This window comes from Podarcis vaucheri, assembly GCF_965113315.1.
Source record: "Podarcis vaucheri genome assembly, chromosome: Z".
NCBI classification, from domain to species: Eukaryota; Metazoa; Chordata; class Lepidosauria; order Squamata; family Lacertidae; genus Podarcis; species Podarcis vaucheri.
Genome location: NC_138758.1, coordinates 31,974,185 through 32,117,398, shown reverse-complemented (window position 1 = coordinate 32,117,398; position 143,214 = coordinate 31,974,185). Strand labels below are relative to the sequence as shown.

The 143,214-nt window shown below is 45.7% G+C and overlaps 5 protein-coding genes across 10 annotated transcripts; 4 read left to right on the top strand and 1 right to left on the bottom strand.

Annotated features, from left to right (window-relative positions):
- Positions 1 to 62,819: 62,819 nt before the first annotated feature.
- Positions 62,820 to 66,770, top strand: P2RY4 (pyrimidinergic receptor P2Y4). Its single transcript, XM_082207377.1, has 2 exons — positions 62,820 to 62,874; positions 64,817 to 66,770. Exon 2 carries the CDS (start codon positions 64,820 to 64,822, stop codon positions 65,873 to 65,875), a length of 1,056 nt encoding a protein of 351 aa, XP_082063503.1. The 5' UTR covers positions 62,820 to 62,874; positions 64,817 to 64,819; the 3' UTR covers positions 65,876 to 66,770.
- Positions 66,771 to 68,596: 1,826 nt separating this feature from the next.
- LOC309524142 (diacylglycerol O-acyltransferase 2-like) lies at positions 68,597 to 90,578 on the bottom strand. Its single transcript, XM_082208557.1, has 8 exons — positions 90,460 to 90,578; positions 81,111 to 81,239; positions 79,630 to 79,737; positions 77,681 to 77,751; positions 76,729 to 76,933; positions 74,843 to 75,017; positions 72,719 to 72,921; positions 68,597 to 71,341 (listed from the first exon to the last, which is right to left on the bottom strand). The coding sequence occupies exons 1-8, from the start codon at positions 90,497 to 90,499 to the stop codon at positions 71,187 to 71,189; spliced, it is 1,086 nt and encodes a 361-aa protein (XP_082064683.1). The 5' UTR covers positions 90,500 to 90,578; the 3' UTR covers positions 68,597 to 71,186.
- A 4,769-nt stretch (positions 90,579 to 95,347) lies between these two features.
- YIPF6 (Yip1 domain family member 6) lies at positions 95,348 to 103,819 on the top strand. The gene is made up of 7 exons (XM_082208570.1): positions 95,348 to 95,459; positions 96,767 to 96,895; positions 97,783 to 97,861; positions 98,409 to 98,451; positions 99,304 to 99,429; positions 101,066 to 101,223; positions 102,198 to 103,819. The coding sequence occupies exons 1-7, from the start codon at positions 95,403 to 95,405 to the stop codon at positions 102,311 to 102,313; spliced, it is 708 nt and encodes a 235-aa protein (XP_082064696.1). The 5' UTR covers positions 95,348 to 95,402; the 3' UTR covers positions 102,314 to 103,819.
- A 2,589-nt stretch (positions 103,820 to 106,408) lies between these two features.
- Positions 106,409 to 114,614, top strand: LOC309524136 (uncharacterized protein). Its single transcript, XM_082208549.1, has 2 exons — positions 106,409 to 106,533; positions 111,135 to 114,614. Exons 1-2 carry the CDS (start codon positions 106,527 to 106,529, stop codon positions 112,904 to 112,906), a joined length of 1,779 nt encoding a protein of 592 aa, XP_082064675.1. The 5' UTR covers positions 106,409 to 106,526; the 3' UTR covers positions 112,907 to 114,614.
- Positions 114,615 to 116,697: 2,083 nt separating this feature from the next.
- Positions 116,698 to 133,303, top strand: EDA2R (ectodysplasin A2 receptor). 6 transcript variants are annotated; one of them, XM_082207645.1, is made up of 9 exons: positions 116,698 to 116,801; positions 118,430 to 118,553; positions 120,723 to 120,833; positions 122,304 to 122,482; positions 123,218 to 123,303; positions 124,312 to 124,482; positions 126,080 to 126,226; positions 128,025 to 128,536; positions 132,746 to 133,303. In XM_082207645.1, the coding sequence occupies exons 2-9, from the start codon at positions 118,506 to 118,508 to the stop codon at positions 132,824 to 132,826; spliced, it is 1,335 nt and encodes a 444-aa protein (XP_082063771.1). In that variant the 5' UTR covers positions 116,698 to 116,801; positions 118,430 to 118,505; the 3' UTR covers positions 132,827 to 133,303. The 6 variants fall into 6 exon arrangements, with proteins under 6 accessions (XP_082063771.1, XP_082063773.1, XP_082063775.1 ...); XM_082207647.1 differs by having other exon boundaries at positions 116,726 to 116,801; positions 118,435 to 118,553; XM_082207649.1 differs by having other exon boundaries at positions 116,787 to 116,922; positions 128,025 to 128,107.
- Positions 133,304 to 143,214: the final 9,911 nt, after the last annotated feature.

Sequence of the window (143,214 nt, the reverse complement as noted above, 5' to 3'; positions counted from 1 at the left end):
CCCTTAGAGATAAATTTACCCCTTGGAAATAGGTTTCTAAAATAAATAGTTCCAGGAGGATTTTCCGTTCGGTGTTAGAGAAATTTTAAAGGTAATCTTCTTCTATTTCACAGTCTTAGATTGTTTCCACACAGGTTTTCTACTTTAAGTAGTAATACTTAGTTCAGACCCCTAGAGGGAGTCTGACTCTACCCAGTCTTGAAGAAAGTTCTGAGGAAAAGGAAAATCCTAAAATGGTTCCTTTGCTCCGGCAATTTCTTTTTAAAGTCCAATTTTCACCAATTTAGTGTCCCGAACAAAGACAGAAAATGGATACCAAAATTATTAGGCTAATCACCAAAGACCAGCCTTCTTTATCAAAAACAAAAAGCAAAGCAAATATCTTAGAAAGTTATTTAGTATAGCATCTAGATACCTCCTGAACTTAATATGGCGTCAGAGGTTTTCTTAGCATGAAGTTCACTCACAGTTTTCCAGTTATTGGCTATAATTAGTCACTCGCAGAACTCACAGGGATGTATTTATACAGCTCTCTTTATCTTTCCGATGCTTCACCCACACTGGGAACCCTCTTCATTCACGAAAGTTTCTGCCCCCCTTTCTTCTTTTGGAGAGAGTTACTTCTCCTACCGTAGTCCACAAAGATAAATTGTTGCAGGGGAGACGAAGACGGTAACCGCTAGCGGCAACTTACTTTCATTTTTAGGCTCCGCATACAGCCTGTGTCTTTTAACGAAGGCAGACGACCGCTGAACTCGAGCTCCTCTCTTATTAATTCGAAGACTTCCTTGTTTTAACTGCTCATTCGTTCCAGCCAATTTAGATGTTTTGTGTCCGAATTTCTTTGTTTCGAGAGCGGAGCGCTATCCCCCCCAGGCTCGGGGCTTCGCTTATTAGCCGTTGCAATGGTCGCCCGATCGCCTACTGCTCGTTCCGCCGCGCTCTTCACCTCTTTTTACGGAGGCTACCTGACGGCCGAAACTGGCAGCTTCCAGGCACCGCCGGGAACCTGAACCTCTAGACACCCTCCAGAGGTAAAACCAGAGGTTTTTGCGCCCTAAAAACCTCTTTTTTCGGCTAAAAAAGCTAGGGCTCTCCCACCGGAAAAAACCCTCGCCTGTAGCGGGTTCCGCGCTCCACCGGAAGTGGCCTCATGTCTAGTCTCAGTTTGGTCTTCTGCAGGCTAAACATCAGGAGACACTACACAGCCTAGAGGGATGTGGCCCCCGACGCTGTGCAGCCTGGTGGGATCTCACCCTAGAACAGTGTTTCCCAACCTTTTTTGGGCAAAGGCACACTTGTTTGATGAAAAAAATCTCGAGGCACACCACCATTACAGCCCCGTGACGTCAGCGCGCAGCGTCACGCCGGGAGGGACGCACGAAAGTGTAAGTTTCAATTTTTTTCCCTCCCCCTTGCCAGGGAACCTCCAAGCTTTGGGGGTGGAGGAGGCAGCAAAGCGAGGGACTGAGGGACTCCTCCAACGACAAGGGTTGGGGAAGAAGAGAAAGGGCTATTCCACTCCAGTCACGGGAGGGGAATATGTACTGGCCCAACTGGTATGCGGTCTTCGGAAAGCGGGGTGCGGGAAGGAAGCCTAGGCTCGGGGTCCACCGACCTTGGCGGAGAAAGGCAACAACCTTGAGCCGATGACGAGCCGGCGTGTGCGTGCAGCGGCTGGCCTCGAGCTCGGGAAGCTGCGCGCGGCGATGTTGACGCGGGGCGCGCGAGAGCTTGGGGGCGGGGGGGCGGGGGGGGCGGGAGAGAGAGAGAAAGAGTTGGCAGCACCAGGCGCTGTTACTTATTGCGCTGCGGACGCTGCCAGCAACTGCGGTGGTTGTGCGGCGGCCGCCGCTGCAGAACGTCCTCGTCAGTCAGCTGAGCTGCCTGGCGGCGTAGGGAGCCGAGGGGCGGGGCTTCCTTTCTGAAGGAGCTGAGGGTGGGGGTCCTCCGGCGCCTTCGGCGCCTTCGGCGAAACGGCGCCGGCCCAGAGCGCTTCTAGGAGGCTGCCTTTGTGCGCGACGCAAAGCCCTCTTTCCCTCCCTCCAGCCCCGTGTCACCTGTGGAAAAGGGGGCTGGATCCAGTGACGCAACTCGGAAAACTGTTAGGGAAGCCAGAGCAGGAAAGTGAGTGGGAGGCGGCGGCGCCGCTTTAACCCACGTTTCCTTTTTGAAAGAAAAACTTCAGTGTTTCCCAACCTTTTTTGGACTCGCCCGCCTCCCTCCAGGCAACATCTCGCGGCACACCAGGCAACATCTCGCGGCACACTAGTGTCCCGCGGAACACCGGTTGGGAAACACTGCCCTAGAACATGTGGCATCTTGCAGCAAGGCATGGCCTGGAGGGAAGTTGCCCTGGGCCCCACAATATTGAGAGAGGCCACACAGAGCAGAGCAGCCTGGTGGATGAATGTCTCATTGGGAGGAGGCCTGGTCCCTGGTGTCAGCCCCCACAATGTCAGGTGCCTTAGGATGTTTCTTCTCACTTTTACACATTCTGGTCCTAGGGATCTTGGTAACTGGCAGCGAAGAGTTTCATGCAGACTTCCCTGGAACAAAGCAGGGAGGCAAGGCAGGGTTTAATTGGCATGCACTTAATGTGCCATAGATGCTTCTCAAAGCAGATGCTCGCACTCTTTATTCTTCCTGGAAACATGTGTTCGCTATTCCAGGGGATGAGAATGTGCTTTGCGAAGGGGGAGATGCATCCCTGGTGTGAAAATGTGGAGTGATATCTTACAATGAGTTATGGGCAATTCCGCCATGGGGGTGTCTTCATGGGGGTGAAGGGAAGGAAGCACATATCCCCGTTGCAATGCTTGTTTTCCTTGCAAAAGGCTTCAGACTGAATCTTCAGCATCCCAGGTAGAACATGGATTAGTGCACTTAAAGCAGGCATGTCCAACCATAAGTAGCCTGAGATCTACCATCCAATATCAAAAACTGGCAGTGATCTACCACACTCTCCCATTGTCATTCTTCAACTTAAATATATTATATTTGGCTTAGCTTATGATAAAAATAATAACAAATGATAGTTGCTTCCATAAAACCTGCAAATTTCATTATAAATCAATATATTTTTTTAAAAATACATACTTTGTATACTTGTAATAACATAAGAAAATAACATTGAGGATAGGGTACTACATAATCAGAACATGATGCACGGATTGTTGCTCACAAAAGCTCATGTCATAATAAATGTGTTAAGTCTCTAAAGTACCCCAGGACTCTTGCTGTTTTTCAAATGAGTCAGGGTTTCCCCCATAGTTCTAAACAGAAACTGGGTAAACTGAACTGCAGGGTTGACAGCCTTCAAGCACTACCTTAAGAACTGAATGTAGAAGCCCTTTCCCCTAGATCCAACCCACCCCTTCCTTTGGAGTAAACCTAAACCAGCCCTTTCTCTCTTTGAGGAGCTAGCGCACATGGCTCTACGCACACACCCCGCTCCCCTCGTGGAAGGGCAGCAGCCAGGAAGGGTCCCCCACTCCCTCGCGCATGTTTACTCGGGAGTAAGTCTCGTTGCGCTCAGTGAGAGAGCTCATCGCTTTAGAGAGAGAGAGAGAGAGAGAGAGAGAGAGAGAGAGAGAGAGACGCCCTGCAGGCTGGCTCCTCAGAGAAAGGGCTGTTTGGGGGGAGAGAGATCGACAAAGATAGACGAGAAACAATCACATGATCTACAAGTCGATCCAGATCGACCTGTTGGACAAAGCTGACTTAAAAGGGTATTTCAGGTAGCGGGAAAGGGCAAGACCCAAACAGACAAAGATTTATTTATTTATTTATTTATTTATTTATTTATTTATTTATTGTGGTTCAAAGAAAACCTTTTAGTATTTGGAACTCATATAATTGTAGAGTTGCAATGTAGGAAAGAATCACAACTAAAGAAGCCCTGACAGGTGGCCATCCAAGATGGCTCTCATGTTACCTCTTAGTCCTCTCTTATGCAGGATAAACATAAACATACTCAGCTACTTCAACCATTCCTCATAAGGCTTGGTTTCCAGATGCATTCAACTAGATCATGGGTAGGCAAACTAAGGCCCGGGGGCCGGATCCGGCCCAATCGCCTTCTAAAGTCCGGGAATCAGCATGTTTTTACATGAGTAGAATGTGTCCTTTTATTTAAAATGCACCTCTGGGTTATTTGTGGGGCCTGCCTGGTGTTTTTACATGAGTAGAATGTGTGCTTTTATTTAAAATGCATTTCTGGGTTATTTGTGGGGCATAGGAATTCGTTCTTTCTTTTTTTTTCAAAATCTAGTCTGGCCCCCCACAAGGTCTGAGGGACAGTGTACCAGCCCCCTGCTGAAAAAGTTTGCTGACGCCTGAACTAGATGCCCCAAAGGAAAAACCCAAAGCAGAACCTGAACCCCAGAGCAACATCCCCTGCTGTGGTTCCTATAGCAGTGTAAGAAGAGCCTGCTGGTTAAGGCCATTGGCCCATCCAGTCCAGCGTAAAGTTACCAGGTTTTCCCCCCAATGAATCCGGCGACACTTTTCAACTTCCTACTAAATAGATTGATTTTGTCAGGGGACTGATTGGTAAATCTGGGGACTGTCCATGGTAAACGAGTACGTCTGGTAACTTTAGTCCAGCATCCTGTTCTCACAGTGGCTGAACTGTTGCCTCTGGAAAACTCACAAGCAGGATTCAAGTACAAGAACTCTCTCTCTCTCCTTCTTTGATTTTCAACAACTGTTACTCAGAAGCATTGCTGCTTCCAGCTGTGGAGGCAGAGCTGAGCCACCATGACTAAAAGCCATGGGTAGCCTCCTCCTCCTCCTCCATGAATTTGTCCAATCCTCTTTTAAAGCTATGCAAATTGGTGGCCACCATTGCCTCTTGAGGGAGCAGTGTCCACATTTGAACTCTGTGCTGCATGAACTGCTTCCGTTCCCCTGTCCTGAACCCTCTAACATGCTGTGTCCTTGGATGTTCAGGAGCGCTACTGTTGATGCGAGGGAGAAAAGCATTTCCCTACCAGCTTCCTTCATGCCATGCATAATTTCACATACCTCTTACTCACCTTTTCTCTACACCATGAAGCCCCCAATGCTACAACCTTTAGATCTAGATTCCTGCATTGCAGGGGTTGTGCTAGATGACCCTTGGGGGTACCCTCCAACACTGCGATTCCGTTAGTTCCCTTAAGGCTGCGCTCCCTTGAACTGGAGCATTCAATGATTTGTAAAGACTCTTCAGGGACCTGGAGAAGGCTGTCCTAGCATAATTGCTTTGGCTGCCCACCACCGACCTTCCGCTCTGTGCCAGGAGACCTCAAGGCTTCACACCAATTAAGCAACAAGAACCAGAATACATGTACGGAATACATTGTTCCTTGCAAAACAGCCGATGTGGTTTCCTGCCTGGTGAAATGAAGGCTTAGGAGGTACACCTTGATGGCTGCCCCACCAAACCCATCACACCAAACCCCTAGAACAGTGGTTCCCAAAGTGGGCATTGCTGCCCCCTGGGGGTGGGAGGGATTACCGGTGGGGGTGCTAGAAGTGGAGATTTAAGACCCCTGCTAGGCGGCTTTAAACCAGACTTTGGGAAACAGGTGGTAACACTTCATCAAGCCCATCCATCGCATGAAGAATGTACCAAACATTGAATTAGTTCCTAAATGTAGAATCTCAAGACTCTTGCTAAATGACAGTCAGATTTTGCAAGGCAGGTATCGCTGGATCGAGTGCATCAATTTTGTTGAATTAATTAAACTACATAGTTTTAATTGGATTCTGAATAAAGGTGCAATTAATCTTTCCTGTTTTGAATTTTATTGTGTTATTATCTTCCTCAGTGGGTCGTGGAACTCGCTATTTTGAATAATGCTTTTTATCGCGTAGGGGACTCAAGGGATGAATTTATGAATTATGGGGTGGGTCTACATTTGGGAACTACTACTCTAGAAGCTGGATATGGTGATTACTTCACCTCCCCAAGCCATCAAGCCTTGAATCAAAAACTTAAAAGCCCCCCTCCCCTGCACTTGACCCCTATAAAGAAGGTGCTGACAGAATTATCTGACAGTTTTGACTCAGTAGCCCATTATGTGCCCAGCCACTTCTTGGAAAGCAAAGATACTTTTGCTGAATAGGCCACAGGTTGAGTCTTGGACTAGTGACCTTTGGGATCTTTTCCAACTCTACAATTCTACGATCACCAGGCACTGTGGTTGCCCCCCTCTAAATGCGGTGTCTCTGCTTTCAGTGCTTTCTTTCAACATGCAGGTTAGAAAGCAAGTAAGATCCTAGCCCTCTCTGCTCCTGTGGTTACCAGCAACTGGGATCCTGAAGCATTGCTGCCTCCAACTGCAGAAGCCATCATGGCTAGCAGCCATCATTCTCAATGAATTTGTCCCATCCTCTTTTAAAGCAATTCAGGTTGGCGGCCATCGCTGCCTTCTTTAAGAGTTAGCTCCACAGTTTAACCCTGCACTGTGTGGAGTCTCCCTTTCTTTTAAGAGCCCAGGTCTCCATTTGAACAGGTGGCAGGAATGGTGAACCATTTATGGAAGCTTATCAGATGTGTGGCAAAGCTGTCACTCAGGAAAATCATCAGAGCTCCCAGTCAATCATAAATGTTTGGCATGAAAAGGAACAGCAGGGTGAAGGGGGGATAAATTTAAATGAGAAAGAAAAACAGCTCTGGAGGTTGTTGGGTGGTGTGTGTTTTTTGAAATATATTGTTTTATTTCTTCAACCACCACAGATATTCAAAAAGGAAAAGGAAATCCAGGCTCATTATATAGAAACATCAAACCAGCTCTGATAATTATCCCTAATTAGTTCTAATTTAGAAGTGAGGTCTCCTTCATCGCTCCATTAAAATATGCAGCAGATAAGAGAATTCATTCACTCAGAGTATAGAATTGTAAAGTTGGATTGGGACCTTAGGGTCATCTAGTCCAACCCCCTGCAAATGCAGGAATCTCAGCTAAAGCTTCCCTGACAGATGGCCATCCAACCTCTGCTTAAAAAACAGCAGACAGTGAGGGAGTCCATTTCACTGTCCAGCTGATCTTATTTTCAGAAAGTTCTTCACTAATAGCTGTTCTAGGTTGCATCAACAGAAATCTAATGTCCAGATCGAGGGAAGTAATAGAATCATAGAATTGTAGAGTTGGAAGAGACCCTGAGGATCATCTAGCCCAACCCCTTGCAATTCAGGAATATGCAGCTGCCCCATGCAGTGATCAAACCTGCAACCTTGGTGTTATCAGCACCATGCTGTAACCAACAGAGCTATTCAGACTTTCATAGTACCACTCTATTCTGCCTTGATCAGACCACACCTGGAATACTGTGTCCAGTTCTGGGCACCACATTTAAGAACGATATTGAAAAGCTGGAAAGTGTGCAGAGAGGGGCAACCAAGATGATCAAGGGTCTGGGGCAGGGGGCAGCAAAATTTTTCAGTAGGGGGCCGGTCCACTGTCCCTCAGACCTTGGGGGGGGGAATGAACGAATTCCTATGCCCCACAACTAACCCAGAGATGCATTTTAAATAAAAGCACATATTCTACTCATGTTAAAACATGCTGATTCCTGGACCATCTGCAGGCCAGATTTAGAAGGCGATTGGGCTGGATCCAGTCCCCGGGCCTTAGTTTGCCTACCCATGGTCTGGGGGTAGGACTAGACCAGGGTCCATTCCATGATTCTATGATTTTAAGACTCCTAGATCCTTTTCACATGTCCTACTGGTAAGCTAAGTGTCCCCTTTCTTGTATTTGTGCAGCTGGTTCTTCTTGCCTAAGTATAGAACCTGACATTTGTCCCTATTGAAATTCATTTTGTTAGTAAGGAAATCAGCTCTGAGTGCTCACTGGAAGGACAGATCATGAAGCTGAGGCTCCAATACTTTGGCCACCTCATGAGAAGAGAAGACTCCCTGGAAAAGACCCTGATGTTGGGAAAGATGGAGGGCGCAAGGAGAAGGGGACGACAGAGGACGAGATGGTTGGACAGCGTTCTCGAAGCTACAAACATGAGCCTGACCAAACTGCGGGAGGCAGTGGAAGACAGGAGTGCCTGGCGTGCTCTGGTCCATGGGGTCACGAAGAGTTGGACACGACTAAACAACAACAACAAGTTGGGACCCAGTTCTCTAATCTGCTAGAGTCATAATGAATCCTGAATCTTTCTCCTGTGGCATTAGCTAACCCTCCTAGATGATATTTTTGTATCAATGTCTGCAAATATCTGTAGCGTTGGAGCATAAGAAGAGCCTGCTGGATTATGGCTAAAGGGTGCCCATCTGGTTCAGCACCCTGTTCTCACAGTGGTCAACCATGTGCCCACACACTCTAACTCAAGAGCACTCTCCCTGCCTGTGGCTTCCAGCAAGTGATAGTTAGAAGCATTTACTGGGCCATTTTATGCCATGTCCCTGTCAGCATTGCAAGCTGTCAGAATGCACCACGTTTCAGATTTCATTGCCACACTGGAGATAAATACATTTCTTTATTTACAGTAATTATTCCTCTTGGTACAATGTTTTCCTCTTGCATTGTAGGGAGTTGGACTCGATGACCCTTAGGGGTCCTTTCCAAGTGTACATTTCTATGATTTTTCCCCCACGATTCTGTGCAAAAAAATTCACTGACTAGAAACACGAAAGAATGTTAGATGTCAGAAGATCACTCCGAGAGAAGCTGAGACTCCCAACACTTTGAAGAAGCAAACTACAGGCTTTAGCCTACTTTTGTGCAACGAATGAAGGATGTAAATTAAATGTTTCTTTTTTGAAAATTTGAGACGTGAAATTATAGCCATCAGGCTGGTGATGCAGAAGAAAAGTGGGGATTTAGGGGAGGAGATTCTTTCATGATGCTGACGCTACTAGGAAGTAAACCTTCGCAAAGGGCCTCAGAGGTATAAAAGGTGGACAGGTCTGTTGAATGGGTTGAAAAGGGGGCATTCAGTACTGCATCCCACATCCAACAATGAGGCAGAAAATGAATGCCTGGCTTTGATGAAGTGAGGAGTTCTCAGGCCTGTCCCCCAGATTACTAGTATTGTGCGGGTGCTGAATGAGAGACTGAGGAATGCTTGGGTGGAAAAGTAAAGGCAACTGGATGGCACTGTGTCTTAGAATCATGCATGTGTAGAGTTGGAAGGCACCCTAAAGGTCATCTAGTCCAACTCCCTGCAAAGCAGGAATCACGGATAAAGAATCCCTGGTAGGTGGCCATCCACCCTCAGCTTAAAAACTTCCTAATGACATCTGCATCCATGGAAGCTGCGCTGTGGGTTAAACCACAGAGCCTAGGACTTGCCAGTCAGAAGGACGGTGGTTCGAATCCCCGCGGTGGGGTGAGCTCCCGTTGCTCGGTCCCTACTCAAAGTGCAAGTAGATAAATAGGTACCACTCTGGCGGGAAGGTAAACGATGTTTCCGTGCGCTGCTCTGGTTCGCCAGAAGCGGCTTAGTCATGCTTGCCACATGACCCGGAAGCTGTACGCCGGCTCCCTCGGCCAATAAAGCGAGATGAGCGCTGCAACTCCAGAGTCGGTCACGACTGGACCTAATGGGCAGGGGTCCCTTTACCTTTTTAAGCAGATCCGCACAACTTAGGCTTACTGGTAGCTCTTAGTCAAGATGGTTATATGGGACCACTCCATCCAGTGAAAGAGGAAGTCTCTCCAGCACCCGGTGCGGGGCGAACCGACCAGTGGTGCCCATACAGATGCCGTGCGAGTGGTGCCCATACTGACAGCACACACATCCTCGGCTGCTCTACAGCTGGGGGGGGAGGCAGTGGGTCATCTTGTCACCCTCCCCAGGGTAGCACCTGGGGCGGACCGCCGCCCCCCCCCTTTGTATGCCCCTGACTCCATTTTTATAGACATTTTCCTGGGCAAGAGGAGAATGAGATAGGGCTGGTGCTCTGAGGGCCTGCTTTTAGGCTTCCCAGAGGCATCTGGTAGACCACTGTGAGGAAACTGGACGTTGAACTAGATGGACCACCTAGTAGGGCCCTTCTCCCTTTCAGCAAATAAAACTCTGGAACTCATTCTCACAGGAGGCAGCAATGGTCACACGCTTGGACAGCTTTAAAATAAGATTGGACAAATTCATGGAGCAGAATAAGATCATAAAAGGCTACTAGCCACATTGCTCTGCTCTGTCTCCACTGCCAGAGGTAGCAATGCTTCTGAATTCCAGGATAATGCTTGAGGGGAAAGGGTTCTGGTGCTCGGATCCTGCTTCTGGGTTTCCCAGAAGGGGCATCTGGTTAACCATTGTGAGAACAGGATGCTGAACTAGATGTGCCTTTGACTTGATCCAGCAGGCTTTTCGGTTTACAAACTCCGCAAAACCAGAAGTAGCGTCCTGGTTTACAAACTTTACCTTGGTCTAAGAACAGAATCTGAATGGTGGAAGGGCACCAGCGGCGGGAGGCATCATTAGGGAAAGTGCACCTCAGTTTAAGAATGGTTTTGGTTTAAGAATTTCAGAACGGATTAAGTTCGTAAACCGAGGTACCACTGTATTCTGCTCTTGTTTCAATAAGCCCCTTTTCCCACTTGTCTCCCAGAACTAGAAGAGGCATGAAAAGAATAAAGGAGAGGTTGTCTGCACAGAGGCACAGTTTCTGATTGTTTGGGGAAAGCCTTGGAGAGGAGGGGATTTAGAAGGCTGTGAGGAGGCAGGGATTTTCAGTCTTGGCAACTGATGTTCATGGAGTAAGACCACGAGGAATGAGCTACTCTGCTCATTAGGCCTGACACTCAGCTAAGTATGTGAAGATCGTGTTTTTTGCTAAAAAAAGAGTTAACGCCAACTTTGAACTGTGTTATTACTGACCAGCACACACCTGTGACAAGGGGGTTACAGTAGATAACCTTTATGGGTACTGTTATGTACTTAGCTGAATAGGATCCAAAATGCAACAGCCTGATTGGTCCTAGAACAACAGGATCCAAAATGCAGCAGTCTGATTGGTCCTAGAACAATGCAGCAGTATGATTGGTCCGCAGGAGCCACCCAATCCAGCTCCAGGTGGAAGTGAATCCACAACCTGATTGGCCTACAGGAGAATCCCGGAATTAGCTAATCACGTGCAGCCCATTGTGTAAATAATGTATATAAAGCAGATATTGTGAGGGAACTTCCATTCCTCCTCACCACTATGAGCTGAATATAGAGCATGAAATCCACTCTCGACTCCGAGTATATTTCAGGTACCTTCCATGCCCACTATCCTACAGTTCTATGAATAACAGCAACAACTCTCCTTCAGTGGAGGTTTTTAAAGCAGAGGTTAGATGGCCATCTTTCAGGGATTATTCAGCTGTGATTCCTGCAGGAAGTTGAACTAGTGTCCTTTCCAGTTCTACTACTCCACGATTCTATGATCCAGTGAACACTGCCTAGTTGGTGAGAGTAGTTAAGAGTTTTGTCACCGCAAGACTCTCTGAGGAAGTCATACAATTTGCTCACCTGCACTCCAAACTCCCTCTCACTTTGTGGCCTTGAACATGATGCTTTCCTGAAAGGAAGGTGGGCAACCGAGATGCAAAATAAACCATCCCATAATGAGATTAGCCCAACAGGAGTCAGGATCCCCATTCCCAAAGGGGAGCGGGGTAGTGGTGATAGGGCAGAGGCATGGTGGATTTCCACTCCCCGCAAAAAGAAGAAGAAAGTAGCATATTTGTTATTGTGAGCAGAGCCCTGACCTTATAAGAAAAGGATTATGTGGGGTTTCCAAGCGGAAATGAGCACTAGGATGTCGGGTGAGTGTGTGTCTGTGTGTGCTCAGCTTAATGAAACCTCAAGTTCAAGGGGTGACTCTGATGAACGTTTTGGGGGAGGGAAGTGTCTCTTTGTCCTCCATGCATCTGTCCATGAAGCACCACTGTCCCCTGGTGGGCCTCTTCAGGAACTGCACCCACTAAAAGAGAAAATAGTGGCTGAGTTCACTTTAATCCTGACAGTTAATAGCAGTCGGCTTATGCACACTTCCTCTCCTCTGTGATTTCCAGGCATGGTCCAGGATTTAAAGCTCCATGTCCAAGCATTCTTTCCCTTGCTCTGGAAATTTCTATGGAAAACCTGAACTGATGTTAGCTCCAATTGAGCACTAAACAGTGGGTTTTTGTGGGGAGAGCTGGGGGGGGGGAGATCCACGCTCAGACATGGAGCGTTAAAGCATGGATCTCTGCCTGGAAAGACCAGGGCAAAAGGTAAGCATGGATCAGTCCTGTGAATCCACTATTGAGTGGAAATATTTTGTTGCATGGCAAAGGTTTGGATTAGATTATGCTTGGCGTGCTCCTGCCTCCCAGTTCTATGATTCTGTGATTCTCTGGGGGTTTTTAAAGAGAGGTTGGATGGTCATCTGTCAGGAATTCTTTGGCTGGGATTCTTGCATTACAGACTCCACTAATCCAGAAATATTACCTCGGGTTAAGGACTTTGCTTCAGGATGAGAACAGAAATCGTGCGGCAGTGCAGTGGCAGCGGGAGCCCCATTAGCTAATGTGGTACCTCAGGTTAAGAACAGTTTCAGGTTAAGAACGGACCTCCGGAACAAATTAAGTACTTAACCCGAGGTACCACTGTACAATGCCTTAAGCAAAGTGACCATGGTCTGGTTAGGCAGAAAGCAGGAGTAAGAAGAAATGTTCACTGGAGGCTTTTAAAATAGAGGTTAGATGGCCATCTTTCAGGGATTCTTTATCCATGATTCCTGCATTGCAGAGGGGTTGGACTAGATGACCCTCAGGATCCCTTCTAACTACAATTCTAGCATTTTCAGATTCTTTAGAAACTTCCTCCTTCTTCCGTTTCCCACCTTTCTTCCTCTCCACCCCACCATCGCGATGATGAGATTAGTCCAAGACTCGTTAGCATGAAGGCAGTAAACCATTAATTTAGCATAAGTCTTTAAACCAAATATATATTTCAAGCACTGCACGGAGAGCGGGTCTGCACATTTTCATTTGTTCTGCTCCTTCTCCAGAAGACTCTGCCCAGGTGCCTGCGAGCCCTGGCAGTGGGGCATCTGCTGTGAATGTCTCTCTGTGTTGGAAATAACAGAACCCCAGCCTCGCCTCACATGCATATTTGCACTCATGCCTTCCCCCTGGAAATGGTTCTTTAGCTGTGTGATTGACAGATGGCAACCCTGGAAAATAGATCCACCCCTTCTGCTGCACACATTTTGTCAGAGCAATTGGCATTTGTGGCACTAAATTGCTCCCTAATTTCCCTAGCAGTCTCGCAAAATGCTGATGTCCTCAACACACATGCACACACACACACACTTAAAGGAATAAAGGCAATGTAGCTTTCAGGGAAGGAGGGAGTTGAACTTAGCTTTTAGGGGGTGTCCTATGTCAAAATCTCTATCCATCAGTGTACATCAGGATGGATGAAAGAAATTCCTTCTTCACACAGCACAGAGTTAAACTATACAGAAGGGTAGGGGGGAAGGGAATAAAAATCTTCCACATGTCATGCATTCTTTTTCTCCTGAGAAAACTGCCTTCCTCTCTAAGCGCGGAGTGAATGATTCTATTTCACAGATGCTGACCGTGACACCTTTTCAGCACCAGGTGTCAGTCAAGTGAGTGTGGTAATAATTGAAGGAAGAGTGAGAATCCCAAGAGGCTAATGTCAATGGGGGGGGACACACCTCCTGGAGAGGGCAGAAAGCAAACATGTTATCCCTGTATAATAAAGCCATCATGCGAACTGTGCTTGAGAAAGGAAGCTATACCTTCACAGAACTGTAGAACTGTAGAGCTGGATGGGACACCCAAGGGTCATCGAGTCCAACCCCCTGCAATGCAGGAATCACAGCTCAGGAATCCCTGACAGATGACAAACCAACCTCTGCTTTGAAAATTCCTAGGAAGGCGAGTCCACCACCTTCCAAGGGAGTCTGTTCCACAGTTGAACAGCTCTTACCCTCAGAAAACTTTGCCTAATGTTTAGTTGGAATCACTCTTCTTGTAATATAAATCCATTGGTTTTGGGTCCTCCCTTCTGGAGCAGCAGAAAACAAACTGACTCCAAGAAAGGAGATTCAGACTAAGCTTTTGGAAGAATTTTCTGAGGTTAAGAGCTATTCAGACCCTTTCCAAAGGTGGTGGATGATTTTATGGTTCTGTGTCAAGGATGCTTCAGTTCTGATTCCTACATTGCAGGGGGTTGGACTACATGACCCTTGGGGCCCCTTCCAACTCTACAACTCCATAATTTTAATGAATTTATCTTGGTGGGATGCATGGAGACTGGCTACAGATGGCATTTGCCTATGTGGCAGTCCATGGTCCTTGGGGGCCCATTCCATGTTCTTTCCCAAGAAACCATGAGTGTCTCTGGGCTCGTGCTTTCAACATGATGTCACTTGACTGCCATTGCTAGAGAAGGCTTTCAGTTGTGGCTTAATACTGGGGGTGGAGTTGTACTTGAAAGAAAAGAGTTATTAGCCTGACAAAAAATCAATTACAAGCTCTGATTAATTAGGGGTGGGGAGGAGGGGGCTCAGGGTAAGAAGTTGCTGTTCCAGATGTGAGGGGTGCTTTTTTGTTGTTGTTCTGATTCCCTCCCCCTCATCTCTTCCAAGGATTTAAGCCCTCTGGCTTTCTGATTCTGCTTTCAAAGCAAAGGAAATATGGATTGTCAAGCTCTGCCTGGGTCATCTTCTCTGCTGTGGGCAACACATGATTAGAATCATAGAATTGTAGAGTTGGAAGGGATGCCAAGGGTCATCTAGTCCAACTCTCTGCAGTGCAGAAATCACAGCTAAAGCATGATGGCAAATGGCCAGCCAACCTCTGCTTAAAAACCTCCAGGGAAGAAGAGTCCACCATCTTCTGAGGGAGTCTGTTCCACTGTCGAAGAGCTGTTACTCTCAGAGAGTCAGAATATGTATTTTCATTTGAATCCATCAGTTCAGATCTCCACCCCCCACCCTTTGCAGCAGCGGAAAAGAAGCTTGCTCCATTTTCCAAGTCCTTAAGATATTTGATGATAGCCAACATACGTATCTCCTTTAAGTCTTATTTTTTCCAGACTAAACATTCCCAACACCTTGAACCGTTCATCATAAAGCTTAGTTTCCAGATCCTTCATCATCTTGGTTGCCCTCCTCTGCCCACCTTTCACCTTGTCAATATCCTTCTTAAATTGTGGTACCCAAAACTGGACCCAGGACTCCTGGTGGAGTCTGACCAAGGCAGAATAGAGTGGTATTGTGACGTCCCTTGACCTCAACACTATATTGTTGATGCAGCCTAGAATAGCGTTAGCACTTTTTCTCTCTCTTCTATTTCGTCACATTGCTGACTCATTTTAAGCTTGCAGCCTACTAAGGCTCAAGATCCTTTTCACATACACTTCTAGCAACAGTAGAAAGGTGTCAATACGAACCAGTCTGATGTGGAGGGGACATTGCAATTTTTGGGCTATGTGGAAATTATTTGGGCTTTTGCATATACAGTATTGTATTAGTTCACATCTGAATGCTTTCCTGCATAATACTGTGCCAGTTTGAGGCTGAACTCAACAGCCAGGCTGCTGCACTTTCATAGAATCATAGAAGTTGGACGGGACCCCAGGGATCATCTAGTCCTACTGCCTGCAATGCAGAAATCACAACGAAAGCATCATGGAGCCATATGATTCTATGATCTTGTGAAAATGGTTTGAAAAATACCATGCACAGCTCTGGGCTTCCAACTGCAAGGGAAAGCAGTCTGAAAACCAAATCATGAATACTCTCCTTCTTCCCATGTTTCCAAAATGATCAAGGGGATAGAGTGACTCCCCTATGAGGAAAGTTTGTTTCGTCAGGGACTTTTTAGTTTAAAGTAAAGGTGAGTAATGGCTCATCCATACTGCCTCTCGTCCCACTGCTTTCCCCCAAGGAAAACCATTCTTTAGCTCTAAATCAGAGCAAACAGCAATTCAGGTTTTCTCCAAATTGACATTTGCTCTGATTTAGCACTAAAGAGCAGGTTTTCCCTGGGAAGGAAGCTGGGTGAAGGGGAAACTACTTGGACCCATGATTTCTAGGCTTGGTAGAAGCAGAAGTATGGATGAGCCCTACGTGACAACACAATGGGAGATGGGAGGGGTATAAATAATAAAATGATGATGATGATGGAATAGGACATCCATATTTCCATTGGAGAAAAGTTGGAGGGTATATTTCCAGAGCCTGCTGCCCTGAGGCAACTCCCTCATCTAGCCTCAAGGGTGATCTGGCCCTGGGGTGGAGCAGCATTTTCATGCACACAAATACACATAGAAAAAAAGAGGACACAAAACCAATGGATTTATATTACAAGAAGAGTATTTGTGTGCATGAAATTCACATAGACAAAAATCAGCCAGTTTATGGCAGGGAGGCCTTACCTTCACACTTCTTGGCAGCCTGGTGCTCTTTGCACACATGTACCTGACTCTTCATCATTTTTCTCCTCTCCTTGGTGGCTCAGTGTTAAGGGCAGCTAGCACTTTTGCCAAGCTAAGCAGGGTTAAGCAGGGTCCCAAAATGGATGGGAGACCTTGGATTCTTCATTTGACCCTCTTTAACTCTGGGCTGTTACCAGCCATGTGGAACTATACATACCTATTATTATTATTATTATTATTATTATTATTATTATTATTCTATTAGGAGACATATGCAACTTTTCACTTACAAGTGACAAATCTCAAAGCAGTTCATATATACATTTTAGAAAAAAAGAAAGAAAGAAAAAGATAAATCAACGAATAGCAATGATTAGAACATCCATATAGACAAAACACAGAACATATAATTTCAGCATTTATAGGTGCCCGAACCAAAAGAAGAGAGAAGAGGAGAAAGGGAACGATCAACAGCTAGGAAACAATGGGGTAAATAAAGAGATATTTGAGCGCCTGCAAAAGCATCTGATTGTCACTATAGTAAACATGGTATCTCTACAGGCAATATTGAGCTAGAAGGACCAATGTTCTGAGCCTCGGCATGGCAGCTTCCAGGTCTCAGCCATGCAGTTCCCATTATGGCACTGGACTACAAACCAATGGGGTAACCCTGGAGACCCCAATAATTAATGTCTACAATATTTATTGAGGGACTTAAGGATCTGAATATATTTACATTATGGAACTTGCTCTCACAAGAGTTATTAGTTTTGTTTGTTCATTATGGGATGTATTCCTGTGTTTTTGTACTGTAAACCACCCTGTGATCCTCCGATGAAGGGTGGAATATACTTTTTAAAAAAAGCAAGTAACAAAAATAGTCATGATCACCAACTTGGATGGCTTTAAAAGAGAATTAGACAAACTGGGGTCTGCCTCCACAGTTGGAGACAGTGGTGCTTCTGAGTGCCAGTAGCTGGGGCCATGGGGAGGTGCTCTTGTGACTGAGACCTGCTTGCTGGTAGATTTGCATAAAGACACAAACCAATAAATAATTTTTAGAAAGGGGCAAGATTAAACACAGACACACAAGGCATTAAAAAATAATAATAATCAAGATTCCTTGTGCTCCACTCCCTCTTTCTTCCTGCCCAGCTGCCCAAAGGAGGAGGCCAGCAGCAGCAGCAGCCATGGATAGGCCATGGAGAGGCAATGGGATGCTCCTTCACACTGGCAGCACCATAGTGACCTCTCTGGGATGCAAATCTGGGCAGTGTGTATGAAGGTCCGGGGCTGTCCAGATGACAAGACTGGCCTTGCTGATGTGGTTCAAAAGGAAAACAGAGCAATACATTTGGCACCAGCTTGGCTGAAAGAGATGCCATTCAACCATCTTAGGGACTCTACTCTGGATTTGTGTAGGATTTACACCATAGCCTTTTCTTCTTCTGAAGTTATTCTGCAAGGCAGCAAAGGTTTAGAATCAGAATTTTCCTTCTCCTAGGTGGGCTCCCTTCTCTTCCCAGGTTGACGAGCCCCATCTGCCTCTCACTTCCTTCTATGGCACATGCAGAAACTGCCTTCTTGACCACTGGACTCGCTATTTGTCTTTTCTGCTTAATCTGCTGGAGTCTGTCTTCACACACAGGGGAAATCCCTAACTAACTGAGAGTTTGAGACCCATCAGCTACCCTCACCTGGTTTAGCTAGCCAGTTGAAGCCATTTCCCAGAGTGTGATTACTGTTGCATGCTGACGGCTTGTAGGAGCCACAGGTGAACAATGAATGCAGAGTGGGGACCAAAGGTAATAAACAGAAGAAGCACATGTCTCTCACCAGAAGTACTACCTGTGATGACCTGGGAATCCGATTCAGAGACCGAACCGGAGGAACCCCTGCCTGCACAGGAGTCCCCGCCTCCAGGGCCGGCTGAGCTGGGGCAGGGCCTTGGATCTGAAGCACCTGCACCTGTGCCGGATCCTCAGGAGCAGGCACCAGGTGAATCCTCTCTGGCTCCAGAGGTGATTGAAGACACAGTGCCTACAGGTGTGCCTCTCCCAGCCCTGTCAGGGGAAGGTGAGTCTTCCCCTGGGTCCAGTAACCCTTCATCCTCTCCTGAACTGCAGAGGCTCAGGGCAGAGTGGCGGAGGGAACTGGTTTCTCCCAGGAGCACGCCTTAAGGCCAGGAGAGGCGGGTCTCCTGGGGGCCGGGGCCGCCCCTGGCCTCAGAGAAGATAAAGGTGAGTCAGCCCTGTCCCAGGTTGCGGGTGCAACGTGTCGTTGAAGAGCTGTTTCAGCCAGCACCCTGTCCTGTTCCTCCAGAGTTCCTGTCTTTGCCCTGCTCCTCGCCTTGAACCCCACTTCGCCCGTGGAGGACTGTCTGCCGACCCTCGACTCAGGTCCTGGACCTCGCCCCACGGTAACCTCCCCCTGGGACCAGCACACTACCCCTCCCCTAATACACCATTCACCACCCACCTGGACAACTGTGTCCCTTTCTGAGCACCATCATTTAAGAAGGATATTGACAAGCTGGAACATGTGTAGAAGAGGGTAACCAAGAAGATCAAGGGTCTGGAAACAAAGCCTGATGAGGAATGGTTGAGGGAGTTAGGGATGTTTAGCCTGGAGAAGAGGACTCTGGGAGGAGATAGGACAGCCATCTTCAAATATCTCAAGAGCTGTCACATGGAAGACGGAGCAAGCTTGTTTTCTCCTGCTCCAGAGGAAAGGACCCAAAGCAACAGATTCAAATGACAAGAAAGGAGATTCTGACTAAACTTTAGGAAGGACTTTCAGATGGTAAGAGCTGTTCAATACTGAGGCAGACTTCCTTGGATGCTGGCAGATTCTCCTTCATTTGAGGTTTCAAAACACTGGTTGGGTGGCCATCTGTCATTTAGGTTTTATTTCTGCACTGAAAGGTGTTGGACTAGATGATCCTTGAGGTACTATCCAACCATGCAATTATTTGATGGTATGATTTTTTAGCTGTGATTTCTGCATTGCAGAGAGTTGGACTAGATGATCCTAGGGTTCTATCCAACTCTACAGTTCTGTGATTCTATGCTAGGATTGCCGTATTTCAAAAAGTGAAAATCAGAACACAACATTGTTGTCTATAAAGAAGAAGAAGTAGTTGTTTTTGAGCTATTTTAAGGGTTGCCATAGGCCCAGATTTTCCTGGATATTTAAGCTCTTTCCACCCGGGCATTGTTTCCAGCAGCCAAATCCCGGCAATAATAATAATAATAATAATAATAATAATAATAATAATAATATTTTTTTATTTATAGCCTGCCCATCTGGCTGGGTTTCCCCAGCTACTCTGGGTGACTCCCAACAAAATAAACAGAATAAAACTTCAAACATTAAAAACTTCCCAAAACAGGGCTATGTTCAGATATATGGCATACCTTTCTGGGGTAGAAGTTCCATGTCATCCAGTTGCTAAGGTTACGAGAGTTGGGTAGTATCTCCTGAAGCTGCAAACTTTGGGGCACAGATGCATCCACTCTAAAGTGAAACCCCCAAACCACCCACTCAAAGATTATTGAAAAACAGTGATACCAACTTTGATTCTGAGTCAACCTTAATTGGAGAATTGTTTGTAATTTTTTCTCACTTGGCAACGGCTCATTTTCGCTGTTGGACTGGGAGGCTGCCAAGCAGATTTTCAAATCAAGTGGCAGCAATGAAAGGAGTCTTTCCTCCTCCCCTTTTGCTCCCTGCAAACAGCTGCAACTGGCTTTGGTGTTTTTTGCTTTTTATCTTCACTGAGCACTGGGCCAAATATCCCCCTTACGAATCGAAATTCAAAGCAATTATTGCTCATCGTTGCAGTCCCCGAGCAGCTGTGAGCCCTTTTTTCCTCCGATTTCCCCTTTATGTGGAAGGCTTCCCATAAAACAATCCACATGAAGCTCAGTCTGTAAAATCACGCCATTCCCCCAGTTATTGGACAAAGGGTGTGACAGGCTAACACCACGGAATCATGCAGACTTGGAGTTGGAAAGGACCCCAGGAGTCATCTAGTCCAACCCCTTGCTATTCAGGAATAGTATCTAAAGAATCCCTGATAGATGGCCATCAAACCTCTGTTTAAAAACCTGCAGTGAAGGAGAATCCACCACCTTAGAAAGTGGTCCATTCCACTGCCAAACAGCTCTTGCCCTCTGAAAAGTCCTCCATAAGTTTTAATTGGAATCTCCTTTCCTGCTACTTAAATCCATTGGTTTAAGTCCTTGTGGCATTTGCCCATTCGTTTGAAAATGTCTGTACGGGGGAGAGAAAGAGTTAATAGGTAGACCAATAGAAAAGCAGGAGGTGGAGCCTACCTGTTTATAAAAGGGCTTAGCCCAAGGTTTAGACAGTTGGTTGGTTGGTTGGTTGGTTGGTTGGTTGGTTGGTTGGGAAAAGGCAGCTGGGAAAGCAGTTGGCAGACAGATGGAAATAGAGAGACAGTTAGTGCAGTTGGTTCTTGTGTGAGGGGAGGTAGAAGAGTTAAAGACAGAATAAAATAAGACTAAGAGGGTAAAGGGTAACAGTGTTTCAAATGCATTTAAAGTTTATTTGTGTTTGCAATAAACTACAATCTTCATTGTTAACTTAAGAACCTGACTGAGATTAAGTGATTTACCGGAGAGGACCTGGTTGGTGGCAGCGGATTAGTGGTGTATGGGTCAATAGTGCGTGAGACGACCGGGGCTCCATATGAACACCAAGGTCCTCACCTCTGGAGTGGCAGTAAACAAGCTTGCTCTGTTTACTTGGGACAGACCACCAGATATTTGAAGGTGAGATGTGTTTCCATCTGGGGTACTGAGACACCAACCTGCTAATATCTGCCCCCAATCCCTCCTTTAAACTTTCCCAAAGCCACAGCCTAGAGACATTATCCAGTCCCACACATTGATGATGTTAAATTTCCACTTACTAAGAGTTGTTAACAGCCCTGCTCATAGGATGATCAATCACCTCCCTGCACTGCACAGGGACTCACAAAGCATCACTATAGCAGCAGTCCCCACCACTCCACCCCCATCTTCAAAGCTTCCTACTTCGCTAAACTAATTGATACACAAATCTGCAGATGACAATAAACAGGGAAGGGTAGCTAACACCTCAGAGTATGGAATGAGGTTTCAAGAGGACCTTAAGAGAAGCTAACTGAATGAATTTCAATAGGGACAACAGTAAGGTTCTGCACTTAGGCAGGAATAATCAGCTGCTCAGCTATAAGATGAAGGACATCTGGCTTTCCAGTAGGATATATGACAAGGATCTAGGGGTCTTAGAACCATAGAATTCTAGAGTTGGAAGGACCCTGGGGATCATCTAGCCCAACCCCCTGCAATGCAGGAATCTCAACTAGATCATCCCTGACAGATGGCCATCCGACCTCTGCTTATAAACCTCCAAGGGAGGAGAGTCCACTACCTCTCGTGGGAGTCTGTTCCACTAACTTGCATTGCAAAGGGTTGGAATAGATGACCCCTGAGATATCTTCCAACTCTATAATTCAATAATTCATTGGATGTTTTTAAACAGGGCCATCTCTTGGGGATTCTTTAGGTGTGTTTCCTGCATTGTTGGGGTTGGACTAGATGACCACTGAAGGTACCTTCTATTTCCATAATCTACCTAGGAGATGGTGGACTCTCCTCCGCTGGAGGTTTTTAAGCACAGGTTGGATGGTTATCTGTTATTCTTTAGTTGTAATTCATGCATTGCAGGGGGTTGGACTAGATGACCCTTGGGTGCACCTTCAGCCCCAGAATTCCATGGTGCTGTCTATTATTCTGCCATGTGAAGTAATCCATTGGTACAAGTCCTCTGTACTCAGAATTTTCCCCCCACCCAGGCCCCTACTCTTCCCTTCACCCCTCCTGGTCTCTGCGGTGGAGATGTTGACTTTAAAGCCTTGAAAAACTTTTATCTGGAGATCTGGTCCTTTCTCTTTCACTGTGCTCCACTTTCCCTCCCCCCCCACCCCACCCCTAGCCCCCACCATCCATCACTTTGAAAAATGACACTTCCTTGCTTTCCCCCTCAGGCTGCGCTTTCTCACTAAACCACCCTCCTTGCAGTTTTGATCCTGGACAGGAAACACTGCCATGTTGTTAATTAATGGTGATTATTTAGGGAAATCACAGCTAAATACCCCGGCTGGTCTTTGGGATGACAGATGGACCTTCGCCCAGGATGCCCAGCACAATTCATTCCACGAGTGCAAAAATCCCCAAAGTTCATGAACTTTTCAACTAGACCATTCGTAGAGAGGTACACCGGTTAACTCCATTGCTGCTGCTACCAGCTACATTCAGTGGCAGATATTCTGTTTTATTATCTATATTTTAATAGAGTTCTTTTTGATATTGCTTTTATTCAATTAGAGTTTTAATTTAAACAAAAAACGATTACCTTTAATACATTTTTAGCTTTTGCATTTTATCCATGTTGCTTTAATTCATTGGAAGTTTTTCCACAGAGGTCGGGTGGCCCCCTGTCAGGCATCCTTTGGCTGTGATTCCTGCATTGCAGGGGATTGGACTAAGTGTCCCTTGGAAGTACCTTCCAACTCTCTGATTCTATTGTTCTATGACGGGCTCCTCATCCTGTTTGCTTAATTAAGACTGATTTGGCTTTGTTGGGAATCAAACAGGATGCACTTACCTATCGCTTTTATATCCCACCTTTTTTTCCTTCAAGGAGCTCAAGGTGGCATCCATGGTTCTTGCCCCCCTCTGCAGTTAAGCCCCCCCCCAAAAAAAATCTATAAGGTGGGATCAGTCAAGAAGCAGTCACTGGCCCCCAGTGTTGTCACACCCAGTGAGAGCTTCATGGTCAAGTGGGGTGGGGTGTCTCTCCCAGGTCACAATCCAACACTCTAACCCAGGGGTCAGCAACCTATTTCATCAGGGGGCCAGTCCACCATGCCTCAGACCATGTGGGGGGCCAGACTGTATTTTGAAAAAAAAATATGAACGAATTCCTCTGCCCCACAAATAACCCAGAGATGCATTTTAAATAAAAGGACACATTCTACTCATGCAAAAACAAACTGATTCCCGGACTGTCTGCTGGCCGGATTGAGAAGGCAATTGGGCCACATCTGGCCCACGGGCCTTAGGTTGCCTACCCCTGTTCTAACCACTATACCATGCTGATTTTCTTGGATATAGTTGAAATTAAGGTTTTGCACAACCTTGAAATTAAGGTTTTGCACAACCACTTGCAATGCTGGTATAATTCTATAATTGGAAAGGGAGTGTGGTTAATTGGCCTGGGTTTCTGCTCTCTACTTGAAATGCCAACCCTTTACAGGATTGGACCATTAATTTTTATTTCATTCATACACACACACACACACACACCACTTCATTAGCAGAAACCTCAAAGCAGTTTAGAAAAAGGATAAGAGGCAGAAAAATTAGTGACAATCATTGAAGACATAAAAGCTAACATAACAATGGTCTAAAAACAGATGAAACTTGCATTAACTTTCTAAATATCTGTAAATAAATAAATAAAAATTGTTTCAGCAGTTGCTGAAAAGAGGCAGACAACTCCAGTTGTAAGGGCCACTACATTAAATGACCAATGCATAACTGGTATCATGCAGCCCTTGCAACAGAGCCAGTTCTGTGTATGGAAGCAGTCGAGGGGCTGCACGTGGGGGTAAGGCCATCTTGCAGGCAAACTGTTGTTAAAGGTTTTATAATGCTAATAGTAACACCTTGAGTTTGGCTCGGTAGCAAATGGGCAACCCAGAGTGGCTTGGGAAACCTAGCCAGATGGGTGGGGTATAAAATTATTATTATTATTATTATTATTATTATTATTATTATTATTATCTCTGAGGAGATTTGCTATATGCTGACAAGACCTCATTCCTGTCAGCAATTAAGCTGAAGCATTCTGCACTAGCTGCAGCTTTTGGATCAAGTGCATCACCAGCAACCTTATTTAATTATCTCTATATGCGCAAATAAGCTTTTAAAATGTTTGTATAGCCCAAATGTGTGTAGCCTAAAACCAGAGAAATCTCATTTAGAAAACTGTGGACCAGACATCTTGAATGGCTGAAGGAAGATTCTGGGTGGATAAAAGAAAGTCCTTCTTCATGCATTGAATAGTTAAACTATGACACTTGCTCCCATAGGAGGCAGTGAGGGTCATCTCCATAGATGGCTTTAATGGAAGAGTAGACAAAGTCATGGAGGAGAGGGCTATTGGCTTCTAGCCAGGATGGCTCTGCTCTGCCTCCATGGTCAGAGGCAGCAATGCTTTTGAATACCAGTTGCTGGAAACCCCAGGATGGGAGAGTGTTTCCTTTGTGCTCAAATCCTGCTTGTGGGCTTCCCAAAAGTGGCATCAGGGTGGCCACTGTGAGAACAGGATGCTGGATGCCATTGGTCTGATCCAGCGGACTCGTCTTATGTTATGTTCTTGGGTTAATGTCACAGATTGTGGTAGAACTTAAAATGACCCTTTCTTTGCCAGCCCCCAAAAAATCAGCCCAAGTCAGAAACTTCCTGGCTAAACAAATGGTTGACCTTGGATGGCCTTTACAGAGTCTAAAATCATTTCCTTCTTGATACATGGGCAACCTTGGAGGATAACTCCATATTTTTTCAGACAGAGCTCCCTGAGCACCAATGAACAGTTGATTCTCTAGAGCTATCAACACGCCAGAGGTCAATGGTTGACATGACACTGTGTTAGCTGCAGGAGAAATGCTGAGAACAAATAACCCCCTTTCACATCACCTTCATAGACCTGATAAAGGCCTTTGACCCCGCCAGTGGAAAATAATTCTTCACACTGCTCCACAAACAAGTTGTCCACCTGAGCTCCACAAGATGATTGCATCCTTCCATGAGAACATACGCAGCTCCATCTAGTGTAGCAGTTCATCCTCGGATGCCTTCCCTATAAAAAGTGATGTGAAACATGGCTATGTTCTCGCCCCAACTGTCTGTGGCATATTCTTCTCCCTGTTGCTCTCATATGCCTTCAGCTTGACTGAAGATGGTATGTACATCCATTCAAGGAGCAATGGCAGTCTGCTCAACCTTACATGTCTCCACACCAAGAAAAAAGTGTGATAGGTCTCTTTCTGAGAGATGTTGTATGCAGATGAAGCAGCCTTTACAGCACACTCCAAGGAAGCTCTACAGAGGCTATCAACCATCTTGCCCAAGCCTACAGGGAGGTCGGCCTTACCATCAGCCTGACAAAGACCAACATCCTGGGTCAGGACATTGCCAGCACTCCATGCGTCAGCATTGGTGACCAAACACTTAAGGTTATTGTCAGGGGTTCAGAGACAGAGGCACAGGTGAGGGAGGAGACGGAGAGCGACGAGGAAGAATCCCAGGACAGTGAGGAAGAGGATGACAATGACTTGAGATCTTCCATGAGTCTCTCAAGTGAATCGGAGGATTCTCAGGAGGGGGCGCCCCTAGTCAGGACAAGGGGGGTCACAGGGGGGACCTGCCAGGAGCAGGGAAGCAGCAGGGAAACCCCGAGCGGGAGTGGGAGATCGGGGCCGGCTTCCCAGCAGGAACGAAGGGAAGAGAGGGGGGTTCCCAGTGTGACACACGGAGCGGAGCAGGAAAGAGACAGGGGAAGGAGATCTGGGGAGAACGTCCTGCCGGAAGAGGCGGAGAGTAGTACAGGGAGTAGTGTAAGTGTCAAAAGGAAGGTCAGGGGTAGCGAGCGAGCGCCAAGTTCAAATGTGGAGGCGCGCGGAAATGGAGAAAGCCCGGAGGAGGAGCCCAGCCCCAAAGCACGAAGGAGGGGGGAACAGGCATCTCAGGAATCCGCTTCAGGAGAGAGCAGGAGGGAAGGAACCCAGGGGGGCAGAAAGACCCTGCGGAAAAGGAAAGACAGGAAGAGGTGGTCTAGCACAAGCCTCTTAAGTTGGTGCAGGGGCGGGACCGATTCAGAGGGGACTTCAAATGTCTGACGTTAGAGACTCGGGGCTGTGCGCCTCGGTTGTGGAACCAATAATGAACTGCAATAAACATCCTTGTATATAAGAAGAGCTCAGCGTTGGTCTTTTGTGAGCTGAGACCTGAGGCAGCCGCTGACAGTAAGTCCCCTCCCAAACTACGCAAATTTTTTTTTTGCAAAGCTCACGAAGTTTGGCAGCCATGAGTATGGACCAGCAGATAGCTGAGCTACGCAACGCAGTCTCCCGACTTACCACTGAGGTAGTGGTCTCCCAGAAGAAGGGGGAAGAGGCGGAAAAGCGGTGCCAAGATCTGCAAGCCAGGTGGGATCATGCATGCCAAGTGGGGTTCCCGGGGACCAAAGCTGCTGGAGTAGCACTGGGCAGAAGAGGGGGCAACTTGGTAGCCCACTTCGATGGGAACCTGCAGCAATACCCCAGTTTTAAAGCAGACGTAGAATATGCGTTGCATTTGCTTCGCGACGACTTTAAAGATGAGGAGGAAAAGGTGGGTTTCATTGTGTCCCACTTGCATGGGGAAGCGAGGGCTTGGCTGCGCAATCTGTGGCGCGAGGATTGCCCTGCTCGAAGGGACTCTGATGAATTTATCAAATGCATGGACGCTTGCTTTCAGTCTAGCGTGGATGTGGATGTGGCACGCCAGCAGATCCATGGTTTAAGGCAAGGCAAGGCTTCCGTACGTCAGTACCATGCTCGCTTTTTCGCCTTGCTGAATGTGCTGCGATGGGAGAAAGATTCTCTGGCTGTCAGAGACTTATTTTGGGAGGGCCTCTCTGGCCCGGTGAAGGACGAGCTGGCTAGGGGGGACAGACCTAAAACCCTGGCAGACGTGGTGCAGCGTGCGCTTGCCATTGGAGTGTGCCAGGAAGAACGCCCTTGGCGCAATGAGGGGGGTAGCCAGCTTCACGCACCGTCTAGAGTGCCTCCTTTGTTTCCCAGAGATCCAGGACGTCCGCGTCTCTCCCCTCAGCTGCAGCCAGGGGAGGAGCCTATGGAACTGGGGAGTGCAAAGGCTCAGTCAGTGGCCGGAGCCCCAGCGTCCGGAACAGTCAAGAAGAAGCCTCCTAGAGGGAACAGGAAGTGTTACGTCTGTGACAGTGCAACGCACATGGCGAAAGAGTGTCCCCAGAGGCTCCGGCAGCACACTGCAGCCTTGGCGACAGTAAATGCAGCAGCACAGCATGAAGAGCTGTGTCAGGGAAACGACAATGCCTGGCTGGAATCAGCAATGTTGGGGCACAGCCAGGCAAGTCAATAGAGCAGTCCCCAGCGCCTTTGCAGCCTACAGACCCCCTGCCACCCAAACCTGTAGTGCAGCTCACTGCAACCCTCCAGCTACCTAATGGACGCACCCTGGAGGTCCCCATCACAATTGACAGTGGGAGCAACGCAGACTTCGTGGGGGTGCAGTTCGTCAAGCAGCATCGCATAGAGCTTCTGCCAGCCACGCTGCCATTGAACGTCGTCACAGTGGATGGCAGGAAGCTGCTGGGGGGGCAAGTGGTACAACAGACGCCGCCCATGGTGATGCAGATTGGCAATCACCGAGAAGTCATCAGTTTCAACGTCACCCGCCTGTCAGACACGCCTATAGTGTTAGGCATGAGTTGGCTGGATAGGCACAGCCCGACCATGGCGTGGTACCAGCGGCAGCTCACCTTCGGCTCGTCGTATTGCGCGCAGCATTGCATCCAGACCGGTCAGGAGGAGGAGGGCCAAGAGGAGGGGCAGCAGCTACGTCTCAGCATGGCGCAAGCAGTACCCCTCAAGTACAAGGGGTTTTTGGAGGTTTTCTGCGAGAAGGAGGCTGACCAGTTGCCACCAGTTGCAAACCTACGATTGCGCTATTGACCTATTGCCAGGGACAACGCTGCCGCCTGTGAAGCTGTATTCCATGTCCGAGGAGGAGCTGCAGGAGCTCCGGGAATTCATAGATCACAATCTGCAGCGGGGATTCATCCGAGAATCGAAGGCTGTAGGGGGCAGTCCTGTGTTTTTTGTGAAGAAGAAAGACACGCCCCAAAAGAGGCTGATCGTAGACTTCAGGTTCATAAACTCAAAGACAAAGCCCGCGGCCTTCCCCATGCCCAAGATCGATGACCTGCTCGCGACGGTGCGGAAAGGGAAGATCTTCACCAAGTTGGATCTCCGCGGAGCTTACAATCTCATACGCGTGCGAGAGGGTGATGAGTGGAAGACGGCCAGGTTCACGCCGTTGGGCACCTACGAATACAGAGTTATGCCGTTTGGTCTCCAAAATGGCTCCCACTTTTTCCAAGCTTTTATGCATCATGTGCTAGCGGGACTCCTCTACAAGAAGTGTGTATGTTTCCTCGACGACATTCTGATCTTCTCAGAATCGCCGGAGGCTCACGAGAGCGACGTGAAGGAGGTCCTGCAGAGGCTACGGGAGCACAGGCTCTACGCCAAGCTGGAGAAGTGCCAATTCGACGTGACGGAGGTGGATTTTCTGGGCTATAGGCTGTCCGACAGGGGACTAGCCATGGACAGCGCCAAGGTCCGCGCGGTGTTGGACTGGAAGAGCCCGCGAAATCGGAAAGAGGTCCAGAGGTTCATCGGCTTCGCCAACTTTTACCACAAGTTCATCAGGGGTTTCGCCAAGGAGACGGCAGCTATCACGGACACTCTCAGCTCCAAGAAGAAGAAGTTCACCTGGACGGACCAAGCGGAGCAGTCCTTCAGGAGATTTAAGAGTCTCTTCGTGTCCGAAGAACAGCTGCTACACGTGAATCCTGGCAGGCCCATGAGGGTGGAGACTGACGCATCTGACAGAGCGGTGGGGGCCATCCTCTTACAGGAAGACCCGCAGGGAAACTGGAGGCCCTGTGCTTTCTACTCCAGAAAGCTCAGCAAGTCGGAGCAGAACTACACCATTTGGGACAGGGAGTTGCTGGCCATCCACGCAGCTTTCAAGGCGTGGAGGCACTTTCTCATCGGAGCCAAGCACACCGTGCAGGTCCGCACGGACCACAAGAACCTAGAGTACTGGCGCACGGCGAAGCTACAGAGCCAGAGGCACATACGCTGGGCGGAGTTCTTTGCGGATTTCGATTTCAGGATAGAGTACATCCCAGGCGACAACAATGTCATAGCAGATGCGCTCTCTAGGAAACCGCAGTATCTCGAGGCAGCGGCACCGGTGGCAGCCAAGCACATTTTTGCACCGCAGGCGTGGGCGTGCGCTTCAGCCGCCGTGGACCTGGAGGCGGTGCGTCGCGCGTTGCAGGTGGATCCGTTCGCACAGTCCAAGATGGAAGAGGCGCGGAGGGGCACAGCGAAGGACGACGAGTTCCAGATACGCGACGGCCTGCTGACCCGTAAAGGTGCTCTCTACGGTCCGGGAGACGATCTCCGCGCGAAGGTTCTGCAGCAGTTGCACGACGCACCCAGCGCTGGCCACTTCGGCAAGGAAAAGACAACGGAATTAGTGGCCAGAGACTTTTGGTGGCCCCAGATGCGAGGGGAGGTCGCGGAGTACGTCGCCAGGTGTGACACGTGCCAAAGGTCCAAGCCAGTGCACCAGAAGCCAGCGGGACTGCTGGAACCGCTGGAAACGCCACTGCAACCGTGGGAGAGGGTGGCGCTGGACTTTGTCACTGATCTGCCCAGTTCGCGAGGCAAGACGGCGGTGCTTGTGGTTGTAGACCTGTTCACCAAGATGGCGCATTTCATTCCTTGCGCGAAGGTGGCGACAGCGGAGCAGACAGCCAAACTGTTCATGGACCACGTGTTCAAGGTGCATGGGTTGCCACGGTCCATTCTGTCCGACAGGGGGCGCCAGTTTGTGTCCAGTTTCTGGCGGAAGCTCCTAGGGATCCTGCACGTCAAAATCAACCTGTCGTCGGCGAGACATCCGCAGACCAACGGCCAAGCAGAGAGGGTCAACGCGATCATGCAGCAGTACCTGAGATGTTACGCCAATCAGCGACCCGCGGTTTGGGTGGATTACCTGCTGATGGCTGAGTTTGCCTACAACAACGCGAAGCATGCGTCTACGGGGGTGACGCCGTTCTTCGCTAACAATGGAAGGCATCCCAGAACCTTCCCGGGGCTCGTAACAACGGGGGAGGGGGAGCCACAGGAAGCCGACCATTTCGCAGCAGAATTGCAAGAGGTGCACGACGAGCTACGGAGACATTTAGAGCTAGCTAAACAAGCCTATAAGGTGCAGGCGGACAAACACAGGAGGGAGGGGGAAGACATCCAGGTGGGAGACTGGGTATGGTTAGCGGCCCAAGCGGTGCCGGCCAAGTCGTTAGCTAAAAAGAAGCTAGGACACAGGCAACTAGGGCCGTACCAAGTTGAGGCCAGGATCAATCCCGTAGCGTTTCGATTGGCCCTCCCCGAGGGTTCCAGAATGCACCCGGTCTTTCATAGGTGGATGCTCACCCCCTACAAGGCCCCACACAGATTTCAGGAGTCAGGGACGGCACCAGAACCAAGCAGGGAGTCGCCCAAGAGGGGGAGGTCACCTAAGGACGAACCAGTCAACGAGGTCACAGAGATTCTGGACTCGAGATGGGGGGAAGAGGGAGTAGAATATTTTCTCGCCAGGGAGGGCGCCCCGGCCAGCACCAACAGTTGGGTGCCGGACTACGCTTTGGACGAACCCCTCCTCAAGGACGAGTTCCATGCCCTTTTCCCACACAGGCCCATGCCAGCACAGTTTTTCGACGATTGGCTTTTTACGCCCACACTTTCCGCCAGCACCTTCCGAGGGTTCTCCTCCGCAGAGGAGACGACGCCAGAGTCGAGCCCTCCAAGGGGATCGTGTTCGGGGGTGGACACCGACCCTTCTTACTGGTGGGACGACCAACCAGAAGAGGACTGGCGCATGAGGTGGCGGGTGGGTCCTTGGCAAGCAGACCCCACCCAGGCATCAGGGGGTGGGGAGGACGTGAACATGTTGGGAGAGGACAATGGGTTCGAGTACACAAACAATGAACTGGAAGCAGAGGAGATCGACGTCGACGACCTGTGTCCGGCAGCGACCTCCGCAACGACGGAGCCCCCGGAACCTGCGCCCGAGCAGCGGGAGGGGTGAAGGGGGGGCTTCGAGGGGGGGATGGATGTCAGGGGTTCAGAGACAGAGGCACAGGTGAGGGAGGAGACGGAGAGCAATGAGGAAGAATCCCAGGACAGTGAGGAAGAGGATGACAATGACTTGAGATCTTCCATGAGTCTCTCAAGTGAATCGGAGGATTCTCAGGAGGGGGCGCCCCTAGTCAGGACAGGGGGGGTCACAGGGGGGACCTGCCAGGAGCAGGGAAGCAGCAGGGAAACCCCGAGCGGGAGTGGGAGATCGGGGCCGGCTTCCCAGCAGGAACGAAGGGAAGAGAGGGGGGTTCCCAGTGTGACACACGGAGCGGAGCAGGAAAGAGACAGGGGAAGGAGATCTGGGGAGAACGTCCTGCCGGAAGAGGCGGAGAGTAGTACAGGGAGTAGTGTAAGTGTCAAAAGGAAGGTCAGGGGTAGCGAGCGAGCGCCAAGTTCAAATGTGGAGGCGCGCGGAAATGGAGAAAGCCCGGAGGAGGAGCCCAGCCCCAAAGCACGAAGGAGGGGGGAACAGGCATCTCAGGAATCCGCTTCAGGAGAGAGCAGGAGGGAAGGAACCCAGGGGGGCAGAAAGACCCTGCGGAAAAGGAAAGACAGGAAGAGGTGGTCTAGCACAAGCCTCTTAAGTTGGTGCAGGGGCGGGACCGATTCAGAGGGGACTTCAAATGTCTGACGTTAGAGACTCGGGGCTGCGCGCCTCGGTTGTGGAACCAATAATGAACTGCAATAAACATCCTTGTATATAAGAAGAGCTCGGCGTTGGTCTTTTGTGAGCTGAGACCTGAGGCAGCCGCTGACAGTTATAGACAATTTTGTGCTTCTGGGCTCCACCATAACCAGCAGCCTCTCCATTGATGCTGAGCTAGACAACCGTATTGGCAAGGCAGCTCTGGCAATGGCTCACCTCTCCAAAAGAGTATCAGAGAATGTGATGCTAATGACCAATACCTAGATGAAGGTCTACCAGGCTTGCATGTTAAGCTTTCTGCTAGTGAGATATGGGAGTGATGTCTCAAAGCTTTCCACATGTGCTGCATTAGGAATATTTTGGACATCACATGGCAGAACAGAATCTCAAACAAAGATGTGTTCTCCCAAAGCCCACATTCCCAGTGTGTTTGCACTCCTGTTTCAGTGACGTCTACACTGGCTTGGTTGTGTCCACAGAATGGAAGATGGCAGAATCCCCAAGGACATGCTCTACAGGGAGCTGGCTACATGAACCAGGCCCATTGACAGACCAGTTCTGTGTTACAAAGATATCTGCAGATGCAACATGAAGGAGGGCAACATCAACCGTGGTGTGTGGGAATCACTTGCAGACAAACGCAGTTCCTGGAGACAGGTCGTGTATCTACAGCAGTGACCAGAGGAGAAGTGACCACTGCCAGGGATTCTTTAGCTGGGATTTGCATATTGCAGGGGGTGTACCAGATGATACATAGGGACCCTTCGAACTCTACAATTCCATTGTTCCCCACGATGGGAGAAGCAGACCTTTGGCGTCCCACAATCCCGCCAGATAATGATCCTCTGCCTGTTATTAGGAAGGTTAGCGAGGCATGGAGCAAGCCGGTGGCCGCAATTAGTGCTTTATTTTTGAAACAATTATAAATTGTGCAGAGTTATAATGAAAACAGACTCCAGGCCAAGAGCGTCCCGCTGCCAAAAGCACTACCAAGGGAACAGAGTTGGAATGAGCGATTCTTTCAAGATGGGAATCCATTTATTTTGCTTGTGTGCTCTCACAGAAGGGTTCAGGGTGAGCAATTTGGGGCTGGCAAAGAAGAAGCAGGCTATGGCCTCAGAGTATTATAGTACACCACACTGACAGTGGAAGCACACTCCATTTGAAGATGGTGGGCTCAGTTTCAGGTGCCCACCATTCCTTTTCAGCTAGAGTTGGGTAGAAATGTCCCAGCATTTGTTCACTCCTGGTCAGTTCCAGTAAGAAATCTGGATTCAGTAGGGTCTGTGATTCCAGCATTGCAGGAGGTTGGACTAGATGACAATTGGAGGTCACTTCCAATTCTACAAATACTATGATCTACAGGGGCAAGAAAAGACTTCACTGCATTTGCAAAACTGTATACAGTTCTGGTCACCTCATCCTCAAAAGGATTCAGAAGGTTCAGAAAAGGGCAGGCAAAGCAATCAGAGAGATGGAGCGACTCCTCTATGAAGAAAGGCTGCAGAGTTTGTGACATTTTGTTTACAAAAAAGGTGACTAAAAGGGGACATGAAAGATGTTTATAAAATTATGAAAGGAATGAATAAGTAGATGAAGAAAAGTTTTTCTCCCTCTTACTTAACACTAGAATCCATGGACATCGAATGATACTGAAATGTTCAGGACAAAGAAATGTATTTATTCATGCAGTGCCGTTATACTCTGGAACTCCCTCCCACAGGAGGCACTGCTTGCTGTACTGTGACTTCCCTTGATGTGGACACTCAACTTCTGTTGATGCAGCCTAGAATTGCATCAGCCCTTTTTTTGCTGCTGTGTTAAGTTTGTGGTCTACAAAGACCCCCCAGATCCTTTTCACATATGGTGCTGTCAAGCCAGGTGTCCCCATCCTATAGTTGTTCATCTGAGGATTCCTGCCTAGGTGGACCAATGGCCTGACCCAACAGGCTTTTTTCACATTCCTAATACTACTACTTTCAACCTCTCTCTTGCCTGCCCCCTGCCCAGCACCCATCCTTTCTCCTTTTTGCACACAGAATCATAATCTCATTTTCAGAATGCAAATCCTTAACATGGGGGGGGGGAGGGAGAGAAGCAGAAAAACCCACACTTAAAACCCCTTTTGCAGCCCAGAAATCTGGTTGAATTGCATCACGAATGTGTGTGTGTGTGTGTTTGCAATGGAGAGAGAAAATGGAGGTAGTGCAAAAGAAATGGAGGAGGAAGGGGGAGCTCAGAGATGTCGGGGAGGGGGCCAGCCAGGGCCTTTTCAAACAATCTGTTTACCCCTGCAGCAAAGGAGCCCATTAACCAGCCGCCGCCTCCCTCTCATTTCCCATCATGCTGCGTCCCGCAATAACCCTCGCTGTGTTTATTTGGAGAAGCAGGAGAAAATTGTTTGTATAATTAGATCAGCAACAAGGGCTGCCCTCAGATGGTCCTCGGCAAGTGCTGAGGACCATGGGCTTCATCCTGCTCCATTGGAGGGAGCAGTTTGGGGGCTGCCAAGAACAACAGAGACCAGCTTGGATGGGCTACAAGGCCTAGATGGGCCCCATATGCTTTTTGCCCCCTCCTGCTGCTTGCACAGACCCACATTGTTCTCTAGCCTACCCTGTGGTGAGAGATGCTAGCCGCAGATAGGATTCGGCTGAAGAATGAAGCAAAGGGGCTGATTGGGCTGCCAGCCCTCCTTAGTGTCCTGGGAAGGGCACAACATTGCAGACATGCTACCTTTGCCTGCTTAGATAATAGAATCATAGAATCATAGAGTTGGAGGGGACCCACAAGGGTCATCTAGTCCAACCGTCTTCAGCGCAAGATTCACAGCTGAAGAATCTCTGGCAGATGGCTATCCAACCTCTGCTTAAAAGCCTCCAAGGAAGGAGAGCTCATCACCTTCTGAGGGAGTCCACTGTCACCCATCAAACACTGGAAGGAGAGGGGGAGGGGGAGTAGGAGTAGCAGCTGAATAACTCGGGACCAGTTTACCTGTGAGTTTACTTTACCCCATATATGCTCCCTTGACCACTTTGATTGGTGGAACTGGCACCATTATAGGTGCCACATGTCACTTGTTCAGCATTTATAAGAAATTAATCATTTATTGTGGTGGCACCTACACTCTGGAACTCCTTGCTGTTTGGTGTCAGTCAGGCACCTTTGCTGTCCTAGTTTTGGCATGTGCTATTAAAGAAACAACACATTTTGGTTTAGGCAAGTCTGCCCAGACATGATGACGTATGTTTTAATCTGTTTTTAGTTGGATATTGGTTTTTTTATCATGTGAATGTTTTATAGAGCGGTTTTTATACTGATAATTTTATTGTTTTATTCCATTTGTAAAATGCTTTGAGGTTTCTCAGTTATCAAGCAGTGTATAGACTTTGTGAAATAAAATAATCACACCACGACTGCTGCCCGCAGGATCTTCTGCAAAGCCAATTTCCCCAGCAGGTTGGGAAGTGGACTGAAGGGTTCCACTCCAGAGCGAGGTGCATGTGAAAGATGGCATTTGGTTTGATTTGATTTAATATTTGTTTCCCACTTTTCCAACAGTAGCTGCCTTACTTCAAAGCTCACAATGATCGCAATAGCAATTGGGGGGGGGGCACATGCAGATATTGTAGAATCATAGAATCATAGAATTGGAAGGGAGCCCAAGGGTCGTCTATTTTAACCCCTTTCCATGTAGGAATCACAGCTAAAGTATTCCTGACAGATGGCCATCAGACCACTGCTTAGAAACCTCCAGTGAAGGAGAGCCCATCTACTTCTGAGGGAGTCTGTTCAAACAGCTCCTACCATACAAAATGTCTTCCTAATGTTTAATCAGAATCTCCTGAATCCGTTGATTTGAGTCCTATCTTCGGGAGCAGCAAGAAACAGGCTTGATCAATCTTCCATATGACAGCCCTTTAGCTATTTGAAGGTGGCTGTTGTATCACCTCTCCTTCTCTTCTAAGGCTAAACACGCCCAACTCCCACCAATATTCCTCAGTATTTATCATCTTGGTCACCCTCCTCTGCTCACATTTCAGCTTGTCAATAAACTTATTAAACTGTGGTGCCCAGAACTGGACACAGTATTCCAGGTGGGGTCTGACCAAAGCAGAATACAGTGGGACTGTAACCTTACTTGATCTCCAGATGCAGCCTAGAACAGCATTAACCTTTTTTGCTACTGCATCACACTGTTGACTCATGTGACGCTTGTGATCTGCTAAGACCCCGAGATCCCTTTCACATGCCTTTGGCAAGCCAAGTGTCCCCCATCTTGCATTTGTGCAGCTGGATCTTCCTGACATTCGTACCTATTGAGATTGTAAACACTATGATAGCGAACACAGTAACATATAAATAACGCAGGCAACAGCAAGCTCATCGAAACAGTGCATGAAGTTTGGTAAAATCATAATAATTCAAAACATCAGAAGGGGCTGCTGAGCACCAACCATGGCTGCCCTACCCGTGAGGCTGGTGAGGCAGTTCCAAGGAGCATGTCTCCCATCACCTCCTGTGCTTGTCACCTACTGCTGCCTCTGCAACACTCCGCGCCTTTTGCTGCTTTGCTCCCCTATGGCCTTATTTTTTCCTCACCTGTTGCCTTCAGCATACCGGGGATTCCTTAGGCCACCTCCAGTTGCCTGAGGTGGCAGCAGTGGGTGGAAGAGGAGGAGGAGGTGGCACCAAGGGAGGTGTCATTTCCTGTTTTGACTCAAGCAGCAAAACACCCTGGGCCAACCCTGACACATTCTCTTGGGGAAGGGGCTTCTTCTTCACTCATTGTAGCAGGTAGTCCACTTTCAGGCAGCGAGATCTTTCATAGTTTTTTTAAAAAAAAAAAAAAAAACCTGCCAGGTCCTTCTATTTGCACTGATGGATGAATTGGTCGATTTCATTTCTCAGGACTTAATAATGGACTTCCTGTCCACATCAGTTTGTGGTCTTTTTTTTTTTTTAACTCTACCATGTATCTTCCATACATTCCTGTGTTACACTGAGACCCACAAGGAGTGCTCCACCCCAGTTTCTGCACCTGAGCTGATCTAGGCACTAACAGGAAAATCATCCCCAGTGTTCAGTGCTAGAAGAGGGCTAGACAGCCGCAGCCAGACAAAGAGCTCTTAACGGAAATTCAATGCACAGAGCCTTCCCACTCTGGCTGCTGAACACTGCCTGTGTCTGGGGCTATTGAATCACCTGCCTAAGTACCTGCCTCCCGGCCTCACAGGGGATCTGCGTTTATGTCCTGCGGAAAAGGTATCCTGCTCAAACAAGCAGAGACCTAATAAGGAGAGCATCCATTAAAGAGAAGGAAATGAGGGCATGTTAAGCATGAAATATGCATGAGGGCTGTTGCTGGCTTGTTAATGCATTTTGTTTGCGAAATAGGCCTCTCTCACTAACAAGGCCACACAGAGATATTGAGCTTCAGAAAGGAGTTTCCAGGAAAGATATTGGGAGACCAAAGAAAAGATAGAAAGGTACTTTTGGATCCTACCAGTTTGAGACATTCGTCCAGGAAGAAGGAGAGCCTGAAGCTTAAAAATATATCACAGATCCAAATAAAGGCACACTGATTTGGTTTTGGTTTTTTGAAAAGTGTTATTGCTTTTTTATTTTAAAAAAATGGCAGTTGTGAACTGAGCAGAATATATTAAAACGCTGCTTTTGCAGGAACACTGTCATTCCACTGAGACACGGTCTTCATCTGCAAAACCAAGAGGAATTCTAGGAGACTCTGTTGAGTTTCAGCCCTAGAGAAAAAGTCATCTATCTCACTGCTGGCTACAAAGAACAGATGGAAGTGATGCTTCTAGGACAGGAGGGGGAAAATGATTCAGAATGCTATTTGAATATTAAATGATTACTGGCATGCTGAGTGTCATAGAACCATGGAATCATAGCATTGTAGAGTTGGGAGGGATCCCCAAAGGTCATCTGGTCCAACCCCTGCAATGCAGGAATCTCAAGTAAATCTGTGTTTGTTTGTTTTAAAAAAAACCAAGAACACTAAAAACTAACAGGTTCGCTTTTTACAGCTCAACTCCCTCTCAAGGGACCAGAGACCCCGCAATGTCTGCTATCGGTCAGAGGAAGTAAAAATAATCAACAACCAGGGGGAAAGTATCATGACTGACAAGTCCTAGGGGCCATGTCTGTGCTACAATTTCTGCAACACATCCATGCTAGATGACAGTTATTCTTATGTCCTTATGGATGTAGTGTACATTTACAGTCCACAATGAAAAAGATTGTTGATATACAAAGTTTGGCAGTGACATCCCGATCATCTGAACATTAGGACACAAGAAGAGGCTGCTGGATCAGGCTGAAGGGGGCCCGTCTAGTCCAGCATCCTGTTCTCAAACTGATCAACCAGAAGCCTGTGGGAAATTTGCAAGCAGGACCTGGGCACAAGAGCACTTTCTCCTCTCCCACACTTTTCATAAGAATATAAGGAGAACCTGTTGGGTGAGGCTAAAGGCCAGCATCCTGTAATGACAGTGAGACCCTCCAGAAGGTCACAAGGAGGACATGAACACAAGAGCTCTCTCCCCTCTTGTGGCTCCCAGAAACTGGTATCCATAAGCATTGCTGCCTCCAACTGTGGAGGGTAGAGTACAGCCATCACAGCTAGTAGCCATCAACAGCTTTCCCCTCTATGAATCAATTCAATCCTCTCTTAAAGCCAGTGCATTTTTTCTGGGGGGACACAGGGGTACACATACCCCTAAACATTTTGTGAACATTTTGGCCTCATTGAGGGGCAGTATTTCAATATGAGTAGGAAAATGAGAGTAGCCCTAAACATTTTTTAAGGAAAAAAAGCACTGCTTAAAGCCATTCAAGTTGGTGGCCATCGCTGCCTCCTGTGGGAGCAAATTCCACCATTCAGCTCCATGAATAAATCCTTTCTATTATTTGTCCTAAATCTTCCAGCAATCAGCTTCATTAGATGTCCACAAGTTGTGGAGTTAGGGGAGAGGGAGGAAAAAAATGTCTCTGGTCACTTGTATTTATAAACTTCTTATCATTTCACTGTTCCTCACCTTTTCTCTAAACTAATCTGCCCCCTGAAACACTACAACCTTTCCCCATAAAGGAGTTGCTCCATCCCCCTGATTGGTTTAGTTACCCTTTTATGGAATCATAGTATCATAGAATCATAGAGTTGGAAGAGACCCTGAGAGTCATCTAGTCCAGACCTCTGCAATGCAGGAATCTCAGCTAAAGCATCCATGACAGATGGCCATCCAACTTCTGCTTACAAATCTGCAAGAAAGGAGAGTCCACAACCTCCTGAGGGAATCTGTTCCACTGTTGAACAGCTCTAACTTTCAGAAAGTTATTTCTGATGTTCAGTCAGAATCTCTTTTCTTGTAAGTTGAAGCTTTTGGTTCGAGTCCTACGCTGCAGAGCAGGAGAAAGCAAACTTGCTCCATCTTCCATATGACAGCCCTTGAGAGTTTTGAAGATGGCTATCCTGTCTCCTCTTACTTTCCTCTTTTCCAGGTAAAACATACTCAGCTCCTTCAACCGTTCCTCATAAGGCTGGGTGCCCAGACCCTTGATCAACTTAGTCACCCTCTGCACACAATCCAGCTTGTCAATATCCTCCTTAAACTGAGGCACCCAGAACTGGACACCCAGACAGGGCCAACCATGGCAGAGTGGTACTATTTTCTCTCTTGATCTTGACACTAGACTCCTGTTGATGCAGTCTAGAATAGCATTAGCCCTTTACAGGGCTGCATCTCGCTGTTGGCTCAGGTTCAGCTTGTGGCCTCCTAAGACCCTAGATCCTTTTCTCATGTGCTGATGACACCCATCCTATTTTTGTGCATATGGTTATTCCCGACTATGTGTAGCACATTCAATTTGTCCCTATCCATGTGGAAGACGGATGAAGCTTCTTTTCTTGTTGCCTCAATGGGAAGCAGCATCTAAAGAATTTCGAGTGGCAATTTCTCTTTCAGTCAGTACTTCATCTCAGGCCTGGTATGCTGATATACATCCCCTTTTCTGTGTTAAGTTAAAAAATCCCCCAGGTTTGCCATTGGGGTTGTTAAAGCGATGTGTCTGTCATCTCACAAAATTAGCATGTCATGAAAGAATTAAAAACAGAGTGCTGTTTCCAGCCGCTGACGGAGATCAAACTCACCTCTCCCCGCTGCGGCCTCCATTCAGTTAACATCAGCCTCCAAACTGCAAAAAAGCCAGAGTCAACAAAAGTGTATTTGCCTTGTGTGCAAGGAGGGTTCAGCACTAGACTGCCCTTGGTGGGATTGCAAAGGCTGGAGACTCTGAAACTGCAGGAGAGTCTCTGTCAGCTCCTCATTAGACTTCCCTTAGAATCATAGAATCATTGTAGAGCTGGAAAGTAGCCCCCAGAGTCATCTAGCCCAACCCTCTTCAGTGCAGGAGTCACTGCTAAAGAATCCCTGAGATGGCCATCCGACCTCTGCTTGAAAACCTCCAATGAATCATAGAATTGTAGGGTAGGAAGGGGTCCCCAGGGTCATCTAGTGCAACCTGCTGCGATGCTAAATTTATTTGCAATTGACATCCATTTGCTTTTAGTTGTGAACATATGAAACAGACGTTCCACTCCATGGAAAATTAAAGTTGTAGAGAAGGTGTTGATCCAATGCTGGTGAAAGCAGAGTGACTTGGGTAAGCCATTCTGCAGGGGCGAAACTAGGCTTTATTTCACCTGGGTCAAAGACCCAGTTCGGCAGGCCCCCCCAGTGCATTTGCGTGCACGTGCACACACAGACAGACACACACAGAGACTGGGAACCTCAATGGCACCTGTCTGGAGACTTCACCCAGGGTAAAAAACCCACCTAGCTCATCCATATCTGTGACACTGCGTACTGACCTCACTAGGATTCACATAGGGGTCCAAGTACATGCTAACCCTTGGCAAATAGATCAGGGTTAGGTTGGTGCTGCCACCCCTTCTGGATGCTCAGGGCATGTCCAGATCATGATAATGAGGATAGCCTGTGTGCTGGTTCTGGGTCACAGATATAATAGCCAGCAGTCTTGCAGGGCTAGGCAAATCTTCTGATTGCAGATTCTTTGGGATGGATATCATCCCTTTGCTTTGTCCTACTGCAAACCTCCATGAAGCAGCAGCCTTGTGTGGACAGACAAATCTTCTAATTCAAAGGTTCAACTAACCCCACCATCCCACCATGGTGTCTGCTTCTTGTACCCGCCGGATGCAGATTCTACATGGATATATTCTCCAAGGGAAATGTGCTACCCTGGAGTAAGGCCTTCCTACTTGCCTGAAACATCAGTTCAATCTTAAGAAGAGCTCAGGACTCTGGTGAAACTAGCAATTTTCACAATCCAGGGGGTGGGGCAGGGGGAAGGAAGCATAGACCATAGATGAGCAAAGTGGCTTTAATTATCCATTAGCCAATTGACTGAACGGAGGCTTTGCAAAACATGGTCCAACCACAACGTCTCCATCCGTTCCTGCTGCTGGACTTAATGAGCAAATTGATCGGGAAGAAGCACAGAACTGACCCCTATCTCTGCATCTGCTCTAACCACTGTATGCCCCTCCGAATACTTCATGGCCCGATATGCTTCAAACTGCCTTCCTCTTTCCCCCCACTTTGGGTGGCATTGAAATCTAAAAATAAACCCACTTCCCCTCTCCGTCTGTAATGCAAAACCAGGTTAACATAAACAGTCGGCATACACTGAAATTAAATGGATTAAGGCAGTGGTTCCCAATTAGCAAAGTACTGCAGACCCCCTGTTTTTCAAAAGCCAAGCCATGGACAACCTACTTTTGAAAATGTTGATATCTCTGTGGTAGTTTTTGTTATATGAATGGTGCCACCATACCCTTCAAAATGTCTCGGCAGAAAACCAGATGCATGTCTTTCGGGCTGCACTCTGTGCGAGTCACGTGACCCATGTGAGAGTATGGCACCTAAAATTGTGCATTTTGGGGCACTGCAATTTTGCCTGCCATGATCTTGCACATTTTGGGGCACCATGCTTTCATGCACCAGCACAGCCCCCAAACAGCATGCTCCAGACAGTTCACAGGTATGTGCCACTGACCCCCTGAGTGGGTTACACAGATCCTCTGATCCACAGACCACCAGTTGGGAACCACTCTATTAAGATATTAGGACTCCCTCATAAGCTGGTGCACTCTCCTTTTAGCAGAAGTTGGAGGGCCAGCTGTCAGGGGGTTCTTTAGCTGTGATTCCTGCACTGCAAGGGGTTGGACTAGATGACTCTTGAGGGTCCTTTCCAACTCTACAGTTCTATGTTTCTACTGAGTGAAGGGGGAAGCTGTCTAAGGTACAAGTCATGTGTTTATATATTCAGACTCCAAGTCATTATGGACCAGCACGATCTTTTATAAGTAATGAACTGGTATTGATTCCCTTTGCCAGTAAGCACAGAGCGAACGGGGAAGGAAAAATGCACTTAGGGAAAGTTGCTGCCATTTAACTACAGATGGGTTTACACTCAAGCCTGATTTATCCTGCAGCAGCTGGAGACACAGAAGTGGAGAGGAAGAGGAGGCGCCCTCCCCTGCCCATCAACTCACCACTGCCTGCCCCCACCCAAGCTTCATGAATTATAACTGCATCATCCAGGTGTGCTGCTGATGTTGAAAGCTTGCCTTTGGAGCCAGACAGTGGATTCTGGATCAGCAGCTGGACAAAAGTTTAGGATTTAGAAACAGGTAGAATCATTGCATTGGATGTGATCCCAATGGTCATCAAATCCAGCCCCAAGCAATGCAGGGGCTAAAGGATCCCTGACCTCTGCTTATAGCAGCTTGAGAGAGCAGGAACCAGAAAAATGGGAGGGAAACGGCAGCTTGCAAGCTGGCTTTAGGGCCTGATATTCTGGAAATGTTCCCAGATAGCATGCAAGGGCATGATTATACACCCACAATGCTGCTAGGTGTTTTAATAATAATTCTTAAAAAATCATTATGGGTGAGTAAGTGGCTTGTCTGTTTATATGTTCTTCTTTCAAGGAGAGTCAGTGTGGTGTAGGGGTTACTGCATCAGACTACAACCTGGGAGAGGCCATGGTTCGAATCCCTACTCAGCCATGAAGCTCACTTTGTGACCTTAGGGATAGTCACTGCCTTCCCTCAGCCTAACCAACCTCACAGGATTGTTGTGGAGATTAAATGAGGTGGGGGAAGAGAACAAGAGAACCATGTACACCATCTTGAGCTTCTTGGAGGAAAGAAAAGGTTGGATATAAATGCAGTAACCCATTTGATTACTCTCCTGCCCCACCCTAAAGATGCCTTCCTGTTCTGAATACCCTATGCCTATTGTCATAGCACTAGAAGTTAGGGGTATCCAGTGAAGCTGAATGCAGAGGATTCAGGACACATAAAAATAACTTTTTTATGCAGTGCATCATTGAACTATGGAACTGTTGGAAAATTCTATTCCACCTGAAGGAGCAGACATGGGATTGTTACATGTCACATGTCTGTTTACATACCAGCACAGCTTGATGGGAACTTCTGTTGTGTGTATGCTCTGCTAATATAGCGTGCTCAGGCTTTTGAAGTCTGAGTCGCTGATTCACGTCGCACCAGAGATCGGGGGATTGCCACAGCTGGAAGGGCATGATCCTGCTGGCGGCTAGCCAGCAGGCATCTCGACCCCCGAAGGATGCCGACAGGAACTCTCTCCTGCAGGAGGCAGTGATGACCACCAACTTGGATGGCTTTAAAAGGAGACTGGACAAATTCATGGAGGAGGAGAGGGCTATTGATGGGTTTTAACAATGGCTATGCTCTACCTCCACAGCTGAAGGCAGAAATGCTTCTGGATACCAGTTGCTGCAAACTACAGGAGGGAAAGGCTCTGTTGTGTTCAGATCTTGCTTGAGGGTTTCCCACAATAGGTATCTGGGTTGCTGCTGTGAGAAGAAGATGCCAGACTAGATGGGCCATTGGCCTGATCCAACAGGACTCTTCTTATGTTCTTAACCGTCCCGCCCTCCCCACCCCCAAATGGAGGGTTTCCTTACAAAGTATGGTGGATTCACAATGTGCAGTTTTGAGTGGGGGTGTATGGAGAGAAGAAGAAAAAATGAAGTGGGGGGGGCCTGAGAGGGTGCCATTGGAAGGCCCTATCAATTTTCAGATATCTGTCTTGGGGCTCACATTGTTTTAGGAGCTTGGGTGCTAGTTCTTGTTCCTTTGCAACACTAATAAGCATTGCATTTCCCCAAGAGATACACAGAATGAATTAATCCAAAGGGGTTTTTTTGCCACCATGACCCTTACATATCTGTCTGCACAAGCTGGAATCATAAAATCACAGAATTGCATGGTTGGAATGGACTCCCAAGGGTCACCTAGTCCAACCGCCTGCAATACAGGAATCACAACAAATGAATCCATGATAGATGTCCAGCCAACTTCTTTTTAAAACCTAAAGTGAAGGAGAGTCCACCTCCTCCTGAGGGACTGAATTCCACTGTTGAAAGGTTCTTACCATCTCAAAGTTCTTCCCAATGTTCAGTAGGAATTTCCTTTCTTGTCCTTAGAATCCATTGGTTTTGGTCCTACATTCTGGAGCAGTAGAAAACAACCTTACTCCATCTTCCATGTGACAGCCATTTAAAATGATATTTGAAGATGGATATCATATCTTCTCTCAGTCTCCTCTTCTCCAAGCTAAACATACCCAACCCCCTCAAGCATTCCTCATCAGGCTTGGCTTCCAGACCCTTGATTATCCTGGACACCCTCCTCTGCACACCTACCAGCTTGTCAATATCCTTATTAAACCGCCCAAACTGGACACAGGAACTTCATGTGTGGTCTGACCGTGGCAGATTAGAGTGGTATTATTGCTTTCCTTGATCTGGAAACTATGCTTCTGTTGATGCAGCCTAGAACTGCATGAGCTTTCTTGACTTCTGCATGTTCAGCTTATGGTCTACGAAGACCCTACTGTCCTTTTCATATATGTACTGCTGCGTTGGAGAATGTAGAAACAAATGTGAAAGCTGAGTTGAAGCTAAATGTTATTTAATAAGCAGTTTATTCAGAGGACTCAATGCAACAGAAAATCTGAAATATTATCAGTGGGGTTTCAGTTGGGGAACCACTCTGCAGGATAATTAGACTCTTGCCACTTAAAAAAAAATAGTTTTCAACATCCCAGGAATTATTTAGCTTTGCTTCCTATATTGCAATAGGTTGGACTAGGTGACATTTGGGGTGTTTTCAAACTGAAGTTGGAAATCCATCTGATGGGGATTCTTGAGCCATACAATGCAGGGGGTTGGAGTAGAAGACCCTAGGAATCTTTTTTTAACAATTCTAAGATTCAGTGGTGTGTGTGTGTGTGTGTGTGTGTGTGTGTGTGTGTCCATGTAACAAGGGTTTATTGGAGAAGTCAGCCAGTCTGTATCTTTTCCATCAACTTCTTCTCTCTGCTCCTAATGCTCGGACAACCCCCCAAGGGCTTGTAGACATGACGGATTGTCTGAAGAAATCCTCATGCGATGAGGCAGCTGGTCTGGTTTCAATAAAATCCATTGGGTTTCTTCATGGATGGATGGGGAAAGCTGCAACGCATCAGGATGGAGCTCCACTCACAGCTGGATTCTGTTTGCCCATCAGAGACCCTTTTTATTATTACTGCTTAACTCCATCTTAATATTTATTTCACTTTGCAAACTTGGAGTTGCTGGCAGGTGTTGGCGGTAGGGGTAGGAATTGTTTCAACCAGAGGTGCCAGCAATGTGCGGGCAATGGGGGGGGCAACATCATGTGTGTGACATCATGCATGACATGCGGAGGAGCCAAATGGTGGCTCCTCCTTCGCTTCCTGCCGGTGCCACCACCAGCAGGAGGCTGCTTCAACCCTCCTTCCCCTCCGCAGCAGGAAGAGGTGGAAAAGAAGCCAGCCATTGGAGCCACGCTGTGCAATGCTTGGCTCCACGCTTCACCTCTGTACTTTTTGGACACTGGGGGGACCTGGCCCCTACCCGAAAAATATCTGAGGGGCCCCAATAGGGCTGGCGCCCCTGGTCTTAATGAAGGACATTTTCACTCTAAGTCCTGCTGAGTCATACCCAGGCTGTGGGGAAACAATCTAGGGTCATAGGATTGTAGAGTTGGAAGGGACACCCAAGGCTCATCTGAAGGAACCCCTGACAACTCAAATCTCCAAGGTCTGATGAGTACCCAAGGGTACTAAAGGAGCTTGTAGATGTGATCTCAGGGCCTCTTTCTATAATCTTTGAGAATTCTTGGAGTACCAGTGAGATCCCCAGTGGAACGGACTCCTTCAGAAGGTGTTGGACTGTCATTGGAGGTTCTTAAGCAGAGGTTGGATGACCATCAGTCATGGATGCTTTCTACAAGCCATGCATAATTTTATAAACTTCCATCATGTTGCCTCTTATTTGCCTTTCCATCCAAACTAAAAAGTCCCCAGTGCTCACAGAGCCATAGCTATGGGGGGGGGGGGTAGCCGGGTACTTTTTGCCCTGGGTGAAGCCTCCAGAGGGGTGCCATTGAGGCTCCCAGCCTCTCTCTCTCTCTCTCTCTCTCTCTCTCTCTCTCTCTGTGTGTGTGTGTGTGTGTGTGTGTGTGTGCATGGGGCTTTTGTGTGTGTGCCACACCGGGTCTTTGACCTTGATGAAATAAAGCTTAGTTTCGCCCCTGCACTGCAACCCTTTTTCATAGGAGAGTTGCTCCATCCCCTTGACCATTTGGGTTGGGTTGCCTTTTTCTGAACCTTTTTCATCTCTACAATCTGCTTTTCCAGGTGAGAAGAATAGAGCTGTATGCAGTACTCCAAATGTGGTTACATCTTACATTTGTATAAGGTTTTATTTTTGGTTGCTTTCTTATGATCCCTAGCATGGAATCTGCCTTTTTCACAGCTGTTGCACACAAGTTCTACATATGCCCTAAGCTCTGATCACACCTGTCTAATGGAGGACATGGCAGCACCCACATTTCTTTGAAAGTAATCAGCAGGGGTTGTTTGAAATCCACTCCCTCGACACGTGTATGTGTCTTTGTGTGTGTGTACTTTTATTAATCCTATGTGTTGGATGTAGTAAATAAGTACTCGAGAACCCTTTCAGAGACTTAATCAGCAATCTTTGGGCAAGCCTTCATTTTTCACTCTTGCCTCAGCTGATCTGCTCCAGGATGGGAACCACTGAATTCTGGGTCCAGGTCCATTTCACTCCATGCTACAAAAATCTAGAGACTTCTTTATACTGTAGAAAAAAATATAATATGCCTTGAATATTTGCTACCATTGTAGGCGTAATCTCCACCACCACCCCTTGCTTACATTAGCAGCACTAGAACGGCATGCCAGAGAGAGCGGCAGAATTCCAGAATCCTAGAACTGTACAGTTGGAAGAGGCCCCCAAAAGTCCTCTCACCTGCCATGCAGGAATCACAGCTCAAGATTCCCTGACTGATGGCCATTCAACCTCTGTTTAAAAGCCTCCAATTGCAGGGGGGTGGGCTGGGAATAGCTAATGCAATTCTAGGCTGCATCAACAGAAGCCAAGTGTCAGATCAAGGCAAGGAATAGGACCACTCCTTTCAGTGATTCCTGCACCGTGGGAGGTTGGACTAAAGGATACTTGGTGGACCCTTCCAACTGCATAATTCTTTGATCCATTGGATAGGGATCTTTTTGATGTGAGTGCTGCTTTGCAGGGGGGTTAGACAAGATGACCCTTTGGGATCCCTTCCAATTCTATAATTGTTTTTTAAGCAAGAGGGAAGTTGCCTGTATTTTCCCCTGACTTGCTTTCCTCTCTGCTTTCGCATAACCACCAAACAGAAAGAATAAAACATCAGCTTTTGGGCCCCAGCAGGGAAAGGAAAAATGTATCGGGATGGAGCATCTGCAATCAGTCACCCACATAAGGGAAATTTGTATGAAATCATTTTGATGAGTTGTTTAGAATAGGGAGGCAGAGTACATTAGGTGTACATTTACCATTAATTAATTGCTTGCTTTTTGCTCCAGTTCCAAACATTTCCATGCTCTGTGAGTGGGGTGTCAGAGCAAAGCAGATTTTAATTGGTTAGCAAAAGGGGGTTCATTCCAGACAGTGGCCTGCAGCAGGGAAGGCAAGTGAAAGAGGCATTTATTTTCACCCCACTGTAAAACCCATCTCCTGAGGAAAAGAGCAGAGTCCCCTTTTGAGATGGGAAGAGGAGTCCAACAACTTTAAAAGAAAAACCTGACTGGAAAGGGATACAGTGGTACCTCGGGTTACAGACGCTTCAGGTTACAGACTCTGCTAACCCAGAAATAGTACCTCAGGTTAAGAACTTTGCTTCAGGATAAGAACAGAAATCGTGTGGCGGCGGCAGCGCAGCAGCGGGAGGCCCCATTAGCTAAAGTGGTACCTCAGGTTAAGAATGGTTTCAGGTTAAGAATGGACCTCCAGAACGAATTAAGTTCTTAACCCAAGATACCACTGTAGTGTATTACAATGGAATGATTCATTAAATGATTCTTTCTGTCATGGAATTGTAGGGACAGAGGGGGGCACAAGGGTTTTCTATCTACCTCAGCTGCCTACAATGCAAGAATCACAGCTAAATAATCCCTTGCAGGTGGCCAGCTGACTTCTGTTTAAAATCCCCCAATGAAGAAATTTCAGTATATCCAAACAAAAATTGCCACTTGCATTTATTTAAAAAACTGCTTTAAAATGCTTTTTGCTTTTAAATGATATTATGTATTAAAACTTCACTTCACAAACCAAAAAAAAAAGTGGTCACAAAGTTTTTAATTGAGACTGGATGTTATGGTCAAAGCTCAGTAGGGCTGTAGCCTGACATTCTAATCCGCACAACAATCCTGTGAGGTAGATTAGACAGAGAGGCAGTGAGTGCCCCCCCCCAGGTCATACCCAAGGAGCTTCATGGTCGAGTGGAGATTCGAACCCTAGTGTCCCCTAGGTCCTAGTCTAACACCCTAACAACTACACTACGCTGCTTCTCAGAATCATAGCATTGTAGAGCTGGGACCTCGAGGGCCATCTAGTCCAACCCCTTGCCATGCAGCAATCTCTAAATACCATCCCCCATCCAATTTAAAATTACACCAGACCCTGTTTAGCTTTGCAAATGTGCTAGCAGTTTTACTGCAGCACCCCCAGGAGGGGAACTCTTGAGATGCTATATAGGCCAGGTTTTGGATCCCCCTTGTCAGCAGTTCAGCCCAAGAGAAAAACATAATCTTGACTCATCCTAGCAAAAGCTAGGAGTTGTTCTCCCAGGACCTAACACCGCCTAGCCAAATGTTCAGTTATCCTGACTTGAAACAAGTGCCCAGCCAACATTTGGTCTGAATAATGATGGTTTGTTTTGAAATGCAGATGGTTTCTAATCAGATGGGGAAAGGTGGAAATAGACACTTACTCTCTCCCCCCACACCAAACCTTTTAGAATAATTTTAATGAAGTCATGCATCCATTAAAAAGAAGAAGTAGAAGAATTGGTGGATAATTTGAGCGTGGCATAAATTTGCTCGAAACAAAGGGAAGCGAGTCGTAAATAGAAACCAGTTTTTATTTTTATTCCTCTTTTTCTAGCAACTTTATTCTAAGAAGTTGATGAGGGGCAGCAGACGAGATACCACCCAAGAGCTTGGAGGCCTTTGATTCAAGAATGACAAGACTTACAAAGTCGCCGCAAGGAGGCTGGGTGGGTGGTAGTGAAATAGGATTTGGAGGGAGTGTGGCCATAACAAAGCATTTCTGACAGCCAAGGCAGGGGTCCATAGAATCATAGAAGCATAGTATACCCAAGGATAATCTAGACCAACCCGCTTCAATGCAGGAATCACAGCTATTTTTCTGCCACTACAGTTGGAGGCAGCAATGATTTTGAATACCAGTTTCTGGAAACCACAGGAGGGGAGGGGATTATTGTGCAACTTGTGGGTTCCCCACTGGGGCACCTGCCTGGCCACTGTGAGAAGAGGATGTTGGACTTGATAGGTCATTGGCCTGATTCAGCATGCTCTTCTCATGTTCTTACCATGTCCTTTTGCTCAGATCTTATGGGGCAAGGGAAAACTTCTGGCAACTTAGAGGGGATAAATTTGCCCTTCCTAAAACAAAGCAGACAATGGTACAGTTGTCAGAAAGCACAAGTAAAGAATTGCCCACTGGGTTATTGATGAACGGAGGCTTGAAATTTCCCCAGGCTTCTTACACACACACACACCCTTTCCGCTGCTAGGACATCCATCTCACAGCCTCCGGCCTCTAATGGGTTTCCTGCTCCTGCCCATTCTCGGAAAACACAAGAAAGACCCATTCATCACTATGGGTTTTGAATGTTGCAGGGCAACCAAGGGCTGAGAACTTCCTTCGTCCCACCTCTGCCAGGCCCAGGTAATTGAATCAAATTGTCCTCCCAGAGCTGGCTGGTGTTTATTCAGCTCCTACCAAAGGCTAGCAAATTATCCCCGCAGCTTCATAATGAAAACTGTCATCATTCCTGCAATCAGGGAAGATAAATAAGTTATTAAGCACCAGGACTCAATGCCCTTTGCGGGTTGGGCACCATGCCAGAGGACTATTAAGCATTATCCATTGCCTATATATTGCGCTAGAGGAAGAGACGCAGCATGTTTAAAAGAACCAGAATGCATTTTGCTTGGTCCATCTTTTTGAAGATTTAAAGAGGCTGCCAAATGAGGGGCAACCACAGCCTTCGGACCTTGCTGTCTGCCGGCAAATTGGGAGCCTTTGCACTTGCAATTCCTCTTCAGAGCTGATCTGCAGGAGGGCCGGAGATACACTGGTTACTACTAGTACATTGTAGTTTAAGCATCTGATACGCAGAAGAAAGTAAGAGGAGCCTGCTGGATCAGGCCAGGGACCCATCTAGTCCATGTTCCTATTCCCACTGTGCCTGTGGGAAACCAGAAAGCAGGATTTGAGCCCAAGGGCAGCCTCTCCCCTCCCATGGTCTCCAGCAAAGCCACTTCCGGGCCTGCCCCAGGAGGTGGGGTTGCGGGCATCACGCCCCTCCCCACGTGGGCTGGTCTCAGCCCCCGCGAGAGCAGGGGAATCCCATCCGGCCACGCCTCCCGACCAGCCAATCGGCTGGCTGGAGGGGGCGTGGCTTGCCCTATTTAGGACCGGAGCGGAGGGGGCTCACCCTCTCTTCTCCGGCTAGCCCCGTGTTTTCCCACCCTCCCTCCCTTTAGTTGGGCTTTAGGTAGGTAGGTCTGACTTTGCTATGGGCTTCGGCCTGTCGCCGCAAGGGGCATGGTAGGAATTTTTCCCAATTGGCAATTTCCAGCCTTTTGGTTTTTCGCCTACCTCGTAGCAACTCGTCACAACTCTTCGGCATTGGCGGTAGGCATTGGTAAGAAGGGGTTAAGAGGATGGGGGGGAGGAACGCCATCACCTCCCCCCAGTGAACGAAGGGTGGTCCGTTAAAGGACTCCAGGGGGCGTGGCCCTGTCCGAAGCCTATGGAGGTGTGGGCCAAAGGCACGCCCCAGAGCGGTAACCCGGGGGAGCTCCTAGTCGACGTGCCTCGGCGGGAGACTACCCCGATCAGTGTTAACCCTTCACCGTGTCTCCAGCAAATGGGCTGGAGCCGGATAGTCGTTAGGACCAATGCCTAAGCCAATGCCTCTCATTCCTGAATTCAATAAAGTTGTGGCCTAATTCGCCCAATTAACCTTAATTATGGTGTCTCGTGTGTTTATTTATCTTGGTGGGGGGCGGGAACTCGCCACACAACTGGTATTCAGAAATATTGCTGCCTCTGACTGTGGGAGGCAAAGCAAGGCCACTGTGGCCAGTAGCCATCAATAGCCCTCTCCTGCTGTCTTCTTACTTTCTTAATCCTGCATTCCTAGACCTGGAAAGACTAGATGGAGGCCCTCTTGGAGCAGGCACAGACACAGGGAAGCTGTGATTTTGGATAGGGTGCATATATGTATGCCCTAACATTGAAAATAAATGGGTCTTTTTTCATGATATTTTATTAAGGTTCCCCCCCATACAATAAAACAAACTAATCTAAATAAAAACAAAAACAGGGAAAGAGAAAATGCAGAGTCCTCTCTCAAAGGAAGCGCTTAATCCTTGTCTCACATAGAAAGTGGTGGACCCTCCCAGCTCTCACCTGAGAGCTTCCCTTTCTCATCCCGGTCTCTCACCTTGGGAGGCCTTCCTTTCCCTGCCTCTCATTCAAGGTCCTTTACCAACCATCCATCACCTTCATGTGGTACAGCCCCAGTTATGGCCCAGAGAAGAGGACACCCAGGAAAACAACAAAAAAATAAAATAAAAGAGAGAGAAAGAAAAATATAAAAGGAAGAAAAGAATAGAAAAAGAGAGAGGGGTTAAGTGTGGGTAAGGCCCTAGAATCACAGTAGAGTTGGGAGATTCCTCAAGGGTGATCTAATCCATGGGTAGGCAACCTAAGGCCTGGGGGCCGGATCCGGCCCAATCGTCTTCTAAATCTGGCCTGCAGTCTGGTAATCAGCATGTTTTTACATGAGTAGAATGTGTCCTTTTATTTAAAATGCATCTCTGGATTATTTATGGGGTCTGCGTGATGTTTTTACATGAGTAGAATGTGTCCTTTTATTTAAAATGCATCTCTGGGTTATTTGTGGGGCATAGGAATTCGTTTATTCCCCCCCAAAAAAAAAAATAGTCCGGCCCCCCACAAGGTCCGAGGGACAGTGGACCGGCCCCCTGCTGAAAAAGTTTGCTGACCCCTGATCTAGTCCAACTCCATGCAATGCAAGAACCATAGCTAAATAAAACATCCCAAGTTCAGTCCCTGATGACATCCCCAGGTAGGGCTGGGAGGGAGACCTCTGCTTCAAATTCTGGAGAGCCAATGCTGGTCAGTGTAGACAATACTGAGATAGCTGGACCAATAGGCTGATTCCGTATAAGGCAACTTCCTAAGAGGGAGTGGTGTTGGCGGGATCACCTTTGCTCTGGGATGTCCTGACTCGTTTTTATTAGAAGTTTGTCAGCTGCAGGGTTCCAAATGTTGGTCCCTCTCTAGAAAAGGCTGCAATGAACAAGCTGTAGTTGCAACCTCCTGAACTCAACACCCTTGTTCTTCCCTCTGCTTCTAACAACCATCCTTCATGCTTTGTTCTGTGGGGTGCTCCTGCCTCCTCCAACCAAAGAGGTGGCTCTGTTGGCAGCAGAGCATCTCTTTGTAAAGGCACATTGCATTTCCTTCAGGCAGCCCTGGAACCTCTTCACCCTCCACTCCTACCAACCTTTTGATCCTGGCATCTATTTATATCAACCTATGGGATGCGGCTGACACACCTCCAGGATTGAAGAAGCAGAGGTGCTGCAGGGGGCACAGAGGCAGTTAAAACAGGAATGCTGCCAGAGCAAAGAGTACCTGCAAGAGCATGCCTAGGACACATTTCTTGGAACTGGTCACCTCCATCTTTTAATTACCTCCACAGGGACTACAGGGCTCAACATGCAGTGATTCTTTCTTGATCCAGGCATGGGGAGCCACACACAAATGAAGGAGCTGACACAACAGAGGAGCCCCTCCCATGTTCAGTGCTTTTTTCCCTCTTGAATTCATAGGAACATAAGATCCTGATGGATCAGGCCACTGGAATCTAGTCCATCATCCTTTTCTCACAGTGGCCAAATGGATGCCCCAAAGGGAAACCTGAAAGCAAGACCAGAGCGCAAGGCCACTCTCCCTTCCTGTGGCTTCCAACAACTGGTATTCAGAAGCATTTCTGCCTCCAACTGCGGAGGACAAAGCACAACCATGCTGGCGGGTAGCCATTGATAGCCCTCTCCTCCTCCATGAATTTGACTCATCCTCTTTTAAAGCCATCCAAGTTAGTGGCCATCACTGCCTCCTGTGGGAGTGAGTTCCACAGTGCACTGCATATTTAGGACTTTGTTTTCTCTGTCCTGAATCTTCCGACATTCAGCTACATTAGGGGGTTGGATTAGATTGCCCTTGGGGTCCCTCCCATTTCTACAAGTCTATGATTCTTTGATGGGATGTCCACATAAAAAGAGGATGGTTCGCCTGGACAGGTCACTTTCTCAGAGAACAAAAAGAAGCAAAACGCCTGTTTTTCATTCACATCTAGGAAGCCTTTGTGCTTGTGTGCTGCTCATAGGTTTCCTGTTTAGCCACTGTGAGAACAGGATGCTAGACTAGATGGGTCACTGGGCTGATCCAGGAGGACTCTTCTGATGCTTTTGTGGAGCCTCCAGACCTATAGGCAGTCTATCTAGATTCCTAGGTTCTTAAGGGCATTTGGTCACTGTGAGAGGAAGATGCTTGACTGGATGGGTTTGATGCAGCAGGCTGTTATTATGTTATTATCCCACATCTTCCAGAGCTGTCTGAAATGACCTTGACGTCACTCCAAAACCCTCCTTCATTCTGGCTCCCCTTCCCATGCAAGCCTCCCTCTGTTGCTCTCTCGCCTGCCATAAAAATATAGAACATTATTTTATAGCACACTATTAAAAAAAATAAAATGAAACCACACCAAGAACTCTAAAGGCGCAGGCCAAACCTCAGCACCACATGTTGGAGTATCTTTGTTCCAAACTGTTCTCACATGCCTGTGACTCTCTGTTGGGTCATGCGGTTTTGTAAATCCTCAGCTGGCCAAGGGAAGGGAGTGGGGAGGGTGACTTGATTTGGTAGCTTTTCAATCCGCGTGTGGTCGAGATACCAGAACATGTATGCTGTTTACAAAAAGGAGGGAGAAAGGAAGGGAATGAGGGAGCAAGGGGGGAAGTTATCATATCCACTGACACACTGCTAGAAAACTCATAGAACTGAAGAGTTGGAAGGGACCTGAGAGTCATCTAGTCCAACCCCCTGCAATGCAGGAATTGCAGCTCAAGAATCCCCAACAAGTGGCCATCCAACCTCTGTTTAAAAACCTAGAAGGAAGGAGTTCACCACCTTCTGAGTTCATCCATTCCTCTTGGAAAGAGCTTTCACCATCAGAAAGTTCTTCCTAAGGTTTAGTCAGAATCTCCTTTCTTGTCATTTGAAACACTTTGTTTGGCTCCCATCCTCTGGAGCAACAGAAAACAGGCTTGCTCCGTCTTGCATGTGACAAGGGTGACCCAACCCATTTCACCACCAGAGGCAAAATGTGCCACTCCCTGCCCCCTGCACAATTGCCAGAATAACACAAATGCCACCACCAAACTCTGTGACAACCAGGGCACTCCTCAAGGCAATGCTGCTCATCTTGTCCACTCCAGGGACACAGAAGACAAGTGGCACCATCATATTCCAGAACGCCTCCTTTTGGCCAGAAGTGGGTAAGACAGGACATCCACTCTTGTGCTTCCCACCTCATCAATGGGCTAGCTCTGCCTTCAGCTATTTGAAGACAGCTATCATATCTCCTCTCCATCTCCTCTTTTCCAGGCTAAACATACCCGACTCCCTGGAGCGTCCCACATGCGACTGAGCTGGTGAGCATTTTTTCCCAGGGTTTCACAGAGGCTGTGGCATTTGCTCTGGCCCTCTGGAAGTGACCTGGCATTTGAGGAACTGTCTGCATTTCTTATCAGAGCAGATGCCAGACCATAAATAATCTGGAGAATGCGATCCAGCCAACTCCGTGGGCTTGCTGCAAGGGCAAGGCTGCCTGGTTCCCCGCAAGCTTCTTAGTACTTGGAAAGGAAGCAGAGAAGAGCTGAGATCTTATTGTGGAAAAAATGCATTTATTCCTTGGGTTGAAATTCCACAGGTTTACCGCTGGACAAATTCCAGAAGCCTTGGAATTGTGCAAAGTCCAAGTGTTGGGATAATTCTTAATGGAGGTTCTTACTTTCTTGCTTTCACAACAAATGTATGAATATTTCTAGCTCTACCTATCTACCATCTATCTATCCATCTATCTATCTATCATCTACCATCTATATAGCTATCTATAGCAATCTATGTATATGTATATTTCTATGCACAAATGAACCCACTCAGTGACAGGTGCACATCCTATAAGCAGGCACACCTGAGTAGTTATTTGTTTGTTTATTGCCTTTATGTCCCACCTTTCCCTCCAAAAAGCTCATGGTGGCCTGCATGGTCCTCCCCCACCTCATTTATGAAAATGTAAAGCACTGCCTGGGAGACCCTTTAGAATCCGATCCATCTCTCACCTCCCTCCCTCCCTCCCTCCCTCCGCTTTGCTCCTTGAGGAAATCTCTTGTAAAAACTTGCGAAAAACCAAGTTTCATAAACCCCCCAATTCATTCTGCAGATATTTCCTGCATGGGGGCTTTCAAGCAGCATCTGCTGGTTTGAAGTTGGTTTTCTTTTTCTTTTTATTTGTCCTGGGGGAACTGTTACTTTTCAGTTTCGGCTGCTTTCCCCCCTTGGTCTCCAGAAGGCTTTGTCCGTTGAAGAAAGCATTGGTGAAAGAATAATTATTATGAAAGGCATAAATATAGATTTCACATCTTTGTGTGCCTGGGATGAAGCTGATGAGAAGAGCAGAGAAAGAGATGCCGGGAGAGGCCATCTAGCTGGGGCAGCCTATATAATTTTTCTCCCCCCTCATTCAATCCCCACAACAACCCTGTGAGGCAGGTTAGGCCAAGAGCCAGGAACTGGCCCAAACCCACCTAGTAAGCTTTGTGACCAAGTGGGGTTTTGAACCCTGGTCTCTCCCAGGTCCTAGCCCGACACTCTAACCACTACACCATACTGGCTCTCTCATCTATTAATGAACACCTTTGAGTGCTGCTGGCTTCGTCAAATCCAATGACCCCACCGTAGGGGAATCACATCTGTGCCTACAAAGACATCTAGAGGCAGTTTAGATTGATTTCCTAACAGGACTGGAGAACAAAATCACTTGAAGAGGCCAGAAATTATTAGGCATGCTAGCAAAACTTAAGAGCCTAGGAAGAGCCCTGCTGGATCATCAGCCCAGTGGTTCATGTAGTCAAGCATCCTATTCTCACAGTTGCCAACCAGATGCCCATTGTGGAAAACCCATAAGCAGGACCCAAGCAACTCCTGTTGCTTCCAGAAACTGGTATTTGGAATCATTACTGCCTCTGGCTGTAGAGCATAGCTATCGTGGCTGGCAGCCCTTTAAGGATAAGAGAAAGAACTTAAATATTAAAGCAAATGACTTGGCAGGATTATGACGGTTGTCAGGGCTGCTACCCAGTCCCAGCTCACATAGGACCACGTTCGCCAGCGTTCACGTTAAAAGAGTCTTTATTGGGTTACAGGTTCCATTTCCAAACTGCAATGTGCAGCCCCACGTCTTCTATGTCAGACCGGCGAAGACCCGTCTGAGTCTCCGCCTCTAGCACACCAGCTTAATACCCTAGCCTTGCTCCACCTCCTGCGCCTTTCCTTCCGTCTCTGGGTCCTTCTGCCCCCCGTGGTCTCTTCTCTCCTACTCTCTTCTGACGCAGACCCCCCTGACCCTTCCGCCTCCTTGCGGCGGGCTTTGGGACCTGGCTCACTCTCCGGGCTGCTTACTGCGCCAGCTTCCGCTGCATTTGAACTTGGCACGCGCGCCCAACTCTCTACCTTCCTCTTGATCGTTTCGTCGCTCCCCGAGGTGGGCGTGACTATTCCTGACTCATGCCCTCCCTCCTGCTGAAAGCCTCCGGAACCCGATGTCTGGTCCCCTTTCTCCCCGCTGCTCCCGGCTGGGCACGTGGGTCCCGATCTCCAACTGCTGCTCTCTGATCCCTCTCTGGACCCTTCTTCCTGGGGTGTCCCCCTGCTTTCCCCCCTTGCTCTGACCGCTGGCGCTCCCTTCTGGGAATCCTCGGACTCACTGGACAGGCTCGGTGAACTCGGGTCGTCATCCCCACTCATCCTTCCTTCGTATTCCTCCCCCTCGCTCTCTGTCTCCTCCCTTCTCTGCGTCCCTGCTCCTGAACCCCTGACAACGGTGTTTGCTTGCTTCCTGAGCCGAGGACTGTGTCTTTCGTGATGTGGGGGTGGGGAGAACAGGAGAATAAATTGAATAGCATAATTGTAGAACTGGGGTTGGAAGGGACCCCAAGGGTCATCTAGTCCAACCGCCCTACAATGCAGGAATCACAGCTCAAGAAAAATAGAATCAGATTCATAGAGCTGTGGAATTGGGAGGGACCTCTAGCTGATAACACAGACATTTTGGCAATCCAGTGCCTGCACAGGGCTGTTGCATACTTCCAGCCCCAATATTAGTTTTGAGTGACATTTCACTTGGACCATGTCTTGTCCCTGGTGGTGCAAGACCCTTGATGTGGCTGAGAGGACACAGGGAATTCACCCCAGAGAGGAATGGCACTGGAGCACCGAAGAGCTTCTGAACCACATATAGTACCAGCCCTCAAGAGTTCCAGGGTGTGGGTAGGGCCACCCATCCAGCTGTGATTGTTTTGTGTGGCTCAAACTGGCGAGCAGCCTGCATGGACACTCCATGTTGTTGGTGTTAAAACAGTCCAGAGGACGGTGACCTTGGACCCAACTAGATGCCAACCTGGCTCTTTTTGAACCTCATCTTTTGTTTCTTTAAACTCGTTTTCCAAATTTGTTCTGGAAATGAGGTTGTTTTTCTCTCACGATCCCCGAAATGCCCCTGAGGAGGAAGGGGAGAGGGAAATAGGGCCAGGTCTCTAGCTGTTTCTCCTTCCCTCACATGCACAAGCCTCTTCTGCTGAATTGCAAGAGATGTTTATTTCTGTAGATACTGTAAAAAAAAACCAAAAAAAAAAAAACACAGGAAAAACCCTTGACTAGGCTTTCAAGAATTATTATAGCTACCATTTAACACAGTCCTCTACTGCCATCTGTTGTTCAAATTGGGCTATCTGTTCATTTCCTTTGGATAGAGTATTGGGTTTTTTTGTTTTTTAAAATCATTTTATAATGTATGTAAAACGTAGAGAACAGTCATAGCAGCAGCTGAAAATTAAAAGATTAAAAACAAAAGTATAAAATAGGCATATGGACTGTGCAAAGCTGCACCTGGGGTAAAATTACAAAGTCCAAGTAAAGAATATCAGTGTAATCTGAGGATCAAGTCTCATTCCAGATTTGCCAGGCTTGTGAGAAGGCTTGTATCGAATATGATTGTTCCACTGCATATTTAATAAAGGAATGCCAAATCATATAAAAAGTGTCTGGAGGTTCTAGTCATTGTGGAAGTAGGCATAATTTTCTCAATGCTAGCTCTATTCCGGAGTGAGTGATACTGAGCGTCCAGTGTAAGATTTAGGGCTGAGTTCCACTGAGTTGTAATGACTATTTAAGCTGCCAAGATCATATACAAGACCAATTCTTTGGATAATACATCTACATTGGTATGTCCATTGGTATGTCAATCACATTAATTTTGGACAACAAACAAGAGTTTCTTTCATAACATTGGTCATTTCCGTCAAAATTAAATTCCAAAAATCTTGCACCAACTTCCTTTCCCACCCTAAATGATAATGCATGCCAAGTTTATTGCAAGCCTTTCAATAATTAGGTGATATGGATCAGTTTTTACATTTGCAAAGGAGCATGATAGCATCTGTGCATAGAAATTTCAATGAGCTTCCCCTAAGAAAACTGGAAACAGAATCTTAAATTTTATTTCAATTCCTGAGAAGAATCAGCATTAGCCAAAATATCGAGACAGTCCAAGGACAATAGTTCAGTACAAAGAATGGAAACAAAGTCACTGCACGGTTGCTGTTTAAAACCCTTGGCAAGTGTCTTACTTCACCACTAAGGATCCTGTAAACTAATGCCTTTGACATGATGTATTCATTAGAATCATAGAACTGTAGAGTTAGAAGGTTCACAAGGACCATGTAGCCTAACACCTGCAATGGAGGGTTAAAGTTAATGTTACCAGCTGAAAGAGGAGATGTGATCCACATGATCAATAATCCCCTGTACCTGCTCTGGAAATGGTTAGGAGGATAATCTCAGACTAGTCCAAATTCTGTTGGTGAATAATAATAATAAAATAATAATTTATTATTTATACCCCACCCATCTGGCTGGGTTTCCCAGCCACTCTGGGCGGCTTTCAACAGAATATTTAAATACAACAGTCTATTAAACATTAAAAGCTTCCCTAAACAGGGCTGCCTTCAGATGTCTTCTAAAAGCCATCTTCAAATACCTGTAAGACTCCTGTGTGAAAGACAGAGCAAGGTTGTTTTCTCCTTCTTCAGAGGGGTTGAACTAGATTACTCCCAGAGTCCCAGACTCATGTCATAGTCTCTTACTGTATGTCAAAGGCTGTGTCATTTGCACCCGCATGGATCAGAAGGAAGGAGTTTTGGTCAGTGAGCTTTATAAGTCTTGCCAACTTTTCTGTCACATCACGAATCTTTCCACCTGGAAGACAGCACACTTTCTGGGACATCCTGTTACCTCTGCACACTGCTGCTTCTGTGCCCCTTAGTGGGGAGTCACTTACCACCACCACATGTGTCTTCCTCCTCTGGGGAGTGGCAGAAATCATTCTGTGCACTGCACCTTCCACAGCTACCTCTGTGTGGTCTGAGGTCTGTAACTAATGTCCTTGCTCCTCTGGAATTTGCGGGGAGGCATGGAATCGATTTTGCAGCTCGAGAGACACTGCACGACTCCTGACAGATTTGCTTCTGTGCATCACGTACCTCCAGGGGACCATCTCTTGCAATGAGTGATCTTCCACCACCTTGCACACACATCACTATTCCAGGACAGTCCACTCTCTGCTCCACTGAGAAATTCCTCATCTTGCCCAGTAGCTCCAAGTGCTGTTTGGTGGGCCTCAGATTGCCGGACCTTCTCTTCCAGCAAGGCAACCAGCTTGCACTTGTTGCAGGTGTAGCTTTGCACATGCTCAGGCAGGAAGACAAACATGGCAGAGGTGTTGCAGGTCACTGCAGCAGCTCCCTCACTCTCCATGTCTCTTGGTTCTCTGGGCCTCCCCTTCAAAACGCCCTCACAAATGCCCATTTGCAAGTCCAGGTCACAAGCTCCCAGAGGAGCTCATTAGAATCAGCTCATTAGAACTGCTGCTGGCTGCTAATTCCTTCGCTAACTCACTTCATCCAAATCCCCAACTCCTAAATCCTCCAATGAAGCATAGAATCAGAATTGTAGAGTTGGAAAGGACTCCAAGGGTCATCTAGTCCAACCCGCTTTGATGCAGGAATCTCAACTGAAAAATACCCCTGACAGATGGAGAGGCAACCTCTGCTTTAAAACCCCCAGTGAATCATAGAATTGTAGTCAGAAGGGATGCCAAGGGTCATTTAGTCCAACCCCTAATGTATTTTTTCTCCATTAACTATCAGGGCTAAACAGTGTACTCCATGTAACAAAAATAAATAAAATCAGGGGAGTGGGGGAATCTACACCACATACAAAAAAACTGAGAATACAACAAATTTTATTTCAGACTTCAAAAATTGGCCATAATAAGGCAACTTCCCATAGCAGGAGGGAGCATTCAATGAGAGCCCAAAACATATTCAATGAGCTGAATATGCCAGATTGAAAGTCACAGCCGTGTCTCTGGTTTCTCCGGAACAAAACGAAGCCCATTGAATTCTCCTCACCCTGAGCGGCCAGCCCCAGCGGGCTCTTTTGCTAGGGTACAACGAGACTAAGCTGCATCTTAATTGCTGTGAGGGCAATTGGAGCTTATCTTGCAAATGAGATATGCTTAATCGATTTAGCCGACAAGGGCTCTGGTTATTATCTACCCAAGATTAGCTGGGGCTGCCTTGATAAACTGAATCAGCCTGTAAATTAAGAGTTCAGACAGGTCAGCGTGTTCACATTCAGGGGAGCGGGGAACCAGGCATCATCAGCATAGTTAGCTTCATCAAATGCAATTAGTTATACAAGGGGAAGGGGGAGGTGCTTCCTGCACAGAGGAGGCTGGCTTGAGGGTTGGAAAACCAGGTTGCTGTTAGGTTACTGTCCTGTGTGGATGGTCAGCGGTCATCTCGCAAACCAAGGCTGGTCATCCTGCATAGTACAGTTAGCTGATATGGTGTCTTTCAGTGGTTGTGGGATACAACTCCCATCAGCCCTAGCCAGCATGACCAGTGGTGAGGGGAAAGATGGGATTTGTAGTCCCCAACCATGGGTGAATACTACATTGGTTCCCCATATTTAAGGAGATATATCTTTTCTCTCCCAGGATCACTAGATGTCTTACATGGTTCCCCCACTGCTCAATTCATCCCCACAACCTCGTGAGGTACCGGTAGGTCAGGATGAAAAGTGCAATTAGTGGCCTCCACAGTCACACACATTGAGTTTCATGGCCAAGTGGGGGTTTTAAACCCTGGCATCTCCCAGGTCCTAGCCTGACACTCTAGCCACTACACAACATTGCCTCTCAATCAATAGGGGAAGGGGCAAAGTGGGTGCACTCTCGTGGACCAGATGGGAAAGACCAGCATTCTACAGTTGCCTTTGGCAGTTCCACAAGATTTTGTGGCAGCACAAAGATCCCTTTGAGACATTATTTTTCCCTGGGTGACCCTGCATTTGGGCGACACCAATTAAGAATCCTTTTTCTAGAGGGGCCAGCCATTCTCACAAAGGCTCTTTTGTTAGCTCTGCGGGATTATTTGAGCAGCTTGAATTAGAGGGCGGGGGACATTCAGGGCAGGTTTCCCCAGGAAGTTGTTCCTGTTTTCTCACTCTGCTCGAATCCTCAAGACGGAAGGTGAGTAGGGGGATAAGAGAATCCCACATTCCCTTAGCTGGAGCCTCCTCCACCTTTAGGGCAATCCTATACATTTCTAGAATCATAGAATCGAGGAATTGTAGAGCTGGAAAGGACCCCAAGAGTTCTCTAGTCTGACCACCATCCCTCCCACCCACCCACCCAGGCAGGAATCACAACTAAAGAATCCCTGACAGATGACCGCCCAACCTCTGCTTAAAAACTTGCAATTAAGGAGAGCTCTACCTCCTTCCAGTAGAATTGGAAGGGACCTCACCTAGCCCACTTCCCCGCAGTGCAGGAATCACAGCTCAGTGCAATCCTATGCATGTCTACTCAGAAGCAAGTCCTATTGAGCTCATTGGGACTTGCATCCAGGTTAAATATCTGAACATGTGCAGTGGGAGAGGAGCTTTCCACCTCCCTCCATGCTATGGGCATGTGATGGGGTGGTTGTTTTGAAGGAACTTCTCTCACAGCCGCTTTCTGTGAGCAAAAAGAAAACCTGGCTTGCTTTAAAGAGACAATGGCTGGCCTGGGATCACTCAATGAGCTTCATGTATTCAGGGGTGGAGGCAGGGGTGTGTGGTAGGTACGGTCCGCCCTGGGTGTCACCACTGAGAAGGGTGACAAAATGCCAGGTGGCACTCACCATGGGGCCTGCAGAGCGCCCAAGCCACGCGTCTCTCCTGGGAGAGACACGGTGGCTTGAACACACACAGGCTCTGTGCTGCCCAAACGGGTCGCCCGCCACCCCCTCCCCCCCCAGCTGTAGGGCGGCTGAGTGGGAGGAGGCAGGCAGAGTCTGGAGGCCCCACGTTGCGCCCTGCCCCTATGGGCGGCTCGCCCCATCTCTGGGTGTGCTGCCCCAAATGCCCGAGCGGCTTCCTTCGCCACTGCATGTGGTTGGTTGATAAGGGATTTCAACCCCCCAGTTCCTAGTCTGACACTCTGACCATTAAACCACAATGTCCTTCCTCACTGACAGCAGTGAAAACAGGGGTTTCTTTAGCTTCATGGGCCTGGCATCCAGGATCTCAATCATTTTCTAATAATCCTCACACCGGAATGGAAGGGTGGGGCAGGCCAGCTCCATGTGATGCCAGTGGTTAGAGAGACAGATGGGGACCTGAGAGAGATGAGGGTTAGAATTCCCATTTGGCCCTGAAGCTCACTGGGTGACCTTTGGAGTAAGCTGCTGCCTCTCAGCCTGACCTACCTTGCAGAGTTGTTGTGAAGACAAAACTGGGAGAGGGAACAACATGTATACCATCCTTGGAGGAAAGGTGGCCTATAAATGAAATGATGGTGATGGTGATTATGAGAGTACTAGATCACATGATAGTCTATAGAATTATGTATGACCTGGAGAAAGTGGGCAGAGAAAAGCTTTCCTCCCTCTCTGATAACACTGGGACTTGTGGGTATCCAATGAAGCTAAATGTTTGAAGATTCAGGACAGGTAATAGGAAGTCCTTCTTCATGCATCACATAGTTAAACTGTGGAACTCTCTCCCCCAGGAGGCAGTGATGGCCACTAACCTGGATAGCTTAAAAGTGGATTAGACACAGTCTTGGAGGATGACAGGGCTAGTGATAGCTACTAGCCATGATGGTCATGCTCTTGAATGCCAGCTGCTGGAGACCACAGGAGAGAGGGCTCTTGTGCTTGAATCCTGCTTGCAGGTTTCCCCTAAAGGGCATCTAGTCCAGGAGGCTGGAGTAGACGGGCCACTGGTCTGATCTAGCAGGATCATCTTATGTTCTAATAATATCATCATCGTCATAGAATTATAGAATTGTATAGTTGGAAGGGACCCTCAAGGGTCAATGCAAGAATCACAGCTAAATAATTTCTGGTCAGATGCTCGTTCTGCGTCTCCACCCGAGAAGCTTATGGCCACCAGCCTTTGTGAAGCATTTTTTTCTCCCTGATTTTCAGGAGATGGAAAGCCTGATGGTGCCACTTCCTATGGCGGCTTTCACCACCACACCCAGGGCTGGGAATGCCACTGGTGGTAACAGCACTAGAGAGGAGAAGGAGAATTGCATCTTCAATGAGGAGTTCAAGTTCATCCTCCTGCCTGTCTCCTATGCCACTGTCTGTGTGGTGGGCCTCATCCTCAACTCCTACTCCCTGTGGGCACTCATCTCCAGGATGCGGCCCTGGAATGCCACCACCACGTACATGTTCCACCTGGCCCTGTCCGACACCCTCTATGTCCTCTCTCTCCCCACACTGGTCTACTACTATGCCAACCGCAACAACTGGCCCTTCGGGGAGGGGATGTGCAAGGTGGTGCGCTTCCTCTTCTATGCCAACCTCTACAGCAGCATCCTCTTCCTCACCTGCATCAGCATCCACCGCTACGTGGCGGTCTGCCATCCCATCCAGGCCCTCAGGTGGGTCAAAACGAGGCACGCCCACCTGATTTGTGGGGGAGTGTGGGCGGTGGTTGCCACCTGCCTCATCCCCAACCTGGTCTTCGTCACCATCAGTGCCCGGGGAAACGATACCCTCTGCCATGACACCACAAAGCCAGCCGAATTTGGCCACTACGTACACTACAGCTCCTCAGTGATGGCCCTCCTATTTGGCCTTCCGTTCTTGGTTGTCCTCATCTGCTACTGCCAGATGGCACAGAAGCTGTGGAGGCCTCACTCTGGCCAGGAGGTCCCTGCCTACAAGGCACGCTCTGTCAAAATGATTGTGGTGGTCGTGGTGGTCTTTGTCATCTGCTTCCTCCCTTTCCACATCACGCGGACTGCCTACTACACCTCTCGGCTGCTCAAGGCCGACTGTCGCACACTCAACGCTGTGAATGTGGCCTACAAAATCACCAGGCCCTTGGCCAGTGCCAATAGCTGCATTGATCCCATCCTCTACTTCCTGGCTGGGAACCTCTATAGGGGAAAGCTGCACCAGAGCTTGTTCAAAAGGCCCAGAAACAGGCATGCACTGACTCTGGCCCCCATTTCCCAGCTTGTGGGTGAAATCTGACTGTGGGATGTGCTCCATTTCATCGTTCTGAAGGTTTTTAAACAGAGTTTGAATGGCTGCCTGTAAGGGAATCTTGAGCTGTGATTCCTGCATTGCAAAGGGTTGGACTGGAAAACCCTTTGGGGTGCCTTCCAACTCTACAAATCTATGCTTTTATAAGTCTTCCAACACAGAGTTATACTGACTTATCTAAACCTCTCTCCTTCTTTAACCATGTCTGTTAATTTAATAGTTAGCTGTTTCCAGATCTTTCTGGAAGTCAGTTTTGAAGGGCTTCTGATTGTGTTCCATGCAGTATTCCAGCACTATACAACGTTTGGCTTTGATGGATGCTTGCCCTCTCCTGTCCTTCCAACTTTATGCAACTTTCAGGGAGACCATTTCTATTGATATAAAGACTCTATCAACTGTTCCTCACAGGGCTTGGCTGCAAGGGCCTTTATCATCCTGGTAACCCTCCTCTGCCTAGTTTCCAGCTTTGTCAATATTGGTACCCAGAACTAGGCACAGGACTCCAGGTGTGGCCTGACCAAAGCAGAATAGAGCAGTGCTATTATTTCCCTTCATCTGTACACTGGACTTCTGTTGATGCAGCCTAGAATAGCATTAGCTCAGGTTGAGCTTGTAGTCTACTGAGACCTCTGGATCCTTTTCACGTGGACTGCTATGAAAATAGGTATTCCCCAACCCTATATTTGTGCACCTCGTTATTCCTACCTAAGTTGTTCCTGCTGACATTCTTTTGGCCCAGTTCTCCACTCTGTCAAGGCCCTATTGAATCCCATACCTTCCAACATTTCTCCGATGAAAATAGGGACATCCCATTCCATAATGATGATTTTACTATTTATACCTCCCACATCTTACTGGTTTGCACCAGCCACTATGGGCAGCTTCCAACTTATGTAAAAATGTGATAAAACATTAAACATAAAAAAACCTTCGCTATACAGAATTGTCTTCAGATGATTTGGGAGTCAGGTAACTACATACCCCCCAATGTTTCTCTGATGGAAAGGAAGCTGTGGTTCCTGCATTCTCCTAAGGAAAAGTGACATTCTGGGATGAAATCAGAAACTAGGGTGCTTTCTCTAAATCAGGGACGTCCCTGAAAAATAGGGACACTTGCTCCTTTAAACTCACCTCCTTATTGCTGGCCCCTTCAAATCATTGCGCTCCACAGGAAAAGCAGCAGAAACTGTGAAATTGCTGGGGGAGTTTGGAGGCCTGTCTCTGCCTCTCAGCTTAGCCTACCTCACAGGGTTGTTGTGGGGATTAGATGTGGACTAGGACCTGGCAGGGGACACAGGTGGCGCTGTGGGTTAAACCACAGAGCCTAGGGCTTGCCAATCAGAAGGTCGGCAGTTCGAATCCCTGTGACAGGGTGAGCTCCCGTTGCTCGGTCCCTGCTCCTGCCAACCTAGCAGTTTGAAAGCACATCAAAGTGCAAGTAGATAAATAGGTACCGCTCTGGCGGGAAGGTAAACGGCGCTGCTCTGGTTCGCCAGAAGCGGCTTAGTCATGTTGGCCACATGACCCGGAAGCTGTACGCCGGCTCCCTTGGCCAATAAAGTGAGATGAGCGCTGCAGCCCCAGAGTCGGCCACAACTGGACGTAATGGTCCCTTTACCATTTTTAGGATCTGGCAGAGACCAGGATTCAAATCCTTACTTGGCTATGAAGCTCACGTGGGTGATCTCTAGGCCAGCTGCTGCCTCTCAGCCTAGTCCACCTTATAGGGTTGTTGGGGGGGATTCAATAAGGAGGGAGGAGAATAGCCAATAGCCCAACTAGTCCAGCCTCCTGTTCTCACAGTGGCCACCCATATGCCCCAATGGGGAGCCTGCAAGCTGGATTTGGAAACAGTAGCCTTCTCCCACTCCTGCTCTCCTGCATTCTCTTGTTGTTTTTTAAGAACAGTTTAATTGAACAACCTAAAATGAAAGTGGAAAAAACAAACAAAAGAAAAGGCATATCACTATTAAGAGCTGCAAGTAGTGCTTGTGGGTTTATATCCAATAGATGGTATTTATCTCATGAAACAGTGTATGTTAAAAAGTCAGTTGATCCAAAGTCAATAGGCTTGCTTCCATCCAAATTTTCCAATTGCCATCTTTCCCCCCCAATTTTTAAAGTTGGGTTTTCCCAAAGAGTCAAATTAGCATGAGAACATGAGTCAAAACTATTTTTTATCTCAGACATCATATTCCATAACTTTCTAACTGACATAATTGTTTCCAGAGATTCCCGAGTTCTAAAATATTTTATTCCTAATACTGTCCTTCCAAGCAAAGGTGCTATAAATGTACAATATATTCTAAAATTGTCCAGATTGGAAATTTAACACCAATTGGTGGGTTTCCAGTATTTAATACTTGCCATTAAGGAAGCATTGTAGCACAGCTCCATATTTGGAATACCAAATCTTCCTTCATTAATTTGTAGCTGCATTTTCTGTAAAGATATTCTCAGAGGTGAAGAACCCCATAGACATTTTCTAAAGAAAGGATTTGTTTTCTGAAAATATTTTCCAGATATATGAAGTGGAATTCCTCTCAAAATATAGATTAATCTGGGGATAATATTCATTTTCAGATCATTCGCCTTTCCATCTATCAACATCTGAAGAACTGAGGTGTTAGGGGAGGAGTACCTCTAATATTTGATTTAAAATGTGGTTATATGAAAAGAAATACGATCAGAATAAATTGATAAACAAGCTGGCAAAATGCTAATTTCTTTTATTGACAGTATGCCCAGGCTTTTTATCAGAATGGGTCAGTATGAGAAAACAAATGAGAGGAGAAAGAAAAAAGAAAGTGAAAACACAGAGTCATTCAAAATGAAACCTTTCCAGGACATCTTCAGAGATTTACATTTCTTCCTTAAATCATCATGTCTGATCATCTGCAAATTTGATTAAGATAAAGGCCTCTGCATTCGAGGGACTGACAAATTTGTGAATTTGATCTTCATGGTTAATGCAGAATGTAGCTGGAAAGCACACGAAATATTGGAGTTGTTCTGACCTTGCAAGAGTTGGTGCTTTTGTGGAAAGTCTGTGCTTTTCAGACATTTCTTGACTAAAATCAGGATAAATTGCTATCTAATTTTGATTCCATTTCACAAGAGATTTTACTGATTGGCAAAATGTATGTAGAATCTTGTCTCTCGCAGTGGCATGCAGAAATTGCACAATCATAATATTGGAAAGAGTTGCAGTCCTCTGGCTTGTTACAGGAATTAAGTAACGTGTTCTATCTCAATTGGGAAGTACACTCCCAGAGAGAGAAGCTTTTTGAAAAAATCCACCATATAGTCCAGGTCCTCTGAGTGTCCCTATTTTCCATGGACATCCTGATTTGATCCCGGATTGTCCCGCTTTTCCTCAGGGTGACCCTATTTTCATTGGAGAAATGTTGGAGGGTATGTGGGATGTCCCTATTTTCATTGGAAAAATGTTGGAGGATATGGAGTTATCCAACCCCCAAACTGTCTGAAGGCAATCCTGTATAGGGAAGTTATTTTTAATGTTTAATGTTTTATTATGTTTTTATATATGTTGAAAGCCGCCCAGAGTGGCTGGGGCAACTGAGTAAGATGGGTAGGGTATAAATAGTAAAATTATTATGGAATGGGACGTCCCTGTTTTCATCAGAAAAATGTTGCGGGGTATGTATGCTCTGCACCATATATTTTGCTTGAGTTGGAGGATTTTCAAAGCCAATTATAAGCTGATTTTTCCAGTGTAACTGTGACTCCAAACAGGTAATTCGTTTATCCAGAATATTATGGCTAGCTTGAGTAACGGTCTCATGGATATTCAAACGATCTTCATAGTGAACCATCTATCTTGCATCTGCTTCGGATCATTCTTAAGCTCTGCCAAGACTTTTCGGATTGGCTTCAGAACTTGTATTTGAGACAGGATCACTTTCACTAAATCAGTATTCAAGTCCTCTTCCGCCATTTTCCTCGACTCAACCAATAGTGAAACAGTTGAACTTGAAGAAGCTACCCCTCATTAGCTCTAGCTCTTCATGGCTATACCTTGTCAGAAGGAAATAATATATGATAGGAGGGTTTTTTTACTGATAACCAGAGTCTTTGTCCAAGCAGCCTGATAATTCGGTAGTTTGAAATTCTCCGGAGAGAAATGAGAGACATGTTTCACAGCACTACCTCCAAACTGGAAGACTGCCCCCCCCATTCAATGTTAGATTGGCTCCATTCATGGAGGTTCCACTTAGGAATCATAAGAAACTAAGCTCAGACCTGCAACAGCTGTCTAGTCCTGTGTCCTGTTTTCACAGTGGCCACCATGGGATACCTATGAGGAGGATACGAGTGCAAGAGCACTCTCCCCTCCTGTGGTTTCCAGCAACTGGTATTCAAAAGCTTCACCGCCTCCGATGATATAGGCAGAGTACAGCCTTTCCTCCTTCGTGAATTTGTCGAACCTTCTTTTGAAGATGTCTAGGTTAGAGTAATAAGTATATCTACACGCTGCATAAAGAAATCCATTGATCCATGTGGCTCAGTATTATCTACTCAGGCTGGCAGTAGTTTTTTTTCCTTGTCGTCGACTGGTCAATCCTTTTTTTAACAAAACATACATTTATTTATAATAAAACGGAACAAAGTATAATGGCAGATGCCAAATACATAGGGGATAGCCAGAGCTAAGCACATAGGAACAGATTTCCAAAATCAGATGTAATAAATTAATATCACAAGGTGACAACTAACACATGTGGGTTTATCTTATTACTCCAGAACATTATAAAAATACTCCATTTTTAGACACTATCTTGTTGCCTTCCTTCTCTAGTTCTCATCAATTGTGTAAGTTTAATCATGCATACTATGTCCCATATTTTAGTTATCCATTATCCACCTGTCAGGGATTATTTAGTTGTGATTCCTGCATTGCAGAGGGTTAGACTAGATGACCCAACAGGGTACTTTCCAACTCTACAATGTTATGGTTATATGATTCTCTCATGGATGGTGTTCAATTCCCCACCCCACCCCCATTTTTGTCAAATAATGATTTCTGGCAGCAGTTAAGAGGTGTTGCCTTAATTTCCTGCCCTCTGTTAGCACAGTTTCTTTACTGTGGCCAAATAGGAAAATCAGGGAGTCCATGGGCAAAACAGTCAATCTTTTTTAAGGCTATGTTGCTGGGGGACTTGGAACTTCTGCATGGCAAGCATGGGCCTGGTATAAGAGGTGAGGGAGCCCTTGCTGAGGGGCAGGAACCTGTCTGCACCTTTGTCTCCTCCCTCCACCCCCTTGTTGCCAATCTCAGTCATAGGATCCGAAGCTCGGCCGTCTCTGACAACCCGTACGTGGCTTTGTGGTCGTCAAAGAGCTTGCGGAGAGAATCGATGTACATGGCATGGTAGCGATCCACCATCTCACAGGTTGGGTTCTCCATCCTGGGCACCATCAGGGGCTTTCCAACTAAGGAGGGAAGAAGAAAGGAGAGGCTGAACATGTGCAGAAGGACAAAAAAGGAGGAGGACCTCATAGAATAGTAGAAGTGTAGGGCTGGGGAGATCCACCCAAGGTAATCTAGTTCAACTCACGGGCAAGACCAAGGTGAGATGATATGGACCCCTCAGGGTACATATGTTACTCTTTCTTTAATTATGCTATTTTAAATGTGCATTTTATATTTGACTTCCTTTAGTAATGTTTTCTTTTGAATTTTTTCTCTTAACTGTGCTGAGTTAAATGTGCATTCCAGAGCTGACATCTTTGTAATGTTTAAGATTATATTTTCATTTCCTATTAATTACATTGGTTTGAATGTATAATTTAATATATGACTTCCTTAAGTAATGTTTTATTCTGCATTGTTTTATTTTATGTTTTAATGTGTTGTGAACCGCTTTTAGAATTTTTTTCTTTATAAATATAAAATCGTATAGAAATAAAATGGTTAATAATAATACTACATAGGAAACCACCTTAGACCAAATCAGGCCCTTGGTCCATTAAGCTCAGTATTGCCTACACTGACTGACAGAAGCTCTGCATGGTTTCAGGCAAGGGGACTGTTTCCCAGTCTTATCCAGACATGCTGGCAGAGATTGAACCCGGGACCTTCTGCATGCAGAGCAGATGCTCTACCACTGAGTTACAGCCTTTCCCCAATGATATACAAACTATGAACCCCATGATGCAATGAGATATTTCAGATTACAAAACCCATGATGCAGTGAGAGACTACAGACTACAGTGAGCCATAATGCAGTGAGCTACAGCTATTCCGTATGTGGGTATGGGAGGGTCAGGCAGCGGTGGAGCATATGCCCATGCTGTGCGGGGCAGTCAGGTGGGGCACGCCCCCTGAGCGGAGCGTGGCGGGCCCCCTCCATGAGCCACAGTTCAGGGTTAGGAGAGGGGTGGGGAAGCGACTGCCAACTCTCCCCCTGCTCTCTGCCACTGGGTCAGGCCTTACCGGCGATGAATGTGCCGGGCGCACCTCGCCACGGCTAAGGTGGGATGCTCTCCACTGCCAGGTCAGAAGTGACCCAGCGGCAGAGCTGCTGCTGTTGGGCGCGAGGTGTGCCATGGCCAAGGAAGGTGAGGAGGTTTTGCAGCTCTGCCATCCACTTGTCTGCTTTCCTCCCCCAGATCAAGCCTGACTGGGGGGGGGGGGAGGCAGAACTGCACCAGGCACAATTGCTGCAGCCAAGGCGGTGTTCCTTCTGGTGTGGAGCCAGGCTATTATGAGGGCTCCTGTTTGCGCCCCCTCTCAAAATTGCCCCTGGGGCCAGGGCGCCCATGGTCCCATCCCCCCACACTATGCCTCTGGGGTCAGGAAATACTCACTGACAGTGGTGACTGGTCTGGGGAAAGGAAGGAGTCCCCAGGAACGGACAGAGGAGAATCCCCTTCCATAAAAAAAGCAGGGGGAGAAGCCCAGGATCTTTCTGAATCTGTCCTGGATTCTCCGCATCCAGCTCCCCTCCTTGAAGAGAACCTGCTGGAAAAGGTCATTCTCTCCAAAGGAGAAAGCAGGAACCAGATGGGCCCTGGAGGAAAGAAAGCATGGAGGGATGTTAAGACAGAAACCACCTGAAAACAATCACATACACAGCCCAACAAGACAACGACAAAAATCCACCAACAGCATACAAATCAATATGGCTAACCTGATCCAAAACACCCACCCACTCACACATGAAAACGAAGATCACCACAGCCAACCACAAATGAACAACCACATCCTAGGCCCACCCCAACCTCTCTCACCACCAAAGGAACACAAGTGAACAGCACAGAACCTGCACAAGCGATGCTGACACAAAACCCCACATATATTAAGTATAATAGAAACATCGCCACCTGACCCAACCTTCACCCCCTTTCCCCTTCTTTTTCTAAATGTCTCAACAAATGAAACTGATCTGTAAAAATGTTACTTGGAGGGGGGGGGGAAGAGAGAGAGAGACATTGCACATACTTTTGTAAACTAAGAAAATCTTTTTTAAAAATACATTTAAAAAAAAAACAAAAATAAATCATGAGAAAACACGAGATTGTGATTCTTAAACAGCAAGGGGGTAAACTAGTTGACTCTTAAGCTCCCTTCCAACTCTACAGTTCTATGATTCTATGATCAAGAGCCCCCTGCCCCAGGAATAAAGAGCTCCCCTCAGAAATTTAAAACACAAGAAGATGAAAAGAGTGTGGCTGCTAGATCAGGCCAAATGGGGCCCATCTAAGTCCAGCATCCTGTTTTCACAGTGACCAAATGCCACTTTGAGAACAGAATGGCCACAGTAGCCAAATGCCATAAGGAATCAAAATAGACTGCCTCTGGGCCTGAAGGTTCCGGAAGAGCTCTGCTGGATCAGGCCAGTGGTCCATCTAAGTCCAGCATCCTCTTCTCACAGTGACCAACCAGATACCTGTTATTTGCAGCAAGGGTCTGGAAACCAAGCCTTGTGAGGAATGATGGAGGGAGTTGGGGATGTTTAGCCTGGAGATGATAAAGAGGTGCCATGATAGCCATCTTCAAATATCGAAGATGGAGCAAGCTTGTTTTCGGCGGCTCTAGAGGGGAGGACCTGAACCAATGGGTTCAAATGACAAGAAAGAAGATTCCGACTCAACATTGGGAAGAACCTTCTGGTGGTGAGAGTTGTTCAACAGTGGGACGGACTCCCTTGGAAGGTGGTGGACTCTCCTTCCTTAGAACCTTTTATACAGAGGTTGGATTGCTGTCTGCAGTGCCAGATTTATGTATAAGCTAAACAAGCTTTAGCTTAGGGCCCCACTCTCGAGGGCCCCCAAAAAACTTAAAAGGAAAAAAAAACCTGGATGCACATTTTCAAAATATAAGTTTAAAAACAAATAAAACCTACATACAGTGTGATACATACAGCAATAGTGTTTGTGTTGTGTATGGACTTATTAGGTTCATAAATTACCATATAGAATATATTCAACAACAAAAAACAACAGGGACAATTTGTTGTTGACAAAGGACAGCTGGACATATAAAGAGCCCCATTACTTTCAGTAGCTTAGGACCTCATCAAACCTAAATTAGGCCCTGGCTGTCTGCCAGGAATTCTTGCAACTGTAACTCTTGCATTTCAAGGAGTTGGGCTAAATGTCCCTTAGGAGACCCTCCTATGATTCTGTGCAGGAGCTACCCACAACTACAACAACCATGATAGCTTCCTTGACCCTCCAGAATCAAAATACACGTGCTGCTGAATATTGCTGCCAGAGTTTCATAGAAACAGAATTGTAGAGTTGGAAGGAACGTAACGGGTTGCCTAGTCCAAACCAGGGGCCACTGCTTGGCCAGTGTGGTACCTTTCTTCTGATTCATCTGAAGGGCTCTTCAAATGCCATTGGCATTTTAAGTCTCTGGCCCTCCTGGGGACTCTCTGCCACCTGTCAGCTAGGAAAGGAATTAAATGTTCAACTGGTGGTACGCACCCATGTCGGAGCGCCATCCGAACAAACCCCTTGCGCTCACTCAGGATCAGTGTTGTCACTCCTGGCCGACAGGAGAGGGCCTCTGCTGCACCACCAACTACAATCGCTACAGCATTCCCAGTCCCATTCCGGGATATGAGGTATTCTATTGCCTTACGGGTCACAGGGAAGAGACCTAAAGGGCCAGAGAATCAGAAGAGAGTTAGAAGTTGTTGTAATCCCCACCAACTTGCAGGGCTGTTGCATGTCCAAATCATTTCTTCAGCTTTTTAGACCTAAAGGGCTGACGATATAATAAAGAGACATCTGCACAGGGAATCAAATCATAGAATTGCAGGGTTGGAAGGGACCATCAAGAGTCATGTAGTCTGATCCCATGCAATGCAAGAATCACAACTAAAGCATCCATGACAGATGTTCCTCCAACATCTGATAAAAACCTCCAAGGAAGGAGAGTCCATCACTTTTCAGGGGAGTCCGTTCCACTGTTGAACAGCTCTTACTGTCAGAAAATTATTCCTGATACAGTGGTGCGCCGCAAGACGAATGCCTCGCAAGACGGAAAACTCGCTAGACGAAAGAGTTTTCCGTTTTGGAGGTGCTTCGCAAAACAAATTTCCTAAGGGCTTGCTTCGCAAGACGACAATGTCTTGCGAGTTCCTGCTGGTTTTTTTTCCTCCCCCCCCCCTTTTTCTAAGCCGCTAAGCCGCTTATCAGCGGATCCGATCAGCAGATAAGCCGCTAAAAGCCACTAATACCGCTAATAGCGCTAATCCCCTAATCCGTCAATGGGCTTGCTTCGCAAGATGAAAAAACCGCTAGACGAAGAGAATCACAGAACGGATTCTTTTCGTCTTGCGAGGCACCACTGTATCTCCTTTCATGTAACCTGAATCCATAGGTTCATCCCACACTCTGAAGCAGCAGAAAACAAGCTTGCTACGTCTTCAATTGGGCAACCCTTTAGATATTTGAAGATGACTCTCATGTCACCTCTAGGTCTCCTCTTCTCCAAGCTAAGCATCCCCAACTCCCTCACCTGTTCCTGACAAGGCTTGGTTTCCAGACCTTTTATCATCTTGGTTACCTCTCTCTGCATGCATTCCAGCTTGTCAATATCATTCTGCCCTGAACTGGACACAGTATTCCAGTTGTGGTCTGCCCAAGGCAGAATACAGTGGTATTATTCCTTCCCTTGACCTTGACACTAGATTTCTGTTGATGCAGCCTAGAATAGCATTAGCTTTTTTGCTACTGCATCACACTATTGACTCATTTTCAGCTTGTGGTCTACAAAGATCCCTAGATCCTTTTCTCATGTACTATTGGCTAGCCAGGTGTCCCCCATATTTTATTTATGCAGCTGGTTCTTCCTGCCTAAGTGTAGACCAGAGCTTTCCAAACTGTGTGTCATGACACATTAGTTTGTCAGCTACAGTGTGTAGGCGTGTCACGCGAAGGCTTCCTATACTCCTCCCGGGGCTGGAAAGGGGTTAGTTTAACATCCGATTTGCTAGTAAAACTGAATACGGTAACTGTGTTGCGAAATGATGCATGTCTAAAAAGTGTGTCACCAACACAAAAATTTTGGAAAGTTCTGGTTTAGATCCTTACTTTCGTCCCTATTGAAATTAAATTTGTTAGTTTGGGCACAGTCCTCAGATCTGTTAAGGTCATCCTGAATCCTGATCCTGTCTTCTGCAGTATTTGCTACCCCTACCAGTTTGGTGACATCTGCAAATTGGATGAATATCCCCTCAATTCCTTAATCCAAGTCATTTTTACAAATATGTTGAACAACAGGGCCCAGAACAGAACCCTGCAGCACCCGACTTGTCACCTTTTTCCAGGATCTCAATGGAGACAGCACAGAAGAAGACACTCACCCCCACTCATTAGATATTCCCTGAAGACAGGCAATCGGAAGTTGCCAGCCAGTGTGGCCAGGAAGGGTTTGATCCCAGGAAACTTTTCATGGAAGCCGGTGGCTCGAGTGACAAGGTTGCCGAAAGCTCCAACACAGAGGATCCCATGCGGGTGGATCCCAATGATGTAGTTGTGGTTGGGGAGCAGGTCATGAGTCTTCACCAGCTGAATGATATTAAATAATAATATTGACAAACTCAACCAAGTGTTCTTAGTACACCAAAAGCTTAACATGTGTCAACAGTGTGATGCAGCAGCAAAAATGGCTAATGCAGTTCTAGGCTACTTCAGCAGAAGTCTAGTGTCCAGATCAAGGGAAGTCATGCAACCACTTTATTCTGCCTTGGTCAGACCACACTTGGAGTCCTGTGTCCAGTTCTGAGCATCTCAGTTTAAGGAGAATATGAAGAAGGTGGGAGGTGTGCAGAAGAGGACAACCAAGATGGCCTGGAAACCAAGCCTTATGAGGAATGGTTGAGGGAATTGGGTATATTTAGCCTAGAGAAAATGAGAATTAGAGGGAACATGAGAGCTATCTTTAAATATCTAAAGGACTGTTGTATGGAAGACTAAGGCAGCTTGTGTGCTGCTGCTCTGGAGGGAAGGATCCTGATGGATTCAAAGGGCAATAAACAATAATTCAGACTAAATAATTTTCTGAGGGTAACAGCCATTTGCAATGGAACAGACTCGCTCAGAAGGTGATAGGCTCTTCTTCACTGGAAGTTTTTAAGCAGAGGTTGGAAGGCCACCTGTCAGGGATTCTTGACCTGTGATGCCTGTGTTGCAGGCAGTTTGACTATATGAGTCATGGGGCCCTTCCAAGTCTATGGTTCTATGATTCTATGGCTTGCAGCCTCGCCACAGCTGGGAGGACCCAGAAGCGCCCTTGTACCGCACACTGGTGCTTACCTGAATTGGAAAATAATCTCGGAAGTAATTCCAGATGGACCAGTTCCGGACCCAAATAGAACTTCTCCCACCTGCAGAAATGGGAAGACAGATTTATTCTAGCCTCTGAGTGCCCTTGCAGCCAAGAGTTATAGAACATGAGAATGACTCTAGGAAAAGAAGGAAAAATTAAGGGGGGGCAGGAACCAGTGTAGATTGGAAACACAAGTCTGCTGTCCAGCAATTGCTGCCACTGACCCCTCCATCTGGGTCTGCTGCAGGTGTCTCAAATTTGGTCTGGAAGGGACTTCCTAAAAAGCAAATGGTTTATGGCCTTTATTTAATTCATTAAAATTTGCACCGTTTGATTGTTAAAACAAAACAAGCCATCCTCAAAGCGGTTTACAGAGAGAACCCAATAATTAAACCATTGGTTAAAACAGCTGAAAGCAAGTATTTAAAACATTCTAACAATAAAAAAAATCAGAAATAAGCTAAAACCAGATTAAAACATACATTAATGTTCTACATGTCTGGGTAGGCTTACCTAAACAAAAATGTTTTAGCAGGTACTGAAAAAGGTACAGGGAAGGCACCTGCCTGATGTCAATAGGCAGGGAGTTCCAAAGTGCGGGTGCTGCCACACTAATAGACTGGTTTTTTTAAAATGTGGGACTGGGATTATGGGGCACCTGTAATGGTGTCAGTTCTGTGCATCAAAGCAGTCAAGAGGGCAAAATGATCTCTCAGGTAAACTGGTCCTGAGTTTCTAAACCTTTCTAAACCAGGTCATACTTCATACCTCCCACCACCAATTTGTAAATATATAATCACTGTTGTGTCAATGAAGGTAAAGTCCACCACAGCTATGTGCCTGCCTTTCCAAGTAGCCCAGTGATGCATTGCAGGGGGCTGGACTAGATGACCCTCTGGAGACCCTTTGCAACTCTCCATGATTCTGTGAAAACAGATCTTCATTTTGGGGGCATCTGGTTGGCCACTGTGGGAAAAGAATGCTGGAATGCAAGGGTCATTACCATGATGCAGCAAGCTCTTCTTGTGTTCTTATGAGTGTCATCCAAAGGAAACCAAACACAGATAGTCCTGCCTGCCCCTGGACCTGTTCACAGGGTCACAGAATCACACAGAGATGGAAGAGATCTGAAAGGGTCACCTAGTCCAAACACCTGTGATGCAGGAACACTACAAAAGTTTGCTTTGCCCCTTCTCTTGCAGAAATGTCACGTTCTGCAGCCTGCCACACAAGAGAGAGCTGCTCTTGTGGGATTCCTCTCTTTGTTGTCAGGTGTGATACTTAGACCTCTGAGGAGTGACGTTGGATGGACTTTGGGTTTGTGACAAAGCTAGGCAAACATTATGGGCTAGGCTGGGAGTACTGTCAAGGAACGCACAGAGTGTTTGCAGTCATGTGGCTGAAACAAACCTCCTGCTAACCTGGTTTCCCTTTTTCCTATCAGTGGGAATAGTCATTCCAACATCTCAGATACAAAGGTGATTCTCGAGTCGTTCATCACAGAATTGTAGAATTCCATTTTTCATCCACAGTGTACAGAAAACATTAGCTGAGGCAATTCTCCACCATGGAAGCATTAGGAATAACTTTCTAAGGGTAAGAATCATTCAACAGTGGAATGGGCTCCCATGGACTCTCCTTCCTTGGAGTCCTTTAAGCAGCTGGTCGGGCGGCCATCTGTCAGGGATTCTTCAGCTGTGATTCCTACATTGCAGGCAGCTGGTCACTACATAATCCTAGAGGTCCCTTCCAACTCTACATAATTCTATGATTTCAAGGACCTGTGAAAGCAGGATCCAAAGGGTACTACTGTGGCAACCAGCCTCAGTTAATGTTCAAGGAGAACAAAATGCCCAAAGACAAATGCACACACAAAAATAAGAGCTGTACCTTCAAACAAAATCCCTCTAAACAACCAGGATGCTTCTTCACTCACCATTCTCAGGAGTATTCCAATCATAGATAAGCCAAGCCAGGTAGAGAGCAGAAATGGGCCAGAAACTGGTGAAAGCCAGATAGATAAGGAGAATCAGGGAAACCATCCCTAAGGGAGAGGAAGAAAAAAAATAGCTTATTTAGCTTAGTTAAAGCCATTTTATTAATTTATTTATTGCATTTGTATCCCATGTGTTATGTGAGACCTTTAGCTAAAAGAAGGCTGCAAGCAGCAGCTGAGACACAGAGACATATTTGATTTCTGCTAGAATCCAGGGCTGTGAGTAAGGAAGAGGCAAGACTTTCTGAGGTGTTAATGCTTGTGGTCAGGTTGTATATATGTGTAAATAAACCATATAGCCAAATGACACCACAGTCTCTGCTGTCCCTCATTCCAAGGAAACTGAACCCTAGGTAAGTGCTTGGAACACCTGGAATTTTGCTTTGCTCAGAGAGGCTTGTAACAATACATACATGCATACATTTACACATTTAAATATTCATTCATTCATTTTTTCCATTCAATCATTCATTCATTTCCATTCAATCAATCATTCATTCATTCATTACTTCGAACTCTGAATGGCTCAGGGCTCCTTTGAGAGCCAAACTGGTATAATGGTTAGAGAGCTGGGCTAAGACCCAGAGAGCCGGGTTCTAGTCCCCTGCTCAGCCACAAAGCTCTCTGAATGTGACCTTGGGTAAGTCACCATCTCTCGGCACAGCCTAATTTATAGGGTTGCTGTGAGGATAATATGAGCTGATCTTTGGCTCTGTGGTCTCAGGGCAACTGTTTGGCCAGAGAGATGGCTTGACCAAAGAACATGTGTCAAATCAGCCATCCCTTTGGAGGTCTTTTCCCATTGTGTTATCCTGGCAAATGTGTATTTTAAACCTCTGTTCTGAATTATGATGGAACTCACAGGTAGAGAAAACTTTTGTTTTATATATCTTTCCAGGAAGGATTGGAAAGGAAAGTGCCCAGCAATCGCTATGTCACCAATGCAAAGCAAACCGGTTTCTTCACTGTCTCCTCAGTATTCCCCACTCCTGCTTAACTCCTTTAAAGCTCTCAGGTCTTGATTAGCAGAATTGCACAGTTGGAAGGGACCATGAGGGTTGTTTAGTGAAGTCCAACTAAATCTCAACTAAAGCATCCATGACAGGGCCACCTGTGAGGTGGGTTAGGCCAAAAAGCAGTGGCTGGCCCCCAAACTTCCCCAATTGACTTCATGGCTGAGGGGGGATTCGAAGTCTGATCTCCCAGGTCCAAGTCTTATTTAATCCCCACAACTGCCCTGTGAGGTACGTTAAGGTGACGGCAGTGACTGGTCCCCACGATCACACCCGGTGCATTTTGTAGCCAAGTAAGGATTCAAACCTTGGTCTCCCAGGTCCTAGACCGAAACTCTAACCACCACATGACACTGTCCCTTTTCTCAAGTTGGCCATCAGTCAGAAAAATAGTCACATTCTACTCACCCAGCATCAAGAAGCTGAAAATCCACTGGAGGACTGACAGGAGCTGGAGGCCAGCCAAGAAATCTCGTTTTGAAGGCCATGGCACAGCCAGCAGCACGCGGAGAGCGGCCTGGATGCTGGCATGGATCCCTGGAAAGGAAAAGGACACCCAGACCAGGTTGCACTGACCTGTTTGCTCAGCTTTTCTCCACCCTCCCACCATTGGGAGACGCCCTCAGTGACTGAACCAATCCCCAGAAACATCTGGTGGATTCCACCCTTGAGAAAAGCAGGTTGCGCCATCCAGTGACATACAGACAACAGGGGCATGCAGGACAAAGGGCAGGAAAGGTCATGGGCAGAATCACCCCTCTTTACCTAGGAAGGCAGCCAGCCAGCCAGCCAGCCAGCCAGCCAGTAACACGTATGCTGCTTAAGCATGGCATTTCAGCAAACAGAGACACCTGGCATTTCTGTGTGCATCAGCAGCCAGCCAGCCAGCCAGCGACACGTATGCTGCTTAAGCATGGCATTTCAGCAAACAGAGACACGTGGCGTTTCTGTGTGCATCAGCATTCAATGCGAAAAGGATCTCAGGGGTCTTAGTAGACCACAAGCTTAAGGTGAGTCAACGGTGTGATGCAGCAGCAAAAATAGCTCATGCAAATCTCGGCTGCAACGATGGAGTTCTTGTGCCCAGCTCAAGAGAAGGAATAGTCGTACAATGATTGCCCATCTACAGAACTAAGCATACACTCTAATAGGGTCTGCCCCGAAGAATCATATAACTGTAGAGTTGGAAGGGGTCCCCAAGGGTTATCTAGTCCAATGCCTGCAATGCAGGAATCACAACTAAGGAATCTCTGATAAAAGAGCATTCAGGCTCTGGTTTTAAAAAATCTAATGGAGTCCACCACCTTCCATAGTCATCTGTTCCACTGTCAAATGGCTCTTACCATCAGAAAATCATACCCAATGGAATCTCCTTTCTTGTTGTTCAGGTCTCCTTCATTGGTTTGGGTCCTACCTTCTGAAGCACCAGAAAACAAGCTTGCTCCATCTTTCTCAGTGTATCACTTAAGGTATTTGAAGATGGCTATCATCAGTGCTATTTTACTAGAAAAAGAGGTGCCGGAATTCGCCATGAACACCTCCCTTGTACTCTTAGAAGGGCAACATTTGATACCCACCTGAGAGTGGCTGGAACTGAGTTCCATCTGAAAAAAAGCCCTGGCTTTCATATATCCTCTCAGTCTCCTCTTTTCTAGGCTAAATAACCTAAACTCCCTCAACCATTCATCCTAATGCTTGGTTTCTAGACCATTTATTTTCTTGGTTGCCCTCCTCTGCATACTTTCTAGCTTGTCAATATTCTTCTTAAATTGTGGTGCCCAGAGCTGGACACATGACTGCCAGTGAGGGCTGCCCATTGCAGAATAGAGTTCCTTTAATTTAGACACACATCTTATGTTGATGCCACCTAGATTTACATGGGGGATTTGCTATGTCACACTGTTGCTTCATGTTAAGCCTGAAGTCTACCGAGACCCTCAAATTCTTTTCAAGCCAGGTGTTCCCACATCCCATAATTATACATCTGCTTATTCGTGCCTAAGTGTTGACTCTTTCCCTAGATTCTTGTATTGCTACATCCCAGCAGTGTGAAAACAATGATGAAGAAAAGGGTTGGCGACCCAAGAATAAGTTCATCCTGGCCCGCCACCTGCCCTTGGGATGGTGGGTGGGAGGGTGGTGTCCAACTCTGGCAGCCAGAACTAGTGGCATGATATGAACTGATATTTGTTCAGACAGTTGGCAGGAGGATAAAGGTGGGAGTAAGGAAGGTCAGGGCAGATGACAGAGATGCAAACAGGATTTGCTTTGCATAAAGGATCATAGAATTACAGAATTGTAGAGTTGGAAGGTCATCTAGTTTAACCCCCTGTAATGCAGAAATTGCTTTAAAAAATTAGAGTTGTAGAGCTGAAAGGGCTATAGGTACTTGAATTTCCTAGTAAAAGCCAGGTGCCATCTATGAATTGAATGAATCATACAATTGTAGAATTGTAGATTAAGCAGGGAACTGTTGTTAAGCATGCATGGCATCAGGGACCCAGTTCTGATATTGTGCTTTATCCTACAGTTTTAAGCCTAAGGGGAAGTGCAAGGGGGTAAAGTTGAAAGACTCTGAGGATCGTGGGTTTAAGATATTATATGTATCATCCCATGGAAGGATTATGATATTGAAGCTCTAATGCTTCCTAAAAATGAACAACATTGATCGTGTATTATGATATACTAACCTTACCATAAGATTGCATTTCTGGTTCTAAGGCTAAGTAGAGTTTTCATCTATCTCAATCAATACAACAATTAGGGGAGCCAATTAAAACAAGTAGAGTATTTATCTTTGTCCCTTGGTTATTTGAGGGAGGGGGTACCATTCTTTGCAGAATCCCAGTGAATAATCTGACCAGTAAAACAAAGGTGCAGATCTTTTCTGTAAAAAGGTTGGAATGAATTGGGTGAACTGTAAATGCTTCAGATGTGAGTCTTCGCACCAATATATTTTGCAAATGCCTTAAAAAAACAAACCAGTTCCACAGAATTGCACATATCCAGCTTGATTTATATAAGAAAATGGCAACTGCAGAGAGGGGCTGAGGCACGCCATTCCCAGAGTGATTTAACAGACAATTCCTCATTCCAGGGAATTTTAGCTTTGGGATGAGGATAAAGGCCTCCTATAGCAACACTCAGAACTCTGGACAAACTCCAGCTCCCAGGATCCTCCGGTGAGAGGGTGTCTCGGGGGAAGCCATAACTGTTTAGGCTGGTTATCTGCGAGGTGAGAAAAGTGGAAAGTGGAAACTTCTAGACTGCAAAGCATGAGAAAAGGTATACCAACAACAAAAGAAAGGAAATGACACCTCCTGCCTCCAAAAATGAATGTTCCTATGCATATCCAATTAACTATACCTCCATCAGAAAATGGTACCAGGTGCTATTTTGACACACACACACACACACACACACACACACACACACACACACAAATGGAAGGAGAATGGCACTGACTAAGCTTCTGTCCTAAGCAGAGGAAAACTAAATGATGCCATAGTTTTTGAGCAGTTATACTGGTGAAAGTGGCACAATTCAATATCTTCTCCCTGTTGATGACCTAAGGGCTCAGATCAACCAAGGCACAGAAAACAATACCTCAGATCCGTACAAAATGCCAGGAGTAAAAAAGGACACCCTCAAACACTCACAACAGTGATGAACTCCCCTTTGAGATATTCACATGGATAAATAAAAGGAATTTCAGTTGGCCGGAAAGAACATAAAGTTAAAGCCTTTGCAGATGACTTGGTACTAACTATAGAAGAACCATTAAATAATGCCAAAGAAGTTATTAAAGAAATAGAACAATTTGGACAAGTAGCAGGTTTTAAATTAAACAAAAGCAAAACTAAAATATTAGTTAAAAATGTGAAACAAGACTTGGTTGCTATGTTGCAGCAGGAAATTGGTATAGAAGTAGTTTAAAAAGTTAAGTATTTAGGAATTTGGTTAACCACAATGAACATAGATTTGTTTCAAAATAACTATACACTGGTGTGGAATGGAATTAAGAGAGACATGGAAATATGGGGAAGAATGAAATTATCATTTTGGGGAAGGATTTCAACTATAAAAATGAATGTGCTACCAAATATGTTATTTTTATTTCAATCAATTCCTATAATCAAGGGGGAAGCAATTTTTAAAGAATGGCAAAAATCAATTTCAAGATATGTCTGGCAGGGGAAGAAACTGAGAATACAATATAAGTTGTTAACAGATGTTAAAGAAAGAGGGGCTTCGCCCTGCCAGACTTGAAGTTGTACTATGAAGCGGTATGCCTCTTTTGGTTAAAGGAATGGATGCTGTTAAGAAATACAGATTTGTTGGATTTGGAAGGTTATGACAATAGATTTGGTTGGCACACATATCTATGGTATAATAAAACAAAAATCCATAAAGGATTGGTAATCACATATTTCGAAGATCTTTATATGAAGTATGGGACAGGTATAAAAACTTATTAGAACGTAAAACACCGTGGTGGTTATCTCCATTAGAAGCTATGAGTGTAAAAAAGATAAATATGAGTAAAAATTGGGTTACCTATGAGAAATTGTTGGGGGGGGAGAAAATAAATGGAATATGAAACCATATGAATATGTAAATTAAAGAATATGTAAATGATTGGTTGCACTATCACCAAGTCAATGAAATATATAAAGAGGATTTAAAGGAAAAAGGATTTGATGATAAAAAAATCAAAATTTGAAATAGAAATATTAAACAATGAATGTAAAGCAATGCCTAAAATGTATAAAATACTCTTGGAATGGCATTTGAAAGATGAGGAAGTGAAATCGGTAATGATACATTGGGCAAATGACTTTGGATATAATATACAGCTTGAATAATGGGAAAGGTTGTGGAATGAAAGGATAAAATCTACAGCCTGTAATGCTTTGAAAGAGAACATGATGAAAATGATATATAGCTGGTATATTACACCAGTGAAATTAGCTAAAATGTATAAGACGTGGGTGGTGCTGTGGGTTAAACCACAGAGCCTAGGACTTGCCGATCAGAAGGTTGGCGGTTCGAATCCCCGCAACGGGGTGAGCTTCCATCGCTTGGTCCCTGCTCCTGCCAACCTAGCAGTTCGAAAGCACATCAAAGTGCAAGTAGATAAATAGGTACCGCTCCAGCGGGAAGGTAAATGGCGTTTCCGTACGCTGCTCTGGTTCGCCAGAAGCAGCTTAGTCATGCTGGCCACATGACCTGGAAGCTGTACGCCGGCTCCCTCGGCCAATAAAGCGAGATGAGTGCCGCAACCCCAGAGTTGGCCACAACTGGACCTAACGGTCAGGGGTTCCTTTACCTTTACCTTATAAGACAAATAATAAATGTTGGAAATGTAAAGAAAAAGAAGGAACATTTTATCATATGTGGTGGGAATGTAAAAAAGTAAAGAACTTCTGGGAAATGATATATAATGAGATGAAAAAGATGTTGAAATATACATTTTTTTAAAAACCAGAAGCATTTTTACTTGGTATTATAGGTCAGGACATTAATAGGCAAGATGTTAAATTGTTTTTATATGCAACAACTGCAGCAAGAGTATTGTTAGCCCAGAAATGGAAACAAGAAGAAATTCCGATGAAAGAAGAATGGCAGACGAAATTAATGGACTACGCAGAATTGGACAAAATGACAGGAAGGATTCGAAACCTGCGGGACCAGAGATTTACAGAAGATTGGAAGAAGTATATGAATTATTTGAAGAGCAACTGTAATCAACAAATTACGCTAGTAGGACTACAAGAAGTTTTGTAAGGAGAAATATATGAAGTGTTACAAAGTAGAAAAAGATAGAGATACTGTATTGGTTATGAGTTCGATATGTAATAGGGAAGATAAGAAATGCGTACTGAGAGATTAGATTGGAAAATTTTCAGACAAAAATTTGAATAAGATGTAAAAGTATGTTTAATTACTGTTGAAAATGATATGTTAAAAAACTAATAAAAATTATATATATAAAAAAAGAGAGTGAGATTCACATGGATATTTTGATAGCCTCATATCACAGAATTATAGGGTTGGAAGTGCTCGAAATTGTCATCTGGTCCACACAGACATCACAGAGTCACTGACAGATGGCAAGCCAACCTCTGTTTTAAAAGTTCCAGTGGAAGAGAGTCCACCACTATCTGAGAGAGTCAGTTCTGCTGTTGAACAGCTCTTACTCTCCTGGGGTTTTGGAGACTGAAATTTGGTTTAAGGATGCCCCTCAATGGCTGATGCACTGGAGGCAGCCAGGGGGTTGATTCCTTGAAAAAAAGAGTGCTAATGAAAAGTCTGCAGGAGACAAGGAATTGGGAGCAGCGCCCAGGCTCTGGAATGCTCAGCAGACCACAAGCCTCCAGCTTTGGAAAGAAAATGACCTTCACAACCTCCCCAAAGAATGCTCCAGTCCAGAATTTCAAAGAGCATATGGGAAGCGGATCCAGGATGTCCAAACTCTCCCTGGCCTGCTCAATAAATATGCACTCCCTGCATTGCCCAGGACCGATGCAAACGCCATATGGCTGCAGAAACCATCATTTGAGCATCCCCACCTTGACTCTACTGAGCCAAGTACTCTGACTCAGAGCTGCAGGTGAACAAGGTTGGCCACAGGTTAGGGCTGGGTCCAGGATCTGATCCCATCTAAGTGGTCATGGAGCAGGAGCAAAGCATCAAAGCACTGGAGCTTCTGCTAGGCTTGAGCCAGGTTGAGGACAGAAAGGGGGTGCCCAGAATGAGCAAGGGAGGTTCCAAGAAACTTGAACCTAGGCAGCTGGCTCAAGTTACGAGGCAGAAGCCCAGTTCTGCCCCCAAGTAGCAGAAGTTCTTGAGCCCAGGCAAGGGGGTGTCCAGTCAGAAAGTGAGAGGTAGCGCCAAAGTATCTGGGAGCCCAGAGACTGGGAGGCCTCATGTGGCATCATCAATCTTGCCAAGAGAATCTGAACATCACTAACTGGTATGGTTCTGAGTCCCAGATATTGCCGGGTGTTTTTCAACCTGTTTAGACCTGCTCCCTCAGGAGTCCAATGCACTCCCTGAGTTTTCTTGCAATAAGATCTGGAAATTTTCAGATGGGGTCTCTCTTATCAGTAAGAGATTTTAATGCCTGTTTTCAAAAGGTGTTAAAAGCTCTGGTCATTTAAGCTTTTATTTCTGGTAACACTATGAAGTGGGTTACTGGAAGGTTGAATGGAGCGTGTTTGTTTTCTGCTGCTCCAGGGGATAGGACCCGAACTGATGGATTCCAGCTGCAAAGAAGAAGAGTCCAGCTCTGACAGTAAAAGCCATTTGACAGTGGAATGGACTCCCTCGAAAGCTTAACATGAGGCAACAGTGTGATCTAGCAGCGAAGAAAGCTAATGCCATACCAGCCTGCATTAATGGAAGACTAGGGTCCAGATCAAGGAAGTACTGCATTGGCATGAATATAAGCCTCACTTTTCCCCCAAATTCCAACCGTGAAAAGTTAAAGTGTGGCTTATATTCGCAACCTTACGGTATGCAGCCAGGAGCGCAGGGCAAACAGCGCCAGGAGCGTGGTGAAGCAGTGCCTTCCCCATGCGTAGTGCCTCATCCTCTCCAGAAGGAGCAAGGAAGGGAGTTGCTTATCTTTGTGGATTTTTTCTTTTTTCTCCTCCAATTTTTAAGGTCCTGCTTATATTTGGGTGTGGCTTATATTCGGGGCAATATGGTAATAGTCTTGCTCTATTCTGCCTTGGTCAGACCACACCTGGAATACTGTGTCCAATTCTGGACACCACAATTTAAGAAGGATATTGACAAGCTGAAACATGTGAATAGGTGGACAGCCAATATGATCAAGGGTCTGGAAACCAAGCCTTATGAAGAACAGTTAATGGAGTTGGCATGTTTAGCCTGCAAAAGAGGAGACAGAGAGGAGATATGATAGCCATCTTCAAATATCTAAAGGGCTGTCACATGGAGGATGGAGCAAACTTGTTTTCTCCTACTCTGAAAGGCAGGACCCAAACCAATGGATTCAAGTTACAAGAAAGGAAATTCCAACTAAACATCAAGAATAACTTTCTGACGGTAAGAGCTGTTGGACTCCCTTGGAAAGTGGTGGACTCTCCTTTATTGGAGATTTTTCAACAGAGATTGGATGGGCATCTGTCATGGATGCTTTAGCTGAGATTCCTGCATTGCAGGGGGTGGACTAGATAACTCTTGATGGTCCCTTCCAACTCAAAAAAAACCCCTCTTATTCCATCTCACAAGCATGGCCAAGTTGTGACTTGCTGAAGGTCCCATCCCCGCTTCCCCACATCCTACCTGCAGGAGAGGGAAGTTTGCAGAATTTTAGCCCATCTGGTCTCTCAGAGCCCATCCTGTCCTACTGTGACTGATAAGGAAAGTCTTTGGTCAAGGTTTTTCCCGCCTCTTGGCCACGAGACTCCCACATCGGCATTTTATTTCCTCATGGCTAAAATATGGTGAAACATTAACCACTGCCACAGATGTCACAGCCCAATATGGACTAAAATAATGAAGGAGGTTGCCAACCAATCCCCTCTTAGAGAAAAGTACTTAACTTAAAAACTCAGGAGCTAAACAGGGTGGGAGGGAGGGATCATAGAATCCTGGAATTGTAGAGTTCGAAGAGATCCCAAGGGTATTCTAGTCTAATCCCCTGCATTGCAGGAATCTCAAGTAAAGCATCCATACATAAAACCAACATCTGCTTTAAAACCTCCTAGGAAGGAGAGTCCACCACCTCCCAACGAAGTTCATTCCATGATCAAACAGCTCTTACCGTCAGAAAGTTCTTCTCGATGTTTAGTTGGAATCTCCTTTCTTGTCATTTGAATCCATCATTTCAGGTCTAATCCCCCCAGGGCAGCAGAAAACAAGCTTGCTCCGTCTTCTGTGGGGCAACCCTTTCAATATCTGAGGTTGACTCACATATCACTTCTTAGTCTCCTCTTCTCCAAGCTAAACATGCCCAACTCCTTCACTCATTCCTCACAAGGTTGGGTTTCCAGACTCTTTATCATTTTGGACACCCTCCTCTGCACATGTTCCACCTTGTCAATATTTTTCTTAAATGGTGGCACCCAGAACTGGACACAGTGCTCCAGGTGGGGTCTGACCAAGGCGGAATAAAGAAGTATTATGACTTCCCTTGATCTGGACACTAGACTTTTGTTGCTACAGCCTAGAATAGCACCAGCTTATTTTTGTTCAGTTTGTGGTCTACAAAATCATTTTTGTACTTTCATGTCTGGTGTCCCCCATCCTATGGATGTGCATCTGATTATTCCTGCCTAAGTGCAGACCCTTACACTAGTCCCTTTCATTCATCTGCAAGGTGCTGTGGCACTGAATGGACATATGCTCATCAAGAAGCCATCTGCTTGCAAGACAGAATAGATGGTTTCCTGAAATCAAGATAAATAACATCCACAGCATTTCTACAATATGTAAAGGTTGCCATCTGATTTCTTTTTTTAATGCAATTGTATTTTTGTTAAACTGGTTAGAAATACACTTCAATCTTCCCTGGGATCAATCCCAGATCACCAGATTCCATCCACAGACATTCCTAAAACCCTTGAGACGCATTTTGTGCCCCCAAATCAAAATGTGTTGCTCAGGAAACAGCCAGCTGTTGCACAATTACCATGAAAACACACATCACCCAATGATTTTTTAAAAGGGACCTTTTTGGTAGACATATTTGCTATAGCTTTAAATCTTATGCTGGCTTTTTCCTTACCACTCTGGTTTTGGAAATATGCAGCAATGAGAGTCTTCATGGCGATCTCAGACACCCGGACACCCTTTTGCAACCTTTCTCAGACTTCGGTCTGGCGGGGTTTGCAAAGCAATGAACTCTGGAGTTGAGCTTTTGACCAGTTCAGGCTCCAGGACAGCTAACTAGGAGGAGGGGTGAGGCAGTGAACAAATCCTGATCCTGCTTCCTCTTTGGAAAAAAATAAATAGGTGAGGTAGGACAGGGAAACACAGAGGTACAGAGAACACAGGATGTAGAACAGGTAAATCAAAGATGACTTTTTTTGTAAAGGACGCAGTGAAAGTGTTTTAATTCCTTAAGGGTTACATCAAGTATTTAGCAGAAGATTCGCATGTAAAATGTAGTCCCTGGGATCTCCGTGGAGGTTTAGAATAATAGAAATGTAGAGTTGGGATTGATCCCAAGGGTTATCTAGTCCAACCCCCTGCAATGCAGTAATCATAAATTTTTAAAAGGCAGCCAAGATCATCCCATTGTTGAATTCTTCTCCTCAAACCAAATTCATGTTTCGGCTGAAATGCAAGAGAGAGGAAAGGAAAGAACAAACACCCATCTCTCCTGACAAATCTTAGGGCAGAAAGCCATTCAACCCCCAATTAATTAATTGCTTGTGGCTTTTTAAGCAGAGGTTAGATGGGCATCTGTAAGATTGTTGAGCTATGATTCCTGGACTGCAGGGACCAGATGATCCTTGGGGTCTCTTCCACCTCTACTATTCTATGGTTCTGCATTAGTGGAGATAAATGACTAGGATTGATGGGCTTTAACAAGGATTAGACAAATGTGTGGAAAACAATCTATGCCTCTTAACTGGAATGAAAGCTTTCTGCTTAGAAGTATTAAACATATCTCTCTTCTTACAATATAACAGAGATTTGACAGATCATTCCCATCATATTGTTACACACCACCCCAATCTCCACAGCTGTGCAAGATTCCAGGGGTTACAGGCATTTATCCCAGGCTCATGTGTCCTGTGAAATGAGGCACAGCAAAGACAGTGGTGTCTTTATGATGTAAGCAACCCCCATTTTGCTTGGGGACTACTTTCTGGGTCATCATGTGTGTTGGCAGAGCGCACATAAGCCCACCCTGATCCGCTGTGCTCTCTTCTGGATCCAAAACTGGTCTATGCATGCATGTTCACGTACTGTGAAAGCACACAAAACAGGAGATTGCATGTTTATAGTTTACTTACATATGCAGTGGTACCTCTGGTTACGTACTTAATTCATTCCGGAGGTCCGTTCTTAACCTGAAACTGTTCTTAACCTGAAGCACCACTTTAGCTAAAGGGGCATCCTGCTGCCGCCGCGCCGCCAGAGCACGATTTCTGTTCTCATCCTGAAGCAAAGTTCTTAACCCGAGGTACTATTTTTGGGTTAGCTGGGTAACCTGAAGTGTATGTAACCTGAAGCGTATGTAACCAGAGGTACCACTGTATATGCAACCTGAGCATACTATGGAGGGGTTCAAAGCATTATTGTACACTCAAAACAGGTTCTCACTCTCTTGTCGGCTGCAATGTTGGGTCCAAAACTGCCAGCCCACAATTGCGCTCTGACCCCGCTTTCTCTAGCTGACAAACTGCTTTCCAAATGTTAACTAACTTTCCTTCAGCTTACATCACTGCCCACTCCAATTCCACCCCTCCCCCCTGAAACTCTGCCTTTTTTGTCTCTTACTATCTCTCAATCCAGGCTCTACCCTTCTGCCTTCAGCAGAGAGTTTTTGCCTTGTTGATAGTCATCACACTGTCTTTATTTGCTTAATGACTCATGCTGGCCTGGACGCAGGAAGATTTGTTTGGCCTGTATTTTACACATGCTAAACACAGTGTCTGGCAATCAGAACTTAGGAGACTCCGGGCACCCCACAAATTCATAAAAATATGCACCAAAGGAAGCTCTGGGGGCTTTCGGTGGGTCAAGGCCAGAATTTATTTTTTATACCCCGCCCATCTGGCTGGGTTTCTCCAGCCACTCTGGGTGGCTTCCAACAAAATATTAAAATACAATAGTCTATTAAACATTAAAAGCCTCCCTAAACAGGGCTACCTCCAGATGTCTTCTAAAAGTCCGGTAGTTGTTTTTCTCTTTGACATCTGGTGGGAGGGCGTTCCACCAGGCGGGTGCCACTACCGAAAAGGCCCTCTGTCTGGTTCCCTGTAACTTGGCTTCTCACAGTGAGGGAACTGCCAGAAGGCCCTCGGCGCTGGACCTCAGTGTCCGGGTAGAGACGTTCCTTCAGATATACTGGACCGAGGCCGTTTAGGGCTTTAAAGGTCTGCACCAACACTTTGAATTGTGCTTGGAAATGCACTGGGAGCCAATGCAGGTCTTTCAAGACCAATGTTATGTGGTCTCGGCGGCCACTCCCAGTCACCAGTCTAGCTGCTGCATTCTGGATTAGTTGTAGTTTTCGGGTCACTTTCAAAGGTAGCCCCACATAGAGTGCATTGTAGTAGTCCAAGCGAGAGATAACTAGAGCATGCAGCACTCTGGCGAGACAGTCTATGGGCAGCTAGGGTCTCAGCCTGCATACCAGATGGAGCTGATAAACAGCTGCCCTGGACACAGAATTGACCTGCACCTCCATAGATAGCTGAGTCCAAAATGACTCCCAGGCTGCACACCTGGTCCTTCAGGAGCACAGTTACCGCATTCAGAACCAGGGAGTCCTCCACACCTGCCTGCCTCCTATTCCCCAAAAACAGTACTCCTGTCTTGTCAGGATTCAACCTCAATCTGTTAGCCGCCATCCATCCTCCAACCACCTCCGGACACACAGGACCTTCACCACCTTCACTGGTTTTGAGCTGAAAGAGATGTAGAGCTGGGTATCATCTGCATACTGATGAACACCCAGCCCAAACCCCCTGATGATCTCTCCCAGCGGTTTCATATAGATGTTGAAAAGCACGGGGGAAAGGACGGAACCCTGAGACACCCCACAAGTGAGAGCCCGGGGGCCTGAACACTCATCCCCCACCACCACTTTCTGAACACGGCCCAGGACGAAGGAGCGGAACCACTGTATAACAGTGCCCCCTGACTATTGGTTTAAAAACCAATATTGGTTTTAAGAAGAAGAAGAGGAGTTTGGATTTGATATCCCACTTTATCACTACCCGAAGGAGTCTCAAAGTGGGTAATATTCTCCTTTCCCTTCCTCCCCCACAACAAACACTCTATTAAACCTATAGACTAGCCTGACTATTGGTTTAAAAACAGGAAATTTTTTAAATGTTGCATAAATGGAGCAAAATTCAGGCAAATAGTAAAAGAAATAAATATGCATCCTGACACTGATGCTAGTTTAAGATGCTATTATAACTTAGATGCTATTCTTTTTTTACTGAAAAAATGTGACCTAACCTAAAAAATGTGACCTGGGAGAGACCAAGTTTCAAATCCTGCTACTTGGCCGTGTTTACGGAGCACCACCTTGGGAGTCAGTCACTGCCTCTCAACCTAACCTACCCCACACAGTGTTGTTGTGAGGGCAAAATGAGAATGGTGAGAATATGCCAGAGTTCTGATAGCCCAGAAATGGAAAACACCGGAATTACCAACTGTGAAGGAGTGGCAGACAAAGATGGTTGAATATGCGGAATTAGCAAAACTGACCCATAGGATTTTTAGTCAGGAGGAAACAAGGTACCAAAAAGAATGGAGTAAATTTATGGTCTATATAAGTGAGAACTGTAGAAACTTAAAGACGTTAGCAGTACTGAAATAAAACTTATGTCATGGCTTAGTTGCTACTAAGGAACTGTGGATTAGATTGGAATAAGAAAACCTGCAGAAGGGAAGGAGGGAAGTCAACTGCTCCACAGAGTGTAAAATAAGACAGATGTAAAAAGATTTGAAATATCTGTGTATTTTGTTGGTGTATTTGAAATAAAAACTTAACAAAAAGCATTTTTTTTAAATAAAAAAAGAGAGAGAATGGTGAGAATAATGTATGCTGCCTTGAGCTCCTTGAAGGAAAAGTTGGGATAGAAATGTAATCAATATTGAAATAAATAAATTTGTACCCTTCGTTGTAGAAATGTGGTTTTATTATTGGAGATACACTCTTGAAAGCCATGATTATGGATCTGAAACATAAATTGTAGCTCCTGTGGTTTTGACCCACAAAAAATTAATCAGGATTCAGGAAAAGTCACGTTCAATTTTTTTGCTGATTCAGCAGTTTCATGTGGGATTTTATATTTTCTGACTCGCCGATCAAATAGAGGTGGACCCCCATTCGGCAATTCCTACGATGGCAGAGATTCCTGCATTGCAGGAGGTTGGACTAGATGACCCTCGGTACCCTTGCACCTTTGCAATCCTATAATACTATGGATCGGTATTAGTGGAGATGGTAGAATAGCAACAACAATAATAGTATAATACCTGGGAGCCACCTTCGTGGGATTAATATCCTGAAAGGTGGTGTAATGTTAACAATAACAGCACCTAACGTCCATCTACCTTTCTCAGCCTACAACTCCCATCAGGCCCCGCCAGCGCTACCACCGCCCCACCAGTCCAGCGCCGTCCAATCAGCCCGCCGGCCGTGCTAGCCGATGGGAGTTATAGTCCAAATTCCCGGGTTGGGGAAGGGACGCTGTTTCTCATTGTCATATTTCAAAACTTGGGGGAACATAGTGTGCGTGTGACTCAGAGTTGTGGGGGAGTAGAAGACAGGCCCTTATGCTCCCTTATGAGAAATTCGGCTCTCTCTTTCCCGACCAGCGGCCCCGCGCCCTGCACCTCGCCTCTGGCTTCAGACCTAGGCCTCCTTCGTTGCTATGACAACTGAAGCTCCTGAACGATGGCGCGGTATGATGACGCACACGCGGTAGGGGGCGTGGTCGCTGGCCACGTCGTCGCTCCATAGTAGCTGGGTCCAAGATGGCGGCAGCCGAGGAAGCGGCAGCGATGCGGGCTGATGGAGGCACAAAGCCGCTGGTGGGTCGGGAAGAGAGGCGAAGGGAGGGGAGGGGAACCGGCTGAAGAAGGCCGCGGGGAGGGCGTGAGACCCCCTCACGCGCAGGGCTGACCGACGGAACTCCCTGCCACAAGATTGGGATGACGTCAGAAGCAGGGCGCTCCTGGACCCCAAGACTTCCTGCCCGACTAAAATGCTTGTGACCCCACTCTCCTCCCCTGATAGCGCTCTCGGAGAGAGGGAGAAGACCAAGGGCAGCCGAACCTCCATGTCCCAGGCAGTCTACCTCTGAGCACCAGCCAGATACTCTGGAAGGGCAGCTCCGGGCTTCTTCCTGCCTCCACCCTCCTCCTTAGTTGGTTCCCTAGGAGGCTGGGACCTTCGAGCTGACCCAACAAGGCTGTTGTGTTCTTACGTTTAAATTGAAAAGATGCGAGTGGAGGCTGATAACTGCAGCCTCCCTCCCTCTGTGGTTGCAATCTGCATTGCCATCAGCATTATTCTTGCTATTATTCTTGCTGCAAATCATTACCAGCCTTTCAGTTATATGTGGGTCACAAAAATTGAAATGAGCTTAATATTGAAACGCAATCTTAAAAATAGTTTGAAACAACTTTAAGAAACAGGCCCCCAAATTTTGTTGAATCTATATTTGTCAGTGAATATTATTGTTGTTATTATTTATTAACTTTCTATACTGCCCATCGAAGGTTCACTGGGCTCTTTACACTATAAAAACACAAAAATACATAACATAGTAACAAAGAAAAACAATAACCTCCCCCACAGTTATTTTATTATTTATTAAATTTCTATGAGAGCTGCAGTAGTGTAAAATAGGATGCTCCTAATTAGAAGATGCATATATCTGGTAGGCAAATGCTGGAATCCTAACAGCACCATGTTCTGCAGGTGTCCAGCCTGTTGGTGCATTGCAGGAAGTTGGACTAGATAGTCCTTGGGGGTACCTAGAATTCTAAAATTCTGTGATTCATTGGAGGTTTTTAAGCAGAGGTTTGATGGCCACCTGTCAAGGAGATGTGCAGGGAGTTGGACTCGATGACCTTAAGGGTCCTTTTCCAGCTCTACAGCTCAGTTATTCAATGTAGAGCTTTAGTCTGACCTAAAAAAGCAATCATAACCATACATTGTATGTTTCCCCCCCCCCAAGAATGTCACCCCTCCCCGCTTTTGCATGCTTAAACTTCAAGTGTTATATCATTTGTTTCAGTCCTTTAAAATTGTAAAGTGGCTTGGGTGCCTTGCAGAAAGGTGGTTCATAAAAGCTAATAATAACAATAATTAAAAGTGTGTTGAAAATATGCAGTTTGCAGGCCTTGCAGATGTGTCAATATCGGAAGATATTCCAGTAGAAGGAGAAATCACAGTTCCTGTGGGATCTCGTTCCCCAGACGAAGACAACTCCACCCTGGATGAGCCGGTTAAGGACACAATTGTAAGTGTCTTATAGAGGCTGAGGGGTAGAAATTTAAAATAATATCTTAAAATGGTGCAATCTGAGTTTCCAAAGTGCTTGCAATTTATGCAGGTTAATTTCGGGGATTGGCAAAACCATATCACCTCTTCAACCAAAGATGTGTTTTACAGTCATTAATAATGTGGAAATTTAAGTGGCTCTGGCACACTGCTCACTTGATGGGTGTGTAACAATTAGATTGTGCCATAGGGCACAACTCAAGAGTAAGCTTAGTTTGACCCTGTTGCAGGGACCCTGTTAGAAGTCATGAAAATAAAAAACATGCATCACAGTTCAATCTTATTGTCTGTAACACAATATCTTAATGTTAACATGGCATGCCATCTGTCAAGGGGTGGGCTATAACTCACTGGTAAACCCTGTGTGCAGATGGTCCTGGGTTCAACCCCCCAATGACATGTCCAGATAGGGCCAGGATAGGTCCCTGCCTGGAGCCCTGGAGAGCTGTTGCTACCAGTCAGTGTAGATAATACTGAGTCCGACTCAGTATAAGGCAGCCCCCTACATTCCTATGAAGGCATCTAGGAGTCTTGCTGCCTGTTCCAGGCTGAGGGGGTGGAAGTGGTTTGCGTGTCACAGTATACCTGCCATTTTTGCTGTACAAATGCCCTGTTTTGTGGGTCTGCACCAGCAACCACTGATGATAGCTTCTGCTCACCATGCATTCAGCTCAGTGGAAGCACTCTGTTGATAGAACCTGGCAGAGAGGAACCTGGGCCATGTTCTGACCCCATCCAGCCTGTCAGTTTGTGGGGCGGGGGAGAGGGTTAGCATTGCTCTAATAGCGTCCTTTGACCGAAAATTTGTACAGCCCAGTAATACAGCCTATTCCTCAAACTTTTCAGATGCGGGACCTGAAGGCAGTTGGGAAGAAATTCGTCCATGTCATGTATCCCAAAAAGAGCAGTGCCCTCCTGAGAGACTGTACGTGCCAGATTCATTTCAAAGCTTTGAAACCTGTGGAAATATATTCACCTTTTTCTCTTACTAACCTGTCTAAAAATCAGCATTTTTTTCAAGCAAGGGAGTAACACGAGGAATTCAGAGGTGTGGTGGGGAGAGAAGAGAAGTTTTAAGTGAAATATTTGGTGGGTTAAATTCTCCATTTGAAACTTAAATGTAGTGATACAGGGATTTGACCTGACATTTGTGCCTAAAAACTCAGGCCCCAAATACCCCAAAGGCCACCTTCTTCCCTACAGACCTTTGGGTGCTGAGGGGGCTCAATGTGTAGCCTTCAGAGGATACAGACCCATTTTATTTCTGTGGTTGCAAGTCGTTTAAACTCTTCTTAATATTCCTTTTTAATGTTGTAACATGCCCTAGGGCCTTAGGACAAAGCATGGGGAATAAATAAACAATTTGATGCCCTACAATCAAGAGTGACTGGGGAGGCAGAGAGTGGCTGGAGGAAAAGGAAGTCATGCTCCCCACCCCTTCATTGGTTTTCTTTCTCTTTCTTTTCTTCCAGGGGATTTATGGGGTCCTCTAGTCCTGTGTGTTTTACTTGCCCTGTAAGTACCAACATTCCTCCCTTCCCCTTCATTGCTCTGGGATTTGTTGGGGGAAACAGCCAAATGCAGTGCTGAAGCTACAATAATAAACCAAAGCAATGTAGAATATGAATAAAACAATGCTACACTAATATTTTTTTAAGCCAGCATTTTTAAAGATTATGATTTTCAGGATCCTCATATAGGGCCTAATCTGGGTTTGGCAGTTGCTGCAACAGGCTATGGGCTACACACAAGGGCTTCTCCTTTTTGGCAGAGGGTAAAGTTTATTTTTTATTTATTACATTTATATCCTAATTTTCCTCCCAGGGAGCTCAAGGTGGTGTACAAGGTTCTGGTCCTCCCTGCCCTTTTGTCCTCACAACAACCCTGTTAGGCTGAGAGTGCAAGGTCACACCCAGTGAGCTACATGGCCAAATGGGAAGATTTGAACCATGATCTCTCCTAGGTCCTAGCTTGACACTGAAACCATTATGCTACATTGGCTCAACTGCCACATCCCTTGACTCGGCACCAATGTGGCAGTGAATTCTGTTGATACAGAGGGTAGTGAAGAAGTAACTACATGCCATCCAGACGTCTTATTTAACTTAATTACAGCACATTGCCCTTTTCTCCAAGGAGTTTGTGGTGGCATACATGATTCTTCCCCTCCTTATTTAATCCCAGCAACGACCCTGTGTGGTAGGTCAGGCTGAGTGACTGGCTCGGTGAGCTTCATGGCTGAGTGGGGATTTGAACCTTGGTCTCTCCCAGTCCCTAGTCTGACACTCCTAAACCAATGCACCAGTTCTCCAGATTTACCCACTGTTTGCTGCTGATCTAATTCCCTTGTTTCCCCCACTTTCCCAGAATGCTTCAGGGAGGAGCAGCAAATAGCACGGAAGACAGAGGCCCCCAGTTTGCAGAGGTCTTCGTCATCATTTGGTTTGGAGCCGTTGTCATCACACTGAATTCCAAGCTGCTTGGAGGGACCATGTGAGTGTGTGATGGGTGGGTGCTGTAACCATGTTCTCTGATGGCAGGGGTCTGGGGAGATGGGAGAGAGGCAGCCCTCCTTGCAAAGCTGTTCCCCACTTCTTCCTTTTTTGCTTGAGTAACGACGAAGAGTCCCTTTGAAAAACAAGAAATCCCTGAGATGGTAGGCAGCCCAGTCAACCCTGATGCCAAGCCACATTCATTTCCAATATCCGAAGAGGGCAATGCAGAACTAGTTTGTAAAACTCTTTATTATATATTTGTTGTCTGCAGCTAAATTGACTTATCACTCAGGGATGCAGAAATTACATTGGACTTTCCCATTCCCATTTGGTTTCAGAAGGCCCTATGCATCCCAATTTCAGAAAAGTTTACACATGATACGTATTTCAAGAGGCACCACCTAGCCAAATAAAGTCATATTTGGTCCCCACCAAATTTTACTTTATTTGGTATTGATTACATACTAATGCCCACTATTACTAGTGCTCTCTGTTCATGCTAGAACAATAACCTTTTATAGTCTGACCTTAGATTGCAAACTGCTTTGAGGTTTTTCTTTAACAATGCAGCGGTGTATAAATTTTATGAGATAAAAATAAAATAACTGAACCTCTTCACATTCCGGTGTTCTATCCAACCATCTACAATGGCTCTCTTAATAGCATGCCACTAACTGACTCATTGTTTTGTTGTTAAATATGTTGATTATTTAATTAACCTTTTTATATTGTAAAAAGAATTAATCCATTAAGGCCTCTGCCAAAGACTGCCATCTTAGGCTGCACCATGTGCATTCTCATTTGAGAACAGACTCTGTTGAGTCTCCCTTTCTGCTGGATGTTTGCACATTCTGGAGAAAAGGAAATATTTTTCAGCCGTAAGAGGCAGAGCTATGCTTCAGTGTCCCATGGACTCAAATGTCAGTGTCCATATTTGTATGAAAATGCTTATAATTTCATAAAATTTATACACTGCTTGATTGTAAAAACAAACCTCAAAGCAGGTTACAAAGACTAAAACAATCAAATTATCAGTGAAAACAGTTTAAAAGAACTACAGGCAAAGGTTACATTGCAGGTTATCACATGCATCGGCAGAGCGTGCCTAAACCCACCCCATTACGTCCCCTTTTCCTGCCACTTCTGGATTTGTGGTGATACGTGTTCTTTGAATGTGTGCAAAATGGGAGTAGACTGTATTTAAAACATTTTTTAAAAAAATCAATAAACTAAAAAACAGATTAAAACATACATACATCAATATTCTACATGCCTGAGTAGGTTTGTCTAAACACAAATGTTTCCAGCAGGTGCTGAAAAGAGCGGGGAAGCCATGAGCTTGACATCAATAGGCAGGAAATTCCAAAGTAGATCTGCTGCCCTGCCACTTAGTCATATGCACTTCTCAATCCACATAACCACAAAGCCCTTAAGGTGGCATGGCATAAGCTTTGTTGTGAAGCCTCTGGCCGTTCATGAGGGGTAATTTATCCTCCCCAACATGCTTCTGGACTGCTGTCTGGAGACCAGAATCCAGAAGCTAACCATCTGTGCTCCAGAAGTGAGTGCAATACACCTGCCCTTTCTCTTCCCCATACCCACCCAGAATTTAATGCTGTTTCTTCCTTCCCAAGATCTTTTTTTCAGAGCCTCTGTGTCCTGGGTTACTGCATCCTCCCCTTGACGGTGGCTCTCCTGGTCTGCAGGCTTGTCCTGCTAGCAAGCTCTGATACCCCTGGCTTCATTGTGCGTCTCTTAGTCGTGGTGGCCATGTTTGCCTGGTCGACACTAGGTATGTTTGAGAAGGAAGTGCAGTCTGGAACCTTTTCAGTCCTGTCTGCAAAAGCCCCCATGAGCTCAGCAGGGTTGCGTCCTCCAATTCACATCTTTGATTTGTCCAGCACTGTCAGTAAGTACCTAGGAGAGAGCTGCTTAAAAACATTACAGAAGAAGCGGAGCTCATCTGTGTGGCAATGATGCCCCCCCCCCCCCCCGTTTTCTTCAGGGTTAGCATTTCGTTCAGCTGGTAGCATGTTTGACTCTGGCGTTCTGCGGTCTAATGCATGGAGAAAGCAAATAGAGAAAAGTTTTTCTCCCTCGTAACACTCATGGACATCCAGTGAAGCTGAATGTTGGGAGATTCAGGACAGAGAAAAGGAAGTCCTTCCATCACAGAGTTCAGAGTTAAACTATGGAACTCACTCCCACAAGAGGCAGTGGCCACCAACCTAGATACCTTTATAAGAGGATTCGACAAATTCATGGATGAGGAGAAGGCTAGTCATGGTTACTAGCCATGATGGCTGTGCTCTACCTCTACAGTCAGAGGCAGCAATGCTTCTGAACACCAGTTGCTGAAAACCACAGGAGGGGAGAGTTGCTCTTGTACTCAGATACTGCTTGAGGGTCTCCACAGGCATCTGGATGGCCACTCTGCAAACAGGATGCTGAACTAGATGAGACCCTGGCCTGATCCAGCAGACTCTTATGTTTTTAAGATGCTATCTAAATTTTCAGGTTGGTGTCCAGTGTTCCCGTTCCATTAATGCAAGGGACATGTGACAGTGGAATAGAACTTTCCTGTTCCCTCTGCTCCCCGTTGCACACCTTCACATAAGCTCTGGAGGGTTGGGAGGTGTCCTCCTGGGAAGATTTTGGGGTGCATGTGGGACACAGAATAAATGTAGGCACTTTGGATACAACCGCAATTTTCTGCTTTTTCAACTGTTTGTGTGTATTCTAAATATTCCTTCTCTTTCTTTTCAGCATCTACTGCTTTCCTGGCAGACAGCCAGCCCCCAAATCGCAAAGCCCTGGCAGTCTACCCCATCTTCCTCTTCTATTTCGTCATCAGCTGGATGATCCTCACCTTTGCCCCATAGTGACACAAAATCAGTGGAGACCCCAAAGCTGAATGAAGGTGGCTTCTGTCTTTGTTAAGCCTCTCGGTTGCTGGCTTTCCCCAACGTTGCCCTCTAATTTATCTACCTGTATTTATGCTGTGTGTTGGACAAAGGCAGGACTGGTCCCCAGGAGTATGCTGAAGGTCCCTTTTGTGTTTCTGATTCCTCTGAGAATGCAACTGATGTCTGTCTGCTTACTCCTCTTCTTGTAAATACCCACGAAAAGGCATTGTTGCCCTTTTTGAAGAATGCTGCTGATGCATAAGAAAGTAGAAATCCTGTCTCAATCCATCAAGCTGTTGATAAAGGCAGATAGCAAAAGATACCCATCCTTAACCAGCTTATCAGAACACTTGGCGCTTTGTCTTCTGTACATCAGGACATTTTCAAATGCTTGTTATCTGTTGATGGGAGAATGCTAGGAGAATGTTCCATTGAAGTTATGCAAAGTGATGCAATAGTTTATGCCAACCATGACACACCTTGTTGCCTCCAGAGACTATTGGACTACACCTCCCATCATCCCCTACCAGCACAGGCATGCTTACCGGGACTGATGGATATTGTAGACCAGCAACATCTGGAGGATGTTAGTTTAGCAAAGGCTTGTTTGTGTGGTCTTAGCACATCCATGATAGATTTGCCCCTGCCGCCCCTAATTCTTTGTGGAGGTGTGATGCAAGTCTAGTGGTTCCTTCCGTACAGGGAATTATCTCTCTCTTGAAATGCAAATATATTTTGAAGTGACTTCTGAAAAGAATGCTTGAGTTATGCTGTCTAGAGGTTACATTGTGTTGGGAGTGCCATGTGTTAATTGCAACTTATTGGGCAGATTATACTTTTTCTAACTGCAAAAGAAAACATACTACTGACCTTCCAGCAGAACTCAGGTTAACTGTTACCAATCTTATGGACAAGGGACAAAAAATAAGCAAATAATATCAGTATGCTTTTCCCTTCCTTTCTCTCTCTCTCTCTCTCTCTCTGTGTGTGTGTGTGTGTGTGTGTGTGTGGTGGCTAACAAGTCAGAAATTGACAGGGGAAAGCTGCCCAGTCTTATGTCCCAAGTCAGGACTTCAGCATTCAGAACACAGCCTGTGGGAGACTGGTTTCTTCTTCTTTTCCTTCTTCTTCTTTGCCTTTCCCCTTGGTTGAGAAGTAGGGATGTGGGGCAAGCAGTTCCCACATCCCATCTCCATTTAGAGCAGTTTTTATTTTGTTTTTTGTCATTTGCCTTAATAAACCCGAGAAATGTTATCCAAAAACACTAAATTTTAATATATGATCCATGTTTTCCTCTGCTTGCTGTCTTGCCATTTGCTGGAGGCAGGAAAATAAATCTCTACCCATCTTAATTGTAACTCCAGTCTTGTGTATAGCTCACTGCTGGCATGTGTGTGTGTGTCTGCGCGTGCTTCAGTTGGGGAGCAAAAGGTGTAAATTGTTTTAATTGCAAACTTTTATAAATAAAAATGCTGAAAGAGGTGTTTGGAATCTATTCTGTGTCCCAAAGTTTGCCGAGTAAAAACAAAACAAAAACTTTCATTTTCAAATGTAGATCCTTAGCAACATCCAAACTTTTCTGTTTCAACTTTGAACCAACACTCCCAAATCTGGGGCAAGGTTCTGTCTTTTAAGGACCATGATTCCTAGAACAAGCAACATGACTAAGGTGTACTGAAATATACTCAGAGTCGAGAGTGGATTTCATGCTCTTTATTCAGCTCATAGTGGTGAGGAGGAATGGAAGTTCCCCCACGATACCTGCTTTATATACATTATTTACACAATGGGCTGCACGTGATTGGCTAATTCCGGGATTCTCCTGTAGGCCAATCAGGTTGTGGATTCACGTCCACCTGGAGCTGGATTGGGTGGCGCCTTTGGACCAATCATACCGCTGCATTGCTCTAGGACCAATCAGACTGCTGCATTTTGGATCCTATTGTTCTAGGACCAATCAGACTGCTGCATTTTGGATCCTAGTCAACTCAGTACAAAGTGTTTTTCAGACAGAATGAAGATATTTCAGTTGTGGGGCATGTTGGAGGAGGAACATGGTGAATTGAATGTCTTTTGTTAGTGGGCTGCCAGTGGAGATCATTACATGGTGAATGATGACAGCCAGACATACCATATTTTTTGCACCATAACACTCACTTTTTTCCTCCTAAAAAGTAAGGGGAAATGTCTGTGTGTGTTATGGAGGGAATGCCTACGGGTGGCATGCCTACGGATTTTCCTCCTCTAAAAACTACGTGCGTGTTATGGTCGGGTGCGTGTTATAGAGCGAAAAATACGGTAAATCTTGGCGATTAAATTTACTCTGGAAAAAAGAGTGAATGGGAGGCTCTGGAAAAGCCACTTTTCGTTTCAAGAGGCTGAAAAGCTGTCAGCTCTTGGGAATTCTGATGGGGGTTAAGTGATTTGCAAGCTGAGGAATCAGCACCTTGGACCCAAAGCCGTGTAAGAGCCCTAATGGGCATGGGATCTACAAAAGTCTCCCTTAATTATTTCTGCTGGTGGAAATTTACATTTGATGCTTGAACTGCTTTCTGCCTTCAAGAAGAAAGGAAGGGAATGCAGAAGAAAAAAGCCTACTTTAATGGTTTGAGTCAAGGAAGTTTTAAATGAACATGCTAGTTCTGTGTGCTAATAATTTTTATTTTCTTACTGAAATTTCAAAAAGAATACACAAAATAATATGCAATATATTTTTGAATCAAATATAAAAAACTAATCCAAATAAAAACTCAAAAAAGAAAGATGAGAGAGCTTTTGATTCTTCGTCTGTCAGCTATATATAAAAAATTGTTGAAGCATCCACTCCAAGATAACACCCCAAATTCCACTTTCTATAAACCAATATTTTCTTCAATTATCAAACCCACGTAAGTTCATTTTCTTTTTTACACAAAGTCTATAAAAAGTTTCCAGTCTAGTAAATGTAGACAATTATTTTTCTCTGAGCAAACACATGAATTCCACCATCTCAGCTAAGTCCAGTAATTTCAACAACCATTCATCCACTGTAGGTAATGATGAATCTTTCCATCTTTGTGCATATGAAAGTCTTAGCACTGTGATCGTGTATTGAAATAAAGATCCATAGTCTCTTTCTAATTGTTTATCTAAGTCCCAGCAGGAAAATTGCCCTTCAAATCTTCCGTATCGGTGTAGGTATTTGTATTCAATAGTTTGTAGCTTTTTTACCTGTCCACCAAGATTCAGTTAACTGTTTTTTAGGCAGGAATTCATGTTGATCATGAGTGAAATCTTGTAAAAAAAGGAAAAAACTGACGGAGCCATGAGCCAGAGGCTTGCTGATGCCGCTCAAGAAAGCTTCCCTGCGTGTCAGCTGAGCAGCCTCAACAAAACACTGAGGAGACCCTCCCCGATCCCAAAGAGGATGTCATCTTTGGAAAATGGAAAGGGTCTCCTCATGAGCCAGGAGGGCTCTCCAGGGTGCTACCCACATTTGAGCGAAGATTATCTTGTAATCTTTCCCCAGCCCATGCAGCAAACTGAAAACTACAGGCTGAAAAAGTGGCCTTTACAGAGGCTATCTAGTGAAACTGTTGGGATATTTGAACTCAGGACTTTGCAATTCACAGCACAGCCGGATTCTTGTAATGGGAATCCTCTCCTTGCAACACAGAAACCAAAAGATAACCTGGAATAACTACACAGCTACATAAAGCTGGATCCGACTGAACCTAGCGCCTGGACCTGATGTGGAGTTGGCACTTAATATATGCCACATGCTGGTCTTCCCTTCAGACAAAACCCAAAGGAGAATCCACACAACTGTGTGTACAAATTCTCAGTCCCATGCCCCCATGCCATCTTAAATCAGGCTGAAGACAAAGGATTTCCCAAGGAGCCTGCAAAGAATGGCCTAGTGTGTAGGGTAGTCTGATCACACTTCCCCCACCCTAAGCTCCGGCCCACTTTTTAGCCTTCTGCAATGACATCATCTTCCATCATCCAATTCTGATTCTAAGATTCTCCTGGCCCCTTCCTCAGCATCTGCAGGGTTGCCATAGAGATGGCAACAAACTTTTTTTTTGCATCATCATAATTCCATTGTCTACTTCTTACCGGACGCTTCCTTGGTAAGCATTGGTGAGATAAGCCTAATGACCCACAATCCAGTTTCACCCCTGTATAAAGGGAACGTCCTCTTGTCATCATGGCAGGTAGGAAATTGAGTTATCTAGGTGCTTAGAAGGGACCCTCCATTGTCCCAGGGGGCTAGAGAGAATTTGAGAAGCAAGCAGTGAGATTGAGGGTTTGCATCTAGGGAACAGGTGAAGCAACGTATACCTGCATACATGGAAACTGGGATAGACAAGAGAAAGAGGTTTTGGTTCAAAAGCTGAAGGGCACAATCTACCCAAATTAGTCATAGCTAAGTCCTAGGGTAGGGATTAAATCACAGAGCCTAGGACTTGCCGATCAGAAGGTCGGTGGTTCGAATTCCCTGCGATGGGGTGAGCTCCCGTTGCTCGGTCCCTGCTCCTGCCAACCTAGCAGTTCGAAAGCACGTCAAAGTGCAAGTAGATAAATAGATACCGCTCAGGTGGGAAGGTAAACAGCATTTCCATGTGCTGCTCTGGTTCTCCAGAAGCAGCTTTGTCATGCTGGTCACATGACCCGGAAGCTGTCTGCGGACAAACGCTGGCTCCCTCGGCCAATAAAGCGAGATGAGCGCCGCATTAGGTCACGACTGGAGCTAATGGTCAGGGGTCCCTTTACCTTTACTAAGTCCTAGGGACACCCAACAGTGCTGAGGTTAGCCATCCCTAAGGCCTATTCCATGGATTTTGGTGGGGAATAGATGTTCCCACTAGGTCCCACTAGTAAGTACTTTCGAATGTGTGGGTATATTTCATTTTGCACAACAGCCAATGTGCATTTGTAGAACAGGCAAAAAAGAAGAAGAGGAATGTGATACAAGTTCCCACCACTCTCAGGGGTCCCTACCAGCTACTTTGGCATTCACTGATCCAATAGCCCAACTGCCCATTGCTTTGCATCCTCTTTTGCATCATAACATTCTCTGGCGGCATAGAATCTTGGGGGTTATACTGTGGAGATGGTGGCAAACCAGTTCATACAACTGCAGTTTCCATGGGTGCCCCTCTTTTGGTTGCTGACTTGATTTGAGCCCTCAGTGTATGTTTCTTGGGACCAGTTTGCCTCCCAGCTCAGCTTGGACCATCTGTGCCCACTCAGCCACTTCAATCTTTGGAACTGACATTCTTATGGGTGCCACATAATCGCCATTCTGTCTTCATAGGAGCTTCATCTATTAGTGTTGCAGTACCTACACTTTGGAATGCACCTAGAGCCGGTGTGATTGTAGTGGTTAGAAGAGTGGGCTAGGAGAGACCAGGGTTCACATCCTTGCTGAGCCATGAAGCTGATCTTGAACCAGCAAAAACGCCACCAAAAGGGAGTTGGGTGCTGCAATTCTTACTATAACCAGTCATCTTCACGTGTAGCAAAACCAAGCTGTAGAACTGGACTTAAGTGATCAGGTTTTAACTTAGCCACTCTTGCTTGGAAGTAAGACCCTCTTGAATTTAGCAGGCTTACTTCTGAGTAAATATCCATAGGATCAGGCCGCACAAAACAATGGATGAGGAACAAATGCTTCTGCTCTAGAGAAAGGAGGAGATTGCAGGCTTCAATCTGCTGCTACTTGGAGAGAATAGTTTCATTTTAAGCTGAGCTGCCTCCCTTTTTTTGTCTGATCTGCCTCCCATTTCTCTCAGTCCCGCCTTTCTCTTGATAAAGTTGCAAGGGGAGAGAAATGGCACATAAACAATTGCCAGTTTGCATGTGATGCTCTTCCCAACCTCTTTTTTCATTTCCTGCCTCGAACCATAATGAGCAGACACCATGATGAGCAAAGGAACGGAGAGGCATCTCCCCACTTTTTTAGGTAAACAGCGAAAGGTATAGGGAATAGCGTAGGGTTAGCCTGACCCTTTTAGCAAAGTGGGATTGGTACTTTTCCAGCAGGGTGGTGGTGGGAGATGAACACTTTTTGCAAACGCTGCAAAAAGGAAGTTTGCTGCTGCAGTTCTTTTTATAACCAATCTTCTTCACATGTAGCAAAAATAAGCTTATAAATTAAGGATGCTGCACCCCTATTATGCTTACCTGGGAGAAAGTGCCACTGAACTCGGCTGTGCTTGCAACTGTAGACTTGCTTCTGTAGGGCTTGCTTCTGAGTAAACATGCATATGATCAGACTGCAAAAAGCAATGGATTCATTTAAACCCAAATGCAGTGTCTGTGTGTATATATACTTCTCCCTTTGTGTAACATAGTGTTTATAGTGATATAGATGTATGTATGAATGATGGGGTGGGGGGGTGGGAGGGAGAGGGAGAGAGATGCATAACTGCTCTGAAGACCAGATCACCTGTTTTGCTACTTCTTTAGAAGAATAGACATGTATTCATTATTTCCAGAGGGGACGTACAGAATCTTAAAGGTTTCCATATATCTCTCTACTAGTAGCCTGTGTAGAAGGGATCTAAAACTGGGGTGGCTGTTACATCTATAGATGAGGTTGCCATTCTTTTTAGAAGCCTATATTCTAGCAAAGTTATCAGCCATTATTTGTATACAGTAACGAATGGTTGAAAGTAAAAGTGGTAAGATTATGAAGCTGCTGTTGGGAATCTTTAAAAAAAAAGGTGCAGCAACAAACTGTTGTTCAAGTTCTTTATAAATGACTTGGATGAAGGAATTGAGGGGATGCTCATCTAATTTGTAGATGACACCAGACTGGGTGTCATCTCCAAACTAATGCCACAGAAGGTAGAATTGGGGATTCAAGATGACGTTAACAGATTGAAAAACTGGACTGAAACTAACAGAATGATTCCAAGAGGGACAAATGTAAGGTTCTACAATTAGGCAGGGATAACCAGATGCACAAATATACAACATGGGGGACACCTGGCTTACCCATGTGAAAAGGATCTAGGGGTCTTTAGTAGGCCACAAGTTTAATATGAGTCAACAGTGTGATGCAGTAGCAAAAAATAAAAATAAATAAATGCTAAGGCTATTCTAGGCTGCATCAAGAGAAATATAGTGTCCAGATCAAGGGAAGTCATAGTACCACTCTATTCTGCTTTGGTGAGAACCCTCCTAAATTGTGTGCATTTCTGGATGCCACAATTTAAGAAGGATATTGACAAGCTGGAATGCGTGCAGAGGAAGGCAACCAAGATGATCAAGGGTCTGGAAGATATGTAGCCCCTGACCACAAATTAATCAATATCAGTCTGTTGGCCACCACCAAGGTGCGTAGAATCCATTTCCTTTGTCCCGTTGTTCATTTCTGTACAATATGGTTCAAAAGAATATTATCCGCTGAAAGTTTTAACTTTTTCTGCACACATAGTTATACAGTCCAGCGCTTTCTTCCAAAACTTAGTAAGTACAGGGCACATAATGCTACTATACAAATCTGTTGTGTGTGACCCCATTTGGAATACTGTGCAACTGCTCTGGCCACCTCAGCTCAGAAAAGAGTTGGAAAAGGTTTGGAAATGATTGAGGGGGTGGAGCGACTCCCCCATGAGGCAAAGTTGCTGCATTTGGGACTTTTTAGTTTAGAGAAAAGATAAGGAAAAGGTGACATGATCAAAGTTTCTGAAATGATGCACGGCATGGAGAAAGTGAACACAGAGAAGTTTCCCTCACTCTTTCATAACACTCGTGGACATCTGATGAATGTGGGAAGATTCAGTACAGATAAAAGAAAGGGTTTATTCATGCAGTGCATTGTTAAAACTGTAGAACTTGCTCCCACAGGAGGCAGTGATGGCCACCAACTTGGATGGCTTTAAAAGAGGATTAAATGGGGTTGTAAAGGAAAATACCTTTGATGAAACCTGGTCTCCCTTTTTTCATACATAAGGAGAAAAGAAAGGAAAGCTCTTTCAGCAGCCTCAGAAACCTGTCTGTGGAGAACCTATATGGACTGCCAATGCTGAGTACCTGAGGGCCCCGATCCTGCCACTCTCCAACTGGCCCGGGGCAGCACCTGACAGGCCTCATAAGGACTGCTGCTGTGGCTGTTGCCCAGCAAGGACTGGGGTATTTTGAGGGAAGTTTTGTTGGGAGTTTTTGCTGTTGTTACTGATATTAACTGATATTACTTATACAGTGATACCTCGGGTTAAGTACTTAATTCGTTCCGGAGGTCCGTTCTTAACCTGAAACTGTTCTTAACCTGAAGCACCACTTTAGCTAATGGGGCCTCCTGCTACTGCCGCGCCGCCAGAGCACGATTTCTGTTCTCATCCTGAAGCAAAGTTCTTAACCCGAGGTACTATTTCTGCATTAGCAGAGTCTGTAACCTGAAGCGTATGTAACCTGAAGTGTATGTAACCCGAGGTACCACTGTATTAATTTTTGTATCTTTATTTTTATGTGGAAATTGTTCAGTTTGGTTATGTAGTTTGTATTGGTGACTTATTGTATTTTATTATTTGCTGGAAGCTGCCCGGAGTGACTGGAGAAACCTAGCCAGATGGCGCGGTATAAATAAAATTTATTTATTTATTTATTTATTTATTTATTTATTTATTTATTAAGACAATGTAAGATGACACCATGGGCTTGGTGATATGTTATTTTCTTTGCTGTGACTGTATTGCATAATAAATATTTTTTTAAAAAAAATGGAAAAAGAGGATTAGACAAAGTCATAGAAGAGGAGATGTCTATTTATATATTGTAATGTATCTTCCTTTTGTCTTTCTTTCAGTGGTAGCCACTCAGACACATGAGGGGGACCAATCACATCACCCTCAGTTGGCAGCTGAAGGAAGCCATCTTGGGGGTTTGTTCCATCTGCCAGATGATCTCTTCAGTGACTGCCCTGAGATCAATAACCTGGTTGCATCCTTTGAGCCGCTCTTTCCAGAATGTCTTTCCACACCTCTGGGTTCCAACGAGGCAAGTGAGGGGACATCCAGGGAAACCCCAGGAAGCGACCAGGTGTTAGCCACAGCAACTGTAAGGCAGGAGGCAAGACCTAAATGTGACACCGCCAGTAAAAACCAACAGCAGAGTGAGGGGCAAATCAAAGATGATAGCAAGGTTCCTAGTGTTACAGGAGCCAAGGGAATGTGTGTGGATACATTGGCAGGCCAGCCCTCAAGTCATTTCCCCAGGATCTCTGCAGAGCCAGAACTGAGGAAAGAGGGATTTGGAAAGAGCCGGAAGACCGATCCAAAGTCTGTGGTGTCAAAGGCTCCAGACTCTACATTTTCTAACATAAAGGGGAAGAGGAAAGCCATTTTGACTGAAGACAAACTGGTGGGAAATTTCCCCAGAACAAGTCTAGAGTTGGAGGCGTGCGGCTCTTCCCAGTGCCTTCAAGAAGGGCTGAGTGCCAAGTGCTCTCGAGGAAGCCATCCCAGCCAGAAAAGCCAGGAAGAGAAATGCAAGGAGGAGAGAAAGATGCCTTGCCAAGACTTTCTGAGAAAGGGGAAGGCAAAAACCATTGGGCTCCAGCAGGAAGCTTTAAAAATGGGTGAGGACATGCTGAACAGCAGCAAATCCAAGACAGCAAACAATGATTCCAAGCCGGGGGGAAATCTTGGAGAAACTAAGAGTAGAGAGAAGGCCCAAGCTAAAGGGAACCTGGCTGGGGTAAAGGGAGAGAAGAATGAGGTGCCCTCAAAGGCGGTCCCCAGAACCAACCTGGCTTTGCAGATGATAGAGTCTGTGCGAGTCTTCCATCCCCTGGGCAAGAAGAAGCACATAATCTCCATGCCTACTAAAAAGTCTGTGCAAGTCTTCCATCCCCTGGGCAAGAAGAAGAACATAATCTCCATGCCTGCTAAAAACATCTCTCCACTAAATTCTGCCAACAGCAGTTTTGCAAAGACAGAGGCCACATTGGAAAAACCTATGCTAAAGATATCACATAAGCTCAGGCTGGCCCCCCTGGCTCCGCTAAGGCTAGTGTCCACCGCCTTGCCAAAGCCCCAGCCAAAGCTGGCAGCCACTCCATTGCCAGAGTCACCACCAGCACCCTCCGCCCTATCAAAGTCACCTCCAGCACCTGCCCCACTGACAAGGCAGCAGGCAGATTTGTCACCTGCAAAACCTCCAACCTCTGTGTGGAATCTGCTGCCAGAAACATCCACTTCCTCTGAAGGAGTGCCATCATCTCCTCAGGGTTGCCAAGCCAGGGAGTGGGCAGTGCAGTCCAGTGTCCCTGCAGAAGGACCTGATCCCCCGATCCAGCTAGCCACCCCAGCTGAAAACCCTTGGTGGCTCTGCAATGTCTACCCACTTGCAATGAAGCTTGTGAAGCCTGCGCTACCTGGGCAATCTGTGTCTCCGCCACAGGAAGATCCAAAGCTTATCACACAGAGGAGGACCCCAGGAAGCCCAGAAGAGTCACTACCAGTAATGGAAGAGCAGCAATGTGCTGAGGAGGTGAGGGAGAGAAAAGCTGAGGGAAACTCCAGCCCCAGGGAAGGACTTTTGTATATGGGAAAAGAGGAGGAAGATTATCTCTTTTAGACATATGCAAAATTATTGTGCCCAGTTTTAACATGTGCTATCCTGAGAGCTCTTAGAAATGCTTTGGTGATCTATCATATCCTTGGACAACAACTAAGAAGTGGACAGGAACTGAATGTTATCCAGATCTTTGGACCCAACGGGCACATGAACAGATTAAAAGAGACTTCCATTAATGTTGGATGGATGGACGAGGTAAGGGATGTTGCAAATTAACATCCTCAGGGAGAAAAACCTCAAAAAAGTCTTTGGGGGGTAGTAGCAGCAGCAGCAGCAGCAGTTCCCAAGATCTGACCATCTCCAAAGGGGAAGAAGACATAAAAAATCCACCAACCTAAAAGTTTCCCAATTTGTGGCCTATCCCTTTCAGCCAATGCTGCATCATGACTGACATCTTATAAGGCTACCTACCCATGAGGCTGCTTGTTCTCCAATTACAAGAGACTAATTTACAACACAAGTGTGAGAAAGCACAGTTAAGGTGGCAAGAAACCAGTGATTTCTTTTGCAGAATGTCTCATCCTAGCAACCTCTTCTCATTCCTGTTGTTCCTTCACCATTGCTCTGCACTTGTCTGGAACAGAATAGGTGCCACACCCCCTGGTGTCCAACAGGGGTACTCATTGTTAGGTACTCATTGTTAGGGGTATCATTCCTGATCCTCTGCAAGGGATAAAGTTGTGTTGATGGTCTTCTTTACAGTCATCTGCTGGAATTTTGCAGGTAGGAAATGGAAGGAAAAGTGCCGTCAATCATTAACAAAACTGTTGGAATCACACTTCTGTTTACAGCAGCTGATGCCTTACAGTAAACCTCCCTAGGTCTAAATGAACTCACAAACAGTTCCTAAACAAACAAGGGTCAAGGCAGCCCTCAGGTGATGAAAGCCAGCTCCCCTTTTGCTTCTGAAAGTGCATTGCAATAAATAAACAAATCAGTAGATAGGGCACTGAAACATCCAGGGTTTGGGGTGCAGCGGACAGGTCAGAATACCCAACATTTAGATAGGAGGTGGTTATTTTGGCCCAAGGCTGTCTATTTGAGGTGCTGGTCCTTAGTGACAAAGTGTAATCTCTCCTTACTGTGTTCCATCTCCTCTCTAACAGCCAACAGCAAGGGTTTCTGAAAAACAAACTAGAAAAAGTAGACGTACTCAGGAAGGGGTAGGTTATTATGGGCTGTAATATGAAGTGCCAGGTGCCAAAGTGGAGTGGAAATGGCGGGGAAGGTGCCACTAAGCAATGTTCCTGCAACTCCTGCTGGCCAAGCTAGTTAGGCTTAATTGACCTCTGGAGATCATGCAAGCAAAGTGTCTGTGTTTACTTGTTTTACTGAGATGCATTAATGCATATTGTTGTATCGATTATATGCAAGTCACACAGCATCTTAATTACGGAGTCCATAATCTGGAAAATAACTGAATCAGATCATGCTCCAGTTAGGGATTGCTCAACCCCCAACTTCTAAGTATTCTTTGGTTGCTTTCCAAAGTTGGTTTGAGCTCTCTCTTTATTACACACACACCGGGGGCGGGGGGCACTGCTAGAGGAACAAGTTTTCTGCTTAAGATTTATAGGTTAAGGTTCTTCTACTGTAAATATTCTTATTTTTTATTAGAGTAATTCAACCCCCTCACCCTCCTCTTCTTTGTGGAACTAATGGAACTCCACAGTCATCAATAAATGACTTCCAGTTTTGCTCACAACTATCTTGCCTCTATGTTTTCTCCTTTGTCCTTTCAAATTTTGTCCTGGGACAATTTTACCGTTAAAACAAAATCCTGGCATTTGTCAGACAACGGGATGCAAAATGTCATTCAGCTGATGCAACGCCAGGGACATCCCAAGGATACAGAAGGACAGTTGCATCAGCATCTGGACTTTGATAGGTCAAGTCACCCTTTTCTCAGGGGCAGTTGTGTCATGGATCCCTGACAGGTGCCAGGATGTCAGGCCCTGGGGAAGGGTGGGGGGAACCAAATGGGGCTTTTCTGTTCTTTTTTAACTTATTTGCTCACCACCTATCCAAAGCATGAGCAAAACTGCCTTTGCTGCTCTAAGGTACTAGTATACTGATAGCATATAGATTCACTGTCTTGACACACTGTCTGCTTTCCTAGCTTGGTTATTTTCTGCTAGGGATTTATTTCGTAAAATTCATACACCACTCCATTGCAAAAAAACACACACCAAAAAAACCTTCAAAGCAGATTACAAAAAGAATAAAATAACAAAATTATCAGTAAAAATAGTTAAAAGCAACTATTTAAAACATTCAGAAAATAATTAAAATAAATGATAAGCTAAAAATTGGATCATAACACTTGTCAACATTCTACAGATCTGGGCAGGTATGCCTAAACAGAAATGGAAAGTGGACAGTGGAGGTGTCTGCCTGATGACAATAGGCAGGGAGTTCAAAAGTTGTAGGCGCTGCTGTGCAAAACTATCACTTTTTTACAAGTGCATAATGAGTATTATGTGGCACTCGTAAAAGTGTATTGCTAGAGGAATCTTCCTGTGTGGAAGCCGTGCCTGTCCATTGCATATATCAATAGCTAGCAGGTAAGGACTGTGGTGCAGCCCCCAGTGGCCCCTGTCTCCTCATGTGCCACGGACAGGCTACACCACTGGCCTCATGCCCCCGTGGAGTGTACGGAGCTGGACCTGCAGAACCTCTCCGCCCAGGCTGACATCCTGGCCACCATAAGAGAAGAGAATCACCATGGGGAAGGGGCTGCTCAGGCAGGGAGCGGAAGCGGGCTGGAGCTGAACCCTACAACTCCTGAATGTCCTGCCTGCCGAGAAGCAGAGGCTTGGCTCTCTCCTCAATCTTTTTCATCCTTCCAAAACCTTACAGTTGAAAGCAGGGAGCAGCCGGTTAGTCACCCAACTTTCTCTGCTCTTGAGCAAAAAACTATAGAAGGGAAAATAAGGGGCTGCCCTTTTTTATTATTAATATTATTCTGGCTGTTTTGATGTGCAGATTTCTATAGGCCACTTGAGTGTAAAAAAGCGAAAAAAGAGATTACAGGTAAATACAGTTTAAAAAACGGACGCGGGTGGTGCTGTGGGTTAAACCACTGAGCCTCTTGGGCTTGCCAATCAGAAGGTCGGCGGTTCGAATCCCCATGATGGGGTGAGCTCACATTGCTCGGTCCCTGCTCCTGCACACCTAGCAGTTCGAAAGCACATCAAAGTGAAAGTATCTTCTCCAGTGGGAAGATAAATGGCGTTTCCGTGCGCTGCTCTGGTTCGCCAGAAGCGGTTTAGTCCTGCTGGCCACAAGACCTGGGAGCTGTACGATGGCTCCCTCGTCCAATGAAGCGAGATGAGTGCCGCAACCCCAGAGTCGGCCACAACTGGACCTAATGGTCAGGGGTCCCTTTACCTTTACAGATCTGAAATTGTTGTTTATGGTGAACATTTTTCTATTTTCTAAATTTCTATTTTTAACTTCTTTTCTTTTTTTCCTTTCTCCCTCTTCTTTTTGAATATTGCTTTATAGATGTATAAATAATTCTACTCATGTGCATATGTATGAAATTTGTTTCTTTATTTCTTTTCTTATTTGATTTTTTTTGAATTCAATAAAAAATTAATAATAATAATAAAATAATAAACAACCAAGCGAGCTTATCCTTCCAGTGTGTGCACGGTAAACCACGCCCCTCGGGAAGCTCAATCAGCATAGCGGTTTAGGCAACAGCCAATGGGAGAGCGGCGTCTCTTATCTCGCCTCTTCGCCTTCCATTGATTGGTCAGTAAGCCCCACCCCTCGGGAAGCGCAGTCTGTATAGCGGCTCAGCCGTCAGCCAATGGGAGAGCAGACTCTCTCTATTTGTCTCCGCCGCGGGATGCAGCAGTCCAGAGATATATCTTTCGCTGCTGTTCAGGTAAACGTTCAGTCTGACAGGTGTGCGCCTGGGGAACTGAGCCGCACCACCTTCAGTCTCTGCCTTGGAGTTGGTTCGGTTTGACTCCGAGGGCTGACTCGCTCGTCCTGCGTGTGCCCAGGTAATCGGGTCCGGAGGACGCCCGCGGGTTTACGGAACGTGTGCACGGTGCTCTGGCTGAGGCCCCGTCGGGCGCGTCTAGGCATATCGCCACAGCCTGCCTGCCTGTCTTCGCGTGGGAAGGAGAGACGGGAGTTTTTGGCTTTCCCGGTTTCTAAACGGGGAAAACAAGCCGAAGAAGTATGGGGAGGGAGCGGAGTTGCGGGCAGGCAGGAACTGCTTTCATAGAATCATAGAAATGAACAGTTCGAAGGGACCCAAAGACCAAATAGACAACCCCGTGCAATGCAGGAAAGAAAAAAGGGACGGAGAAAGGAGACTTCTCGACCTCCCTCACTTTTTAAGAAATGTATCCCGCCCCCGCCTCCTAAAGCTGGGAGCCCGGCCAGGCTTCTTCGGGAATCGAGCCCTGAGCTACAGGCTTGGAGGGCAGCCAGGCGAAGGGGAGATGAAGCGGGTCCACGTGGACTCCTAGAGGCTGGGCTGCTGTTGGGCAAGCCCGGGCTTGCAGCGTTGAGTCGGTGGAGGAGAGGGTCTTAATCTTTCATTCCAGGGAACTTATTGGCTTTCTGGCTCTTTGAACCCGACAGGTCGGATCCTGGAATGACAGATGGTGGGGTTTAGTTGACAACAAAAGCGCTCACCACGAATTTGGAAGCCACGGAAGCAGAGCCAAGAACTGTTTTGTTTTGTTGTTGTTTTTTGTGATTGCAAGTGTTTAAAAACTGTTTTAAATATTTTTTTTAAATGTAACTTTTATTGACGTTTTAAAATTATTAGAAAAGGAAAATAGAGAGATGATACCAGAAAAACATGATGTAGCATCAAGGTTTTTCTACTAGACCCTTTGGAAACTTAAAGTTTATGGAATCCCCCCCCCAAAAAAAAAATTAAGCTGTCTGCCAAACACTTTGAGTACGAATATTCCAAATTAATACTGCATTTTCGTGTTGTGACCTACCCTGGGACCTAGGGTGAAGGATGGATAATAAATTAGTAATAATAACAACATGTCACAGGAACAGTATGAGATAAATCCTCAATACTATATCATGCACTGTAGATTGATAGCTAGATTGGTAGTGACTGAGAACTAAAGAATTTCTCCTTATCTGCAGTAATACGCATGGTTTTATTTAAACTGCGACCTTCACCTAAATTTAAAAAATGCAACCAATGCATGCTTTGCTCCTTCCTGGCTTGCTAACTAATTTTTTAAAAATGTATTTCTATTAAAGAGTTATTGGTTTACAAAAGTATGTGCAACGTCTTTTTTCAAGTTACATTTTTTACAGATCAGTTTCATTTGTTGAGACTTGCTAACTAAAATTTGAGCAGGGATTAAGAATGGTACAGCTATTTGTGATGCTGAAAGTTGTTTGTCACAACAAAGTTGCTTTGTATCTCAGGGTTAAAGAGACTTTTTTGGGGGGGGGGATCACCCTGTCTGGGAAAAACCTTAATTCTTAATTCTCCCCTCACTCTTTCCCCTTTTTGTTCTTTCATAGTTTAGATCCTAAGGAACGAAGTTCACAAGGGCGCCTGGCCAGCTACATTTCTGACTGAGGAACTGCTGCGTTGGAGATGAAGAAGGAAGTGTGGCTGATGCTTATGGTGGCGTTTGTTACCAATGTAGGAATCTTCTCTATTTTATCTGCTCCATTGCATAAAACTCTCTTGTGCTGTCAAGCTGAGGGGAGGGCAAGTGTTGGGGTATTTTAATAAAATTATCTAAATCTTCATTATGGGAGTTACAGAGCACAGCCTCTAATGATTGGAGAAATTCATAAGAGCTAAAGCTATCAGTGGGCTAGAATATCGTTTCAGAGGTGATAAGCTCCTGAAAAGCCAAAATAAGGTTGTGGTGCTATAATCTCCCCCCCCCCCAAAAAAAAAACCACACCTGGGAATAAGTCCCATTTAAACACAGGGGAACTCACTTCTGAATGGACATGCATTGGATTGCACTGCAAATGTATTAAAAATTTACTAGGAGGACGATGGGGATGAGTACTTTTATATCCCATATTTTCCTCCTAAGGAGCTCAAGGAGGAGTACATGATACTCCCTGTTCCCTCATTTATTCCTCTTATCCCAAGCCTTTGGTTTGTTATCATGCCATGTATTTTTGTGTTTTTAAACATTAAACCACTCTGTGATCCTCTAATGGAGAGCAGTATATAAATTTCATATCCTTACAACAGCCCTGCAATGTAGGTTAGGCTCAGAGGCAGTGTCAACCCAGGGTGTGGCGGCCATGGAAAAGGGAAACATCATTACAAAAGGCCATGAAAAAAAGAAAACTTCCAGTATTACAAATCTTATACAAATATACTGTGGGATCACATTTGAAATGCTCCATACAGTGCCAGTTGCCTCACCTAAAAAGGATGTGGTAGAGATGGTTCAAAAAAAGGGCAACCAAAATGTTCAAGGGGATGGAGCGACTCCCCTAGGAGGAAAGGTTGCTATGTTGGGGACCTTTCAGTTTGGAGAAAAGGCAAGTACAGTGGTACCTCTAGATGCAAACAGGATCCATTCCGGAGCTCCGTTCACATCCTGAAATAAACGCAATCCGCTTCCGTGCGTCTGCGGGTCGTGATTTGCCGCTTCCACGCATGCGTATGATGTCATTTTGAGCATCTGCGCATGTGCGAGCGGCGAAACCCGGAAGTAACGCGCTCCATTACTTCCGGGTCGCCGTGGAGCGCATCCCAAAAATGCTTAACCTGAAGCTACTTCAACCCGAGGTATTACTGTAAGAGGGAACATGATTGAAGTTTATAAAATGGTACATGGCATGGAGAAAAGTTCTCTCTCTCTCATAACTCTAGAATTCGTGAGCATCCAATGCAGCTGAATGTTGGAAGATTCAGGACAGATAAACAGAAGTCTCTTTTCATTCAGCGCATAGTGAAACTATAGAACTCAGTCCCCTAGGAGCCGGTGATGGCCACAAACTTGGATGGTTTTAAAAGAGGATTAGTCAAGCTTCTGGAGGGAGAAGACTATCGGTGGTTAATAGCCATGATGGCTCTGCTCTGCCACCACAGCTGGAGGCAGCAATGCTTCTGAATGCCAGTTGATGGAAACCACGGGAGGAGAAAGGGCTCATGCTCGTTTCCTGCTGGTGGGCTTCTCATTTGGGCATCTGGTTGGCCACTGAGGACCAGATGCTGGACTAGATGAATCATGGCCTGATGCAGCAGGGGTCTTCTTATGCACTTAATGAGCTGGGTGTTCTTGAAGAAGAAGAAGAGTTTGGATTTGATATCCCGCCTTTCACTCCCCTTCAGGAGTCTCAAAGCGGCTAACATTCTCCTTTCCCTTCCTCCCCCACAACAAACACTCTTTGAGGTGAGTGGGGCTGAGAGACTTCACAGAAGTGTGACTGGCCCAAGGTCACCCAGCAGCTGCATGTGGAGGAGCGGAGACACGAACCCGGATCCCCAGATTACGAGACTACCGCTCTTAACCACTACACCACACTGGCAGGATGTGTATAAAGTGCCCCTCTTGCAGGTCTCCAAATAACTGATATTCAGCAGTACCATATCATATCATTATGCACCAAGAGGTGTCTCTTGCAGGGATTTGGAAGTTTCTGTGTGCAACAGGTTCAAGCAGAGGCACTTTGGGAGTTTAGGAAGTTAAGCCCTAAGAAAAAAGGATTGCTGTGCTGGTTTTGGTTTGCTCCGTTTGCTGTACAATCACCCAGGTCCCTGGGAAAGATCACAACCTTAAGCTAAGGACAGATGCAAGTTAATGCAGACCTTAAGAGGCTCTTTTCCTTCTGACAGGTGCCACAGTTGCCTGCCAACCCACTCAAATGCGCACAGGATGAGTACCTGGACGATCAGGGGAGATGCAGCCCTTGTCTGAAATGTGGTCCTGGAACGGAGCCTTCCAAGGTAATCTGAAGCTGTTCAGGGCTGTCAATAATACCTTCTGGGCTTGCCCCCCCCCCACTCTGGGCAGCAGCATAGTGTGGGTTGCCAGCACCTGGGACGGGCAAGTCGGTGCCAGAGTGCTCCATCCCACTGGAGCCAAGTGAAGCTGTGCTGCACCACCTACCCACAAAAGATGGAGCCCAGCTCCCCATGGGCCTGAGTTGCTCTGCCACCCACCAGGGTGGGGCAGATATCCCTGTGGGAGTGCCTGGTTGCACCCCCTCAGAATTTTGTGTCTGGGACCATGCCCCCCACCACCACACACATATTACACCACTGGCTGTAGGATGCAGATGAGAGATTCCTGGTGTAGAAGATTTTTTCAATTGATCATTCCAGTTACGATATTGGAGACAGCTCTTATTTGATTGGAATAGGAACAGCTGCTGGGAACCCACATAAGTGGAGTCCACAGATCTATAAATCACACTGGCTTATACAGAGGCATTCCCTTGAAGGAATGGGTTTCTTTTTCCGGACATCGGTCCCTACGTATTTTGTGGTGAGCGCATAAGATATTGACGTGTTTTCTTTGTTGCCCTAAAGAGTCAGGGTCATCCCTTGCTGTGACTGATAAAGGAGAGAGCTTGTTTATGCAATTGTGTCCTTATTTTGCTTTTGCTCAACAGCTCAAGTTTTACGCATTTTAAAATGCTCTCTTTTGAAAGAACAAAAGGGGGGGGGGGTTTGAGTCAGTGTTAAACTTGCTACACAGAAACCCATTCCTTCACCCTCACCTTAGCTTTGCAAATGGGTAGAAATTAAATCATGTCCTTAGAGGAAATGCAGGTCTGGATTATTAGAGCTGCATTCAGCAGGAAGAACAAAGTTTCTACTTTCTATTACTGGTGTAATCTGTTAAATGGAAGCGTTGTTGTTGTTGTTGTTGTTGTTGTTACTATTACTATTTTTATTTATGTATTTACATTTGTATCCCACCTTTCCTCCAAGGAGCCCAAGGCGGTTTACGTACTACTTCTCCCCATTTAATCCCCACAACAATGTTTTGAGGTGGCATAGTCTGGGAGGCAGTGACTAGCTCCCAAGGCCATTCCGTGAGCTTCCAGGCTGAGGTAGCATTTGATCCCTGGTGTCCCAGGTCCTAGTCTAGCATTCTAATCAGTATGCCATACCGGTTCAGGTAGAAGACCCCTAACGGATGCAATGAATTTGGATCTATTTACAAACTGTGTTTAACCGTGTCATTTACATCGTATAATTATTGAATTTTTATTGGGTAGCAGTAGGTACATGGGGATTGCTTGTTATATGTATTTTAGAAACTGATAGTTAAGAAGAAGGGGAAAAAACAACTTAGAAAAGGATGCCAACCCTTCTGCCTGTGGCATTTCATCTGGCTCTTTTTTGGTGGGGGGGACACGGTCTCAGGCTGCAGCTACAGTCAATGGCTTTGTTCCTGTGTTTCGACAGGAGTGTGGTTATGGTGAAGGGGGAAATGCCCATTGTGTTCCATGCCCGCCCAGGAGGTTCAAGAACAACTTGAGCCACCTTGGCTGCAAGCCCTGCGTCTCATGCAGTCTCCTCAACCGGATCCAGAGACACAACTGCTCCTCCATCTTGAATGCAGCCTGTGGAGAGTGTTTCCCTGGGTAAGTACAAGGTGAACTCCAAGAGCAACACAGGACCCGTGGAACTGGCACTCTTACAAGTGCCACATAATACCCATTTCACATTTGTAAGAATTCAATCTTGTAGTGCAGCAGCACCAACACTGGAGCTCCTTGCCTGTTGACATCAGAGAGACACCTTCACTGTACTCTTTTCAGCAGCTGCTGTAAACATTTTTGTTTAGGCAAAATGTCCAGATGCTTAAAAAGTTGATGTCTGTTTTAAACCGTTGGTGGGGGTTTTTTGTTTTTTGTTAATTGCTTATTTTTATCTTCTAAATGTTTGAAAGAGTTGGTTTTTTGAAGATAATTATATTGTTCTCTTTGTGAACTGCTTTGAGGTGGTTGTTTTTCCAGTCAAGCAGTGTATAAACTTTATGAAATAAATAAAAAATTCTCATCAGAGTAGCTCTGTCCACTGGTTTGTGTTTTGGTGCAACTGAACATGAACTGGGTGCATAGTGAAGCATTCGTCCAATTGATTCACCCAGCATTGGATGTAGTAATTGTGCATTGGGAACAATTTGAGTACATGGATTGGTCCTTAGCACTGCAGTGTTGAGGGACACAGAGAGCCAGTGTTGGAAAAATACTTAAACAGCAGCAATGGGGGCTTTGAGCTAATGACCACTGCACAGAGCATCTTCTGTCACTCAGGTTCTTTTGGTACATATGGCTCTCATAACTTGTCTGCTCCATTTTTCTTCCTCTTGACAGTTTCTACAGGAAAACTCAAATTGGAGGGCTCAGGGATCAGCAATGCATTCCTTGCACAAGGCGGACCCCCTCCTCTGAGCTAGACTGTAAGTACCTGCTAGGTCTTTTGCCCATCTGTTTCCCCCAATTCAGATTGCAATTTCATCATGCCACTTCATTCTAGAACTGTTTCAACTGCAGCAGCGAGGGGAAAAATGCTTTAAAAGAAAGAAGTTCCCTACTAAGGGGGTGGGGGCAGGGAACGCAAGATTCTACAATCTGTATCAATTTATGCACGTATTTCAAATTTCACATTTTGCATAACTTATTCTGCTGGTCAAGCGAAGAAATCACTGAAGTTTCACTGAGACTATAAATCATTCCCCTGGAAACCCGACTCAGACCATTACCCTCTCGCAAGCTATTTTTGCTCTATCCAAGACCATTATAACAGCGTTGCTTTAGAAGCCCTATCTATTTTCAGGTTACTTGTTGTATTTCTATATCCCAAGAGCTCAAGGTGGCATATAGACAGTTCTCTTATGAAATCCCCACCACAGCACTGTGAGGTAGTTTAGTCTGAGAAGCAGTGACTGACCCCCAACGTCTCATGCAGTGAGTTTCATGGCCAAGTGTGGGATATGAAACCTGGTCTTTTCCCAGGTCCTAGTCTGACACTCTAACCACTATGCCACACAGTACGTTGCACTTTATTGGGCCCTAACTCTCCCTTGTCCCCTTCAGTGCAGGGAGTTCCATAGATGGAGCTTGGAGCTTTTAGCAGCTGTTGACCCATAGAAGCAACACATGTCCTCACTGAAAGGGTTTTTTGCTGCCGCCTCCTCATGCCTGCAGATTAATGCACCCTGAAGTAAAGAAGCTCATCTCCTGCTGGGTGGCCCTGCCAATTCCTTCAGTGGTTTGTTTTCTGCAAACCTTCTGAGATGGAGGGCTGCAACGAATTTCAGTTTTGCAGTCTGGAAAGATGCTGGGCAGGAAAGATGCATTTCCTGCCCAGCCAATATGCTTACTGAAGGGCAACTGTGATCTGTGACCTTACTAATGAGCAAACTGAAGCATCTGTGGCTGTTCATTCCTCACTGATGTGTCTGCAGGTGACTCCGAAGAAAGCGTAGTGCCGGTGCCGGTGAAGTATCCCATACCTGCTACTCAGGACCTGCTCTTTGTGGTGCTGACCCTCACCACGTTTATCATCACTGGGTTGGCACTGGTGACTGTCACCATCCTCTACTGCAAACGGATCTGGAAGAACCACTGCCAGCATGGTGAGTCAGTCCTGTGCAGAAACTCTTACCCCCTTCCTTTCCAGTGGCTGCTAGCCATGGTGGCTCTGCCTCCACAGTGAGAGGCAGTCATGCTTCTGAATAGCAGGAGGGTGGGGAGGGTCCCCTTGTGCTCAGGTCCTGCTTGTGGGCTTCCTTTTAGGGGCATCTCGTTGGCCACTATGAGAACAGGATGCTGGGTGAGATGGGCCACTGATGTGGTTCACTGGTCCTGCTGAGAGGTCTCACCTCTCAAGAGTTTTTTTCACTTCTGCAGAATATGTTCTGTTGCTTTCTCCACTTCCTTTGGCATTCCTTGCTGTTGACTACACCCTTCCCCACTTTTCTGCACCATCCTAGACAGCCCCATAATTGTGTCTCTTACCCCAGGGCTCTTTAAACTTCCTAAGTGTGGTGTGAGCAGGTAGAATGGAGAGTAGCTAGCAGGCTAGTGGGAACCAGAGGACCTATTCTTTGCACATCCCCTCTGGATGCTTGGTGCAAGTTACTGTTTTTTGTCCTCAGTTTCCACATTTGCAAAAATGGGCATAATAGGTGCATATCTCGTTGGGCTGTTGTAAAAATGAATATGCTAATTGTGAAGTGCTTTCTATAGTTTGAGCAGTGCTCATCTTATTATGTAATAATAACTGAGTTGTAATAAAAGAAAGGTGCTAGATTGTCCTCAGTTACATATGTCCTTACTTTATAATAGGTAATTAATTACCAATCACAATAATAACTGGACTGGTTCTTTTCCTTTTTTGACAAGCTCTGTGGATAGTCAGAATGTGGTCAGGTGGGATTAATAAAAAGCACTTTTGTTTTATTTACTGAATTTATATCCCACCCTTTTCTCCATGGAGCTTAAGGTGGCACATGCAGTTCTCCTTCCTCCTCACTTAATCCAACAACCCTGTGAGGTGGGTTAGACACAGAGAGACAGCAATTGGACCCAAAAGTCTCACCCAGTGGCCTTCACATGGCCGAGTGGGGATTCAAACCTAGATCTCCCAAAAGTCCTAGCCCAGTGCTGTATCCACCACAGTACACTGGCTCGCATCATGGCTATGTAGTCAAGGTAAAAAGGTAAAGGACTCCTGGACGGTTAAGTCCAGCCAAAGGTGACCATGAGGTGTGGTGCTCACCTTGCTTCAGGCTGAGGGAGCCGGAATTTGTCCAGGCAGCTTTCAGGGTCATGTGGCCAGCATGACTAAACTGCTTCTGGTGCAACGGAACACCGTGATGGAAACCAGAGCACACAGAAATGCCATTTACCTTCCTGCCACAGCAGTACCTATTTAGCTACTTGCACTGGTGTGCTTTCGAACTGCTAGGTGGGCAGGAGCTGGGACAGAGCAATGGGAGCTCACCCCGTCATGCGGATTCAAACCGCCAATCTTCTGATCGGCAAGCCCAAGAGGCTCAGTGGTTTAGACCAGAGCACCACCCATGTCCCTGGCTTATGTAGTATCAGTTTCTCAGTGTATGAAGACTTACTTGCAAGGCTGATATTCCTGGTTTTTTTTTATTCCTTACATCGCTGATGACTAGGTGTGTGTGTTGACAGTGTTTTTCCTCTGTATCTTTATCTTTCAAGCGTTCCACAGTAGTCAGGATTTATCTGACCAGGAGGAGACATTGCAAGATTCTGCCATGTCTGCTGGCTTCCCTTGCCGCACATTCCTGTCCAACACCTGCTCTGTAGCCATCAAGCGTTTGAGTCCTTGGCAAAGGCCACAGGAAGGTAATACTCTAATGGTGATGCTCTGAGGCCCAGAGGGGGTGAGCGGTGAAGGAATTGTGGTTTCTCCATCTCTCTCTCTCTCTGTCTCTCCGGCTCCGCTTCTTTAAGCAATATACAGTGGTGCCTCACAAGACGAAAAGAATCCGTTCTGTGATTCTCTTCGTCTAGCGGTTTTCTCGTCTTGCGAAGCAAGCCCATTGACGGATTAGCAGATTAGCGCTATTAGCGGCTTTTAGCGGCTTATCTGCTGATCGGATCAGCTGATAAGCAGCTTAGCGGCCTAGAAAGGGGGGGGAGGGAAAAAAACCAGCAGGAACTCGCAAGACGTTGTCGTCTTGCGAAGCAAGCCCATAGGAAATTTGTTTTGCGAAGCACCTCCAAAACGGAAAACTCTTTCGTTTAGCGAGTTTTCTGTCTTGCGAGGCATTCGTCTTGCGGGGCACCACTGTAGTTCATGTATCCAAATACTTAGGATCTTATTCAAACACAGGAATCTAGCATGCCTAACAATAGAACTTTCGGACATCCAATGTAGCTGAATGTTTGAAGATTCAGGACAGATAAAAGAAAAGGGGCTTCTTCATGCTACACAGTTGAACTTTGGAACTCCCTGACACAGAAGGCAATGGTGGTCACCAACTTGGATGGTTTAAAAAAAAAGGATTGGGCAAATTCATGGAGGAGGAGGAGGCTACTAGCCATGATGGCTGTGCTTTGCTGCTATAGTTGCAGCAGTGCTTCTGAATTCCAGTTGCTGGAAGCTGCAAGAGAGGAAAGGCTTCTTGTACTCAGGGACTGCTTGTGAGTTTCTCTTTGCGGCATCCACTGTGAGGACAGGACACTGGACTAGATGGGCCATTGGCTTGATCCAGCAGGGCTCTTATGACCAAAAGATTGGCAGGATCATGAGGGTGACATGCAAATGACAGCCTGTGAGAGAAGCCAACAGTAATTTGGCCTTCTTAGTTTAGGAGTGCACAACCTGCAGCCCTCCAGATGTTGTTGGACTATACCTCCTATCATCCCTGACCACATGCTATGCTGGCTGGGCCTGATGTGAGTTGTAGTCCAGAAAGATCTTGCCGGGGGGGGGGTGGCAGTTTGTGTACCCCTGGATTAGAAGAAGCTCAGGGAAAGGGAAGCATGATCAGGAAGACCCATTGCTTTGAATAGTTGTTGTTTTTTTCATTTGCAAAGGTACAGATGAGACTGTTGCTAATTTGGGAAGGCAGAGGGAAAATCCATTGGTGTTGAGAGGAGGAATTAGCTGCATAGAGATCCATGAGGTGATTTGCCTCCTCCTCTTCCCTTTCCTGGGAGACCAGGGAGAGGTGGCTGTAGGAAACCAGTGCCTTTAAATTGAGAGATTTGCAGAGGGGGGTGGGGTCCTAATTTCAACAGCATTTATGAAAGCCATATTCAAATACCTGAAGAGCTGCTGCATGGAAGAGGAGCAAGCTTATTTCCTCTTGCTCTGGAGGAGAGCATGCAAACCAATGGATTCAAATTACAAGAAAGGAGATTCTGACTAAACACCAGGAAGAATTTTCTGAGGGCAAGAGCCATTTGACAATGGAATGGACTCCCTTGGAAGGTGGTGGACTGTCCTTCCTTGGATGTTTTCAAGTGGAAGTTGGGTGGCCCTCTGTCAGGGAATCTTTAGCTGTGATTCCTGCATTGCAGGAATCATGGGACTACATGAGCCTTCGGGGTCCCAACCTTACAGTTCTATAATTCTAAACAACATCTGCTCCATGTTCTTAAATTGTCTCTTTCCCCCTCCCCTTGATTTTTTAAGGTCTGGCTGAAGCTGTCCACTTTGTCTCAAGAGTTCCTGGGGTTCACTGGCCCTTCCAGGAGCCCGACCAGGACTTTGCTCAGGTGATTCCTGCCGGCAACCAAGCTCCTCAGGGCAGGAGCGTTGCGGAGCACATGCACTTTTTCAGGGACTCTGGCTACAGCGACTATTCCTTGACAGACCTTAGACAGGAGTGTGGTGCAGCCCCCAGTGACCCCCCAGTGGCCCCTGTCTCCTCATGTGCCACGGACAGGCTACACCACTGGCCTCATGCCCCCGTGGAGTGTACGGAGCTGGACCTGCAGAACCTCTCCGCCCAGGCTGACATCCTGGCCACCATAAGAGAAGAGAATCACCATGGGGAAGGGGCTGCTCAGGCAGGGAGCGGAAGCGGGCTGGAGCTGAACCCTACAACTCCTGAATGTCCTGCCTGCCGAGAAGCAGAGGCTTGGCTCTCTCCTCAATCTTTTTCATCCTTCCAAAACCTTACAGTTGAAAGCAGGGAGCAGCCGGTTAGTCACCCAACTTTCTCTGCTCTTGAGCAAAAAACTATAGAAGGGAAAATAAGGGGCTGCCCTTTTTTATTATTAATGTTATTCTGGCTGTTTTGATGTGCAGATTTCTATAGGCCACTTGACTGTAAAAAACCGAAATTGTTTACGGAAAGAGTAAAAGAGAGATTACTGGTAAATACAGTTTAAAAAAGGGACGCGGGTGGCGCTGTGGGTTAAACCACAGAGCCTAGGACTTGCTGATCAGAAGGTCGGCGGTTGAATCCCCGTGATGTGGTGAGCTCCCGTTGCTCGGTCCCTGCTCCTGCCAACCTAGCAGTTCGAAAGCACATCAAAGTGCAAGTAGATAAATAGGTACCACTCCGGAGGGAAGGTAAACGGCGTTTCCGTGAGCTGCTCTGGTTCGCCACAAGTGGCTTAGTCATGCTGGCCACATGACCCGGAAGCTGTACGCCGGCTCCCTCGGCCAATAAAGCGAGATGAGCGCCGCAACCCCAGAGTCGGCCACGACTGGACCTAATGGTCAGGGGTCCCTTTATCTTTACCTTACAGTTTAAAAATAATATGGAAAATAATCAGTGATAAAATGAAATCCAGATTAAAGCTCACCTTGGCATTCTGCACATCAGGGTAGGCTTGTGTAAACAAAAATGTTTCTAGTAGTACCTGCTTGATGTAAATAGGCAGGGAGTTCCGAAGTGTAGATGTTGGCACACAAAAGAATAGATTTCTGGCAAATGCAGAGAAGTATTATGTGGCACCTGTAACAGTTCTGGTTCTGCAAATGGCAATGGCTGAGTGGGTGAATGAATGAAATCTTTATTGCTAAAACCTATAAGCCGTCACAATTGGTCACAATGTGTAGGATACAATTAATTAATTTAAAACTGAACAGCAACAACAGCAAAGCAAACATACAATAATGCAAAAATCACATTTGCGTATGTTAAGCACTCTGCTTCTCCGTTCCCCTTATGATACTTGTGTTGGTGCTAAGCTCTCAACTTACTTGCAGTCAAGGCAAATTTTGCAACCTGTGCAGTAATAAATACGTTATTGCCAGCAAGCAAAATAGATATTTGCTCAAGGGGAGGTCGGTTGGAGAGAGAACAGAGAATGTAATCAAGGATTTTTTTTCTAGGGGATATATATAAAGAGCATCATAACAAATAGTGTTGAATATCCTCCACATCTCCTGACTCATAGATGCAGAGTCTTTGGTACACAGGGGTGTTATTAAATCTTCCCTTTAGATATGCGGAGGGCATACACTGAAAACACAAAGCTGTAAATGCTTTTTTAAGTAGTGCCAGCATGAGATTAATAAAGTATTGCTCCAGCCCAAAAGATGTTTTATATATTCTGGGAAAGTGAATGAAGGTCCCTCCATTTAGAGACTAAATAAAAATTTTCTTTGATGAGTTGTTTGACTCTGTTAGAGGCAAAATTTGATAGGGAGTCCACATTAAACCCATAATAATGGAGACTCTTACTGACTGAGTTTGCTCAAGAGCTTCGGGGCATAGATTGCAATTGCTCTAGGAAGCATTTTTTAGGGAACCTAGTATTACTCATGCTAGCCAACTTCAGCCAGAATTAGCCCTGCTTCAGCTCTTAAAAAGGGGCTGAGAATAATCAACAGTGATTTCAGGAAAGAGTTCTGCACCACTTCTAACGGGAGGGCATTACTATATCTATACCCCCAAATCTCTGCACCATGCAATAATTGTGACACAATCTTCTTTTGAAATACCTCAACTGTGGGGGCAACTAAACCCCTGCCCCTGACGTCTGCAAACCGTAATAAAGAATGAATCAAGTGAGAGGATTTCAGTTTAGCTGCGAGGAGGTGTGGCTTCCAGGACAGTTTTGAATTAAAACCCAAGCCCAGGTATTTATAATAGCATTGTCGTTCAATGGGTTTATTGTCCGAACTCCATTTGTGAGGTTTTCTCTTCTTCCCCAAAATCACCACTTTAGTTTTAGAATGCTTGACTGTTAACTGGGTTGAGTGGGTGTACATGGTGTAAGGTGATCGTGCACATACATTAGTCCTTAGCTGGTATGGCCTTCATATAGTACTTAAATACTTCTTTGCCACTTTTCTAAAGTTGTGCGCAAAGCAAATAATGGTCCAAAGCTTAACAGCATATAAGCAACTTTGAAGGAGGTTGGACTAGATGACTCTACAGTTCTGTGAGCATCTCAGTCATTATACCTGTTAACGCTATGAATGTCAGTTGGGTTAGGCACATACAGAAGTGTTTTGGGAGGCAAGCCTGCTCCTGATTTCCCACTCCTACAGGTGCCACATAGCACCCACTCTGCCTCTGTAAGAATGGATGCTGACTAGGGACAGAGGAGAAACTTGATTTAAAGGTCAACCTGCCTGATCCACAGGCTTCAGAACCAAAACAGCCATCCTCCAAAACCTGGACTTCTCCAAAGTCTGCAGTTCTCTAGCCAAGTGATGTATGCAAAAATGCACATTCCAGCACGAATCATGAATAAAACTGTGTGTATTGGTGAAAGCCAGGTGCAAAAATGCATTGTACTAAAAGGAAACTGTTCTGCAATAACGTGTTAGTCATATACAAATGGGAATAATGGGAATAATTTGCACTAAAACACTTGAGTTTTCCTGAGTGTGTGTGTGTATATATATATATATATATATGCTTTCGTAGATTTTCACGGGTACAGGAATGCAGGTTTTGGTGTCTTCGGGTGTCTTCCCGTGTAAGAGTCGGGGTGTCTGTGCGACGTTTCGACGAGGTCTCACTCGTCATCTTCAGGCTGGTGCTTTCGGCTTCTTGTTACTGGAACAGAGCAGAATCTGGTGTTTGAGTTCCTATAAATACTGTTGAGGGGTGTGGTGTATAGCCTCCAGCGTTCTGGGCAGAGAGGAAGTTCCTAGATTAGTGTGCCTTTTCTTCTTTTGTTCCTTAATTACTTGAGGGATATCTTGAGTGATTTCATGAGTGATATTCTGAATACCACTGGGTGGGTCATTAAGTGTAGATTAGTTGCTAAAGCTTTCGTGTCTTGACCTCTTGAGCTTGTGAAGAGTTTTTCTGAGAAGATGGCTGTGCTGCATTTAGTTGTGCTCTGGCTTGGCTTCGTGTATAGGGGCGAGCTGTGGTTTTGTGCTTTGTGCCAGCCAGATCTGTGTAGGGATTGCAGGGGGGTGCAGCATCCGGAGGTGCCACTATAGTTTGGCTACTGGATGGAGTCTGTAATATGTCTGTGGAGAGGGTCTGGGTTTGGGTCTGGTGTGGTTGATTGGTGACGGCGTTCTGTGTGCCTCTGGTTCTGGTGTCGGTTTTTGTGGGGAGGGCTAATTTCCAGATGTCTGGCAGGCGGGACGTGTCGTCACGCTTGTTCATGTTGTGAGGGTGTTTCTCTATCTCGAGAACATGAACAACCCTCACAACATGAACAAGCGTGACGACACGTCCCGCCTGCCAGACATCTGCCAGACCCTCTCCACAGACATATTACAGACTCCATCCAGTAGCCAAACTATAGTGGCACCTCCGGATGCTGCACCCCCCTGCAATCCCTACACAGATCTGGCTGGCACAAAGCACAAAACCACAGCTCGCCCCTATACACGAAGCCAAGCCAGAGCACAACTAAATGCAGCACAGCCATCTTCTCAGAAAAACTCTTCACAAGCTCAAGAGGTCAAGACACGAAAGCTTTAGCAACTAATCTACACTTAATGACCCACCCAGTGGTATTCAGAATATCACTCATGAAATCACTCAAGATATCCCTCAAGTAATTAAGGAACAAAAGAAGAAAAGGCACACTAATCTAGGAACTTCCTCTCTGCCCAGAACGCTGGAGGCTATACACCACACCCCTCAACAGTATTTATAGGAACTCAAACACCAGATTCTGCTCTGTTCCAGTAACAAGAAGCCGAAAGCACCAGCCTGAAGATGACGAGTGAGACCTCGTCGAAACGTCGCACAGACACCCCGACTCTTACACGGGAAGACACCCGAAGACACCAAAACCTGCATATATATATATATATACACAAACATTCAAAGTGTTGAGAACTGAACTTGGAAAAAGAGCAAACTGAATGAAACCAAAAAAGAAAGATTTGCCCACCCCTAGTGCTGACAGAGGGATGTTGACAAGATTGCCCTGCAAGTATTTCCTACTAGCTGACTTGTTTATTTTCCCCCTTATCAGGAGAGTGATGCTTGGAACCTCGTAGTCAAGACTGACGATGCCACACAAGGTGAAGAAGTGTGCACCATTTGCCAGCAGTAGTCCAGTTGTGCTCCAATGTGACATCAGAGTCAGTGTGTCATACTAGGACCTAGGAAAGACCAGGGCTGAATTCTCCACTTGGCTCATGTCATGAGATAAAGGTTATTGAGAGCAGAATAAGTAACGCAAGGCCTACAAGGCCTACACAATCATTCAAGCCTGAAAACTGATAATTGTTAAAAGCTAACTGCTGAATCATTGTGATTAATCTACAGGATCATTCATTCTCTCTATAAATTTGTAGCCTGTTTGCAGGAGGGCCCAATGTAGTATCTGTGCTGTTGTTGAAATGTGTTGCTGTGAATGTAACTCTAAGGCAGGCAGAGTGGCCCCAGGCCTCTAGTTAATCAGTAGCTAAGACTATGCCTCTGTGAAGAGTCAGATAGCTACTTTGAGCTCTCTGTGTATGCTCTTTAACTATGCTGTTTATGAACAAGTTAATTTTCTTCAGTAAAGTTTAATTCTGTTTATGAAGAAGACTCTGCGTTGATTAATTTACCGCTGCGCGACAGTTCGCTAGGTGGCCTTGGGTGCCAGTCACTCACCCTGAGCCTAAGCTGCCTCACACGGTAGTTGTGATGATTAAATGAGGAGGGGGAGAACCATGTACACTACACTGAGCTCCCTGGAGGAAAGGTGGGATGATAATAAATGATTAAATCTCCAGTAAGGAGCACCCACAGTAAAACATTGCAGTGTGTAATGCTTCTATTCAGGGCTCCAACCACTTCCTCTCCCTTCAGTTTTTGTTCCTCTCCCCCAAATACAGTCAGTCAACAATCTGTGGCCATTGAACATGCTCAGACCACCTTGGGGTGCTTTTCTGAGCAGGGGAGCACTTCCCCTTATTTCCACCCTCCCTCCAAAAAGTACTTTAGCGTGGCAGCATCTTGAGAATTCCCTGCCTACTCTTTTTGGTGCCAGCTAAAAACGTTTAGGAAAGCCTGTTGAGAAATTTAGAAAGTTGATGTGTTTGTAGTTTATTGCTGGCTTTAGCATTTTTGGATGTTTGATTCTGTAATATCTTTGAATGGTATTTATTTTGTAAACCACTTTGAGGCGTTTTAACAATCAAGTGGCATATAATTTTTAAGAAGTAAATAAGATATATTCTTGTAATTTTATGCTGTGAACTACTCTGGGATCTTCAAATGAAGGCCAGTATTCAAGTTTAATTAAATAATATAAATAAATAAAATAGTTTTTCGTTTTAGCAATTCTTCGGTAAGGAAAGGGGCTTGGATACTTGTGTTTGTGTGTGAGGAGAATGGTGCAGATGGTCTCTCCCTATCTGCCATCTGTCCTTCTCGCCACTAGACCTCCCAAACTCCTTGGTGCTGCCTCTTGCCTGCTGGTTGCACCTCACCCTTGCCTGGGCTCAATAACATCTGCCTCCTGGGGCAGAACTGGGGTTTCCACCTCACCGCCTGGGCTACCTGCAAATTGTAGTATAGACACTGCGGTGGGGTTGGGGTCTGCCCTTGTCTGATTTTCTCTCACACAAACTGTGCTGCTACTGTTCGATGCCCTCCTCTCAGGGATGCAAAGCTCATTGGGACTTCCATTTGGTCTTTAAATTACAGCGGTACCTCAGGTTACATACGCTTCAGGTTACATATGCTTCAGGTTACAGACTCCGCTAACCCAGAAATAGTGCTTCAGGTTAAGAACTTTGCTTCAGGATGAGAATAGAAATCGTGCTCTGGCGGCGCGGTAGCAGCAGGAGGCCCCATTAGCTAAAGTGGTGCTTCAGGTTAAGAACAGTTTCAGGTTAAGTCCGGACCTCCGGAATGAATTAAGTACTTAACCTGAGGTACCACTGTACTGATCAGGTGCTCTCAAAAGGATTCTCCTCTACAGCCACTGAGGTGATGTGTCACTTGGTTAAAACCAGTGCTTTTTTCCTAAAGAAAGTGTTTAGGGGTACTCTCATTTTCCTACTCCTATTGAAATACTGCCCCTCAATGAAGCCAAGCTTAGATTCACAAAATGTTTAGGGGTATGCGTTCCCCATGGGGGGGAAAGCACTGGTTAAAACTGAACAGCAGCTTTGGCTCAACCAGATCTCCATTGGCAAGGCATTACATTTTTGTTTCTTGGCACCTTAGGTACAAAGTAGATTCTTGGCAGCTGTGGACAAGATCAAAGACCGTAGTTTCAGAGTATCTTTGCAGTTGCCATTTTCTTATATAAATTCAGCTGTGTATGTGCAATTCTGTGGCACTTTTTAAAAAAGGGATTTGCAAAATATTTCGGTGTGTCGAGTAATATCTTAAGCGTTTACTGTTCACCCAATTTATTCCACTGTTTGTACAGGATCTGCACTCTAATTTTACTGGTTGGTTCATTTACTGGGATTCTGGAAACAATAATACCCCCCTTTAAAAAAAAAATCTCCAAAGGGCAAAGATAAATCCTCTTCTTGTTTTAGTTGGATCCCCTAATTATTGTATTGATTGAGAGAGATGGAAACTATACCTTGCCTCAGAACCAGAAATGCAATCTTTTGATAAGGTTCATATATTATCATGCACGATCATTGCTGTTCATTTTTAAGAAGCCTTACAGCTTCAATATCATCCTTCTCCTATGGGTTGATACCTCAGAGTATTTCCTCAACTCCCTTGCAATTCCCCTCAGATTTAAAACCATAGGATAAAGTATAAGATCAGAAGTGGGCCCCTGATGCCATGAAGCTTAACTGGAGTCATCTGGTTAATTTGCACCAGGAAGGAAGCAAATAATCCAGACTCAAGGATGGCACAAGACTAGCCTGGCTGCTCCCCCTGCTACCAGTATCTTAGCAGGACCATATCACAGCCAGCTTTCTCTTACCATCTCCTCTCACCACCACAACCCTGTCACACACATGTATGCAATTAAATTTGCACCCGCAAGCCCATGCCTTTTAAGCTATCCCTGCAAACTGCTGTCTCCAAGCACTGAGATTCGCTCTGAAAAAGATGGCCTGTTCTCAGTATCCTCATCTACATCCCCTGTAAGCTTGCCCATAGAATCATAGAGTTGTAGAGTTGGAAGGGCCAGGAATATGCAACTGTCCAATACAGGGACCGAACCTGCAACCTTGGCATTATCAACACCACGCTTTAGCACGGTGTATGTGCATATTGAACTGTGCGATTACGAATATAGGGTCCACAAGGAATTACCCTCTTCTTCGAGAAAGAGAAGTTGAAAGCAGATGCTTTTGTGAAGTGATTATCTCTGGAAATGCTCTCTTCTCAAAGGATCTGGGCAGCCTGTGGTTTTTTACTTGAAAGTAACTCCAATTGACCTCAATAGGGCTGGGTAGGTGTCTGCAACCAACCATGCCTTGGGCCCTCTGTACTTTTGCAGTGCCAGCAAAATAAAATACCTGTCTACGTGATGCTGACACAAAAGCTTTTCACATATACAATGTAAAATAAAAATAAAAATTCACTGTCTTCTCCTTTCTTTCTACCTCCCTCTCTCACAACTTCTCTTTCCCAGCAACCCCACATTCTTCCATATGTGGTGGATATGTAGGAAAATACAGGTATTCTGGGAGAGTATACATGCAGAACTGCAAAAAATGCTAAAGATCTCTTTCAATAAAAAACCAGAGGCCTACCTCCTGGGAATAACAGATTTGGATATTCCACAAAAGAGGAAGGGTATCTTTTTATATGCGACGGCGGCAGCAAGAGTTTTGATCGCAGCAAAATGGAAGAGTAATGAAATCCCCTCTATTCAAGATTGGATCCAAAAGCTGACAGAATATGCTGAATTAGATGGTTTATCAGAAAAAATAAAGAATAAATCAAAAAAGGAATTTGTTTCTAAATGGGAGGTTTTTAAAGAATATCTGAAAAATAAATATAGTAGTTTAAATTCTGTTGCAGCATTCGAGGAACTTCAGTAATAGTTGTAAGGTAGATATAAGAAATTAGATTTAAGGAGAATAAGTTTAATTATGAAAAAAATGTGTATTGGCAATAAGTAATATGAATTTGAAGTATGGAATAGACGGGAGGTTGGGTCTTTAGTGTTAAGACCAATAGATGTTTTATTGTTTGCTAAGAATATTATGTGTCTATGGTTATTTTTGTAATTTGTGTATAATTTGGTATTTGTGTTTTTTGTTTGTTTGTTTTTCTTGTTGTATAAATAAAAAACTTTAAATAAATAATAATAAAACAAAACAAAACACAACCAAAAGCATCAGTTCTTCGGCGATCAGCCTTCTTTATGGTCCAGCTCTCATTTCCATACATCACTACTGGGAAAACTATAGCTTTTATTATACGAATCTTTGCTGGCAAGGTGATGTCTCTACTTTTTAAGATGCTGTCTAGGTTTGTCATTGCTTCTCCCAAGAAGCAGGCGTCTTTTAATTTCGTGGCTGCTGTCACCATCTGCAGTGATCATGGAGCCCAAGAAAGTAAAATCTCTCACTGCCTCCATTTCTTCCCCTTCTATTTGCCAGGAGGTGATGGGACCAGTGGCCATGATCTTCATTTTTTTGATGTTGAGCTTCAGACAATATTTTGCACTCTCCTCTTTCACCCTCAATAAAAGGTTCTTTAATTCCTCCTCACTTTATGCCATCAAGGTCATGTCATTTGCATATCTAAGGTTGTTGATATTTCTTCCGGCAATCTTAATTCCAGCTAGGGATTCATCCAGCCCAGCCTTTTGCATGATGAATTCTGCATATAGGTTAAATAAGCAGGGAGACAATATACAGCCTTGTCGTACTCCTTTCCCAATTTTGAACCAATCAGTTGTTCCATATCCAGTTCTAACTGTAGCTTCTTGTCCCATGTAGAGATTTCTCAGCAGACAGATGAGGTGATCAGGCACTCCCATTTCTTTAAGAACTTGTCGTAGTTTGCTGTGGTCAACACAGTCAAAGGCTTTTGCATAGTCAATGAAGCAGAAGTAGATGTCTTTCTGGAACTCTCTAGCTTTTTCCATAATCCAGCGCATGTTTGCAATTTGGTCTCTGGTTCCTCTGCCTCTTCTAAAACCAGCTTGCACTTCTGGGGGTTCTCGGTCCACATACTGCTTGAGCCTTTCTTGTAGAATTTTAAGCATAACCTTGCTAGCGTGTGAAATGAGTGCAATTGTGCAGTAGTTGGAGCATTCTTTGGCACTGCCCTTCTTTGGGATTGGGATGTAAACTGATCCTCTCCAATCCTCTGGCCACTGCTGAGTTTTCCAAACTTGCTGGCATATTGAGTGTAGCACCTTAACAGCATCATCTTTTAAAATTTTAAATAGTTCAGCTGGAATACCATCACTTCCACTGGCCTTGTTATTTGCAGTGCTTTCTAAAGCCCATTTGACCTCACTCTCCAGGATGTCTGGCTCAAGGCCAGCAACCACACGACCTGGGGTGTACGAGCCATCCATATTCTTCACCTACTATACCCAATAGGAACGCTTCTGGGTTTTTAACAAATGTACTCTTGTACAATTTCTTTAACTCATTATATATCATTTCCCAGTAAGCTTTCACTTTACTGCAAGTCCACCACATATGATAGAAATTCCCCTCCTTTTCTTCACATTTCCAACATTCCTTATTTTTTCTTTTATACATTTTTGCAAGTTAAGATCTGACAGATTCTTGTTCACTTTCCCTTTCCTCTCCTTCCCTGGAGATTTTTAAGCAGAGGTCAGATCACCATCTGTCAGGGATTCTCCAGCTGTGATTCCTGCATTGCAAGGGGGTATATTAAAAAAAATGTACTGCTTTTTATAGATTTATAAATCTTGAAACAGATTTTGCTCCAGCTGCTATGGTTGAGAAGGAACGAGGACAGGGTTTCTGGATTCAAAATATGTTTTTCTCCATTTGACAAAGTAAATACCCATTGCATCCTGGTGCAAATGCCAGGATGCTGGAAGCCTCTTCCATGCCTGTCTAACAGGTCACAGTTTGTAGTGGGTGGATTTAAAATATGTTCCCCAATAATTTTTCATTCCATGCAAACCCCAAAATGAAGAGCTGATTGGATTTATTTTATCTACTGCACTTCTACCTTGCATTTTTCCTCCAAGGAGCTCCAGGTGGCATGCATGTTTCTCCACCTCCTCATTTAACCCCCACAATAACCCTGCAAGGGAGGTTAGGCTGAGAGGCAGTGACTGGACCAAGGTCACACCCAGTGAGCTTCATGGCTGAGTAGGGTGGATTTGAACCCTGCTCTCCCAGCTCTTAGTTGAACACTTTTTAACCACCACACGACACTATTGGCTCTGTAAGTGAGCAAACCAGCACAGAACAGAAGCTTACGTGGCTGTTTTCAACAGCATTGTTCTCAAGTGACACACAACCGACCCTCGGCATACAGCAGCTGCACCATACATTTAAAGCACTATGACACCACTTTAAACAGCCACAGCTTCCCCCAAAGAATCCTAGGAGCTGGAATTTGGTAGGGGTATTGAGAATTGTTAGGAGATGCCGTGTTTCCCTCCCAGAGCTTACAATTCCCAGAGTTCTCTGTGAAGAGCAATTGATATTCTAAAGGCAGACCAAGCCATTTGATAGTGGAACTGATAACCTCAGAAACTGGTGGGCTTTTCTTCCTTGGAGTTTTTAAATGGAGGCTGGATGACCACCTCTCAAGGATACCCCAGTGTTATGTACTGAAGTTCTCACCCTGGGCCAGCAGGGGAATACTGTAGATAGTTCAGGTCCACATATGCAAATAAGGGATCAAAAGTGACATTCAGTGATTGGATAGTTACAGAAAGTTGTTACAGTTACGTGTACTGTAGCTCTATATAAGCAGGCTGGCTGAACCCTTCAGTTCAGTTCTTTTCTGACCTGTGATTAAACAAGAGCTGTTTGGAGAATCGCTGTGTTGTCTGATATGTTCACCCACAACTTAACACCCAGCTGGCATGGCTGGGGATTGGATTAGATGACCCTGGGGCGTTGCTTCTGATTCTACAATTCTATGATTCTATGAGGCCCTGCTCCTTAAAATTACAGCAGGCTCCAACAAGGCTTCATTAGTAAATCTGTGCTTTTATTTCTTTTGAAACTTTTGAGGTTTCTGGCCCCAGAGATTCAACTAAAACTAATTTCGTCACCCTAATTGACTTGAATGGAAGAGAGAATCCCTTCAAGTCAATCTTTATTGAAGCAAATTAACTCAGAAGCTCAGATTCTTGAACTTGTCGCACAGTGCTTGTGTTTGCTTTGGTTGGATCAATATTAATTTCATGGATTCATTTTTAAATGAAGCACTCGGTGTTCAGTTTTAAATAAATGCACAAGCTGAACAGCTAGCCGTCACATAGAAACAGATCCTCTTGAAAATAAAATTCTCAAAGGGGTAATTTCAGATATGCGGGTTTATCAAAGCAAATTAACAGTCATATTTCATTTCTGAATTGTCTACTCAGGTACACCCTGAGACTGATCTCTTTGTTAAATTAAAGCTGCATAGCTGAATAAAATGTTAAAGTAAGCTAGAGAAGAGGGATGCTTTTAAGTAATTTCAGCCCAGATGGAAACTCTAGAAAATCATTAATAATTTCAGTAGGCATAATTCTATGATTCTGCACTTAGGCAGGAAGAACCAGCTGCACAAATATAGGACAGGGGACACGTGGCTTGTCAATAGGACATGTGGAAAGGATCTAGGTGCTTTGGTAGACCACAAGCTGAACATAAGCCAAAATCTGATGCAGCAGCAAAAAAAAAAACTAATGCTATTCTAGGCTGCATCAACAGAAGTCTAGTGTCCAGTTCAAGGGAAGTCATAGTATCGCCTTGGTCAGACCACAGCTGGAGTCTTATGTCCAGTTCTGGGTGCCACAATTTAAGAAGGATATTGACAAGCTGGAATGTGTGCAGAGGAAGGCAACCAAGATGATCGAAAGTCTGGAAACGAGCCTTCTCAGGAATGGCTGAGAGGGGTATGTGTCTTTATTTGGTGTCTGAGGACTCAGTATCATATACTTGTAGAAATAAGGTAAAAGGTATGTGAGTGGTGCTGTGGTCTAAACCACTGAGCCTCTTGGGCTTGCCGATCAGAAGGTCGGTGGTTCGAATCTGCACAACGGGGTGAGCTCCCGTTGCTCTGTCGCAGCTCCTGCCAACCAAGCAGTTCAAAAGCACAAAGTGCAAGTAGATAAACAGGTACCACTGCAGTGGGAAGGTGAATGGCGTTTCCGTTCGCTCTGGTTTCTGTCACGGTGTTCTGTTGCACCAGAAGCAGTTTAGTCATGCTGGCCACATGACCCGGAAAGCTGTCTGTGGACATAAGCCACCCATGGCTACTATCTCCAACGAATATGCATGCTTGAGCTGGTAATTCACACCATTTTGCTTACCACACAAGATCTTAATACTATCTATGGTAGGCTTGCCCCCATGTGCAATAGTTTTAGACTTTGGTTTTTGGGGAGATCAGGAATATAACATCAACCGGCACTTTTCAATACCTTTGCTGACTTGGACACAGATCTTAAAGATAAGCAAATAATAGGATACCTACTGATGGCTGCCAAACAGTGTAAGGCTCTGAATAGTGGAACTGTGGCTTACTGTTATAATAATGAATGGTTTATAGTTTTTATGGAAAAACTAACACAGAAACTGAGGGTGCTACATGGCCTTTCTGAAATGAACAAATTTATTAAGTCTGGGATTCATTTATAAATTAGCAACAGAGACAACATTGACCCTTACACCATGTACAAATCTGTAATTCATTGTGGTTAACATCACATTGTTTTCTTGTCATACTGTGCTTTTATAATGCCTGAAATAAGGGGGCAAACAGCATAGATAAGTTATGCAAACAGCATAGATCACTAAGGCAATTTTTACCTTTTTGCCTTCTTTTCTGCATTTGCATAGATTTAATGCATAACATAGATATATGCATTTGTTCTTGTAAATCATGATCTATAAACTCACTTTGCTTCCTATGGCATGAAAGACGCTTTTTGCATAAAAGAAAATGGCTTAAATTTAACTGGATTGTTCTGGAAAAGTGGAACACTTTTGGAAAGAGTGAGAACGTTTCAACATTATATTGTACCATACCAACACTACATAATGATGTTGTTTATGAACAATAATGTTCCATTTCAACTCTGTATTGTTTTCTGTTTTCTTGAAAATTAATAAAATATTTATGAGAGAGAGAGAGTGGGAAAGAGAGAGGGAGAAGAATTGAAGGAAATGAGTCCATCTAAATAAACTTGTTTTCCAGGCAAGATGTATTTCATCCCTTTTGCCAGCAGAGGGTGACTAAAGATTGCTCTAAATCTTCTTTTTACATTTGGCATTGACCATTGTTTGCACTTGGGCTTCAACAGAGAGATAAATCAAGTGGAAAGTTTGTCTGGAGAAATGTCACAGTCCTAAACACAGATACTTGCCACAGGACCAATCTCTCGTGACATGCCTCACGAGCTGCTTGACTTTACAAGCTGCTCCAGTGACACCAGGCATCTGTGCTGAGGATTCTTAAAACCAGGTCAAGGCCCCCTGTGGTGACTCAGTGAGCTGGCTTAGAATCATAAAACTGTAGGGTTGGATGGGACTCCCAAGGGTCATATCATCACAGCTAAAGAATCTGTAATCAATGATCATCCAACCTCTTAGCTTGAGTGTGTGTGAGAGAGTTTGTAGGGGGACAGACAGCTCAACCTGCATCATCACCACTATTATTGGAGAATCAGAGAATTATAGAGTTGGAAGGGACCCTGGGAGTCTTTTACTCCAACCCCCTACAATGAAGGACTTGCTGCATTCTTCCTTCACAGCCATGCCTGTGATCAAGCCCAGCCTGGCTCACGCCATGAATGTAGCTCATCTCTATCTCTCAGGGCTAGACTAAGCACCTGTGCCCTTGTGAGTAGAGTTGTTACAGGGTGTTCATCTGAACCTGCACATGTGCCCACCACCCAGGTGGCCACTGCTGGAGAACAGGATGCTGAATTTGATGGAGCATTGGTCTGATCCAGCAGGGCTGTTCTTATGCTATTATGATCTGGCCACTAACTCTGAACTTTGAAACAAGAGAGTAAACTTTCACTTCTTGAAAGGAGATTGGAGGCCAATGGCCAAGATGCAAGAAATTGTTGGTTAGACTCTGGGATTTGGAGTCAAAACTAGAAAATGGTATAGAAATACTTCTACCAAGCATAATCTGAAATGTTTGCAAATAAGGGCTGCGATGTACTTGATAGCTCCCAGAGAATTGTTGTATCATTTCATGCAAGAGTATACTCTAGCGAGACCAAAAAGAAAGACTGCAGATGTTTTTAATGGGATCTCTCTCTCTCTCTCTCTCTCCCTTTATTCATATTACTAAATTATTAATTCAGTATTATTGCTGTCCCTTTTGTCCTTCAAGGATGTCCTGATCAAA

Bases quoted from the DNA above. Each gene is read 5' to 3' on its own strand.
- P2RY4 (XM_082207377.1), top strand. From the start codon at position 64,820: ATGGAAAGCCTGATGGTGCCACTTCCTATGGCGGCTTTCACCACCACA.
- LOC309524142 (XM_082208557.1), bottom strand. From the start codon at position 90,499: ATGAAGACTCTCATTGCTGCATATTTCCAAAACCAGAGTG. The intron at 81,240-90,459 runs GTAAGGAAAAAG...TTTCCTTTCCAG, and splicing joins ATATTTCCAAAACCAGAGTG to GGATCCATGCCAGCATCCAG. The intron at 72,922-74,842 runs GTGCGTACCACC...TCTTTCCTCCAG, and splicing joins CGGATGGCGCTCCGACATGG to GGCCCATCTGGTTCCTGCTT.
- YIPF6 (XM_082208570.1), top strand. From the start codon at position 95,403: ATGGCGGCAGCCGAGGAAGCGGCAGCGATGCGGGCTGATGGAGGCACA. The intron at 95,460-96,766 runs GTGGGTCGGGAA...GAAAATATGCAG, and splicing joins ATGGAGGCACAAAGCCGCTG to TTTGCAGGCCTTGCAGATGT. The intron at 98,452-99,303 runs GTAAGTACCAAC...CCACTTTCCCAG, and splicing joins CTGTGTGTTTTACTTGCCCT to AATGCTTCAGGGAGGAGCAG.
- EDA2R (XM_082207645.1), top strand. From the start codon at position 118,506: ATGAAGAAGGAAGTGTGGCTGATGCTTATGGTGGCGTTTGTTACCAAT. The intron at 118,554-120,722 runs GTAGGAATCTTC...TCCTTCTGACAG, and splicing joins TGGTGGCGTTTGTTACCAAT to GTGCCACAGTTGCCTGCCAA. The intron at 128,537-132,745 runs GTTAGTCACCCA...CCCCCTTATCAG, and splicing joins TTGAAAGCAGGGAGCAGCCG to GAGAGTGATGCTTGGAACCT.